The sequence below is a fragment of the Empidonax traillii genome, unplaced genomic scaffold (genome assembly GCF_003031625.1).
Source record: "Empidonax traillii isolate 1590-97213 ecotype Southwest subspecies unplaced genomic scaffold, ASM303162v1 scaffold312:size2399984, whole genome shotgun sequence".
Classification (NCBI taxonomy): Eukaryota; Metazoa; Chordata; class Aves; order Passeriformes; family Tyrannidae; genus Empidonax; species Empidonax traillii.
In genome coordinates, this window is record NW_020955505.1 from 1105522 (window position 1) to 1207145 (window position 101624).

Genomic DNA, 101624 nt, shown 5'->3' on the forward strand with positions numbered 1-101624 from the left:
AGGTTTGTTGTGGTTTTTTGGGGGGTTTTTGTTTGTCTGTTTTCTCATATCTCCCCTACTCATGCTTCATCTGTATGGAAGGAGAAATAGATTTGTGTAATGTGCTTCTGGAGGGATTGTGATTTATGTACTTCTTCTGTTCTTTCATTTCCCCAAAGGCCTGTAAAGCATGTTACTACTTGAATGTTTGCCTGCAGATAAGGGGTAGGCTCACAATGTCAAGAAAGGAGCGTGTGAGATAGCAAAGGCATCCAGCTAAACATTGCCACCTTTTGAAAAGGAAAGCTCCACTGGAACTTAGTTGTACATTAAAACAGGTCTTTCCTCTTTTTTCTTCTGCATAGTATAGCAACACACATTATTCTTCAAAACCTTTTAATTAAGGGGAGTCTCCCCTATACTCTGAATAAAATACACTGAAATCAAAGTAGACATACATTACCAGTTGCTGAATTATATTTTATTCATCACTAAGCATTGCTCCTACAGAATCTCATGTGCTCAATTTTTAACATTTCTTTTGCAGGTATATTTTTTCTCCTCTTTGTTTGAAAAAGTCAACTTTACAAATGTAATTTCTATTAATACTGCTTGCATTGGATTGCTGGAATCTCTCTCCTCTCAGTTTAAAGCACTCAGAAATCGTGGAGCACACTTATGAGATTAATTTAGAATGGAATTTTTAAAGTAGTAATAAGTAGGGGGCTTTTTGTATTTGGCATTTGGCTTTTGAACAGCTGGTGTGGACTTTATGTTTTTAAGCCTAACTCATACTGGAAGGGCAAATATACATTTTCATAGGATTCTGTGGGCTGTAGTATAAAAGAAACATCAAGCACAAGGCCATTCAAGATAAAAACATTGGATACAAAGACTATGTTTCTAATTGCTAATATTAACTCTGCCTCTATGAAAACAATTATTTTTCTGGCTTCTGTTTTTACTCTAAATAACAGTTGGAAATGGCCTTAATAACTGATCCTCCTTCGGACTGGGGACTCCAGTAAATATTCTCCCAGGTCCCTCCCTACACAGAATCAGCACACCAGAGTATTAGCAGTCAGAGTACAAAGCAGTTTAAGGTGGTGAAAAAGCTGCATCTGATTGAAATTCTGAGAAGAGCTTGGGCTGCAGGGTGTAATTACCTCGCTGGACATTGGCCAGGACATTGTCAGCTAACATCCTCACTCTTGCAAGGATGGTGATCTGGTGCTCTAATGACCCTGCACAATCAACAGTCTGATCACTAACCCAAATGGAGGGTTGTGCACCCGAGCACCTCATCTTCAGCAGCACCTGCGACCCCTAATACTTTGTGCTAGGGTTTTTTTGGAGACAATATTTCCTCTGGGGTCACACAAAAAGCAGCATCCCTAGTGTTCCGACTTTTCTCCATCTCCAAACTTTCCTCCTTAGATCACCCCTGTGCCGTTTCCACGTGTAAGTGAGGAATACAGTCTCTTAGTTGAAACTCCCTACAAGTCACTAAGGACTGTAGGCTGCCACATATACAGAGAGAAGACCACGTTCATAGCTGTGGGCATAAGGGACAATACAGAAAATTGCCTAGAATCTTGCACTGCAGGGAAGAAATGCAACCCTCCTTTGGAGACCCCTTTGGAACAAGGAATAGGAACTGAGCTGCCGTGGCACGTAACATCTGTAGAGATTCATCTACTATGGAGTAGCCCAAAAGCAGTGGAAGATTTTTCAGGGAAACACACCACCTAGAGTGACTGTAGAAACCACATCACCTTCAGGCAACAGATGTAAAGGGGATTCATGTTGTTTAAATAATATTCTATTATCTAAGCACACTCATTACATGTAATTAGTGCACTTATTATGGATGTATAGAATACATTCCTGCTACAGATAATATTGCAATTCCTGCATTTTAAGATTCATTTTAACATCAAATGTTCTGGCTGACTGGAACAACTCTCCTCTTCCTTGGCATACACAAAGCACCGCAGAGTACTTAGACATGCACACTTGTGGACAGTTTTGAACATGCTGCAGGTTCTCATTATACAACAAAGTCCCTTTGATGTATCTGTTTATTGCCTGGAAAACAGTGTGAGACTTACAAGGTCCACAGGGAGCTTTGGGTGAATTAAGTCTATCACTTTCCCATGGGTCCTGGTATGATCAGTAACCAAGGAAGCCAGTTAACATTGACTTGATGGGTACTCTTTACTGTTCTTCCAGCTTCTCACTATTGCTTCCTCAAAAAACAGCTGTTTCTAGTGGGGTCAATAAGTAAGTTTGGAAGAATTTCTAGCAGCTAAATAAAACACATACTTTACATGGACAGCAGCATGTTTCCAGATAAATCTGTTATGTATTAAACCTTGTTAAAGAGATAAGCTGGACCTTAATGCATCCTATCCTGCTGCAAAACTCCACAAACAGGTAAAAAGCTTTGTGATGTGGCCAATCTGTCTCTTTATCTGTGGCCCTGTATTATCTCACTGCAGTAACAGTGAAGGAAGGAGCAAGTGAGACACACGGATATCCTTTAGAGCCCTCCAGGTGTTCAGTGTCTGATAACACTCACATTACAGGGGTTCTTGCACCCTGCCTTCTCCTCTAGGGCTCTTTGAAGAGAGGTGATGACTGCACCCAGGGTTCAAAGTTCCCCTGCTTGTTGCAGGAGGGAACAGAAAGAGGTTCAAGGATCTTAGAACACAGAAATGCTCTCGGGGTTGCACCATTTATGGTGATAACAGGTAGAAGCCATGCATGCTCCCATCAGGAGCACCATCCGAGTGACAAGGCTGCAAGGAACCAAGTGCATGGATGAACTTGCCGAATTTCCCATCCTTTAAGCTGGATTTTCCCATTTGATCAATTCCCAGTGTGGTACACTCTTGGAACGGCCTGGAGGAACAAAAATATAATATATTGGACTGGAATGCAAACCTGGCAAAGGCATGGGTGAGGTGCAGCAACAACCAACAAGTATTGAGCTGCATTGCTCAGGGCAGCATCAGAAAAAAATAAGGTAAAAGTGGAAAAGGGAGTGGAATTTATTATCTATGTTCAGCTGTGTCTACCCAGAGTGAGCATGGCAGCGTAAAATGTGTCTTGTCTGAACACAGCCTCTGCTATGGTTGGTCAAAGGCAGGTGAGGTGATATCAGGTGGTAGGTACCCATTGGCCCCCTCGGGGGAAGGGGAGGGTGGGGAACTCCTGGAAGCAGGAAAGCTGAGTCACTCAGCTATATTCTCCTTCAAGCAGTCAAGCAGCATATACGATTAGATAGGTAATCTGTACTGTTGCCAAAGTGGTAAATGAATAAAGGAGGTTGCAAAAGGAACGGAAACCCATTTAAATGGAATTGTGTGAAAGTGAGTAGAAAATGCACCACAGAAAATAGTAAAGAATAAAAACTTTAAAGTTAAAGGAGCTGAAGTTTTACAGATCTTTAACTGCTGCATTGCCAGAGCTATTATGTGGGAATTAACAATGTTTTCCCTTTTCTTAGTAAATACAAAGAAATGTTTAACATTTTTTAGATAACATCATCATATGTAAGAGATACCTTTTGCAACACTCTCAAATTCCAAATTTATCTCTTCCCTTTTTGAAACAAATTTTTGACTCTCCTAAGTTTGATGAGGGTTTAAGAATTTGTGGGAGTATGTGAGGGTTGGGTCCATCTAAAAAGATCATCCATCATCTGAAACATTTTTCAAGTGTACAAGTATTCCATATTGCAAGAGAAGAAAAACTCCCTAAAGCTTCTCCTCTGAAGATAGAATGAGTTTCCTATCTTCAAAAGGTTTATACTTCTTTCCAAGTAAATATTCATTTTATAATACCTAGAGTTGTATGGAGAAATAAACTATTTTACTGAGAAAGTAAGCTAATTTTTCTCAAAGAGACTCCAAATAATTTAAAAATACCTAGAAGTTAGCTGGCTTTTTTCAGGAACAAACACATGCAGTTCTTGTTCAGAATGGTCTAATCATGAAGCATAGGAGAAGGGAACCACTGGAATTTTAAAGAACTCTGTTTGCTCATTCAACCACTGATTTTATTCCCATGGCTGTCAAGGTCATCCAGCCTTTCTCTACCTCGTTTCCCCAGGTGTAAAATGGGGATAATTTTTCCATAACGCAGGTTAAATCTAAGAAAGCTGAGTTTTTTATGCTTTCAACATGGTAGGACGGAGGACTTGGACTACACAGACAGAATTTAAACCCATTTGTTGTTTTTCTTCTCTGCCCTGCTATAGAAGGTGTTAGAAAAGTCACTACCACCAAGTTCTTCAAATATGAGACTCTGACACAATGACAACTGGTGCACCTGGAACAAAGAATCAGAGAATAGAGCTCAGCTGTGAACTTTTTCATAATGAGCCCAAGTTCTAAGATGAACAACGCCAGGAAATATTTTACTGATGCTAAGCAGCTTGACTTCAGAAGAACCAACATTATACTGGCTTTAGTGACTCTGTAAACGACCCAAATAAAGTGACTCATATGTGATTGCTGTCAAGGGGTTGCTCTGTGGATGTTGACTGAAACACATGGCTTGGTAACTGCAGTGAGACCTTAGATGCACTTACCCATAGACTTGTGGTCAGTGCAATTATGGAAGAGGCTGTTACAGAAGTTAGACACCAAATGTATTTGCCTCAGACCCTGCTATTCTGAAATGCGCTCTACTGAAGAACAGTCAAAACTACATACCCCTGAATGTTAAAAATCCCATGCTTTGGCTGAGACAGTTTTGAGATTCCACTCTCCCATTAGCCCACCTTCCAAGAAAAAAGGCTGCACAGAGATCTCCTTTTTCTCCTGATGCTGCACACTATCCTTGCACAACTGCTTGCATCACAGGTGAAATGCACACGTGAACTGCTGAGAACAAGCATGGTTTCCTCCTGCAAAGAGCCACACGTGAAGATAAAAGTCAGCCCTGAGAGGAAACAAGAAGATGAGGCAGAAGAAATATAATGCATTCTTGGAGAGGAACGTGCCACTCCAGCACGTGGGTCCAGGTGCTGAGAGTCCTGCACGCGGAGATGTAACTCACAGCTCTGGAATACTGGGCTGGAATTTGCTCTGGAATATGTCACTGGCTCGATGTGCCTGGCTGGCTGCCAGCCACAGGGAGAGCAGTGCCTTCTGGCAACTCAGAGCAAGACATATCCTGAGTCCTCCCATAGTACTCCTGAGGGTAACAGCAGCTGAGGGCAGATAGGATTGGACATTTTCCAAAACATCTAGAGCGAGTAAGCCTCTTAAGCCAGGCCTGCCCAAGTGCTCTGATTGTGATCTGGAACTATTAGAGAGATGTCCGTATACTGGAGTAGATATTAATAATTAATGACTGCAGTGTATGATTGCTTGGGCCCAATAAGGCTCCTACTCCTTTCTCTGCATTTTTGACGTTCTTATCTCAACCATCTCCTAATGTGAAGTGGTGTGGGCCAACACACAACGTGTCCAGCAGCTAGACCTCACCTGCACTTACAGTATTCATGTATCTACCTTAATAATAAGGAGTTGATAGTTGGTTTTCCACTCTGCTGGAATGGCTGTCTTCCAACCTCCACAGAAGTTGGTGTTGATGCCCCTTTTTACTGGTATTTTGCTTTGCTGTGAGCACCAGCCCAGCAGAATTTATCCTGCACAGCCTGGTAATAACCAGTGTTTCCACAGGGCATGCAGAGGCTGGAACTTCAGTAAGAGGAACCTGCTTCTTTTTTGCCATTTGTACTTGGAAAAATACATTTGAATCCTTCTCAAACAGTTTGCCTGACTAATAGCAGCATCCCACATCCTATCTTAAAAATATTCTAGCAATGAGATAGTTACAGAAGGAAACAGGCTATATTTTTTCAATAAATCGAAGTGCTAGTTTAACTTGCTAGAAATGTTCAGGGAAATTGTTTTTCATGAAAGTTCAAGTTTCTCCATATGGACCATATGGAGAAGACCATCGTTCTGTACTCAGAAGGATGAAGAAGAAGACCATCCTTCTGTAGTCAGATCCTCAGGAAAATTTTAAGTTGCATTTTACATTTTTTCCAGCTGGAGTTTTAAAAATTAGCAAAGATCAGTTGTTACCGTTTAGCTTAACATTTTCGAAAATCTCTGTTCTTGTGGAGTTTTGGGTGGGTTTTCTGGTTGTGTTTTTGTTTGTTTGTTTTAATACAAATGAAGTTTAATGAAGAGAAAATAATTTATTAGAGTTGTCGATACATAAAGACAACAGAATATGGAATTCCAAGACATCATACAGGCAGTATTGAGCATAAGAGCTGTTTGGATTAAGGGTTCAGCCCTAGGCCTATGTACAAACTTGTAAAAGTCATTCTATCCCTGTGTTTCTCTTTACCTGATAAAAGTTTAGTACATTGTGCTTCAGACTATAGAACAAAACAGAGAACTGACGTTTTCAATGTTTTTTGACATCCTTTGATGAGATTTGAAAACTGAAGCTTTGCACACTTGCAGAAAAATCTGAAAACCTTGTTGCCCTTCAGTATTTTAATGATGAAAATGTAATGATAGTGTAGTTCCCTACCAAAAGCTGAAGTCTGTAAAGCTGCAAAAATATTTTTTAAACTGCTTTATAAGCAACACTTCACTAGATAGGTACCGTGAAACATCATTTTTTGACAAAGACTTAGCAATTTCAGAACAATGTAGTTAAACACAGACAGAGAGATATAATATGTTTAATGTATTTTGAAGTTTATTTTTCTTAATAATTTTTAGGTCAAAAGCATTGTACATAACCAAGAAGTGCATAGCACTGAATTCATCACTTTGGCTAGCACAGCTCAAAGAGGGCCAAGGAGACAACTCACACGCTTCTGTATGGAGTACGTAACATCCACTGGTGATACTTGTGTAGCAATCTATGGGCAAATGAAATCTATAACATCTTCATTTATGTTAAGTGTAGTCTGTTGTGCATATACAAAATCAGAAAAAATATATTCCTTTTTTCTTATATACACTATATAACATGAGAATAAAATCTGAAATAGTTTGCAGTAACTTAGGTGAGACTGGACTTTCACGTTATAGAGCTTTAGAAACATCTCCTCAGCATCGTTTGTCTTGGACCATTGTGATAAAAAAATTGCAGAAAGAAAGCAAACTTTCTGGACAGTATTCCTCGGCCACTTTTTTCTGGTCAATGTAATCTACATCTTCAACACAGTCTTGAGGACTCTGTTCTAGTGTTTTTTCAGTCACAGAGGCAGCTGCTGGAGACTGAACAACTTCTTGTGCGTGATGCTTTGTGTTCCCTGTGTCAGGACCCATTGCTGTCAGTAGGCTTGAATGGGTCAACCTGAGGTGAGCACTTTGTGGGCCTTTCCGGCACACTTTAGATTTTAGTACGCTTTTGGGGTCTTGACAGACCTGCTTCTGCTTCTTTAGGGATCGTGAGACCTGTTTCCAGTAGGATTTCTGGTTTGCTGCATACTGTGCACAGCTGGAAGGGTCTCCAGAGAATTCACACCAGAACGTGCTGTCACCCTGCTTGCACTCCACATGCACAGTAGCAGCATTCATGTCTGTCACTGCCCAGGTGCACTCAGCATTTTCTTTGGTTCCAAACTTGCCTCTGGGAGATGATTTTCCTCCTTTTGACTTCCGCCCTTTTTCAATTCCTTGGGTGGATTCAGTTGGGGTTTTTCCACCATCTTTTATGCCTTGTCTTCCCTTTTTTCTTTCCTTCTGCCTTTCACAATTGGCTAGCAGCATCTGGGAGACCAGCATCAACACACAAAGGAGTCCAAAGCTCTTGATCCTCATGGCCTCTGTTTTGTTGTTATCTGCCTTCAAAACAAGCAAACAAACAAACAAAAACGTAAAACCATTTTCACTCCAGTTGACAATTGAAGTTTTTCAGACATGGCATTGCACTACTCTTTGATACCTATTAAACAGATGTGATTGGCAAAATGATCTGTCCTTTGTGTAAATAATACCCGGATCAAGAATCACTGTGAATTATCCTTGCAAATGGCTGTGGAGTAACTTCCAGTTACTTAAATATCTATACAATGGGGAACAGAATAATCACTGCCAGGACATGCCACTGCCCAGTAGCTGAGGTATCTTAACTAAAATCTCTTCTGTAGTCAGCAAAGAAATGTGAACCTAGGATTTGTCAGTCTCAGATATCTTAATTTATAACAATAAAATTGTTTCCACAACCTCCCATTTTGTAAAATGTCCCATACGCGATTTTGACCTCTAGCTATTCCTCAAAAATATGCCAGACAGAAAGGAAACCATTTGGTTCAAATTGTGGAAAACTATTTTGTAGGCATCCTGAAAATCATTGTAATTCACTGGTTATGACAGTATTTCAGTTTTCTGTTGAAATAAATTATGGTAGTGTTCCCAGACATCAAAAAGTAACTATTGATGCATTCTTTGCCACTTTGACTGCTAAACAAACAGAACTACCTTTTTGCTTTTGAAACTACCTGCAGTGTATTGGACTGTGTCTAAAGCTACCAAATTCAAGGGACAAATATGCAGCTTCAGTTTTGAAATGTAGCTAGTGAGCAACTTATTGTCAAACTGATTTCTGCATGTGCAGAGAGCACATTTATTTCCATAGGTGTTTCTTTTAATGAAGCAGCTTTCAGGGTCAAAGCAGGTTTTAAAACTGATATTTAGATGATTAAATCCCTAAATGTATGTTTAAGATGTTTTCGTAGTAATTTCTTTAGCCAAGTTTTCATATTGGAAAGCAGAAATTCACGTGCAGCCACACTAATAAGGAACTTATTTCAACATTTAGTTATCTGCAAATATCTTTGGTTGCATTTAGAATGTAGAACACAGGTTGCAGCATATGTGAGCAGGTCCTACTGCTCACATATTTTTGACTTCACTTGCTTCAAGCCTTACACTATACACAAATTTTCACTCCATAAACCCTCTTTAGAGAACCTCATGTAGTATTAACAGTTCTGCTGCAAATATAGCAACTGATAACACTAAAATGAATTAAGATTTGACAGTAATATTCTGTTGCAAGAGGAACAGTGCAAAGAGTAAGATAACTAAAAGGCATACCTTGCGCGGGACTTGAAGATTCCCAAACGCAATCCTGATGCAACTCGCCTCTTTCAAAAGAGCTGGAGCTCGTTGTAAAAGCAGCGCGGTTTTTATAAAGGCAGAGACACACCTTCAAGTCTCCAGTAAGACTATTACAACATAATAGGCTACTTCAGTGCCATGTTCACTTACCTCTGACACACCTCCTTGGAAAAGGGCCAGTTCTCATTCTTAGCACAAGAAAAAAAAAGCCTGGCTATGGTGGGTGACAAGGTGTGCTTGTGTAATTCATGTGTTACTTTAGCCAAGTCCTTCCCTCCTCATGAACAATGATAAGAACTCTATCAGGTCATGAGCTTCTCTGAAAGAGCTTTTACCAGCTATTGAGGGATGTTTCCTGCAACACCCTCAACAAGTTGGACTACCATTCTGTTTAGCAGAATTTGACAATGATAGTGAGAACCACTCCACAAAGCATTTCAAAGTTACCTTTCAGAATGTATTGAAGTACTTAAAAAAAACCAAAGTAACTATTCAAATAGTAAGTAATACGAGTCCAGAGCAGGCCACTAAGTCCAGGGCTGGAGTTCCTCTCCAGGCTGAGGCAGGCTTCCAGTACCTAATTACAGGAGAGCCAGAGAGGGCCTTTGTACGAGGACACGTAATGGTAGGACAGGGGGTGATGACTTTAAACTGCAAGAGTGTAGGACTGGATGAGATGTAAGGAAGACATTTCTTTTTATGATAAAGTTGCAAGACACTGGGAGAGGCTGCCCTGAGAGGTTGTGGGCTTCCCATCCACAGAAGTGTTCAAGACCAGGCTGGACAGGGCCCTGAGCAACCTGGTGCAGTGGAAGGCTCTCTGTCCTTGGCAGGGGGATTGGAGCTATGTGATATTTAAGGTCCCTTCCAACCCAAACTATTCTGCATTTAGGACAGTGAGATGGTGAGATGGTCATTTATGGTGAGGTGGTCAAAAGCATGAAGCTCAGAAACAAATTCAAACTCCTGTAGAATTAGTGACTGAGAGGTCTAAGGGTTGAGTTCAGTTGCACAGCATTGATCTGCACTCCCCCCTCCCTGCCAGCTTTTGTGTATGTAAAGAAGTGTGTTACATCACGAGATTTCATTATGGGACCACATCTAGAGCATATTAACCTGAAAAAGAAGATGAGAGCAAAACAACAAGCATTAGACAAATATAGAAACACATTCGGAGCTGGGAATAGGCATCCCTCAAAGAATGGATGGAGCAGCTTGTAGCTTTGTAGTTTGGTTGCTTCAGGTGGCTTTGCTGAAGAAATGTGAGGCATTTGTTATATAAGCTTTGGAAATACAAGAATTAAAGAGGGATGCAAGAACAGAGAAAAGTAGAAATTGTTGTAAGATATAGGCAGGTATTCCCCTTTGGCTCTTTCCTATCTGATATAAATGGAATGAGACAAAGGGACAGAGCTATAGACACAGCATTGTCTGGACTGGTTTGGTGACAAGGAGACTCTTACCTTTCTGCGGAAAAACAAACAAACAAACAAACCAGAAGCAAAAAATGGAAAAACAGTTTAATTCTTCAATGACAATAGGACAGAAATGTGCATTTATTTGAAATATGAATGGTCTGGTCTGTGTATGAGGACTTCTCCTACTCTGTGTATGTGCAGCTATATTTGACGCTTTTTGATGAGGTTCAGCTATCAGATCTTCCTTGTGCATCTTTGATTGGCAGGAGTTACTATGAAACTGTTTGCAAAAGTCTGCTAAATGCGACAGATTTGTGGTTAACACTGGCAAGGACTAATGAATGGGGGCAAGGACAACTTGGTCAGAAAACGTTTTACAATGTGTCAGGTTGGAAGGGAATCAGGGAACTAGAGCAGTGTAAGAGATCAGTAAGGGAGGTACTATCTTGCTCAGGAATACTAAACTAACATTGCATAGTATACACAGTACCACCTGGAGTATTTGGTGTTTAGCAGGGATCCTCAAAACTGTGCAGCTTCCTTAGTGTGGCTTTGTCCTGTAGCTAACGAGCCTCTCAGCAGGGCTAATTACTCTGGAGACACCATAAAGCCAAAGGGCTATGCTAACCTCACGTTCTGGTACTAATTAGGTATGGTTTTATGGTGCCTGATTGCCTGTGTAAACATGCTGTAAATTGATTTTTGTGTGGCAGATTAGGTTATTGGTTCAGCTATAGGAGTCTGAGCAGCCTAATCTCAGGGCCAAAGCCAAAAGCCTAACCAAAGCACAACATACAGCTTCCTACTGCAGCTGAACAATGTCTCCAAACAGGTAAGAGAGGAAGATTAAAGTATATAAGGAACCATGGAAAATGGGACCAAACAAAAAAATTTGCATCCAAAACTGCCTATTTTGACAGCTTTGATGAGCAAAATAAGTTTTAATGTCAGTCTCAGTTCAGCTGCCCCGTTGTTGACAGGACATATTCTAGTCTTCTTACTTCACAAAAATGGGGGAGGACAGGGAGAGAAAAGGCTGCACAAGTGAAGATCTGCTTTCTGCTGCTTTGCTACTTCCTCCCTGAGATTGTGGCAAACTGGACACATGTTGGCTCTTCCTGTCTGTAGCATGCAGAAACTCCTGTAGAGAGTTCTGCAGTCAAGTGTTTGTTGATATGAGCACTTACATCTTCGAGATTATCTATCCTGAGCCAGCTGGAATCCTTGCCTAACCTGCTTAGATGATTTCAAAATCTCAGTAAATTAAGGTTTGCATATTTAGGTGCATAAAATACAGTCAGTCTCCGGAGATCTGGACATCAGGAAGTTTTACTGCTATGCCCCTAGAACATATTTTTGTTTTCTTTTGTTTTCATTAGACATGAACTGATGTTTTGTGGATGTCACCTATCTGGGCATATAGTGCATTTTGTACTCCAAAAATCCTGCTGGGAGTCGTCCTATCAGTTGATCAGAAGAGTCACCTTCTTCAAATGTCATCCTGGAAAGAAAGTGCACAAATTAAAGTAGGAGTTCCATTTCTTAGGTACTTAATTAGCATCTAATTGCCAATAAAAACTTGCTGCAAAAGCCTGTTTGTAGTATGATTTCCAAAAATATATTTTTTTCCTTCTGTCATGCACATTTTAAAATTCATTTTAGTTGTGCATTTTGCTGGGCTGAAATGCTGTTTGCCTGTAAACTGCAGGCATGGTTTTGCCACAACAAACAGTGCAGATAATTCATCAAAAGACAATTTGATCCTCACAATGAATGGCAAACGTGGACAGCTAATTTGGCAAAGTCAAACCTATGGAGAGCTGTTTAGTTATTAAAGTAGAATGGCACTACATTTCCATTCCTAAGTAAACAAGCTTCAGGCAAGGAACTCGTAACTTGATTTCCTTTTTGGTTCTATGAGTCTAGGATTTACAAGACAGTAAGGCAATAGCCCTAAGTGCTGAAGCCCTTTTATATAACAACAAAATAGTTATCTCACAGGCAGTGGCTCCACTGCCAGCTCTTCTGTATCTCACTGCCTGTGCCCAGCACTTCAGAAGAATGTAGCATAGCCTACTGGCATTTCTCTGAAAGAGTATGGTTAATTTAAAATGTGGTGATGGTTTCAGTGCACTGAGATCTGCTTACTAACTATTCTACATGGAAACACAGTTATTTGAAAGAAGTTGAAGAAAACTCATCAGGTAACAACTTTCAGTTACTTCTGGCCTGGGATTAAATTCATATTAGTGAAATAGTTATGAAAGGAGAAAAAAAAAAGACACCATATTCTCTCTGCTTTGAGTATTTAACAGAGTCCAATTATTTCACAAACTGACCAAAACTGACAACCGAATTTGGCAGAACAGCATCCAAGTGAAAGCTGACATCATGAAACCTCATTAAAAACATAAACAAACACCTGGTAATTCAAACAAGTGTTAAGTCAATCACAGAACAGACACCATATGACTGCTGTATATTAATTTTAAACTAATAAATAAGACAACTTTGTAAGACTAAATAGTAAGCAAATTATAGCAAATTCTAGTCCATGTAGAGTTTTGCATTTGCATTTAAAAACTAAATTCCTGAAACACTAGTGAATTGAGTGCTTATCTATGAGTGAAACTAACAGCTTAATAATTTTATCCATCACTTGCAGGTCTAGTATTACTGATTCCCTTCCTCATCTGTTAAGTCAGTAGTTTTTGCTTGCAGTGTTTCTTCATTTACTTGCTGCATTATGTTGGCAACATTTTGATTAAAATATCCTGAAATTCATTACTGCCGGGGTGTAGTTTCTGTTCAGCAGAGGTCTAACCCTCTTGACTCCCAGCTCATGCATGGCAGTCAGCAGTTGTTAATTTGTTCTCTTGCTGCCTGCTGAATACACTGTCACGTGCAGCTGAAAGGGGAGAGTTTGTTTTCAGACCTGCAGAGCTTTATCTCTGTAGACAAGGGCAGAGGCGTTTTCATAAAAATGTAAGTGGTTTTAATTAACCCAAAGAGATCCAAGCCAATGATGGAACATGACCACTAGGAAAAGGAAATCCCTCCTGTTTAGTGAGACAATACAGAGGGAAAAATATATATACAGGAGACAGAAAATTTTGATGCCAAGTGGAGTTTACAGAGTGTTTCCCCTTGGCAGGAGGAGGCCTGAATTCAGACAAGGGTAGGAAATTTGCAGTGTCTTCTCTCCTTTAATTTTATTTTGAAATAATATTAGGCCAACCTTAAAGAAAATTTGCCTCGACTCTGAAGCAATTCAAAGAAGTATAAATAATTGTCATTAGTAATTAAACATGATTACCCTCTTCTATACAGGATGTTAAATGCTTATGCCATAATAAAAATGATTGTTACCATACAAGAGTTAATGGTAAACATACCCAAATCTAAGCAGATCCTAAGATTTTGGTCACTTTATATTTGCATCTGATAATGTCACAGGATTACCGAATAAGATATGAGATTTGATAGATTAAAAAAACCACCTGCTTTTTCTTCTTCTGTAGGATTTATCTTTCATGGAATAGAAAGGCTATATTTTATATATAAAGAAAAAATCTTAGAAGAAAAATAACATGAAAGGGAGGGATACTAGACTGAAATGTGTTTCATACTGATTTTCCCCAATATTAGGAAGAACTTATCCTCAAAATGTGATTTTATATATTTTCATTTACTTTAGGCTCTGATGGAAGTTAATCACTTCTCTACCTCAAGCGCAGCTAAAGATTCTTTCATTGTCCTGTGGTTTTATTTGAGCAGACTGGCTGCTGGGTTTATTACCATAGATTCAGTATATTCAGGGCATGCTCAAGTTGATTTGGCAGCCAAGGGAAACAACTACTGACTAATTGCCATCTTATCTGCTAAGATTTTCATAGCTTAGAGCAATGCACGAGCCTGTCTGTCTGACCAGAAAATCAGAAATACAATCAGACAATGGATTGCCCTCATAGAGAGATAAAGTGAGTAAAATAACAAAAAGATGCCATTGTAAATTACTGACTGCCATAAGTCTACTCAGGGTAATGGCAAGTCATGCATAACTATGAGAAGGCAGAATTAGACACTTTACACGAAATCATCAGGCGGTGTTGTTGGAACACAAGGGACTGTCTTACAGCTCAGTGCAGCCTCCCATAAGCACTGAGCCCAATACTCCAATCAAAAACTTCTTTCAGCTGCCATGAATGTCTGATCTCTCACTGAAGTATTGCAGTGAAAAATCCCATATGCTTTTTCAGATGAACAGCAGAAAAATGTCTTTGCATTAGAGTCACTTCAGGAGGATGAAGGTAAGAAATGAGGTTCAGCCTTCTTCTAGTTCTAATCCACCTTTCTCATAAAGGTAAGATTTTTTTTTTTTCTTAGTGGGAATTTAAAATTACTTAGGCACTTGTTTCAGGGTTTTTTTCTGATGTATACACTGTGGACTCTGCTGAATTACTTCTTGTAGAGGCAGCAGAAATACTAATTGATCCTGAATAAGTGAAGGGAACCAAGACCAGAGAAGTGTTATTGTGTGGAACATTTCAAATATTCAGTAAATCAGTGATTAAATTCTTCTACACCTTGATGTGTTTGCAGAGTGATACAGAATCAGGAGGAATGAAGACAGAACATGTACAGGCCAAGATGTGGTAGATTAGAAAGACATCCTTTCCTAGCTGCCAATCACTCCTTTCAAGGCTGTGTCTGTGCTTCTGGGAACCACATGTGATCTGAACCTTTTAGTTTCAGAAATCAAAGCAACTTAGATATTCTTTCTAGTTTTTTTTCTCTAATGTAGTCCTGATCAGAATACAGGGATGTTCAGAAGTATGGTTTATATATCAGTGATAGCTCTGGTCTTTGTCTATTCTCAAGATCCTTTTCATAAAGCTTAAGGCTGTTCTGCAAATAAGCTAAGCTGTAGCAGTAAATATACATGTGCATACATATACATATTATAATATAAGCATTGAATAGTTTTATTTGTATATTTGTTGAAATAATTGGTGCATATGTGCATGTAGAGAGAGAATAGATGGATCCATCCTAACTAAGAAAATATATTGCATAAACTCTAGTGTGTTTATCACTGCCTGCTAATTTTGTGGGGTTTAGCGCTGGGTCCATGCATAGCAAGATGTTTCTAGCACTTGCTATGGAATAAAAATTCATTTCACTTACTCTTTTTAGATACAGTGGGAAAATGGAAACAGGAACCAAGAAATTGTTCCAGGAAAAGGAAACCAGGAACGAGGAATGGAGAACCAGGGGCTTTATGGTGTAGGAGACTGTGTTGAGCCTGGCTGGGATGGATTTAATTTTTTGCAGCAGCCCATATGGTGCTGTGTTTTATATTTGTGACTAGAACAGTGCTACTAACATACCCATGTTTCAGCTGTCACTAAACAGCACAAAGGCCACCTATGCTTCTCACTGTGCCCACCCTCCAAAAAGTAGGTAGGGGGTGGGCCAGAGACTGGGAGGGAACACAGCCAGGACAGCTGACCCCAGCTGACCAGAGGGACCACAGAGATATTCCATACTGTATGATGTTGCACACAGCAATAAAACTGGGGGTTGTCTTTCTAGAATAATCACAGTTTGGAGCCTGACTGGGCATCAGCCTGCTTGGGAGAGGTGTAGAGTGAATGTCTTGGTGTTGTTTTCCCCCTTTTCCTTTCACTTATTAAGATGTATTCATCTCTACCCACATTCTTTTCTCTCCACTTTCCTCACAGTTCTCTCCTCCACCCCATTGGAGAGTGAGAGTGAGTGGCTGAAGGGGGCCCTCACTGATGTCTGGGGTCACCCACCACAGAGGCTTCAATCCTGCAAATAACTAACAGATTTTTTATTTCAGTGGATTCCAGATGAAAAGAAACCAAGAGAGAGTTCCCTCCCTTTTCAGAACTATCCTGTTGCTAAAAATACTGATGGCCAAGCTACACTGATACCGCCCTGATTCCATCCTCTAAGCCATGGCAGGTGCCTCAGCAAAGGCAACAAGAAGGTGAAGTCACAGCTGGGACAACTATTTTGCTGTTAGATTACTACGCTTGAAGAAACTGATTCAGCTACTGGAAAAAGTGTTCTTGGCCTAACGCAAGCTGTGCCCCCAGAAGTCACATCAGACACCATAGCCTGACCTGTCCACTGACAGGATTAGCCACCAAGTTTATCCTCCATGACCTTTGGGCTATCCTTGAAGCATAGTGTAAGCTGTAGGGCTCCAGAGCTCACATCTGGAAGGGGCCCTGAAAACTCTTGCTGAAAGCTCAGCAGTCCAGAAGAGCGACTGTAAAGGTCTGCATTTCACAACTGCCGTGTGGGCTGGAAGCTCCCAGCATTTCTACGTCTGGCACAAGTCTCTGAAAGCACAGAGAAAGGACAAAGGGAATCAACAAATCTTATTTGCCATTTTCATTTTACTGAATTCAGCAGGTTCAGGTATATAGTGGAGAGAAGCCATTAACAGAGTAAAAAAAGTTTCCTGATCCATCTTTCCAGTGCAACTTGTTATGGTGAGCAAAAGCTGAAAGGATGCACATACCTCAGCATTTATGATAAATTTTGGGATTGCTTAGTTAACCAAGAGAAGATATGATGTCTCTGAAGTGTTTTTACTTGGATCATTTCTAACTCTACAGCTCCTCCATGTGGAGATAATTAACAAACAAGAAATTAATAATATTAAACACTAGATATTAATATTTTTTAATGGGTTTGCAGACAACTAGCAATATTTTAAGTATTTAGGGCTATTTTAGAAGTATTCAACCCTGTTGAGCCAGAACTCCATTTTCTGAAAACGGGAAAAGCAGCGCATCAGAATGTCACCATTGATGGTGCAGCATTACACTTCCAATTCTAGTTTACTGCCTTTTCCTCTGATATCGCATGAATTGAAAAAGTATCTTTTTTTAAATTCTATTTGTTACTCTGTGCCTTTAAGAGGAATCTCACATCCCATGAGGGAATTTAGGAATTTAGGGTAAAGAGGACCTAAAACAGTGACGAAGGCTGCGTCTAGTAAAGAACAACCTTCCCATAATCACTTCCTACATTGCTTTTCCACAGCTTTCAGAAACTGAGTCCTAGATTATTTAATGCAGTATTTGAAACAATTACTTACAAGATAGTGAATATTATCTGTGTGTTATTGATGACACAGTCCAAGTTACTTTAGGCTCTACAGAGGGATCTGGACAGGCTGGATTGATGATCTGAGGCCAGTGGTATGAGGTTTAACATGGCCAGGTGGTGGGTCCTGCACTCAGGCCACAACATCTCCATGCAGTGCCACAGGCTGGGGCAGAGTGGCTGGGAAGTGGCCCAGTGGAAAAGGACCTGGGATGCTGGTTGACAGTGCCTGGCCATGAGCCATCAGTGTGCCAGGTGGCCAAGAAGGCCAATGGCATCCTGGCCTATATCAAAAATAGTGCGGCCAGCAGGACCATGGCAGTGATTGTTCCTCTGTACTGGGCACTGGTGAGGTCACACCTCAAGTCCTGTGTCCAGTTCTGGGCCCCTCATAGCAAGAAAGACATCGAGGTGCTGGAGCGAGTCCAGAGAAGGGCAATGGAGGTGATGGAGGGACTGGAGCACAAATTTGATGAGGAGTGGCCGAGGGAGCTGGAGGTGTTTAGCCTGGATAAGAGGAGGCTCGGGGAGGGGCCCTTAACACGCTCTACAGCTCCCTGAAAAGAGATTGTAGCCGGATGGGGGTTGGTGTCTTATCCCAGGTAACAACTGACAGGACAGAAGGAAAGTTGTGCCAGAGGAGATTTAGATTGGATATTAGGTTGGTCAGGCATTGGAACAGACTGTCCAGGGGAGTGGTGGAATCACCATCTCTGGAAATGTTTTAAAGGTATGTGGATGTAGCCCTTGGGGATATGGTTTAGTGGTGAACACCGTGGTGCTAGGTCAGGGTTTGACCTCAGATCTTAAAATAAATGGAGCTAGCCAGTTCCTTTTGACACCACTCTTTTATAGTACAGTTGAGCTCAGCAAAGAAACCTTAGACCTGCCTCATTTCAGCACCAACAGAAGCCCCAAACTGCTCTGAACCAGGACAAGTTGCTGACTGAAGTGTTCTGAGTAATTAAGCTGTACACAAGAAAAGGGCTCAAGGCTGACCCACTGCTGTGGTAGAGGGTGGATAGGGTGCAGCAGTCAGGCCTTTTTCACTGCAGCATTGGGTTGAAATCAAGAATAAAAATGATAACACTTGGACAGCTTCTGAAAGAACAAAAAGAGATTTTTGAAGGTGAACAAAAATTGTGAAATGATCTCACAAAATTATTTCAAACCATAATTTATCTAAAGACAGCATAAAATAGAGTAATTACAAAGGGCAAAAGCCACCTTTTTCATTGCTGTCCTCTTGCCATATTGTAAATTCTTGCCACTTGTAAATTTTAGTTTTGGAATAATCAATGAAATCTTGGCATTCTCAAGGGCCCTTTCCTGTTAAACCATCAATATGTTCTCTTTTACTCCAGCTACCCCAGACCAGCTGCTTACTATTTGCACAAAGCTTTTTTTAAATATAAAAATGCAGACTAGGTTTTAAATATTATTTTTGTTCCTCTCCTTATCAGCTCTTACTCCCTTCTCTGAATCATTTTATTTAAGGTATTGAACAGAAAAAAGCCAAGAGTAATGGTTTTAATTAAGTATAAATGTAACTAAACCAGAGAAACACTGCTGCATTCAGCTGGGAGACTTGCATTAAACTACATGCTGGCACACATAGGCAGGTCTGTATTCACTGGGCACACCATATATATTAATGGCACTCTCTATATATTAATCTATTTTGCAGCACAGCAGATTTATGGTTGGAGGAACCAATGAGATGTGGGCAGATAGGCAGGCAGATACAATTGTAAGCAGCAAGACCAGAGGAAGTGATGGAGTTTGCAGGGCATTATTGTACCTATGTGCATGACCCACTGCTGACAGCCACAGTAAAACCCTGTGACGGGCTGGCTCTGTTTGGGAATCTTCACTGCACGTTCAAGGGCCAAAGCTGGAGCAAGTGGGACGTGAGACTTTGTTCCCATGTGTGTACTTATCCAGTAGAATTACAACACTGTGTGTTACATTTTTATTTCTGCTCAAATACACATATAGTACTGTTTAACATCCTGGTTTCTGCCGACACATCTGCTGTCAAGAGGATCCCTTGCATGTTTCTCCTTCCTGACCTTTTAAAGATGGATAATGATACATGTCATGTCAGACAGACGCAAGAAAGTTACACTTTTTTTTTTTTTTTTTTTTTTTAAACAATCTGAGAAGCATTAGTAGAATGCAACGTGGAGATAAAATGTGTTACAATTTTAAATGATTTCTGCAACTGAAAAACTAACTTCTGGCTGAGATCAGTATTCTGTTGCATTCTGTTTTCTTTTCCAGGTCTCTGGGCTGACAAGTGATGCACTTACACACGGCTCTTGTAAAAGCACACTAGCAATTAAATTGTTACATGTCTCTTTAGCAAGAATTATTTTTGGTTTTAATAACTTTTATATAATTCAGGAGAAACATAATCATGAGGATGACATGCAAAATTAATTACCTGAGGATGTCCTTTTCAGGTAGATGTCTTCCTGTCTCTCAGATATTTGCAATGTGCCTTTCCTCTCACAGATGCTGAAGGCAGTCAGTTTTCTACACTGCTTTCTAGTCCAAGACAATTGACTTTTTGTTGCTCATGTAAATTATGCTGTAGCTGCAGGGTAGTCTTATAATAATCGTTGCTATTCAAGTTAAACTAATATGTAGATGTTTAAAAAGGGCCATGATATACCCAGAAGAATAATTTGTCAGGTGGTAAAGATTTAAAGTAATTTTTAATTTCAGATCCTGTGTTCTTTCCAAGTCAGAAACTCTCATGACACATTCCACACCTCCCCCCCTCCAAAGAAAAAGAAAAAGAAAAAATTAAAAATGAAGTTGTTTCTTCAAATCATTATGATAGAACACTGCTGCTACTGAGGTGAAATATGTAGAGTTCTATAAAAAGTTTTATAGTTCCCTAAGGTGAAGGAAAATGGTGTTTCTGATTTCTTTCAGTTGCTGACCCACCTGAGCCAAGATGTCCAGTATGACCAAAGGCTATTGAGTTGAGTCAAACTATGTAAAAGATTTCAGGCCCAAGGCAGGGGAGACAGTTGACTGCAAGTGATGTTCTGTATTGCTGCCATTTTATTGACTCTTCTCATCTGGTACACTGGGAAAAATATCTCCCACCATCCTGGAGTAGCCCGCCTTCCTGGCAGATACAATATGGATTTCTACAGAAGGGTTTTAAAAACAGGTCTTGGAAGATCTCTCAGATGAGAGAAAGGGGCATGGGATGGGTCATGTGGGACAGTAGTATTTGAGGTAGGTCTTGTGGACAGACATCTTGTCCTGAAAAACCACATCTCCACAGCCTGCTCTGGCATCCACCTTTGGGGCAAAACCACCTGCCCATGGCCCAAGTTCACCAACATGACTCAAAAGACAATGGTGTCTCTCCTGCTGCAGCCCCCACCCCTGGCAGGGTCCCGCCAGCCATCCCTCCCCTGAGCACCACTGCTCCCAGCTGGTCCCTGCAGAAGAGCCAAGGCGCCAACACCTGCCAGCAAACCCTGCTCATCAGCACCACTCAGTGCCCCAGAGCCCAACCCCACCACTGCAACATGGCCCCAAAACACAAGGGCGGGCACAGCTGCTCACACCTGTGCCACAGGCAGCTCCCTCAGGAGGTGACCCTCTGAGGCCATGACACTTTCCCTCTCCCCAAAAACAGGTGCTGCTCAAACACTGGAGCTTCAGCTTCATTTGCTCCATCTGAGACACCAGAGAGCTAAGACAGGCTCAGGTAATGTTCTGCACGTGGATGTGGAAGCCCTAGTCCATGCTTGCCTCCTGTCACCTTCCCACACTGACCAGACGTCCCACATTACTCCAGGGCATCAGATAACCTTCCCCAGCTGCAAACACACATTTGTGGATTAGCATGGTAACTTTCTGCAGCACAGAAGACAGGGGATCATCTCAGTACCTTGGTGACAGCACCCATGTGGTCCACACCTGCCTTGAAGGGGGCACGAGGGAAGGATGGGGGGCAACACTCCTGCCCACCTGCTGGGCTGTTTGGCAGACGAAACGGTGGGGCCGCTGTGCCAGAGTTCAGAGCCTGAATTTTGCTCCCCATTTCCCTTGCTGGGAAGCCTCTAGATCTCCTCATTTCCTAGGCAAATTCTTCATTTTATTACAGCTGCACTTGTGGGTAGGGCCCCCATGTTACACCAGTAAGATAAATAAAGGGTCAACCAATGTCACCACTGGCACATTAATTTTTACAGGTCACAGCAGTAGTGACAGAGTAATGCAGGGTTTTTATACATCTGCAGCCAGCAGACCTAAAAGAACACCACTGTTTCCCCTCCTAACTACAATCATTGTTAGCCTGGAGGCAGCAGGAGTTACCATGGGGGGGATGCCTACTGCGAGCAGCAGGTTATGCAAACAGTTTTATAACCTGCTGAGGAGAGGGCAGCAGGCAGGGGAACATGAACTTCCGCTCCAAATCAGTCCTTAGCTTCTTTTTTTTTTTTTTTTTTTTTGGATCTGTACATACAGTTCTGTGCTTCCAGGACACACAGCTACTCTGGAAATTTGGCACCTGGTCTCCTGCCTGGCATCAAGCAGTTAACTTTGGATACAACGTGAACAACGTGTCCATGAGATAACACCAATGTCTTGTTATTGCACCCACTGCATCTCCCCCGCTTTGTGTTCTGTTCTTGTGCATGTATCACATACTTTTGGTCACTGTAAAATGACCTGTGAAGTCTGATTAGAACAATTCTCCTGTAAGGGGAAAAGCAGAGAGCCAAAAAAATATCTCCTGCGCTGTATCTGACTCCTCTTCAGAGAAGAAGAGAAACTGGAAAAAAAAAATAAAATTGACAACCATAAAGCTTCTACAGAAGAAGGAATGGCAACAGACAGCTTTGGGAAATTTTAGTTTTTCCTTTGTCCTTGTATTATTCTGTAAAATCTCTGTCCCTAAAATCCATGCCTTGTTAACTATGAAATCTACTGAAAAATCAAGAATGCAAAATGTGAAGCTGCAAACGATGCAAGAGTAGCCAAGCACACCTAAACAATTCTCTCAAAAAACACCAGAGTGCACTACAGCGTAGTTGAGATGATTTACAAGCAGACTAAGCAATATTATGGGGGTGTGAATTTGGCCTACTTTAGCAGAAATAACCTACACACTGCAAACAGCAATTTTCTTAGGCTTGGGTTTTTAAGGCAAGAAGACCTGATGTTTGGTGCTCCTTAACACCTGACTTCCTTAATGATTTTCTCCACTGTCAAAACCAGGCTGAATTAAAATACGTCTCAAAAGTCAGAGGCACTGAACACAGTTACCCAAGATGATGCACTTGACTTAATAATGACATCTGCCATCAGAATGTACTTAACAAAATAATGTCTCTGGTTCAATTTGGCAGAATGGCTGATCTAAGGGCATGTTTTGCACTTTCAGGTGATAGAGATGCTAAGAGAGTTGTTCATTATTGAATTACCAGAACTTTTAAGCTTTCTGATGTGTTTCCATTGTAAATCATAGAATCATTCAGGGCAGAAGACACCTTAGGAGATTTGTAGTACAACCTCCTCCTCAAAGCAGATTCATAGTGAATTCTAACTATGTCACTTAAACTTTGTCCAGGTGGTCCTGAAAAGCTCCACAGATGGAAATTGCAGAGCTGCTCTGGGGAACCCACTCCTGTTTCTATCCTCCTTAAAGAGAATGTCTTCCCTTACACCGAGTCAGAACCTCACTTGTATGAATTTGTGACCATGACCTCTTTTTTTCCTACCACAGCAGTCAGTGAAGAGCACAGCTCTGTACTCTCCATAGCCTCCTCATATGTATTGTGGGGTAGCTCCTAGGTTCCCTCCACCTCTCCAAGTCTTCTCCAGGCTGAACATGACCCACTCCCTTATCTTTCCCCACAGGAGTATGCTCCAGTTCTGACCATCTCAACAGCTCCCCATCACATTCACTTCAGTCTTTCTTAGATCTTAACTATGTGTGTTAAATACACATCCTTTCACAGGCTCTCTGAATGCCTCATATTGCTTTTCTTGGAGCCTTCCCTTGTCAAAGTAGCAAATACTTGTGTTGCTTCAGTGTGAACCTAAATGTGAGGATCCCGAGGCAGGTGGACACCTCACACTGCACTGAATTAACAGCAGAAGTAGCAGGTCTGGGTATCAGGCGTCTCCCCGCCTGCAGGAATCCAGACAAACATTTTTGCCTGCTGTTCCTCTGTCAGGAAAATAAAGACAAATTCAAAGACCTCCACTGGAACGGATTTCCTGAAGTACTTACATATACAGGGACTCACTGGTTACCTAAAATGAATGAAACAGAAGGTTTCATTCACAAGGTACCCAAAGACTGCATTAAACTCAACACAAACACTTCTCATTAAATCCTTTCATTAATGAATAGCACTTTCATACCCAGAAGGTGACTGAAAAGTCATGACTGGTTTCTGGTGCTAAACACAGTTAAATGGTAACGCAGATGATACAAGCACAGGGCTGTTACACTGAGGTGGGGTACTTCAATTAACATCCAATTTTTAAACACTTTGAAAGCAAAATCATTATAGTTGCTGATTTGCTGATGGCATAAAGGGGAAAATTTTCTTATGGTGAACTGATGAAACCTCCTCTTTTCTCCTGCTACCAGTATGGTGGGAAATTGATTCTCTCAGGCTTCTCTCAGTGCAAGTCATTGTCTCATTTTTGAGGTCATTAGCGTTGCAGTGGAAAACATTCCCTCTGCACAGTGGATTTTGTATTAGACAGAGTTTTGAAATGTTTAAAAGCACACCTCAAGAAAACGTACAACCTTCCATTAACATTGCAAAAAGTTCCCTAATAAATATCACTGATGAATTCTGCATGTTTGCCAATCTAACAATTATATTCATGTCTATGACAGAAATAAGGGAATAGGTGTACTACTACATTTTTTACTCACAACACAGGAGCCTGGCAGTAGTAACTGAAATTACAAATGAAAATTACCCCCACTGGATTCATGGCAGACAAAAACACAGTTAACATTTTATCCCCATTCAAGCTGTATTTCTGCCTTGTACATACAATCTTCTGCACTGATCCTGTGTTCATGGCTTGTTGTTCTTTCCAGATATTTCAAGTGGTTTGGAAACAGAAAACTATTTCAAGTTTTTTGGTACAAGGCTCCGAGTTTAATGATTGGACAGTTACAATCTGGAATTGTGAAGTGAGAATTACACACCTGTGAGTAAAGCTAGAGAAGTACTTCAGTGAACACTACCTTGCAGAACCTTTGTAATGGCAAACATAGAGAACTACTAATTCATACAGTTTGAAGTTATCCAATTACATCCCTGCTGCGAAACTCACCTGGGAACAAAAGGGATCGTTGTTAAATAACAATGCGAATGAAACGTTGTAATCTGACAATAGGCCATTGGGTCTTGTTTTGTGTTTTGACGAAATTTATGCCAGTTGCCAACGTTGCCAAGCGAGTTACTTTTCAGAATATCTACTGAGCCCACACATTAATATTACCACTAACAGGTCCTGATAACACTGAACTCCGCAGATGCATCACTGATGAACACTTCTGATCTGCTATGCTTAGAAATGTAAATGTATTCTGATACTACTCTTATTTCTACAATCTTTTTTTCCCTGCTGGCTGAAACTCATCATTGTAATATAAACCTCATAATATTGAAAATATTAATATTAATGAAAATGTGTTCACAGTGTAAAAGTAATGACTCAGACCTGTAACTTCTCTTACACATTCTACCAACAATCTCTTAGGAAACACGTGTCAAATAACGTGGCTTTATACAAGTAGCACCAGTTAAAATTTTAAGAAAGCACACAAATATGTTTTCAAAAATCTTATTTTTATTGTTTGCACAAACTGTATCATCATTAACAGCTTTCATCTCTAACAAACTAAAGCAAATCAGCACACACAAAAACCTATGCAAACTCAGCACTCCTAAAGCAGGACCTTGGTTATTTAAATGCACACCTAAGTGTGTAACAAGCCTAGGGACAATTAGTTCATCCTAACACTTTAAACACAGTCACTCCAGTTTCATGCACTTTTCAGGGCTGTTAAAAATTTTTATTTTAGGGGCACAAAAGGAAAACAGCTATAAGACTTACAGAGAAAACTCATTTTTAAACCAAAATTCTTATGTCTAAATTGTTAAACTACAGCAAGGACCCTTCTTCAGCTGTAGCAATTTTGGTCTGCAAAACAAAAAAAGAAAAAAAATTAGTCACTTTGCTGTATTAGGCATAAATTATCATTAGCAACTTAATTACTTGCTGGCTCATGCTGCATATACTCCCATTTCTGTCAAATGTTTTCCAGGTTCACTCACCAGCTCCTGGCTTTCTCTCTGAGCCAAAACAGAAGTGGGTATAAAACTAATCAGTTCTGCAATGAAGGGCTTTGCCTTTTTAAATCCTGGTTGAAAACATGAGACTTGCCAGGCAAGTGCCTGCACGAGATCCCCTGTCAACCCGACAGTAACAGACCCACAAACCAACACATCCATTTGGTATTACTCATTTCTGCAATTTGTTTCTGAACTAACTGTTGGAATTAAAATAGTTGATTAATAACTATAACTAGCAGTTTTGATTAATAAACTTCATCTTCTCAGTTTCTTAATGTAGTTTTAATTTGTTCTAGCTGGTGCATTTGTTATTGGATCTGATGCATCTTACTTCCCTGGCATAAATCCAGAAGGCAGCACAAGAGGGAAGGAATGACAGAGAAAAATTAGCCCAATTCAAACAGTTAGAATGGAAATACCATGAGACTAACAACAGATAGGGAAAACAGCTGAGTACATACTAAAAACTTCACAGGAGGCTGTAAAGGAATCCTGAACTAAAAGGCATCACTGGAAGTTTAGCCCAGCCTCTGAGAAGCCACAAAACAGGATTTGCAATGTCAGATTTTAGCAAGTGAGCCTAGAACCTTCCTGTTCACATCCCTGAGACACCCCCAAAGTAAATTTAAAACCAAAATACAATAGAATTACTCCTGGGTATATTCTACTGTGCTTCCAGATGCAAATTTTACCTGAAGTAAGTCCTTAACCCCTAAAGATGCCAATAATGTAGGAGCAGAAATCATGCAGGGATTCCCAGCAATGTTCCCGTGCCAGTTTCATGGCTTCTGTTTCATTTTCAGACCATTGCCCTGCTCCTCGCATAGAAGTGGACATTTTCTGGACTGATTCTTCCTGGTTTGCTAGCTCTTCTGGCTCCACACCAGCAGCTATTTGCTTCATGAGAGCCTCTGGAGGAGCCTTCTGGCACATGGAGATCTTCAACACTTCCGTGGATTCACAAGCATGAGGGATCTTTCTAAGTTCTGCGGCGATCTGATTCCAGTAAATCTTTGGATTGTTTCTGAAAGCACGACAGACTGAAGGCTTGCCAGTGAATTCACACCAGTAGGACATGTCTTGGTTTTTGCATTCAACTCTAAGTTTCATCTCCTCATCATCCCCACTAATGCTCATTGTACAAACGTCCTTGGTTTTAGTCCGAAATTTGATTTCTTCACCATTGCTTCTTTTCTTTGGCTTCAGCTTCTGCCCCAATCCTCCCGTGCCACAGATAACAACTAGAAAAAGAAGAGTAAAACTCTTCATGGTGAGAGGAATTGACCAAGATCCTTGAGCAACACAATCCAAAAATGTGAAAGCAGTAAGTAACTGGTTGTTCACAGTTTAAAGGCTTGGCGCACAAAGAAGCCTCTTTCCAGCAAAACATGGGATGTAAGGGTTGGGCTTTTTTATAAAAATAAGAAATCACACTTCAGTAGGCATGTGCCTGTAATTTATAGCCTGAGGGAGTGCCGAATAACCTTGGGAGTGTGAACTCCCAAGAAGGTAACAAGACAAGTCTTGTAAATGCAGTTAAATACAGAATGACAGTTGTATAACTAAGAAGCACATTCCTATTCAGGATGAACATGTCATATTTGATTTTTAACAGATATTTTCCATTCTCCAGCTGCTTTATAGTTATCTTCATGCCAGAGCTTGTAAGACCATATCAAAGAAAAAAAGATAAAAGTGCCAAAGCAATCTCTGCAGCTACATCTGGATGATTATAAATGTGTCCTTGTAAAAAAGGCTGATTTGTGCAGCGGGTTTTCTGTGGATTTGCACAGTAAGGATGCAACTTTAGCACTTCATTTTGTCTGCACATGACATGCAGTGAGGACGCATGGAAGGATCAACTGCACATTCTTTGACCCGTGAAAGATTTTTACATTTATAATACTTAAACAAGATAAGGAATAATGCTTGAGCAAAATAAGGTATTACAGGTCTAATCATCCACCAAAAATTTGGAAGTTTTATCCTCACTGTCACACCGTGAGTTACTTTCAGCCAACAGAGCAAGACATCAGAACTAACTTATCATGGGTCACAGCAGCAGGAAACAGACCACAAAGCATGTCAGACAGATATTTGTGCTTCATCACTTTTTACTTAAAAAAAAAAGGTATTTTCCTGTTCATAAAAAGTGAGCTGTAAAAATGACATAAAAGCAAGAGGATAGAAATATTTTAGTGCAGAAATCTGTCCTAGAAGTTTCTGCTGCAGTAACTAAAAGCAGAGCTGAGGAAAAATCACTGTAACTCCCTTGGCATTCAGAAGGTCATGAGGAAAAGTCCCTCCCCCGCTGTGGTAAGACACAGTTCTTTTCTGGCTAATTAGACCCCCACCAGGCACTTCTTCCAAAGACATCTATGCTGCACCCAGCCTGACCTGACCAGCTTCTGGAAAGGAGTATTGTATTGTTTAGGTATGCAACTGCGGGGTGCTAGAAACCCTGGGGTTAAGACTGGCCATACAGTCGCTCACCAGGCAGCATTGAAGAAAATACCAAGGCAAAAACATTCATTTAACACAGAGGTCAAAGCAGAACAACAACAACAGAAGCTTCTTGGGGCAGTTGAACAAGAGTCCCAGCTGCTGTGGGGGAATCTGGAAGTTGCCCACTTGAAGATGAAGCCACCTGGAACAGCCTTTCTGGGTATCCCGAACCTTGTTCTTCCAGTCAATGGGTCATCAAGTTCCCCATGACTAAATACCATATTATAGAGAGAACAACCTTGTTTTCTTTTCATCCCTTCTCTAAGGTTATTTTAGTAGAGGCCTCCCCTCTATTCTTCCCATTAGTTTCTCCTGTCAGTCTCTTTCAAGGCATGGTGTGTGGCTCTCCAGCCAAGTCTGAGGAGAACAACAGTACAAATCCACCTAATTACACTCTTGTTTTCCGGGGTATCTTATCATCCTTCAGCCAGCCAGCGAGAAGAATCTCCTTGCCCACCTCACACTCAATTTCAAGGATTTCAAACCCCTCCTGCAAGCACTCAAACGCCTCATAATATTTGACAAACAACTGTATTGTTTGCACTTTGTTATGCACACAAGCACTGACAGTTCTTAGATTAGAAACTAAAGACATCTGTCTCTCTCGTTACTTTATACCAGTTTCAGATCTCTTGCTCTCAAACTTTTCAAGTTTAATCATGAAAACAAATAAATTACAAGGATAAGGATAAATACCAAAGCTTGGATTCCAGTATATTTACATATTACAGCTATTAGGTTACTGCCAAGTGTTTGTCTCACTCCCATCTGATTTTTGTGTCATCTGCCTGTCCGTGCTTCAGATGAAACAGCTCATGGTCTCTTGTATCAGCAGAAAACAATTGTCCTTTTACAAGGTAAGCTAGAATGCCAGCAGTGAACTGTGGGAGCTGAAGAACTAGCAAATGTTTAATTCTGCTGTCAGGGCTCCAGAAACAGGTTATATGGATACACTCCACAATTCATTAGCTTGAATCCCACCATCTTTGCATAATTCACACAGTGAATTTGTGGAAGTTGGATGCTCCCTCACCCAGAGTCAATGTTCTTTCAGTCCATCCTGCTCCAAAAATAAAAGCCAAATACAGCAGAAATTTTTACCCAGGGTAAAGAAATTAATTTTACTAAGATTTTAACTCAGTGCAACTCTTCTGAGACACGTCTACACAACAAAACAGTGAGAATCAAACATCAGGTAGTTAAGCAAGTTCTTTTTTATTTAAATGAACTGGGAACATTTTCTCAAATTAAAAATAGAAACTTTTAAAAATCTGCAGTTCTGAACATTACATATACACATATGCTACATACTGTCAATTAGAAATGTTTCCATTTATGATGTAAAAATTAAAAATTTAAGGTTATTCCGGATTAAAGACTCATATCACTTTTCAAGCATTTCTTCAAAATTATAATAATGACTTAGAGAATTATCCCTACTTCAACACAATGAACCTTGCTGGAAACGAAGTTGACAATACTGATATATGAAGAGATTATTTTAGATCAATATATCCAACCACTTCACCTGCCAAAACATTTTTGACTGGTAACATACATTTGGCCTTTCGATGAATTCTGTTGTTAACTAATTCAGCAATGCGACTGTTTGCCTAAATTCAAGGCAATAACTCTTAGTAACACAAACGTTAACGCCATTGCTAAACATATTTGAATTTTAACATTTGAAATCACAGTTTAAGATTATTTAGCAAGAATAGTATCACTGCCCCCGAAAGAGCCACAGTGATACTATTAAGGATGTTACAGAAGTGAGTGTCAAAGAGGAAAGGGAAGACAGAGAATGTAAAGCATTCTAAAAACTGCCAACATAGGACATCCCTCATGCTCTTTTTGAGTACTACTGGACTCTAGAAAGCTTAGCTTTTTCACTATATTATGCAACCCGCACATTCCCAACCCTCCCTCCCAAAGTTTAAAAACAAACTTCTCCAAAAAGTCCCTTTTAGGTCTATACAGCAAAACCCACTAAATATTAAATAATTAAAAAAAAAAAAAAAAAAAAAAAAAAAAAAAAAAAAAAAAAAAAAAAAAAAAAAAAAAAAAAAAAAAAAAAAAAAAAAAAAAAAAAAAAAAAAAAAAAAAAAAAAAAAGGAGGAAGAAAACAAAACTACAACTGAACTTTTCAGATGCACAAAGAGACACAGTGGAACCCAACCATTAAAATTCAAATTTAGTCCAATGTGGTCATTCAAGAGCACCAAATAGCAACACTGATCATGCTGGTAAATTCATCTGTGTAGAGTATTATACAATATTAAAATCTTAACTCAACACTTAGAAGTTTTAAGAAAAATGTATATACAAAAGTCTCTGTATACAAAATGTATTTTTATGTAAACGTGTATGTACTGTATTTAACACAAATCAACAATTTAAGAACTTGAACAACTGTCAGAGAATTCCTAGGCAAAGGCTGTTAATCTAATTAATTTATAGACTGTGATGTAAGGTACAAAGCCCAGTGTAAAAAAGTAAAAAACAAAAAACGTTTTAATTCAAGCCTTGAACAGTGGTATTTGAGAGGCAGTGCCCTGATCTCAAAATATTCTGTACAGTAGTTTATGGCATAACATTCAATAGTACATTTGGGATTTACAGTACAGCTGACATAAAACAAGTGGCTCAGGATTCGTCAGATGAATGGAAATGCCAACACACTTGGAAGAATAATGATATGCTCCCATAGAAGAATCTCGAGCCTCATTTACATAGCCTGGAAATAATAACAAAAACAATTCAGGAAAATCTGATAAAAAATTGATAAAGACAGAATTTTAATGTCATTTAACTAGAATGAAATTCAGAATTTCATATGAACCCTAATACAGTTGAATATTTTTTTTATTTTTAAACCTTAGAGCACCTTAGAGAGTTACAGAAATCAGAGCAGCCTTCTTAAAAATAGTAAAGCAGTAATAAATGTAGAATTTACTTTAAAAGCTTATTACTTACCCCTTAATGTTTCCAGTATGTGTTACCACTGTTCCACAGAGCTACACAAGGAAAAAAAAAAAACAGAAACCAAACCCATCATTTTCTTTTGCCCACAAATGGAACAGAAATACTCTGTCTAACTAAGGTGAGACAAGATAAGTTGGCATAGACTCTTCTCAATCTTCTACCCATTCAGTCAAGCATTTTTCAAACAAGAGGAAACAGACTGATGGTTCTCTCCACCAGCCTTTCTGGTTATCTTTGTTTCATGATAGAAAGAAATGCCTGGATTGCCTATTCAACACCATTCCTTTGCAAATTTAATCCAGACTCCTATTTTGCTCTCACAAAAATGGTGGCTGCATTTGAGGTTATTTGTATCTTTGACATGTATATGAAAACACCTGTGTGAGACACTTACACTTCATATATAGCTCTCACTTGTACTTACATATCTTAGTGTTATAAAAATATTTGCCTCTCTTTCCAGCAAAATAACCCACCTGATTTTGGAGGCCAAAAAAAATCCCAACCCTATGGGATTCTTTAAACCTGCAAAAGTATAGGTGTACAGAGATCTATTCGAAGTCATATCTGTCAAAGTATCTCCAAAAATAATTTGTAGGAAATGAAAAAAAATCAAGGATAAAAGCGAAGACTATGCTGAAATGAAAATTAAAACCAAGACTTTATTCATATGGGAATCCCATACGGAGAAATTCAAAGCATGTATGCCATAATTAGCAGTTTTTCAAATTATCTCAGCAGATCAGAAGACAGCACTACTTCAAACTGAATGTTTAAATTTTCTTATGGAAGCCCATTTTAAACAACTCAGAATTTAGGAAAAGTCAGGACTGGACTAGTTGATCTTTGTGTAAAACATTATTTTATGCTAGTAATTTCTAGGTTACTCAGGAACACTGAATTAAACTATTCACCAAGGACTGAAATATCACAATAAAACACGATATGAACCTCAAGAATATTAATATCCACACTAAAGATTCAGAGAGCAGAAAGGGACTTTCTAAGGACTGAGTAATTATTAGTTTCCTCTTATGTACAGTACTGAAAGTTCTTAAAAACAGATATGACAGTGGAGAATACTTTGGAATCGAACACCTTGTCAGTTAATTTAGAGAGTAAGTACCCTTCAGTTGCAGAACAGACCACATTTTTATGACCATAAATATCGCTAAAAACTCCTTCAGAAGGAGATGTGAAATCAAGATCTGATCAGTAGATAATTATTGTAAAATACAGTTTTAAATACTACTACTAATTATGATCATCATCATCATCAGATGCAGCCATAAAATCCGGCAAGACCAAACTTTGAGCTCTCTTGGTATTTACCTGTTACCTAAAGAGTGGTCATATTTTCTCTGCAAATACTAAACCTATACTTTCAGTCATGAAGTTGCAAGTCAAAGCACAGTGAGCTACAGATTTCAACCACAAATCTGATCCTTCCTTAAGCAACTTGCAAACTTTGCACAGCCAAATACTGAAGTTGTGGGACATCTTATGTTATTTCTATGGAAACTGAAATTCTCACAACTAGCTGAAGTTTTACAGCACAGTTGTTGTAGAGGCAGAAAAGAACTCAAATATCCTCATTTTACACATAACTTGAACTTCTTTTTCTGTGATGTTACATTCTAGCCCACCCATGTAGAAACACCCATTTTCTATGTTCACGCTTTCTGCATACCTGGATCACCTGCATTCTGCACTGGAAAAGCCCTTCTCACCGTTTAAAAAATAAAACTACTCAAGAGTACAAACGCATCCCATCCTATCACATTCAACTGCTATCAGAGTATTTTAATACGTTTGTCAATTTAGGACTACCCACTGTGCTAGCTAAATACCTAATTACATGGATTTCAAGATCAAATACAGGCAATTCCTTTGTTAAGCTGCAGGAAATTACTACACTGTCTGCTGTTATATAAAGAATATTTGAGAAATATAAATCATACAGTATTGTTATACTGAATAATCATGCAAAAAAACCCAAACAGAAAATTAAATGATTCACTTTAAAGCATGCAGAAAATTGAACAGATGATTAAAAGAGTAGCTTAAGTAAGGACATATGAAGGCATGCAGTTTCAGACTTGGTTTACCTTGTAAAAACAGGATTGTGTATACCATATAAATGCTCTTTATGATAACCATTATTACCATTTTCTGTACTGTAATAAAATAAATACACCAAGAAAGACCATGTTAACTATAAGATGCACTATGTACAGTATGGCTTCTAAGACATGTACATGGATGATGGTATGATATGCAAAGATAAACTGTGTCTGTACAATAGAATATAATTTTTGCTCTGTAACTTTTAGGAGTTATGGCATAATTATAATTTTACATTTTTAAATATTTTTATATTCTCAAAAAAATCAATTATTTTTCTATTCTTGTTGAGTTGGATACTCTAATATAATCTATAAAGTCTGGTGAAACAGAACACGTTACCTCTTTTGAAGTAACAAGTTACATCAAAAATATAAACCCTCCCACATTAATAAAATAATTTTAGCAAATATCAGCAAAAAATGTCTTACATTTTCATGGGTATAGTTTCGACACTAAAAAAACAGAGAAAAGGAGGAGTAATTAACTAGACACTAATAAGAGAGTAATTTTAGCTGTACATGGCTGTTTCTGCTCTACTGACTTGTAAATGTGTGATGAAACACGACCAGTGTGAAATGTGAGAAATGCAGTGCACAGGCTAAATGAACAATGAGCAAAACAAAGAGCAGAAAAGAAAACAATAAAAACAAAATTGATGGGAAAATACGTAAGAATAGTTATCATAAAGTAAAATGCCAAGTCCCTGAGACAGAGGAACTGCAATTGAAAAAGGAAAGACTGGTTAGGAATAACTAAGACAGCAAGAAAGCAAATCATTAATTCAAGGAGATTACAAATCAGGCATAATTCACCTTAACAGATTACTTAGCAGAGGTAATAACTTGCACATTTGGAACTTATTTATATAGACATTGCTCATGAAGCCCTGAAGACCTCATTCTGAAACAAGTGTCTCAAGGTCAGAGCCAGCACTATCTGCAGAGTCATGGCCCCCAAAGGCCACCTGCATGAAGCACTTTGCAGGCACTGACCCAAACCAACAGCATTTCCCAAGAACACATGGTTCTGCTCTGTCAGTGTAGGTTTAAGGATTATAGAGCCTTCACACTAGAAAAAACCAATTTAATCCATTTGACATTTAGTTTATTCAGGAGTATATACTTACTCATCATACACATCCTCTGTATCCATTCTACGATAGTATTTAGAGAGTTTTACAGCAAATATTATGGCAGGAATTAAAAACATTGAAGAGCCTCCCAAACCAAACCAGAAGGTATTCTGAAAAAAATCAAAATCAAGGAAAAAAAAAGATCATGGAGAAAATCAATCAGAAGTAATGAACCTCTGCTTGATGTTTGAACCACTGCTCCCAGAAGAACACAGCAGAAATTAGTGGCACCAGTTTGATGGTCTGTCTGAGCTCCTTTATACCAGTGTGGAACAAGGTACAAAAGCATCCTCCACTGTCAGTGTGAGCCAACCTAACAACATCACCAGTCTTACAAATGTAACCAAACAGGAATACGGCCAAAGTTGCTCAAAGCTACTTAGGCCATAGTGGCCTAAGAAGTTATTTCAATGTATTCAGCTGTGGGCTAGAAAGTAATTTTCCATCTCACTATTAATTTACTAGCCACATTGGGTTTTTTCCTTGATATTTTAAATCACCTTTCTTGCAATTCTTGTCAAAATATGAGTTCACAGCACTTTCTCAAGATACTTGATAACTTGCTAATTGCAGCCCTGTTTGTGTAACTAATTTCATTATCATACAGTTGAACTGAGTTATCACCTGATGTTAAAATAATGATTTTTCAAATTTGATTTGTATTGGCCAGAGGCATTTTGACTTCCAAGTGACTCAGCTAAGTTCTATCATGAGGAAAATCACGGGTCATCTCTTACCAGATGGTTAATGGCTCCACAAAGGAGAACAGAAGCTCTGTAATGTATGAACTAATCAATGAGTACAACATGATTCCCAGCAGGTTGGGGGGGTCTCATAGTTAAGCATTACCAAGATTAAACATTTCTTGGTTAAGCATTATCAAGGTTAGAATGCTTTGCCTTTGACAGATTGCAGGTATTTACTGCTGGTTACGATTAGGACCTAGCTAGAAGTGCCATAAAGCTAAGTAACAGCTAGGAGACATTTCAGGTACTTTCCAGGCCCATGGTTGCTTGCTTTACTTTAAATACGTGCTGCCCTCTTTCCAAGCTCTCTTGGCAAGATGAAAAAGCCAATATTGCCTTTATATACTGCTACAAGTCATGCTCCAAGTCCCCAACATACAGAAACTAATCTAAAGATCTGTCTGCTACAAGTCAAGTGATAAAATCTCATTCAGGTTTTCTAGATTCCAGGAAAGATACTTGAGAAAGTTTTCCTTGGTATTTTTCACTCACTTCCTGCCCCTACTCCACCCCCATAAGTTAGAAATAATTACAGATGAAATTTCACACCTTTCTGCTTTTCCATTTCAAGGTGGTTCAAAATCAGTTGATTTTAAAGAATTCTTGCTAATACAAGCTGAAGTTTAATGAAAATCTAAAACAAGTCCAGCACTGGTTCGTCTTTGGACTTGATCCAGATAAGAACATTTTCCTTACATAACTTTGATTGTGATACTTTATTATTTTACTTCAGAATAGTCTCGCTGGAATAGTTAAATGCAGATGTACACTGAAAGAATTTCCCACTTGATACCCCAATTCTGAGTAACATAAAATGTTTCTTACCACAGAATCAGTTATATAGCTGCATAAAAAAATATCTACTGCTGTATCTATCACATTGGCAATAGGCTTGCATGCTGCTACTTCCATGGCAATCTGAAAGCAAGATTTAAAAAAAAATATAGTTGGGAGTATCTAACAGAATAAAATAAGAATCTCTAAACTTGCTTACAGTTATATTTTACTAAATTGTTATGTCTCACCCTACCCAAATTCAAAATAAATACCAGTGGGATATGCTATCAACTGAATTTCTTTTAAACATCAGCTTACTTTCTCAAAGCCTGAAGCTGAAGAGAGAAATTTAAAATGAGATGCTAATGACATCAATTTGAACTATGCAGGTCAGGCTCAGTGCAGTATTGCCAAAAATGGTAGACTTCAGGCTAGCCTTGAAATCAATATTATTAAATTTGCACTGCATTCCAACCAACACAGCTCCTCATTTCTATTCTGCAAACCCAACAAAACTACAGGAGACCAACTTTCTCACTGATACTAAATACAAATGTAGTAAAAACTGAAACTATAAAACATACTATCATAGTAACATTTCGGTATTATTATTATATTTAGCTTTATTATGTATTTTTTTTTAAACACAGCTTCTCTCAATTAAGTAAATGCACCTTACCGACTCCTTGACCCACTCAGTGTATTGCTCAAAGTAGCCAACTATGGTATCCATGTACTTTTTTGTCTCCTAGAGCCAGAAAAAAGAGAAGAAAAGCAAGTTAACCTCTACCTCCATGACATCAAATTAACATATTTTGATCAAATAAAGCTTACCTGGACAATAACTTGAGAAGCGTTGTTATTTATGAGAAACTGGGCAGTATTAACAGCACTAATGACATTTTTCACCTTAACCTGGAGAGGAAGAGATGGTGTTTAATATAAATAAATCCCTTTCAGGCTGTTGCTATGGCTCTGCAGCCATTGTCAGCACCTGTTCTCTTGATAAACCAGCATCACTGTCTTGTCAAAACCTGACAAAACCTGCAATTCTAGACAGAACATGAGCCTGCCTAAGGATTAATGATCATCTGACAAAATTCTCTCACTGCTAAAAAAGGTTTGTATCAGTGGTTAAGGCCAGTATCTCTTTCTGTAAATTACATAACTAATTTATATACTAGGATCTGTTTTATCTTCCACTCTTTCTTTCCTTTAAGTGTAGAAATAGTTACATCAATGCCTGCATAAGCACTACAGACACACATGGTGCACGGGAAGAAAACACTGGGCTATATAGTATTACAGCAACTCTTGATGACTAACGTAGGATTCTGTACAGCCAGAATATGCCCCTAATCAATAACCTAAAGGATTGAGATGCTTTTTCAATATATGTAGAACCCCATAAAGTCTTTCAAAGAACACACAAAAAGAACAGTGTACACAGAGCCTGAAAATGCAGAGACGTCAAACATGATCCCTTTCTTAGCAACACTTCATTTTACAGTTTCTTACCTCCCCACCCAGACTCAAATCACAGACTCTAAAAGACACCTAGCTGGTCTGCTGCTGTGGATGGGTGAAAACTGCAGTGGGAAGCACTGAGGTAGGTATGACCCACGAAGCTGTTGTGACTCTGACCATGTCAGTGTGTCTAGATTCTTGCTACCAGAGCCAAGGCAGGCTGGTGGCAACAGAAAGCTTTGCTGACAGAAAAGTAACTGTCCTGCTGGCCTCACTCTCTGGTAGACTATGGAGCCAGCTGGTCTCACTGTAATGCAGGCAGCAGTTGCTACCTAGAGAGGAAACCTGGGCTGCCCTGGGGAAGCCTCAAAACAGATCCAGGTTCCCATAGTGAGGATGATGCTGTAGGAGCAGGGAGTTAACAAGTACAGTCTAATGAAACAGAGCCCAGTGGGAGCTGAACATGGAACAAGAGGTGGTTAAGGATGTGAATCACAAAGCACTCTCTTGTCAGCTGTACTTTTGCGTTTTGTTTCTTGGTTGTTCCCCCCCAAATTTTGCACTAAAGGATTCTAGAAAAAAAACAAACCTACATTTTGAGGAAAATCAGTAAGCACACTATACAGAACTGTACTGAAGCCTATTTTATCATGTGACAACTCAGTTTACAATTCATACTCCAAAAAAACATCTCAACCCTTCTTTTTTTTCCCCTTTTTGTGCAGAAGAGGTATTTAACTCCTTGTTACTACCTCAATGCATTACAATCTCTCTCAATAACAGAACAGCTGTAAATAGAAGAAAACTGTATTGAAAATATATGCCCTGCATATGTGGTGAAAGGATTTAAAACACAAAAATGTTCCTATTGCCAAAAGAGCAGCTTACCATAAGTTCAGATGATGTTCTCTTCAGTAACCTAATGCTCTGGTTTAAAGTGCTCTATTGGAAAAGAGGGGAGGAAAAAAGCTTCAAGTCATTACTACAGGTATGAGCACACCTGTTTTAACATTATATTCATACTTTGATCTTCTATAGATTATTTTGTTATTAATAATAAGTATCACACTATGTATAACAGTAACAACTGCATTAAAATTAATACATTGTGGGTTTAATCAGTTCACCAACAGCACTGATTTAACTTAAGCTAGATCCAATAAATTCATTAAGATTTAGCTGGAGGGAAGACGGAACAGTTAAAATCAGAACCAAGTGTTCAGAGAATTCTATACTGTGCAGTTTCTGAAGGGAAAAAGCACTTACCCTAGCTTTAACATATTTCTTGACAGTCAGTTTTTGTAAAAGAAAAAAGAGATGAAAATAATTAGGAGTTAATTAGGAAAGAACAGCATAGAATCAGAGTGGACCGGAAGACCTAATGCTTTTTCTATAAGCTGGCTTTGATAGGGGCAGAAATACTTTATCAGAAGCCAGGATAAATTAAAGGTCTTCATGTTATGTAGAGGAAAAAGCAACACTGAGCATGTTGGAGATTCACAGCTTGATACTATACAAATCCACATCTGGCAAAATCAGGCAGAAGCAGCCCTTTCACATCTTCCATAGCATCAAATAAAAAACCACTTTGGCTCTAAATACTACTCTCGAGTGTTTCCAATTCCATTAGGTGACTGCTAACTCCAATAAAGAAAGTGTGAAAGTGGTAACTGCTTTTTATTACTGAAGACAAATGGCAAGCAAAAAAGAAAATGATTATGGGTTAGAGTTTCGTAAAGTTCTCCCCTGCTTCCTCTTTTATTCATATATAATCACAAGTGGCTACAGAAAAAAACAGTGAAGAAAAAGATCATGATTTTAGACAGTATTATAAAACAGCAGTATTATAAGTAGGAAAACTATTTTTTAATCACATACTTCACCCAGATTACTCTTCATTGACAATATGTGCTAATGCAAGTCCAGCTTTCTAATCTCTATTTAAGAGTTTTAGAGATTCGTATTTTCTACAAATATGTTTCAATATTACTTTAATGTTTTTACCATAGCTTGCTCCAGTGGAACGACTTGCTGGTTATGAATCATCCGAATGCTGTTTGCGTGTCCTTTTAAGGCATTTTCCAGTGCTCCCTTTGGCTGCAAAAAATGCAATTATGCAGTATTGTTCAGTAATCTCAAAGCTTTCCAACAAAGCAAAAAACAATGAAAGTTGCACTTTATAGTCATCCGCTCCAGAACAGCTGATGCTAAATATGGCAAACTGAATTCCTCAACACAAGGAGCGGAAAATAATCACCGTATTAATAATTCAAGCTTCAGCAACCAAACCAGATATATCACCTTGCTTTTCTGGCTACAACATTATCAGCACAGATTTAACTGAAGGGAATTTTCACATGGTGCACTAAGTAATTTTGAACACAGAAGAGTGAGCACACCCCCCTCGCAGTCGCCACAAGCCAGACCTCGTTGCAAGAACCCTGCAGCACTGCACCCCAGCTGGGACGAGCATCTCTCAGTCATGGGTACTTGCTTTTGTTTTGGCAATGTGGACATCACCCTGGGGCACCCTCTGCTTTCTGAGAGGCACAGAAATTTAGGTATTTTCAGCCAGCAACTTGGAAAGCTGCCTGTGAAGGGTATTTTCCATTTCTGTGGCTCCCGCCTTTCAGTCAGAAGATTTGAGTTTGTGCCCTGATTTTCGAGTCCAAATGCCTGTCTGGAGCTCATGCTCGTTGCAAAATCCTAAAAATTTCATTTTACTCCCAGAAATAAATTTACTTTCTGTTTTCTTTTGGTGGCAAAACCGCTTGGCTCCCTGCATATACACTGAATACACACTGTTAACTCCATTTTGGAAGTGTAATAATGGCAGACCTCAATGCTCAGAGAATACTTCTTTTCCTGGGAAGTATTCACGTAAGCAGTCAGCTATGGCAACTGAGCTTCAGGATATTTCATCTCCTTACTGACAAGGTGAATTCATTCACCTAATAACACCTGTTGTGGTATTGCTCCCTCCTCCATATCCTGACCCCTCTGGTTTGATGCAAGTTTTTTTTCCACTGTAAAAACATACGTTCAGTTTTGCCTAAGGTGTCAAAAAGTGCAAACTATACACCTGAGGTTAATGAATTCCAATAGTTTTTAGATTATTTTTTAACTGATTGTTCTAAGGTCTATCACTAATAACAAAGTGGAATTATAAAATATCCTTGGAAACCAGTACCATTTTTTAACAATCAAATGTCTGCAATACATTGTATTGTTGTGGTTTTGGGTTGGTTTGGGGTTTTTTTCAGACATTTCATAGATTACGCTAAAAAGCATCACAAGGAAGAAATAAAAAAACTGTAATAGTGAACACATTTACTACTGAATTTATATGTCTCTTATATGAAGAAATTACTCTGTCTGATCCATTCTCAATTCTATTGCTTCCTCAACATTCTACTACTATAAAAAATAATGAAAACAACCTACTAGGACAATATATTTTCCTTCATGAAACTATGCAAATATACCCCAGGGGCAACTCTATGTTAACATGTTTGAAGAACCCCAACTTTCACTTGTAAAATAGCCCCAAATCAACAACAATACCACATCACCTGTATAACCTTCAAAATGGCACAGTAAAAACTGGAAACTGAAGTAAAGTGTGGCCAAAGATACTGATACTTGCCCAAGTTAGCAGGCAACCTGCACAGGTAAGCAGGCAATGTGCAGTTCACCCATGGTGCTTGGAGAAGTTACTAACTACAGTGCAAGAAAACTCCAGGAACAGTCTGACCTTGACATGAGTGCATGTGAAACAGAACAAAAACCCAACCAACCAAAAAAACCCCCAAACCCAACAACAGGTGTGCGCAAATTATGCAAAAAGCTGATGTAAACGCAGCAGGGGCTTCCACCAGTGCCCTCCTCTCCCTGGAGGAAGGATGGATGGATATCTGATAAATTCCAAACAATGTGGTCTCCCTCTGCTGTGCCCCTTAGTGATCCAACTGTGTGTGCAGTAACTCTTCCTCCTGCATTGCAATGCAGGAATCTGTCTCGGGCCAGTGTTCAAACCATGACTCTCATTTTGAAAAATGAGTATAAAGTGACTTTGACATGCATACAAACATATCAACTGAACAGTCACTATCCATTAACATGGATCTGTGCCACTTGCAGATTGATTCACTTGTGGGAAATGTTGTAGCAGTACCCTCTGACCATTCTCCATGTGTCTACTTTCAAAAACCCCTTCAGAGCAGACAGAGCTTCTTTTGTGCATCCTCCCTCCACAATGGAGCCCCAGTTATCACTAGAGCTCTTATGAGCTGTCACAGTATAAATATTATCACTAATTGCAAAGTCTTCTGCTCACTAACTGAAAGAAAATTAATTCAAATTCATCTTTTCCATCACGATCTAACCAATTTTTCTTCCAACTGGGACCTGAAAATGTAGAGAGCATAGCAGGAAATACTGAAATGGAGTATTCCCCTCATTTCTCCAGCAAACAGTGTAATTTAAGAAAATACACTTCCAAAGCAGAAACTGTACAACAGCATACAAAAATCAGTAATTAGCAACATTTAAAATATAGTTCATAGGAAGCACTGTTCTAGAAAGTTTTTCCTTACATGACAATGCACAATGTATGTAAGTGTCTGAAGTACAAGAATTATCCCACAGAAAGTCTACTTTGCCATATATTTGTATTTGTATTGTATATAAATGACACATTTTATGTATTATTTTATTACTGAATTAAACTCACCAGCTGGTCTGCTCTTGCTTCTAAGTCATTAGCAAAGGAGAGAAGATCAACCTTGGTAACACTTTTATTGATCTGAAACAAGATGTGAACAGTAAGAAATAGAGTGTGTTGTTATTGCATTTTTGTACTTAACTATACTACCTACTCTGTCTACTCTTTATTTCTTTAAATATTTATTGACCTTAACTTCTGAAGTTCTTTTTTCCCCAACTTTTATTATGTTTCAAAACATGGCCTTTCACACAAAAGCAGATTGTTTTGTTTTGCCCATTGTTTAAGAAACATTTCATTTTATACTTTGTCCCACTCATGCCTCTAGTTGATGCCTCTAGTCTCACCTCTGTCAAATATGCTGAAAAGTCTATCCCATCTATTCCCGAAGAGCTGAAATTCAGAAGATTCTCCTTCCCAATTTCATCCAGCAGAATGATTTTGCTGAGGTTTATCTGAATATGTTCAATTTTAAGTGCTACATCTTCTGTATACTGAGAGGGAAACAAAAGAAAGCATAAAAGTAGTTTGCAACCAGCACATGTTCTGCTACAGCCCCTGCCCAAAGCATCTTGCTTTTGGTAATGACTCATTTCCACAGAAAAGCACACTCCTATTTTTGCTTACATCAGTTTAATTTAATTAACTTTAACAGATTCCACCAGGTAATGGTGGTGGTAACGTTCTTCCCTTCCCTGCAGTATCCACAGTATCCAGTCGTGCCAGGATACTGGCATCTACCCATGCATCTTCCATATCAATGAATTACTTCCCTTCCATTCTGTTTTAAGCAGGCTTCTCTGAATAAATGCTAGTCCCTCCTAAGAGCGGGACTAACATCCCTCCAGGAAATGTTATCCTTAAGAATATTATTTGGGACAGGGACTCTGTCTATCAAGTGTGGGTGCAGTGCCTGGCAGCACAGAACACATATCCTCGAGGGGTTGCTGTAATGAAGACAGGTACTACAGGCAACCCCAAAATTAGTACAGTCATGTAATGACAGTGCAGACATGGATTATTAGAGCTTAACTGAAAAGACTATTTAATCCCAACCCCCTCCACCCAAAACCAACCATTCTTAAGACCACAGTGTATCAGATCCTAGATAACACAACTCTGACCAGAATCAGAAGAGAATGCACCAAGAAAGGCATTTATATAAAAAGACGACTGTCATTAAACATCCCAAGCAGCCTTTGGAAGACACTAGACTTCAACTTTGCTTCCATGTAAGCTTCAAAGTTAAACTCAACATTATTATCAGCACCCATAAAAAAAGCACATTAGAAAATCTTACATGGACCACTAAGACTGGTAAAGAACATCTTATTTGTAACTAGACTTCTTTTTTTCAAATTAGTCTGGACAGTTCTTAATTCCTTGAAGGATGTTGTGTGTATAACAAAAAAAATCTCATAAAACCAAGACATACTGTGTGATGTTTTGAGAGCAAACGTCCTTCAGAAACAATCATGCACTCATTCATAGTTTCTTTACTTACCATACTAACATTTAGAAACTCATTGATATTGAACAGGTATTCCAGGTGAAGGGAAGTATAAATTCCTTTGTTTTCCTTGCAATCACTACAAAAACACAAATACACAGATCAGCCTAAAAAGCACCTGGAGGACCAAGTATTAAGAGAATGATTAATGATTTATTCTTATTCTAAAAAAAATAGTTCTTTAGAAAAAAATACTGGTTGAATTTTTTGAAGCTCAGTCTGTAAGAAAAGTAATTAGCAGTTGTCTCGAAGACGCAAAATATTTTATCAAAGAGTCTGACCAGTATCACCATACAATATTATGCTAAGACTACCTCTAATAACTCATATATAGGAGAAAATTGCTTTTGCTAGTGATTCACTAGAAAATCAGAATGTCTTCTGGAACATGTGCGATTTCCGGATGTGCCTGGAAAACGAAGCATCGAAGACACCACAAACTCAGTATGTATAAAATAAATGAACCAAAAGTGAATTAAATATGAACTGAATTAAATCTTAATCATAACTTTAATACCTGTACACTTTTTCAAAAGTCAAGTTAACATTTGGATTTTTAAAGAGGATGCCAGCAAGATAGTTCTTCCAGTGCTGATTTAGTAAGTAAGGTGTATCCAAAACCTAGAAGACAAAATTCAGTAATAACGTTACTATAATTCCAAGTTTCTTCATGTACCTGTTCATATGTGGCCTTCTGACACATACCCACATCTAAGCTTATCACCCACTAATGAAGATACAAGTATAACAGCAAATTCAAACTCTTTGGTGCAGAAACTGAATATTAAAGCTCCCCATCACTGAGGAAAGCTGAATCAGAAAAAACTGTCTCCGAAGGAAGACAGGCATGCAGTACTTACACTGCAAAGCAAATTAAACCAAGAAAGGATGAATGTTTCTATTTGGTGTGTAAGAAGAAAGCAAAACCAGGCCCAAACTCAAAGTGTCCTATAAAAAATAATATGCCAAACACAGCTGACAAGACCATTGGGACTCACTGGGATTCTAATAATTTTTAATAACATGAATAACTTCACCTTGAATAAATTTTTATCTTCAAAGGGCTCACAGACCAGTTTTTCTACATTTCCACCTGTGACAAAAGTGAGCACCACTACAGTCATCAGCACCCATGAGAACAGAAAACTGAATCCAACTCCGCTGAAAGAGAAATAAGTTGAATAAGTTTTTCCTTTTTAAGAACATTTTATATATAAATATATATGTATATGTATATACACTGGGGGCAACAGTGAGGCCAACAGTTAGGACTTATAACAGAGATATGAAAACTGATAGACAGTTGAAATACTTCTGTTTTCCAAATACGTTCTTGCCCTCTGAAACATCTTATATGTTTCAGCACTGTAAAGTCTTCAGGTAAAAGGCATCTAAAATGCTGACATTTGCATTGGGCTTGCAAACTTTTTTAAGAATTACATTTAAGAGCCACAAAACCATACAGTTTCCTTTTTTAAATTCAACTCTCTAGCCTTGTGGTCTCAGGAAGTTTTAGAAAGGTTTCAAGTGCAATCTTCTCCTGCACCCAGCAGAAACAACATTAATCCACTACTAGGCACTTTTCAACCCAAAATCTTCTGAAATGCTCTGAGAAAATCACATGTTTCTAGCCTCCTTGCATGGCTTTTTAATTTGAGCAAATGCTCAAGTGTACTAAAAAGCCATGACTTTCCCCTTTTATTTTCAGTTATCTATTCCCAGTTTTTGCAGTTTCCAAAGGGGCTTACACAGAAATTCGTTAGCTAAAACACTCGCCTTAGAACAGCAGATTCAGAGGTTTTATCCTTCAGCTATGATCCTCAATGAAAGAGCAACACAAAATCCCCCAGTCTCTCAAGTATCTGAGATCAATATTTATTTCTATTTTTTCTCAGCAGATATACATAGGTAATAAAACAGATTCTTTTTCCTCCTTTCTTATGTCCTCCAAAGTCAACCAAACCAACTTTCTACAGGCACACTTAGTTCATTTTTCCCCTTTAAGTGCAACTTACGCCATAAGAAAGTTTCCTCCGGTGTTGGAGATACAGCCTCTGGTTGTTGGAGAAGCATGTTTATCATAACCACAGGTGCCGCATAGCAATCCAAGATAGTAAAAGACCAGAATCAGGACCACCATGCAGCACAGAATGAGACATCCCAGCCACCTGAGGAATAAAAGACAAAGTTTTTTGTTATTTTCATGCAAAGAACACGCTGGAGACCTACAGAAGACATCATGCAATACTATATTCCCAACCGGTCCACTCGTGGATCTGTCTGAGCAACAAATGTTAGCAACAAAAACAAGCATTTGCTACACTAGCATGTATTTTGGGCCAGAATAAAGTCATTGCTGAATTACAGGCAGCTGGTGCTGAAACACTGGGGAACAGACACCACAAGAACAAGGTGTTCCTTACAGCACTTACTGCAGGTGGACTGTGCTGAAGCATCAAAGTGCTCCAAGTGGAGCAAACAATGACTCAGAAGAAGCAGATGTTCAAACAGTAATTTATTCAAGAAGCAATGGAGAAATTTATGAATGTGGACTGGCCATCAGTCATGAAGTACATAGCTGTTCTTACTGTACGGCTTACTAACTTTCTGCACATTGTGTTAGGCCTGTAATTGTAAGTAACTATATTTAAGGCTGTAAAAACCTAGGCCTTGTGCGTCTGTGCTGGAATGCTTTCAATGAATGGAACACTTAATGAAACTCTATGAAGAGAAAGACCTTGGATAGGAAATGAACTTTAATTTTCATTAAATACATCACCCAACAGGTCTATCTGTTCACCTAGCTGGAGCATATCCATTTATTCACATATTATATATCACATTCTAGCCTTTCATCCTCTCTCAATTTTCTCTGCACTTCTTTTTCCCTTCTGTTGTCACTTATATTTTTTAAGTTCCCTTTCCTCTTCCCTGTATCTTTGTAGAGAAAATATTGTAAAAGAGATACTGTAATGAACATGCACATCCAATACAAAGAAAGCCATTAATGCTGACAGTATATTTGTAAGAGGATATTTATTAAGAACTGCAAATAAGGCACCTGTAATTAAGAAAGGAATGGATAGAAAATAATTTGAACAACTACAGGTTTCTTGGTTTCATTTGTACTTGAAGTACTATTAGGTTAGACAAAAACACACGTATAAGTGTCAATGTAGAAGAGATATATTCTCCAGTAGCAGAATAAAACAATATATTTATTTGGTTAAATGCTATATGAGCTTCAAAGAAAATACTGATAGATTTGTCAAATTAAGGCTCACCACAAAAACTGTCAGATAAGGAATGGGCTGAAGGTAAGGTTATAAATAAGGTTCTAGAAGTTTCAGTCTTCTGCTCAGTCTTTTAAGTAAGACAGCACTAAAGGCATCAACACACAGTCTGTAGCAGTGAAACTGATTATGACACAAAGATAAAAGCAATTATCAATTATAAAATCAACTGAAGCATCAAACAAAATGTAGGAAGAATTTGATGAGCTTGAGAACAGAAATTACTAAATCTAGAAATAGGTAGATGGTACGAAATAAAAAGCTTTATGCTTCAAAATATGAGATTACTCAGCTGTGAGGGTCACAAAGTCTCAAACAGAAGGAGTATGTTCTTCTCAAGGTACAGTTAACCCACACATTGTAAGGACAATACTAAAATGTATTAACAACGGGTAACACTCCTGCCTTATTTCATGTACATACCTGTAGAAATCATACTGTTCCACGAGTGGAAAATAATCTTGAACATAGGCCTCACTCTGTGTAAGATATACCATCAAATCTGCTAAAATCTTCTCAACAGGGAGCGCTTTTGTGAAGGTAGTAATATTTGAACCAATGGATTCCAGCATGCTTTTGATATCTAAAAGAATACACATATTTCCCTGTTACAGATTCACAGAGGAAACTTACATTCCATGTATGCATTATAAATGCTATTAAGCCATTTGCCACATGTAACAAGCAAGCCATGAAGAACAAGTGTGAGGCAGAGACAAGCAGGCAACAAAAACACAGAGCTTTGAAGTAACACAACGGCATTTTAAAATGCACACTTTGCTTTTAGCATTCAGTTTAATGATGAAAGATGTAGAAGTTGAGCCAGACTTCTTCCCCTTGCCTTTCATTATAATGAATGTGTCACCTTTTTATCTAGCTCACTAAATCTTCCTTTTCATGCAATATTGCAAATGGTAGCACTGAGCAAGACAATTAGCCACTTAGTTTATGAAGGAGAAGATCAAAATCTATTTAAACTCCATGCCCTGGGAATACAACACTGAAAGAAATTATACTGCCTATATTGAGAATCTATACTTGTTCTTTTCAACCTTATTAAAAGAGATTACTTAAATAAATTCTTTCCAATTAATTAGCAACACTCTTCAGATAATGATCAATTAATCCATTTTTCCCCTCAGAATTTGAACAAACATGTTACCCTATACTTACAGTTTAGATATACTCTACTTAGATTTACAGACATGTGATTAATTCACTTATTATACACATTGTCTGTGTGTAAAATGCAGTTTCTCTATACTCTTTTCCTTCTTTCAACTTGAAACATACTTGGTACAGCAGAATGCATAACTACAGGTTGCAATTTGGTAGTAGGCAACACCTTCTATTCTCAGACAGCAAGATTGTCTGTTTTGATGTGTACTCTTCAAATCAACCAGGTAACACATTGTTCTTTTTTAAAAGTTCATAAATAAATGCATTTTTTCTATTAAACCCATTTATATGCTTTGTAACTCAAACTCAGTTTAGTGCAAACAAACTCAAAAACTTTATAAATAGATAAATTAAGATGGCTTGCCTGTGTTTAAACATATCAGCAGATACTGAAAATGAGTAAATTTGCTCTAGGTTTCCAAATGAAAGGTATTAACATTGGTTTTCTAAAACTGCTCATTTTAAGCAAGTTCACACAGTACACTATGCTCTTATCTCTACTGTCCCTCATTTTGCCCAGGAGGGGAAGAAAAAGAACAGAAAAACTTACAAGGAACAGCTGCTTATATAATGCAGAACAGGTCCACAATGCAAGAACAAAAATTAAAACAGATTAGTATAAATACACTATACTACCATACAGGTATGGTCAAAGACTAAAAAGTGTAAAGCCCAAGTAATAAAACAATTAAGACATTTAAATTATCCTTAAGACATATTTTTACCTTCCCTTCGCCATCCACTACATTTTAATACAACAGCAGGCAGGTTTAGTTTTTTTAACATCACACTCCTAAATATGTCATAAACACATCAGTCAGGGAAAATTAGCTTTTCAATTAAATAAAGTGTCAGCGTGGAGCTGGGATCCCAAGATTTCTCATGACTAAAATGCCCAACAGATAAAACTACTCCATAAAATACCATATGGCCTATTTTTAGATTTAATTTTGGGACCTCATTAAGACACAGTTGCCTTCTATGTTTGTTTCCTGGCACTAGATTTAAAAAAAAAAAAAAAAAAAAAAAAAGTTAATCCTTACATTTCCATTTTTAATGATCTTTAGACAAGAAAATATATTATCAATAAAAGAAAACCAAAACATTAATCAAATTGAAAAGATAGTCCTCACCTGATAAAATGTTCCTGGTTTGATTCACCACTAAATCTGGAGTATCATTAAAAGCTGCATAGCCCTAAGAATAAAAGTTGGAAAAATTAAAGCATGTTTCTCACTGTCAAATTGCTTGCAATTTTTTCCATTTATTCAAGGATCAAAAGTATACGTATGCGAAAATGTAAGTGATAAAACAATGAAAAATACATTTTTATCACTACACATTAGAAAAGATGAAAGCAAAATAGGAACCCAAAGTATATTTCAGATTCAGTTTGCTCTCCATAACATACCTTGAAAAAAAAAAGCTAAATTTAAATATACGTGAATCAGTTACAATCCCCTCAAACTTTGCTGCCTGTCAGACCAAGAACACACATATGAAAATTCCCTAAGTGAAAGGAGTTAGTGTGCACCAGCCAAATGCCTCCTCTTTCCAAGTCTGTGCCTTCCAAACATGAAATGCATGTTACAAACAATAAAATCCAACTGCCTCTAAAGATGGGGTGATGCTTTCTTCAGTGAAAAGGTGAAAGACTAGGTCAAAGCCATGGGAACAAAGTTGAGGAGTTATCTGGACAGAAAGGAGATGTTTGAATCCTTACTCCCTGCAAGCCTGATCACTTCATAAGCAGGCAGGGGTCTAAGGGCCTGAAGACACTGGTTCCAGAAAGTGCCTTCAATTCCTAGCAAATGTTTTCAGATTCCTAGATTTTTCAACTGCCCAAACTAAGTAATTTTTTTTCACAGTGAAAATCATTGTGTTTTGTGGAAAGTCTTGCAAAATTACTAATAGTAATTACACTTTGTCCTTTGCACCAGATTTAATATCAACTATGTACATAAGGAATTTAGAAGAAGTCTTTCGATACAGTAAAACTAATTCAGAGAGCATAGGTGTTTTTATTTCTTTAGCTTGAACCAAAAAATATAGAGCATGCTATTGGACCCATGTTTCTGCCTTTTTGTTCTTTCAGGATTGTTCTTTCAACCCAATAACTTGCAAACATTTTTGACCTGTAATATCCTGGAGATACAAAGAACTACATTCATACTTTCAAATATCAGATCTCAGCCAAACAGTGGAATAATGAGAGACATCCACCACAAAGACAAGGTAGGAACAAAGGAATTCTGCTTGAGAAACCAAGGGAAAACTAGTGATACACAAGTATCCCAGTTTATTAATTAAGAGTTTACAAGTCCATCAAGAAACGTACCTTTTGAACGAGACTAGAAAGGTCTATTTTAAGGACATCATTGACCTTTGCAAGCTGTGAGCTCACTCCTGGCAACTAGGAAGCAAAAAAACACACCTGAGTCACATGAAGTAACAGTCTTTCTAATTTAGTAAATACTTCACAGTTAGGAGAGAGCGTAAAGAAACTAGAATGATTTGTAGCAGAATCTTTCTAACACACTCCTGAAACCTCTGCTACACAAAAGCAAAGCTTAACCTCTGCATTTTTGGGAGGGCAGGTTATTTCACTGCCCAGAGCAGCACTTTAACATAGCTGCTTGACACACATTTTATTCTCTTCTACAGAGAAGATGAAAACAGTGACTGGAATTACCCAGAAACACAGAATAAGGGAAGGTCACTTATCTGACAAGTGACAGCACGCACCAAGCCACTGAGCTGCAGAAACACTACTGGGCTTGCTCAAGGCAACTGCGCTCTAAGAGTCTGAAAAATATTATTACAAAATCTTACCCCACTGAAATTGGCATTGACGTTCAGTTGACTTAATGAATTCCTGATGATATTGCAGGTGGAGGCAGCCTGAGCTGCATTGCACGCGGAGTCATTGAGGGTGTTGCTGAGATGCATTTTAACATCTGTCAAGTTTGTGTGAAGCCTCTCTGTTCCCTCCTGCAGAACCTCTACAGAGACACTCACATTTTCCAATGCTTCCTTTGTTTCTCTGATGGCTGCAAGGATGAGAAATTTTGAAAAAAAACACTTTAGTTAGAAAGCAGACTATATATACAGATGGGAAGAGAAAGTGCACATGCATAAGTGCTATGATATTCTTAACAATACTAATGCAAATAACCCTGCCTCCCTCCTAGAAAAACCCTTAGCACAGAATACGTACTTTTTGCACCTAAAAATACATCACTTATGCTTTCCTACACACAAATTATTGTGCTCAGGCTATTTTTATTGAGATTCCATCCACTTCTCAGATTACTCTTTTCTACCCTTTCCCTACCTCTCCTTACTCAGTGATTTCAGTAAAGAACTCTAACTCTTGGTCATTTAGAAACGGAAAGCAAGCCCAAATCCACAAAACAGTATTTTCAGTATTTTGCTTATAATCTAAGTCAAAATTATGCAGCTGCAAGATGAAAGGAAAGGAGATCATGTTGTATCAGCCAAGCATTAATGAGTGCTCAGCGCTGGCTTTAGACTTCATCCCAATCACACCAAATAAACAGAACAAAATGAAAAAACACCCTAAACACTGAACAAGTGTTTAGTACACAAAGAACCACACAAACACAACTAAAAATACACAAGTAACAAAAATAAACTGCACTTCACACAACACAAAGTTTTATTGTGTTTTTTACCTTTGATAGCCCTTTCCACTTTGACTTCAAGACAAATAAGAGAAATAAAGCCAAAAAGGAGAACGATGACAAATGAATGAGAAAGAATTAATGGTTAAAAAAAAAGCCAAAACAAAACCAAAGTAATTCAAGTTCTTGGATGTCTTTCCCTTTGTTCTATAAGCTGTACCTGATTCCTGAAAAAAGAAGCATTAAATGGAAAAAATAATAAAGGAATATTTTCTCCAGAGGGAGAAAGAACTAAGTGTGAGCCAGGCTAAACTCAAAGACACAATGAAGAAATGCTGGATAGGACTCCCATAATAAGCTTGGCAGCGTACAGGACAAGCACGTTGTGGTTCATTCCCTGACCTGTTGAAGACTAACTTGCAAATACCTATGGACTGCTCTAAGAGGACAGTTTTCCTACTCTCCCTTATATTTAACAGAAAGGGACAACCACCTGGAGCAGGGAAAGCAGATCTCATCTCTCTTCAGTGACTGCTGAAATTAAATATCAACAACAGCACATAAATCTTGATTTAGCTTTTAAATGTATTAATAAATCTTAAAATATCTGAAATCCTCAGTTTAAAAGGCATGTAGAAGGATGAGCTGACTCATGGTAGTGCATAAAGCTATCCCATGCCGTGTCCTAGAAAGATAATGCCTGTTTTACCATAGCAACAGAATATTATACAAAAAAAAGGACATCTTTACCTCCTGCCATTGACAGAGCTGCATCAAGTGCAGGACGTACTTCTTTTCCCAGCTGTTCTTGAACTCTGATTCCAAGCATAGGTCCAACATCTGTGGCATGGAGAAATAAAAAAAACAAACATTACAGACTAGTTCAACTAGTTCAACTGAACTACCTCTTAGTGTAGGTGCTGTCAGACTCTTACTTAACAAATAGATTTATATTTGTTATAAATATACTTATATATATTAATATAAATATATTATTGAAATCTTTCTAAGGCCTGACAGTCAGAACTTAGTGACAAAAGGTAACGCAGGGTTCTGTTTTAGCTAGCTATAGGCCTAGAAATGAAAGTAGTAACTCAAAACATAGAGGAAAATATTCACCAGCACTGGATCATATAGGTAAAGATACATAACATTTCAACAAACTCCACAGTATATATTTCATTGCATTTTCTACTCTTTTGGAAACAGGATTTTTTCCACAATCTATGTTAGAGAGGCCCAACATCTGGACAGGAATTTTGTGGTATACTCTTTCACTCAAGCTATGCTTTAATAGTGCAAGAGAAACTAAAAAATGGATTATTTTCCTTTCCCCTATTCCTCATGTATCCAGCAATGTCAAGGTCACCCACACCCCAGACCTGCCAGCCAGCTCTGCTGAAATCCCTTAAGCGTGTTAAGAACATGTCTCCAGTCCCTGCCCCCTCACACGGTGCACCCAGCATGGATGCTCCTAGCACTGGCTTCACCCTTACCCAGAGCTAACCCCCACCTCCAACACTCCAGTCTCACTGTCTACAAGCAGAGAGGAAGCTCAGTTCAGCAAAACCACACAGAAATGCCAAGCAGAGTTTGGTGAAGCATTTTAATGTAACATATTCTTTAGGCAGTCACGGCGTCCTCTGCATTTTCAGATCACAGTAAACACATTTTTGAGTTTTTTGCTTTTGATGAGATGGGAATACTGCATGGTGCAGAAGCGTCCATTACTGTCAGTACTGTCATGTGTGGCCTGGGATGAGAATTTTTGTCGAGCAGAAACACTTTTCAGCTTTTCCTTAGGGTGGGCAAACTCAACTCACACACAGTTCTCTAAAGGTTTATGCTACTGCTGATTGCCTTAGAGTGAAATCCTTTTGTACCCTCATGTCACACACTTAATTCTGGTATTTCAAGAAAATGAAAACTATCTTAATTTACTGCTGATCACTCTCACCACAGATCCAGCTAGGTTTCTGTTAACTCACATCACAAACTGGCATTAAGAACTAATAAACATTTAATCTGAAATTTCAGTTTGGAGTGGCTGAGAAGCTTCAAGCTAGTACTTGAAATGCAGATGTCTATCTTGTTTTATTACTATTATTCTTACAGACTTAAAGCCTACCTCCATCTTTTTAGACCAGAGTGTTCCTGCTGAGAATTAAGCAGGAAGACTACTGCTACTTTCACATTTGATATGCATTATACCCTCATACAGACAAGACATATCAACCTCAGTGCAGCCAAGCTGGTTGCATTGAAAACTACCTTTAAAATACATTTTAAACTAGACAGAAGCATAGATTCTAGGCAGGAGAAGTCAATTTATGGTAACTGGCATGATGCCACAGTTGCATAGTTTGACCCCAGCAACAATCCTTCAGCCAGAAATGCAGACCTGTGTGCATTTACTAACACCTGATAAAAATGCAACTTTAATTATCATCTGCACTGAATACGGCCAGCCCTTTCTATTGCGAGTTTTGTAAAGCAAAGCTTAAATAACAAAAGAAAAAAAAATCAGCTTTCTGGTTGTTTCTGTTGACTTAGAGCTTTAAAAGGTGATGCCTCATATTGTAGCTGTGCTGAAGGGGAAAGTGCAGCAGTTCTACTTCAAGTTTTATCTCCTGCTCTTCAACTGCTCATTCTGAAATGGCAAATACATTAAGCAGCTTTAGAAAAGGGATAAGCTTATACCTCAGCTTATAGCTGAGTAGAGGACAAAGGTGCAACAAGAAAAATAAACAGAGATCTCTCACTCATTGGAACCATCATAACTGCTAGTAGATCCGTTCACTGATATTTGGTTTCAATTTAAAAACTGAGGAAAAATACTCCAAAAAAAGCTTCAAGTATTGTTACTGAACTATAAAAACGAAAGTAAAATATTAGCCTGTCTTAATGTATAAACAATTTAATAAAAGACCTTTATGTCAGGAAATACTACACATTACACCAGCTCTGAGACTTTTTATGTGAAAAAAATTTTAGATTTTGGTCTTCTATACTACTGAGAACAGCACTTCTGTTTGGAAACCATATTCTTATAAATGAAGTTTCACTTTGCACTATGAGCTAATTACATTATCTTACTGAAGCTTTTGAATACATGCTGCTAACCCCCCTTAAATCAAAGTACTTACTATTTAGGTCAGAGAGTGCTTTATCCTTAGCTGTGTTGTACTGGCTCACCAAATAGTCAATTTGCTGTAAAGAAGATGATTAAAAAAAAAAACATTAAAAGAACTGGAAAAAAGGGATGCTTTTGAATGTGTAAAACTGTTAGCTTGAAACAATCAAAATATTTGTGCCAACTCCCTGGCTCTTTACTGTTTCCAGTTAACTAAGTATTTTACTTCCTTAACTGGAACTTCTCTGTGGTAAATGATTCAGCTTAAAAGAGTTAAGTAGCAGGAACTGTGGCCTCATGAAGGCTTTGAGTCAGTCAGGCAAATAAGGTTTTTTGCATCTCTCCAATTTCATTCCTTGATTTTCTCGTGGCATTAGTTTCTCCCTCACAGAGAGATGTGAGGCACTGAGGCAGCGGTAATTTTGAAGCAGTTCACCAACCACACTGACTTGTGTCTGAGCAGTCTCTCAGAGTTTCTCTTGCAGAAAGGAGACAGCTGCTCTGCCTTAATGGAAATAATTTTCCTTACCTCCAAGAGGATTTGGTCTCAACTTGAGCCCTACCAAGACACCGTAACAATACAAACCAGCAACTTAGTTTATCGCCAGATACTGGGTTTGGAGAAAAGACTATCAAGGAACCATCCCTAGTGGAAATCTTATACTAATTTTGAAAAGACATTAAACAACCTTCATTAATTTCTGCATGTTTAAAATAACGCATTATGAATTCTACCCCAACCCAGTTAGAGTGGTGTAAAGGTTAACACACTTGACAGATGGATTTTCAATTTTAAGCACGACTCAAATGTGTACCAAAACATGCCTGGCTTGTAGTCTCTGTGAAATAAAGAAAAAAAAGACCAAAAAACACCCTCAAAACAACCTACTGATGATACAGCAGTGGACATCATTAAATGACAAAGTATGAAGCAGACCTTCTTTTTGTAAAATAGGAAAAAATATTTGAGTTTCTTACTAAGAAGGCTGTAGGTATATTTTTATTTGTTTGTCAACATAGGCTAACCTAAGGGCTAAAATTTTGCAGGGCTACAGGTTTTGCATTGTCTCCAGCAATGTCAAAGACAAAAGGGGATTCTGTATAACTAATAGTGTTATCACTCAATACTCTCAGTCTGCAAATCTTCTGTGACATGAACTTTAAACAGAGGACTTCTTTTTCAAATCCTCTTACATGCTGTACATACCTCATACTGATGAGTCAAAGACATCAATTCAGATCTCAGAGCTTTATAGCCAATTGGTTGGATTCTAGAACTTTTTCAAAAAGCTGAAGCACTTCTCATTTCCTCAAGAAATTCTTACAAATGTGTGTCTGCATGATACTCGTGCACCTTGACTGACAAAATGACTTAAGAGGATACAGCTGATGACTGCATCAGCACCAAGTCTAAAAAAACAGAAAGTAATAATCCTGTTTTGAAACTAAAAAAATGCTAAATGAGACTCTGAGTAACCTCTGGCAAAAGTGTTCCAAGTCCTGACACTTTTAAATTTAATAATTCAGCATTTTTAATAACTTTTTAGCCAGTGTCTATTTTTTCCTCTATTAAGGTAAGTTACTTCTTCATAACAAATCTTCCTACTGTCAGCACTCAGTGTGCTGTCAGAGGGACTCTGGTGGTTTCTGATGTGACTGGATGAATCCTTCCGTGCTCACTGTCAGCTCCAGACTGACAAAAGGCACTCTGTTTCAAGAGGGGTTATTGGCATGACCTTCAGTTCCTGCCATACACCTCCACCACTGGTCTGTCAGAGCAGCACATGCAAACTAACAGTTGTATAGGGAACATCTCCAGATAAGAAAACATTTTATGGCACACCCCAGATGTCTCCTGTTCTCATACAGCTCTGGCCAGCAAAAAAAAAAAACAAAACCAAAAACATAACAGCCCAGAGTTACTGTGACTGGAATGCTACCACACTTGTGGATTCCACATAATTGCATGAATTCCACCTATTTCTAATTTCATGGAATTAAAACAGATGAATAAAATTAAATTCAAATAATTAAAATTAATGAAAGCCAAGGTAATACAGCTGTCAGACTTTTTTCCCCTCTACAAATTCACAAAGAATTGAAATTGTACATTCTTTACAACCCTTCCTCACTAACATTTCTTTTTTGCTTTCAATACAAAACAAGATATGCAGAGGACTGCTTATGGGACTCTAAGGAAAGTCTGAAAGGGAAGAATCTTTCCTGTTCAGTATGGTACAGTATGACTCTGGTTTAAAGAAAAATCAGTCCAAAATATTCCTGGAAACAAAGTTATTGTGGCTCAGTCCCAGAGCACATACAACTAAGTCCAAAATACAAGGAAACAGGAAAGAGCAAGAGGGAATCCAAGTTTACGTGTAATATATGTTTTTGTATGTATTCCTTTTAAAACCTTATTTTTCCAAATTATTTATCTTCTGCTAGAAAGTATCTTACCTTGCATCATTTATTGTATTTAGTGAGACTGAAACACAGAGAATAAACGGAAAACTACTGATTTAATCCAAATAGAAAGAAAAAATTATTTTCTGCAATATTTCTTATCTACACATCTTCCCTCCCACCCTCATTCCCCATAAGGAAAAAATTCTTTACCGCTGGAGTGTCGTTAAGGAAAATTTTCAGATCTTTAAAATTACTGTTAACCAGTTTCTTTGCTCCTCGGACTTGGTTAGTTAAATGCTGGTTGGCAGCATATGCACAGAGTACTCCAACACTACAAAAAATACAGATAACAGATATTTGTTACTGTAAATGCATATTCTAACATTAAACAAAACAAAAAAAGTCAACATTATCAAAAGAAAGGTCTCCACAAATTTACACATTCTTTTTCTTACTAGAGGTTATCATATGCACCACGAGATAGAGTTGAGGAATGCACTGTAAGGGCCAATATTGTACTACTAATTAAAAAAAAAAAAAAAAAAAGCGATGTTAACCCAAAGTCATCAGAAGTTGTTTATGTACAAACAAATCAATTTGCATGGGCACTGTCAGAAAATGTGGATAGCCTAGGTAAATTGTATGAGACTTAGAAATGCCAGGTTCTTTTAGAAGTATCATTAACCTTGACACAGCTACAAGTAAATGCTCATAAGTTAACTGTGAAAAAGAATATTTTTCATTTGATAACTTCAGCAGCAAGATTTATTCATAATGGCACAGCTTATTTACATAATTACATGGATTTTTCAGAAGCATATGGATAGTCCCTAATAAAGCTAAAATAATATACAAGCATTTCCTGATACTGAAACAAAAGGTGGCAAGTAAACTAGACTTCCAGTCAGCACTGCTGCTGATTATTTTCTATTTGATCACTCCCTACTGTAAAATTCTAATTACAGCATGGCAGATCTGCAAAAACAGTAAGTAAAAAGGCAATTACAGGTCCCATGAGAGTCTTTGAAGCTCTATTAGCATACACAATCCTTAGTTTTTTGTTTGGCTTAGGTGTAAAATGGACTTAAACAGAAGGATGACTTTTGTTTTTTAACATCTCACATTCACAACAGTTGACCTTTCAGACAAGTACCAGAAAAGTCAAGAGTAACGACCAGAGTGTTAACAGCCTCAGAATCAAGATGACTACAAACCCCCTTGGATGGGTTAAGCACTAACTTTTCAGTAGACAGCAGAGATCCACTCACCACCGGCAGGATACACCCCCAAAGGACAGACATTGCCTTGAGGCTGCAGTCAGGTGCGTTACAGGCAATTCCTGGTTGGCACATTTGTTCAGTCTCTCACTTTGTGGTGTAATAAAACAGCTCAATAATAGAGAGGGAGTACTCTGAAAAGCCATTACAGACATCCAAACACAGGAGAAGGGAATCACTGACACAAATGCTACCATACTCTTTCCAGACTGTCAAACTTCCTCAGTTGGTGTGTCAAGAGGACCTAGATACTAGACTTAAAGAAAACCCTATACCAGGTTCCCTATGGGGAAAAAGACAGATGGAAAGTATAACTTTTGCTCCAAAGAATGTACGTTCAAAAAAAGCCCTAATACAGCCACATAAATGAGACGGTGGAGAGCAACTGAGTATCTAAAATAATGTGACTTGTGTATCCTGGCAAGATAGGAGCAAACATCCTCATTCACAATGCTTATCTCCTTCTTCAGTGAATCAAAACCAAGCCTTCATCTTTATTTTGCTTTCCCAAACAAATGTAAAGGTTTGTTCTCCTGGTAAAACTGATCTCAACTATAAGAATTTCTGCTGCTCTGACAAAAACTCTCAGAAGGAAAATTCTAATTTCAGAGCATGCCACAGGTGCAGGTCTATTAGGATCCCTTCACTAACACTTTCCTCAATATCCATAAACATTCGGAACAGGATGACAGAGTTTTACATAAAGAGGTTGCTTCTCTACTCAAAATTTCATAGCCATGTCTGGCTATTAATTAACCTCCCAGAAATCACTAAGGAACAAAGGGACATACACATTCACCTTCCTACTTACTTAACTTACAGCAAATGGCATAGTTCTATTTCCACTATGACCAACGCTCAAGCAGCCACGTATCAAGCTACCACCTCCCCCAAGGGATGAGAACTCAGAATGCATAAATACCAAGGAACTTAGTAACTTTCAACTTACACCATCCTGTGATTCTATGACAAGCAAAAGTAAGCGATTTAATTTTGGACATATACACTATTTTATTTCACTCTACTGTGACGGCAATTGCTATCAAAAGTGGGTTTTTTTCTTTGTTAATAAGAAAACCTATCTCAAGCTATCAGGAAAAGCAAACATTTGTGTATTGCTCTGAGGCTCAGTCTATAACCACATCCTCGTTCTTTAGACAACCAACGTTTATGTGTCCTTTCAGTGCTACGCTCACAGAGCAGAAAGGTCAATTGGGAGCTAACAAAACAGTGCTTTGTAAGACTCGAGCATTATCATCTTTCTCTTTAGCTTCCTACATGGGAGGAAACAAGATAGTGGAGATACTTCAAGGCGCTCAGAACAATTGTGAATGTAAACAAACACACAACAGGAGAGAGGAAAAATCTATTTACTATGTGACTGAGCCTTGAGTCAACATTCAATAAGCAGCTGCAAAGAGAAGGTCATAAAGCAGGAATAAAAAGGACATGCTTCTGTCATAAAGCAAGAAGGATATGCTTTTTCTGTAACAGATTAGAGAACTGTTTAAACAATTCTTCAGAGTCCAATATTCCACACTTAAGTTTCTTGTCAGGTTTCACAGACCAATTTAAATGTTACTAATCCAGATGCAGAGGGAAACACAAGCTTTTCCTTTAGTGAACTTGCAAAAAATGTCATCACAGAATAGAAAACCTGAGCAGATTTACATATTGGAAGACTGTCCCCCTTCCTCACTACTAGCTAATGAATTTAAGAAAATAATGGGATAGAGATTTCTGTACCAATTTTTCCACCAATTCTTTCAGAAAATATTGATTTCCAAGTTCTGAACATGTCCTACCAACCTTAAGCCAGGGATGCCTGTGAAGCCTGCACAGGGCACTTGCCAAGATGCCAAATACCATTCCACTCCTCCAGACTTGGCTTTCCCTAGCCTCCTACATAACATCCACAACTTCAAGAAAGAGGTTATAACACAAGCTGTCTTGGAAGGACAGAAAACTGATTATGTGTTTTTCTACTCAATAGTCAAGACATTTTGTATTACCAGCAAGTCTGGTATTGCAACACATGCTTTCTTAAAAATCCAATGTTCCTCCCTTTATAATATAGAGGAATTAAGGAAATTACATTTCTTTCCCAGAAAAAAACACGTTTGCCTAAGCTTGCAGATGACTAGGAAATAAGAGGTAATAGCAGGTCTCTGTCCCTAAACTCTCAGTTCATCTTTGAAGAAAAGCACGTAATTTAACTCATTATAAATCTGGAATATGAAATCTACTAAGTTATGTATTTGATAGATTATTTCTATATCCTCTGCTCTTTAGCACAAGAATCCTACTTTCTATGGCAACATCCTGTATAGAAGCTGTGAATTACCAAAAACACAGCATGCATTTTTGACTCAATCTACAAAAAAAGTTTTTAAAACACAAAGTGCATATACTAGAAAAAGATACACTAACGGCCTATTTAGTTTAAGATTAACAACTGCCTATGTAACCACAAGTTTTTTGACTTCTTTCTTATACCCCACCTTGAGGAAACCGAACTTCTCACATTATGCCCCACCTGCAGAAAGCAGATCTAGGTAGAGCTTTTTAAAAAATAAAAGAAAATCTGTCATACTATTATTGCCTTTACACATCACCCAATACGCTTATTATTAAAACCTCATCCTAATTACCAGAGCACTACATCAGTGGAAAAGTGAGAAGAAATGTTCATTATGATTAAAATCTACTAGCTGAACTATTCTAAAATCTACATTAACAGCATATATATGTCAGTGTGAACTTGCATGCTGACACACAGAAAAACCATCCCCCATGTTACTAGAATTTTCTAGAGTTGTTACCTACATACAGAATCTATTGCAGGCTCTGAATTCAGAGTCCTTCCCCTAATACTCTTTACCATACATTTAATTTGTCTCTTCCAGCCAAGGAAAGACAGTTTGGAACCATTTTTTCATACTAAGGACTGAAAAAAATAGAAAAGTTAATTAAAAAAATTTTTAAAAATTAAGAAAAAGAAAGGAGGAAGAAAGAAAAAAAGAGGAACATGGCTCAATGCTCCCTGCTCTCTTCAATGTTCTTCTGATCCTTTAAGAGAATCTCAGAATGGTTGGCACTGCAAGAAAGATGAAGACAGATGCAGAATATACACTCAGAGGGTAATTCTGAAGAAGTCCCTCCTGCCGCTACTGCATGAATGTTCCATGGGAGTGCCTTTAAGGCAGAGCTCCCCTGACAGTGGTGCGGGTTCAGGGTACCCTGATGGATGCCATCCTTGATAAATGCATCTTCTGAAGCAGCACAGCTCTTGGTGAAGGAATCACCAGTGTTCCAGTCACCTGGAAGGGGTTTAGGAGACCCTCAATGCTGCATGAACTCAAAACTATACCCAAACAATGACAGGACCCACCTTAGTGGTTTCAGAGCTTATACTGATGTAAACCCTGTATTGGTGGAGATCACTCAAGTTTGGTTTTTTTTGGCTCTGTCTGCAAGTAGCCATAAGCACTTTACTCTCACAGACTACACTCTTTTGGTTACTGTCACAGCTTACACATTTAGCTTGGCACAGTACTTGAGACGTGTGATTACGGGAAGCACTACAGGTAAATCTTCCACCTAAGCTGAAACTGCATGGAAACTTTGGGGAAAAGTAGATAATAAATCCAGAAGACTTAGTTTGAGTACAGTACAAGACATGTAGAAACAGTTTTAAGTAAATCTCAGGCCTTCTCTTTTTTTTTCTGTTGAGGCAATGGCTACCAGTAAGACTGTCCTTTTGTGCTGCAGCATTGCAGTAAGCAACTTGACATGGGTTCAAATAGATCCAGGCATGGGATCTTCTCCTCCCTTGTGAAAGAAGATCCAGGAAGGGCAGGAGAATCTCTCTGTGTACTGAGGTGTACCAGAGACCTGAGACCTCAGTCAGGCTGGGATCAGTAATATTAGCCTTGTAAAGTTCTATCTTGCCTTGCACAGCACTCACAGCATTAGAGACTTAGCCAGGTAGTCATATGAGATTATCCCTACTCATGGAAACCTGCAGACAGATCTCAGGCCAACTCCTCCCTAGGGTAAGCATCTGATACTCCTGATGTCTCATGGAAAAGGATTAAAAAAAAAAAAAAAAAAAAGGAGGAATTAAAGAGGTAATTTCACTAGTTCTGGAAAGCATATTACTAGAGATTGCTGATCTGTCAGTCATGACCATACCAATGCTGGGTATGCTTAATCCCACAAGGATAGCTGGTACCAAATGCACAAGTTTAAGAGACCAACAAGGGGGACGATCTCTTAATTTTTCTGCTGACAGGAGACATCCCTCAGTCATTATAACCAGAAAGTAGCATCCTGCAAGGCAGTGTAAAGACAGCTGGTGAGCTCTGTGAGCTACCTTCAGTTTTGGTATGCTGAGGTAATTTAATAATTTACTGTCTTCAGGGCACCTTGTACCATGAAGAACTTTTATCTTGTCATCATGGCAGGGATGCACCTACCACCTACAACATGATTCAGGTTTCTAGTTTTAAGAATACTAAGGGTCTCATTTGTTAGTGATATCTGAGAGAAAAGAGCATGTTCCCATACCTGATATCAGCATGACCTCCATTTGAGCACAGGCGAGGGGTGTCAGTTTGTCACAACACACAGTAGTAGAAAACAAACTCTACATTACAATGAAGTGACAAAGTACATCCCACCTGACTGAACAGTCACGTGGTACAGATCAAAAGACTTTTTTTTCTTTTAATATAATCACAAAATAAGCATAGAAGGCAGGTGAAAATATGAGGAAGTTAAAGGAAAACAGAAAGCCTGAAAGCAAACAATTTATTTCGGAAGTAGGGAAAAGAAGAATCTTGACTGTAGTTCCTCATCACCCATTACATACGTAACACAGGAGCGTGCTCCTAACACCAATTGTGCAAAAATGTCTCCAAATTCCAGGATTTATAAAGAGTTCATACATGGTTTAAACAACTAGGAACTCAAAAGAAAAAAACATTATTTTGAACTCACAAGAATATCTGGAGGACAGCAAATACTGGAGGAAGCCACACAATTGCTTTTCACACCAGTACAACACTACCAAGAACAAAGCAGTACATTGTACCTCAGGTTCTCTGTGGGATGGTAACTGAACACAGGACACAGTCTCTCATAACTTTATTGTAACATTCTGCAATTGCCATTTTGAGACTGGCCAAAATTTCACTTGCTGAATTCAAACAATTCTTTTTTTGTTTCACACCTACATTCTGCTCAAGCAAGTATATAATGACCTGTGGATAGTAATGGTAGCAGCATTTTTATAATATAGTTACAGTTTCTTTAATAACCAATAACATTGTGGTGTAAATAAATAATAAAATAATGTCTGCACCTGTAGGCTAATACAGTAATGTTATTTGTCGTATGACACTGCAAAATATGTGCTATACCAAGCTTCATATTGTTCTATGTATCACACTTGCCTTATTATTAAAGAAGCAACAAAAAGAAATGTTGCAAAACAGCTCCTCTGACAGTCAGCATTTTTCTTCTGTCTTTGATGCATTTCCCCACCACAGTTGTCACAGCAACGACACATACAGAAGCAAAGTCCCACAAGAGGCAGTAACAAAATAAATAGCAATCCCAAGGCTGCGGAGACTATAAAACCGATTTCATAGTAGATGGCCTGCAAGTCAGACAAAAATAGTGGTAATAGCAGGTATCACACAGTAACTGCAATCAATATAGAGCAAATAATTAGAAATCAAACTACGGACTAAACCATCTACTAAGTTACCAAGATTACAGGCTTGGTATATTTTGTCAATAATTGACAACTTTTCTAACAAAAAGATACATAACACTGTAGATACTGACAGCTAATAATTATTTGGCTAGACTACTAGCTAGGCAAACTACAAGAGTGAGTGCTAAGAGAGAAGTAGGTTCACAAGAAATAAATGGAATCAGTGCAATTGAAACAGGTTAAAAATGAACACATTCAATTTCCTGGACCACAAATCTACTGTTTCTCACATCTGTTTCCAAAAAGGCTCCACAAATGTCAGCAAGGTTAACTAAAGCAACACCTCTTGAAGGGGGAAGGGAGGCTTAGCTTTTTCTCCTTTTTATTTGCTTCTGAGTAGAAAGATTCTTATGAACCGCAAAGGGAAGTACTTCACTGGATGATCGATTACAATGGCAGAGGTTCCTCCAAACTGCTGAATTTAAAACTGCTTAGGGACAGGAAAACATGAAGGAGCAGACAGATTTTAAGATCTCTCAGGTAAAGGCATTTATTCTGCTGCCAAACAGCAAAGCAGCAGCAACTAAAAGGACACTTTGAAAAGCTGGGAGTGAAAGGGAACGATGCAGTTCCATACCCTAACCAGCTTCTACACTGCAAGAGACCTCAGACCAGGAAGCTGGGCCAGGCAGCCCTTGCACAGCCCTACAAAGGGCTTAAAGGGACAAGCTGTGAGCTCGCCGTGCTGTTTCCCTTTGCTGGAAACACAAGCTACCCCATACCAGACTGGATCAGGCAGGTGTGTCTGTGCACAGAGGTAACAGCACACTGTGGACATGTCCCAGTGCTCTTTCTTCCCTGATAAATCTCTCTTCTCCTTTCCTTTCCCAATTTTAGGAGAACTGCTCCTCACACTAGTACTTTGAGTCCTCTCCTGCTTTACACTAAAACAAGGGCAACTTAGCAGAGAAGGAACGATATTGAGGCTGTGTAACTGTCCTGCAAAGTAAGATAGAATTTCTCACTATTTATCAATCATCCTCCAGTTCCAGCTTTGATGATCTCCTTCTTCACAATCCCTAATTATGAACTGAGTTGAATACAGTAACCATCACCATAACCAGAGTTGCAAATTTTTGACCTAATTACCAATTCTAGGACGAAAACTATTATTTTTGTTATTATTATTATTATTATTAACTGCTGGTTAAAACTTTCGCTTCCTTCTGAAGAATATGAGTAAGATGTTTGGAAGAAGAATTTGGCTAGATTTTGCAAAAGAATTACTGGGGTTTTTTCTATCTAGCTGAACACTTCAAAAATTATTTGACAATGTAAAGTTATTTTAAGGTAGATTAGATGGAAAAACAGTATTTAAAAACATTAAAAAGGGTTATGGATGTTCTAACAGAAGTAATGCACACAGACATGATTAGTTTCTTTTCAAAGTGTACATCTACCATAAGACATTACCTGAAGAGTCAGGACAACATTTTCTGGCTGCAGAAGTCAAAACAAATGGAGAATGTGTATAATACACAGGCAGCATGCACAAAAAACAAATCCCGTGAATAATAAACAATTAGTCATGACCACAACAATTAACAACACAGAAACAATAATGAAAGCTGCTAAAGTAAAATAAGGCACAGAAGTGCCTTTAAATAATTATGGAAAAATATTTACAATAAAATACATGGCACATATTTTCTAGTTTCCCTGGTAAGTGAAAGGAATCTAGGATTTGTCCAACAAACAATTTCATCTTAAAACAACGACAGACCAGTTACTTCCACAATGAGCATCTATTTCATATAAATCCCAACACATCTCACAGAAGGCCAGAGACTGCATTACTTTGTGGTTTAGTGACTGCTTCATGAACTCCACCTGTCATAACTGATATGATAATCCTGACTAATTTTTTCTTTTCAATTTTATTTTGGTAGCTCCACAAGCAGTTTTGGGATCTTAACATATTACATACAAAATTCATCCTCACTTTTAACTAATCATGTAGAGGTTTAATTTACATTATTCTAAATTAAAAAAAAAAAAAAAAGGAGACTTTCAAGAAAATCTGAAGAAATCTCTTTAATAGTTCTTAATGGTCTTCTTATCTGTAATACTAGAAAAACACTAAAGACTAAATATTCAATGACAGGAACTGCAAGAGAACCCAATTTTCCCTTTGTTTCCATAGTGGAAATAGAATTTCTTGTATTTTCCCCTTCATGTCTGCATGACAAGTCCACAGCTCCTAATGCTTTCCCCCTTTCTCATAATAGGAAGAGAAGTGGAAAAGCTAAAGATGGCAAGACCCCTCAATCCAAAGTCTGACATGCGAAAATCATAAATGTTCAAGTTTTAGGACGTTTTTTCAGCATCACATACGTCTTTACGAAATCTCTACTGCACAATATTACTTAAAATGTTCAAAACCGTATTTTTTAACATATCAACATATTTTCTCCCACACTAATGAGAGGAAAACAATTGCTTACCCTCCCTTACAGATCTAGTACCAACTATGATTTTGAACATTTCACGCAAGGACTCTCCCAGCAGAAGTAAAGCAATGGCAGCAGCAGTGAGCTGGCTCCCCAGAGCAGGCTCGGATCAGCTGCTGGGCTGTCCTGGCAGACTGCTGCCCCTGGCAGGGGATGGGGAGATGCTGATGGTAAGAGTCCAACTGGGAACACTGGGACACACAGCACAGAAGTGGGAAGGGCCTCCTGGGTCACTAACACTTTCTATAAAAAGGTTATAAAAAAAAATTATACAGAGAAACGACAGCAGAAATTTAACAGGATAAATAGGAGAAGCAGATTTCCTGTCCTTGCTGCTGAAGGGCTGTTCCCAATGCTTGGTGAGCAGGTTTTCTTCTCACATGGATTTGCACATGATTTCTGTCCCTTTGCACATATTTCAGCCTCTTAGTTTCTGTGCTAGCACTGTCTTCTGCACAAGGAGCAGTGCTTTCTTCCTGGTGCTTCCTCTCCACATATATTTTAAAAGGTAATCGTGCCCCTTATCAACTCTTTTCCTAAGCAAACTCTTCCAGTTTCCTCTGAAGACCCACAGGTTTTCCAGATCCCCCTAATGGACACTTTCTGAACTCATCCTAGTCTAAGTTCATTTTTCCTGAATTTGAGTGATCAGAACCACAGGCAAACATTTCTAACTACTTACCCACACCCTTCAGCAACATTCACACTTCCCCACCTCCACTGGAAATTCCTCCAGGGGCACACCTACAGCCGTGCTGGCTGCTTCACAGCTGACTCTCACTAATGCTTCTGTCTTCTGAACAGCACCCTACTTCTCCTGATGTATTTTCTTTTTCCAAATTTATTTCGAAGTTTTGCACTTTATTCAGGTCAGAATTTGGACTGATAAATGGCCTGTATTTCAACAAGCACATCCCCTATGCAGGACTGGAGCTGTCATCAGTCTCAGATTTCTCAAGACTTATGTACTAGTTACTAAACACTAAACTTGTGCTCATGTACACAACCTATGGCCTAACGGTTCTGTCCCAGCTCTCCCAACCAAGCCCAAGCCTACACTGCTCCCTGGGTATACAGCCACAATCTACGATGCACCACTCTTTTAGAGCCCGTCATGTACATGGGATCAGCAAGAGTCACCTGATGCATCACAACAATACCTACACACCAGGACGTCATGCAGAGGTTATCAAGCTACTGGAGAAACAAGTTTGTTGTCAGGTAGAACAGGGAAGCACAAGGCTTTCCCCTTTCCAATACCAAGATCACACAGGCCATCCTGGTTCAGGGCAGTAGCTCAGTGCCTGTATGCCAAGTGCCATCCTCATCCTCCTGACAGGTACACCACACTGCAGGGACTATAAGCAAGCACCTCATGTGAAGTAACTTGTCACTGCCTGGTCATAGTTAAGATTCCTACTGCAGACAGCCCCTGGCACTGTTTCAAAAGCAGAACACCGTCCTTGAGAACAGCCCCAAAATCAGATGCACATTACATTCCACCTTCTTGCTACCAGATACACCAAGAATTTCAACTGTTACAGGATATTCGCAAACCTAAAGAGATAATAAAAATATCCTCCACATGATTAACACACTACATAAGCTAAAATATACTTTGTAAGCAGGCCCCGGGAACTTCATCTTACAAAGGCACCAGAACCAGCACATAAATTCAGCTTTTTGAAGAAAACAACTGAAGCTTACATGAGAGCTGAGCAGTGATGGTTCTCTCTAAGCTTTTTTAAAATAAAAGAAGTATTTTTTAATACAAACAGCCTTCAATCTTTGTGCAACAGACACTGCAATCACATTACAGCTGAAATTTATAAGTCAGCCTTAACTATGATTAGTTTCTTTACAGTGGCTTATGGAATTTTCTTTGTAATTGCTTTTGAGAGGTTTTGGTCCCACAATTTTCATAAAATCATCACACTTGTTAATCAAAAACTTAGTATTTCTATCCTGTTAGTAGAGTTTTAAAATACTAATTCCTGTTTTAGAAACAAAACTGAATTTCAAAGTAATAATTTTCGTTATTTTATGCAAATACACATAGATAATTTACCTTTTGATAATCGCCCCGTGAATTTCCCAACTGCTGCTGTGCTACTTTTCTGATGAGATCTGAAAATAAGCAAGAATATTCCAGAGTTTTAAATAATGCAGTTTATAAAAATGAAGGAAAAAGAATGGTTTGAATGTTACTGTCAGGTAGGCAAGATGAAATTAAGAACAGAAATCAACAGCATAGGCATAAGTGTCCCCATAAATCTGTCTAGTAAAAACATTTTTAACTAACAGTGTGTTTTATGAGCTCACAGGAAGAGCCAGGTTATCTATCAATTAATCAGTTGCCACTGAAATACAGTGAAGGTTTTTCCGAGGTCACCCTCTGTACCATAAAATCATTATTAAAAGTTCAGCACACATATATCAACTACTTAGACAATGTTCCAGGTGTCAGCTTTGCTTCATGTTTATGCCAAGTACATAAGTGCATATTTATACATATATATATATATATATATACACACACACACACAGCATTAGATACATAACGTGAAAAATGAACATGGTAATGATGACTTCTCGATTAAAGGGTACAAGGAAAAATGACCCTTATCTTTCCAACATTATTCCAACCTTTTTTCCCCTTCCCCCTCCTCCCCATCCCATTAATCTCTGGACCAACAGTTGGCATGGAACAGCACCAAAACAAATCAGAATGCCTAACACATTACTATTTACTGTGTGTGCAGCTCCATCTAACACCCATTTTAACTTATAATATAAAAAAAATACAGCAACCATCAAAAAACCAAAGTAGAAATACAACAAAAATAGTGCCACTTCCAGTAAACCCTAGCAGCTTTAACAATGATCCCGTTTTGGGATGTCACCACCATTTCCTTATCCAGATTTTGACAACCCAATGGGAACTGTGGCTCCCAGTCATTTCGGTGACACCCTGCACTTGAAGAGGGACTCCACCAGCTCCCCATGTTCATACAGAGCTGGACTTAATGCTACTATTGCCCCGTTTTTGGTCTCCCCATATGTTAATGAACATACTTGATAAAAACCTCCCGTGAGTTCCCTAACGTGAAGCTCAATTAAAGGACCTGAAGTTTCAAAATCAACTGCAGACCTCCCAAAAATCCAAGCCCTCTCAGAACTGATTGTAGCACTTGTGAAATACGTTCAGAGAGTTCACAGGGGCTTTGATCTCACTCCTCTCTCACCCTGCACGTGGCTCAGAAAAACAAATTCCTAAACAAACAAAGCCCACAGTCCTCCCTCCCCAACACCTTGCAGAGGGAACAAGGACTCAACTGATCTGCACATTGAAGAGATCCTGAAGGGTTCCTCATAGAAAACTGTGTCCAAGGAAAGAAAACACATGACAGCAAGGCACCAACTGCTGTTTAAAGGCAGGCAGTCCCTGCAAGGGAGCTGCAGACAGTGCCAAGCTACAGATCATTCCTGGGACAGGAGTATATTCTCTCACACAGAGTGCTCACAGTAGGTAAGCAAGGACTCTCTATGGTGACACAGCCTCATTTTGGAAAGACCATCCATAAAGTACAGGATAAGGCTGAGTCCCACAGTAAGAGAAACAAAACCAAAACACATGTAGAAAAAGCACCTGGGAAGCACAAAAGAGTTATGACCCCTGCAATTCCTTTCAGGCTCTGCATCTTGGGAGTCATGAGACCGCTGAAGGAAAGGGCACACACCACTGTATGGGCAACACACAGCTGATCCACCACTGCAGCTCTGACACACCTCGCACACTGGGATCGGCAAAGTCCTTCCTGAATTAAGACCACCCCAGGCAGCATCTGTGCTTCTCCAAAAGTTTCAGCAACAAGGAGATACACAGCTGAGTGAGGAAAAACTGCACAAACTCCAAAGCTGTACATCACACTGGCTGTTACGCAATGTTTTCTTCTTCAGCAGAAGTAACATTTCTTTATTCTTGTTGGTATCTATATCATGTAAATAAATTTAAGAAATACTGGTGCATAAAATATAAACACAATGAATATTCTTTATAGCTAGATGGCTTTTAGCCTACAGGAAAAGAGCTAAAACAACTATTTTGTTTATGTATTGATTTAACTATTTAGCATTGCGTGACAACACACTGTAGAACAGCTACTAATGAGAAACTTCTACCAGCTTAAATGAGAATGTGATAGGAAGGAATAAAAAGGAAAAGCTTTTGTGATCCTCAGTAGCATGAAGCTGGCACAGGAGCCAACTGCCCAGGATGCTGTGGCATCACCCTCCTTGCTGCTACTCTAACGCTGACCAGAAGAGTTCCCAGCAACGCGCTCTCACTTCCAGGCTGCTCCTAACTCAGAGGTTCATCTTGCTTTGGAAAAGGGTTGAACTCGCTAACATCTTGAAGTCCCTTCAAATCTGAATTATTCCAAAGTTATCCTGCAATCATAATGACTTTCTATTAGAAATTATTTATGGGAGCAGTGAAAATGCTGCCAGGAAGCATGTAAGAAAGCAAAATTTTGTTATTGACAAAAATGTCCTTTGATACATTTCCTAATGTCAGGGGTACAAGAAAATGTTAAAAGCATTAGCTTTTCAGGTTAAACAGAAGTTGAAAGATTTTACCCACTGTCCTAGTTAAGCGTCTGTCCCCATAATAAATTAAAGTAAACCCCCCCCCCAAAAAAAAAAACAAACAAACAAAAAAAAAAAACCATGTTGCATTAAGTTTTACATACATCTATACACACATACCCATTTATGCACCTCTGTATGCATGTGTGTACGTGTATGGAAGTGACAGCTCAGGAGAAACAGAAGGGTTGAGGCTGGAAGGGACCCCCTGGGATCATCCAGTCCAGGTTACCCAAGGCCATGCCCAGTCAGGCTTTGAGTATCTCCAAGCAGAACAACCACGACTTAAAAAAGCCAAATGAAAACAACAACCAATACTTAAAAAAACCAAACCAAAACAACCCAAAACGTGGCCTGGTTTCTTGTGACATGCTTAAATTGCTCTGAATGTTCCTGATTCACAGTTTTATTTATACCGTTTCCATATTTTATAGCCTGCGAGCCAAAAAAATGACAGAAATCAACCTGAATACTCTGTGATAAGCAGCAAATAGCACTTCATATGTGTTTCTGAAATTTACAGTTTCTAAAGTTCGTTCATCAGAAAGTAAAACACCTTTAAGTTTATTATTAAACACACAACAGGGGCTGCTACTGCACAGCCCACTTTTTCCCCTCAGTTTTACAGAATGATTTCTCTGCTGAATAAAGATTCACTACTTACAATACATTGCAATGATTTTTCAGAAGTAACATGATACTTCAGGGTGTTTTTCTCACCAGACAGCACACACTAATTGTCCGGTCTATCCTATAAATTTATTATTTTAACAGCCTTCAGTATAAACAGGATTAGGCATATCCCTGGTTAATTAATTCCAAATGAAGTGTGGAAGTTGTATATATTCTCATAAAAAAATATTTTTGGCTATAACTGAATGTGAGACTATCTGCAGTTACTTGTCCACACATCTGTACACATAAACACACCTTAGTGGTTCTGTGGCACCAAAAATCTCCCTGCTCATTCCAGGGGGGGTTGGACTAGATGATCTTTAGAGGTCCCTTCCAGGCCAAACCCTTCTGTGTACTAGGTTTTAAACACACTGATAGTAATCATGGGGAAATGTCCTGTGCCAGGCACTGTGTAAACACAAGCTACTTATGGTTACACTGCTCACTGCAGGACAATGAAGAGACATCTCAGCTCGTATTTTATTCAGCCTGTGATTTTGGTTTGCTTTTATGAAGCACCTTTCTGCCCTAGCTAGAACACCTCCTAGCATTCAAATAAGCTTTTACTTAGAGCTGAACTAAGGTAACTCCACAGGACACTCTCTTGAGTTATTGTCAGAGTACCACCTTAAGGCTGATTTCTGTCTCAAATATACAAGAGCTAGGAAAGTGTGATAAAAAGTGGTGTCCTTTATTTTCAAATTAACTGGATTACCTCTGAAATCTTGGCTTGACCAGCTGCACACATTGTTTCACAGGACCAGTAATCCAAGGCTTTAGCACAGAACACATTTTATCATTGGGGTTAAAGAGATTTACCTTGTGAGGCTCATTTACACAGCTAATTACATTACTGCTTTGCTGTCTCCCTCCTGCTCTCATCACACATGTGAAATGCCATCTGCCCTGGTAAATCCAACTTGCCAGATGAACTCTTAATTTACCAATGCAATTTGTGAAAAAATATTAAGCACCTCTGAGGATCTCCAATTAACAAAACATAATCACCAACTCCTGCATTGCATGAGTATTGTGTATACACACTCAGTATCTTGTTACCCTGTCTGGTTATCACTAGGCATGCTTCTTAGAACTGCTCTACAGAAAAGGACAGCAGAAATAATAAGACTTAAAAATAAGCTGTCTGGCTATTAAGCATCAACATAAATTAGTTACAAATTCTTCTGCCAAGAAAGCTTTTCAAATGTAGGTGACAGGAAAACAGTTGGAATAAAACCTTTGGGAATCCTATGCTTCCTCTTCACTCAAGCAATTCCATTGAGCCAATTCAGCTATAGTGCAACTCCAACATTAATCAAATTATGCCAGAAATTAATTTGGTTTTTTATGCATAATATACTAGGCTTCTATTCTGAAAGGTCTTTAAACAAACCAATAAGAACCATGACTGAAGCATTCATATCACACTGAATAGAGATTTTTTTCAGAACAGGGGAGAATTACATAGATAATACACATGATCAATTAATAACCGCTTTATTGGTATCTCATTCTAATGTATAAAACTGTATTTCAGCCCATTCCTGTTCATCTATAATAGAGAGAGTCAATGGACTACACACACACTGAACAGTTCAGCAACTCTCTGAATATGGGTCAATTAGCCTGAAATTAATGAATTAAAATGACTTCAAGCTTGCTTTTCTCCTCTCTAATTATTACTCAGACTAATGAATATCTCTTGAAAGGCCAAGAAACCCAGGAAAGCTGTATTAACTTTTCAGACTTATCAGAGACAAAAAGCTTCCATGTATCTTACAGAAAGTTTTACAGCAAGTTCAGTTTATCAACATTTTAAAATACTTGCTATGACTTGAGTGGAGCTTTGGTTGCTTCCCCAAAGCCTCAAGCCGGTAGCCTTTACTGTGGTCAGATTCAGCTCCCATTGAAGAGTCTCCCTCAGAAGGTAAGCCAAGGTCACCTTTGGTCCTCTGTACTGCCACCAGCTACACCATGGTTCTGCTCACATCTACCATCCCTAATCCCACAGCACCACTTGTCTCTGGCTCCTCTGCAGAGCAAGATGAGAGCTTGGTAATGGTGGTGGCCGAGGAATCCACTATGCACACTGGTGTAGAGATAACAGAGAGGGAGGGTCCTGCCGCACTACTCACCCTGTGTGCAGGAAGGAAGAAAACTCACTCTGTAGGCCAAGTGGAAAGGCTCCCAGACAAGGAGGTCTTACCACACAGTGAGAGATTACTTTAGTCCACAGATAAGAAGCCTAATCCATGCAGTCACTCATATAGCCTAGACCATTCCTTTCCAACTCTAGACTGAAAAGCTTCACTCCTCTCCTCACAACGTCCTCCTCAGACAAACCTGGGACAAACCCTTTTCTCTAAACTAAGGAAAAAAACCCCAGCCTTCTCAGATAATTTCTGTCCCAACTTTTAGACCAAGTTTCTCTCCATACAATTCACTGGGGTTTTTTTCCCTTGAGTTACTGGGAACATCAGGTTGACTCAGCTTCCATCCCCCTATTCCATGCCAGAGGCCATTCTGGCCCTCTTCCCTTCCCTTCAAGCACAACTCCTGAGTGACACACTGACCTTCCCTCGCTTTTGCAGCCCACACACAAGATCACCTACTTGTATTACAGACATGGGATATAAGGAAATTCTCTGTTCAATCACCTGTCTATTCACCTGCATTAAAAAAATAATGTGCAAAAACTAACTTTGAATTATCAGCCATGCCTTTGGAAAAGAAAAATAGGCAAGTAAGGAAGGAGCCTTGCTGCTGTACCTCATCCCTGATGTGCAAAACAAAGCCCTAGAATTTTATTCCACAATGTCTGGAAGAACTTGTTCGAATGGAGGTAAAAAAACAACAAAGACATACATTGCTTAGGTATTTTCTCATCTACTATGGCAATCTGTCTTTTCACCCTTTTCTGCCTTCAGTCTGCTCTTTCCTCTCATCCACATCATCACTGCCCACTCCCATTCCTTGACTCCACATTCGTTAATTATACTTTGTTATGCTGCAGTACTCTGGCTGTCATAAAATTCAACAACACACAAGCAAAACCACAGTTTTAAGGTCTTGTCACACTTATAAAGCATATGCTGCTTCATTCATAATTGAAAGGACAAGCTACCAGACTACCTCAAAATGTGCCTTAGCTTATACTGCACACAGTGCAGGGCAACATGAGAGAGAGTGGGCAGCAGAGCTGCAACAATGAACTAGGTAATGAAGAGATGAACAGCTAAGAGCAGGATTGAAACTGCAGGAGTGGTCTAAGAAGGGAGAGCTTTAGCCAGAGCACAGGTAGGACTAAGCATGGTGGAACTGCTGAAGACAAGGAATTGCACGGCATCAACAACTGCTGAGGGAACCAGAATGTGAAATTAAGAAGACCCCCTCAGCACCCTTCCTGGCAGAAAATAACACTGCTCCGGTGAAAAAATGGTACAGCACTGGATCAGATAACAGTAACAGTCAACGAACTTCATTCATGCACACAAAAAAGTTCCCCAATTTCCAAAAAACTGAAGTTGGTCGGGAAGACCAAACAGGTAATTTAAGTCTGCCACAGGAAATCCTCACACCTTAGAACTGCTCCAAACTTGAGGTTATTCCTTTAGTGCAGTCACATTTTCCCTTCAGGCATACTCTGCTTTCCACTGACATGCACAGACAATCTAGAAGAGCCTGGCCAAGGAAAAGGTTTGAAGAAAAACGAAACAGCCACAATATTGACGTGTACAGGACAAGTAGAACGAAAGACTTCTCCTTTGAAAATAACCTTTGCAAGGGCTTTCTAGTTGTTCTTTGCTACAAAGAAAGTTCTGTTCTTGCTGAAGCTTTGGAAAAAGAACAAAAAGAGAGAAGCCTTTAGAAAAATCCTTCCTTGGGAGGCTGCAATAAATTTGCATGCATCACACAGACACGAAGGGAAGTAGAAAGCTTTGAAGAGGTATTTCACACAGAAACTGCATTCTCTCATTTTCTGAAGGCAACAAAACTTCTGTAGCACATTGTTTGTGCCACGACAGCTATTTTTTGCCACTTGCTTTGTTTGCAGTAGCTACCTAAAGTTCTCCCTAGGCCACCATCTGGTAAGGATTTACAACAGATTACGGGCAGAGATTTAACTTGGTGCACTGTACATGCTTGTCTGTTTTAGCACACTGCACAGGCTGAGCACCTTCTTGACAGAGTGGGATGTGCAGACACACTGGACTTGTAACTTTGATCAAAGTAGTAAATATTCAGTCTGTATGAACAACAGCATTTTTCCTCTTCCTTTCTCTCCTCAAGAGCTGCTGTAAACTGAGGAAAGCACAAAAAAATCCTCTCTTGCATAACTTGGATTATTGGAAATGTGAACATAGATAAATTAACTGGGAATGATGCACTGGAGCCCTGCTGACCAGATCACCTCAGTGATTGGCATTCTGGTAGCTTCCCTGAGATTCCTCAGAATTCCCTTTCCCTGCTTCCCCATTTTTGCAAGGGCCACATGTTTGATTACTGGGTCATGCATATGGGGTTCAAAGTACTACAGAGACCATTACTTCACTCAGAAAATCAAAGCAAAAGTAAAGGTTGTCACTCTGAAGAAAGTTAATTAGGCCTGAAGTTTTGATTTGTTCTTTACAGGTACAGCCAGGCATGTTTCAGCTGAGTTAAACAGCCAAAGCAATGCTTAACATTAAGAATATTCACATGCACAACTTTAATCACAGTTTAAAGTTCACAAAAATAAAATAATTTGGTGCACTTTCAGAAATAAGAAAGATCTTGACTACGTTGTGATGAAATACAGGCCATAATTTAATCACAGAAGTGTTTTTAGATAAGAAATCTGCATGTTGAAAAAATGTGAAAGCAGGTTTGGGTTTGGGTTTGGTTTTCTTTTTGTAACTGGCAGGCTTACACTGAGATGTATATACAAATTAGCCTGTGTAAACTACACTGGCTGGCATTTGTGGCAGCTGGTTTTCCTTCTAACATGAAGATAACTCATTAGTGGAAAAAGAAATAAATATATTCAAAAGTTTTAATACCTACATGGAAAAATTTAATACTCTTAAAAGGATGCCAAAGCCCACTAAAAGTAATACTTACACACTTATTTTGCTCCAGCCACTTTAGAATAGTGCATATTCACTAGAAAAAAGCATCACTTTGGTTAAAATCCTAAAGTTACACAGTGTATCTTGAGAAGCAAAAATAGCAGTGAGAAAAAGGGAGAGGAAAAAATTGTTATTGTCATCATTTTCAATGTAATTAAACATTGAATATGACTGTGGAAAGATTTGTTGCAAAGATCTATCAAATCCTTCTTACTTCAGTTGAAATCATTCAAGAAAAAGCCGTCGCTGAACAAGACTTAGGAGTTGGTTACTCTGTGAACAACCAACAACCAAAGTGAATTACGAGACAAAAATAAGAGGGCTAGGCTAATGCCATCTTATTATGATGGTGTGTAGCAAAGAAAAGAGAGAGTCGAATGCTTTTCCAAAAACAGGTAGGACAGCATCTCCCATGATTAACTCAAAATGCTTCATAATAGCCAAGATGATGAAGGAACTGAGAGGTCCCTTAGAGGCTTGTGAAACCATTATTCCAATAAGTTCAGTGACATCCCCCCTCCACTCTCTCCCCATCAGTTTCATGAACTACAAGTTAAAAATTATAATGAGGTTCAGCACTATGTGAACTGATAAGCCTGTAAAAATTAAATGAAGAGGGAGAAGGGACAGGAAAGTGGCAGCCACTGTTAAGCTGGGAAAATCATAAAACCTCAGCCCAGTGGCCTGAAAACCCAGAAGATTTCTGCAGTTATAGAAACCTCTTTTCAGAGATGTTCATACACAGTACACATTACCAAAAACGTGGCTGACCCAAAACCTGTTCCGTCCCACTTCTCACCACACAAGATATGCTCTGGAAGTCTCAAACAAGCTACCATGCTTTTAGTGGTTTAGATTTCCTTTTTCACAGAGGGAGGGACACAAAGAACTGCTTTCTTCACATGGGGTACCCTGCTTGCAGTTGTGCCCTGGCATCTGAACGGCAAAACTTAGGCCCTGACCAAGTTGATGCCCAAGGTGCTTATCTCTTTGAGATACTAAATGGGATTGGCAAACTTTTAGATTAGGAGCGACAAATGCACACAGAGCTTAATTCAGTGTTTTACTGTAACTGCTAGCACAAAGACACCATGCTACATTCATCACAGCTGACACTACCAACCCCAGTCCCAACATACACATCATACAACAGTACTAGTTAGCTAAGTGTAGGCATTTCTAGGACATGGTACCTTTGCTTATTTCTTTAAAAATATTCAAACCCTACCAATGAAGCCTCTTTACCTCGAATGATCAACAAACACCGAGGCCACGTTCAGTCCCAATACCATCCTGTACCTCAGACCCTTCCCTTCCTTGTAGTTAGCACCCCTGGATTTAACTGTGTCTAGAACTTACCCCCTGTGCACTGAAGCAGGGAATGCTGCTGATCAGGTCTCTGGTTATACCTTGTGTCCCCCATTAACATCCTGGGAGAAGGCACTTTAGATTTGGGAAATACAAGTTGAGTCTGCATTAACTACACAACTATAAGCCCACTTAATTGATGATTATTATCTACACTCCAGGAGTCACTGCTGTTTGAGGTACTCTCTAGTTATTACCACAGCCATCTGTGGAAATGCCACCTCTGAGTACACTCCCCAGGGAAGGTAACCCAAATTCCCTCAAAATCTACCTGAGGTTAATTTTCATTCTTTCTAATAGTGCTGAAATTGTAAAGTTGAATTGTCATTTTCCAATTGCTGTCAAGGCATGTTTTTTCTCCTAGGCACAGCTGGCAGGCAGTATTAAACTAGATTAGGGTAAGCACCAAGGATACTGGGAAAAAGGATTCCAGATGTGCATACAGAGTAAGACTTTCAGATGATCAGCTATAGTACCCCAATTAAAAAATTACTTCCATATTTTCCACATATAATACCTGTCTGCAAAAGAGATTCCCTGTTTACATAATCCAAAAGAAGCAGGCAAGAAAACATCAAAGAAGTATATAACATCTGCAACTGTAGTTTTCTGTGGCAGCCTCCAGTAGATAATCTGTATAAGTCTCCCCTCCCTAAAACCTCTGTCTCCTCCCTGTACACAAAAAATCCTTTTGACAAGCAATCTGTTAGAGAATCTGCAGTTTGGAATAGTTCAGGGAAAAAGTAATTGCTCTTCTGACAGCTCAGAAAATTAAAAAGCCAGCCTTAAACCCGATTTCTCAGACTATTCCTTGTTTGCATGGCTACGTCATCAAGTAGAGCATCTCTTAACTTCCCAGCATGAAATGAGCAGTGATTTTTTTTAAATGCTACTTCCTTAAATATATCTGAGTGGGCAGAGAAAATAAGAGGTCAATTTATCTTGTGTATCCTGCTGCTCCTTCTTACAAAACATTTCCAACATCACCCACAAGAAATTTCTTCCAATGCATACACCGTATTACCAAAATAAGGGGCACTGTAAGTTCTTACCCCAATTTCACACAAATGACATTACCACTGCTGTATGTAACACCTGTCACTGGTACCTGCATTTTTTATATACACAGTTCAGTTACTATTCTAAATTCACATCACAGCTCTTGTCACAGCGATGGAACAAAAATAGTTACAGGGATGCGGCGATGGCACCAACTCTACAGCTTACTGAAACTGTCATTTCACAGCAGAACTTTGCCAGTCTAACAGCTAACTCACTAAAGGGCAGATCTTGCTCTTCCCCTCTTCTCAGCTCTTGCACCAGCAGTGCCATCTATGCTCCCAATCCAGCTCCAGGATGCAAGCTTTAAGAAAACCAGCCCACATGAACAGGGGTGTAGCTATCAAACACAAGCTCAAAAAAGCAGCTGATCAATCACATCAATGCAGTTTCACACCCAAACTAAAACTGAGACTTCACACAACCGAAAAAAAGGATATTCTAACTTAAGTTTTTATACAGCATCATAATGGCTGTGGGTACCTGAGCAAAATCTTATGGTGCTGGACAGCAGCACCTGCAGAGCCAGAGCACAGTCCTTCCACTATACACTCGTGTGTACATGCCCAAAGCTCCTGGGAAAGCCTCAAGTTTAAAAACAAAAGGCCACTACCAGCTACGCATAACTGAGCTGAGCTCCAACATCCAGACACAGGCATTCTTTTTTTCTTTTTTTAGGGAGTTGTTGAAAATTTATTACTAACAGGAAGCAAAACTAAAGTAGAAACAGGCAACCAAGAATTAAATAGTTACAAAAGGCAAAGAAGCTAGTTTTACCCACACAAAAACATAATTCTTACTTAGTTTAAGTGAGGGGGTCATAAAGTGTTCTGATTACTTGCTTTAGGACCTCACAGCCAAAAGATTTTAAAAATCACTATCCTAAGAGCTCATCAAACCCATCCACAACAACAGTGTTTTGATTATGCATTTTCTATTACAGCTACACTAGCTGCAGATAGAATTTATTTTCACATCAAGTCACATGTTTCTTCTTGAAAATACATTAAAACGCTTTAATTGCTGAATAGACTCATGTGAGATATTCACAGAATCATAGAATCTATCAGGTTGGAAAAGACCTCCGAGATTATCAAGCCCAACCCTTGATCCAGCACTGCCGTAGTTACTAGACCATGGCACTTTGTGCCACATCCAGTCTCACCTTGAAAAACTCCAGAGACGGAGAATCCACCACCTCCCTGGGCAGACCATTCCAATGTCTGATTACTCTCTCTGTAAAAAATCTCTTCCTAATTTCCAACCTAAACCTCCCCTGGCAGAGCTTAACACCGTAAATCATTACAGAGATAACACAAGACTAACTTGCTGAACTTCACAATCTGCAGCAGCTTTGAGGCTGACCAGATGAGGAGAAAGAAAGACCAAAAAAAGTTAAGAGACAGGACTTTCCACTAAAATAGCCAAGTTCTCATCCTCACTCCTATTCTCAAACTGTTCAACAACAAAGACTCCACAACCAGCAAGAACTAAAAGGTGTAATCCAGGTCTAAAATCCAGCTTGTTCATGTTCTCAACAGGAAAATAGTATATTTAACTCTTCATACTATCTTTTGTCCAGGAAGTACCTGCATTCAACAGTTCATTTTATGTTAAAGTTTTACTCCTGCTTCAGCAGAAACAGCATGATCCTGAATAAAATACAGATGCTGGAGCAAAGCAACCGTAACTTCACTGGCAGAGTTGGCCTGCAATACATTCACGTACAGCAAAGTAAGGTAAACAAGCCTATAGCTTTTGGTCTTATTTCATCTAAAAATAGGAGCAGGAGCTTTATTCCCAGCTTGTTTCCTTTGTAAATGCTTCACATTTTTGTTATAAAACTCAAGCTGTGAAGACAAAAATGTGTTGTGCACATCCTGCTGGGAAGTGGAATCTCACATTAACATTGCCTTACTGCAACTAACAACTGTTTCCATGGGAACAAAGACAAAACTAAGGTACTTCACAGCAGCCACAGGATCATACTGACCATGCCCTGTCTGCACCAAGTTTACATCTGAAGGTTTCCAACACAACAGGTGACATGTGCCATCTCACAACCATGAACTGACAACTTCATTAATAAATTAATGCTGCAGGTTATGGCAGTTTCTTAGTGAAAAAAAAATTGTCAATTTGTTTTGTCAGATGTCCACTTTCTTACCTGAGTGATAGAAGCAACTTGCAATTCTCCTATTATCACCTGATTAGCTCAGTTGTTTAGAGCATGGTGCTAATAACACCAAGGTCGTGGGTTTGATCCCCACATGAGCCACTCACTTAAGAGCTGAACATGATGATCCTTGCAGGTCCCTTCCAACTCACAGTATACTGTGAGTCTATTTATTCCAGGTGGTGCTAGTAACAAGAAAGAATAATGATGCTCTATCCTACACAGTCCTCAACAAAAGGAGTAGTAGCACCACCATTTCCATTTCATAAATGGAGATACAAAGGCACACCAAGATTAAAGTGATTTACTGAGCCTCAGGAAGCAAGCCAATGATCAAACAGTCTTTTCCACACCAGTGTATCATTAACTCAAAGTGGAAACTGCTTCCACGCATAACAGTTTATTTACACTTCAGTAAACGCACTCCCATTTACGGCAGGACATGATGTAGTAACAGCTTTCTTCCTAGAAGGCACACTTGGGAATGACGGAGTATGAATGTAACACCGTAACATATTCAGCTCCATTGGAGCACTATTCCAAGCACCAAGATGGTTTGCAAAGGCAGGAACGTCTACATGCAGTTAAAACAATCCTATCACTTCTTTTTCTCCCAGCTAAGAGTACTAATAGTAGACTGGAAAACTGAACATCAAGTACTTCCAAGTATTAGGAAAGATAAGACTACTAAGATCAAAGGTCTAAAAAGATTGATGCCAAGTCCCGCACACAAATCCTACTTCTCTACCTTATGGTTATATGCAATACACTGGGGTGGGAACCTGGAGCGAGCTATTCTGAACCACCAGTCCAAGCAAAATGATGAAGTTTCGAGTTAGGAATACTAAAAGACTTGCTTTCTGTGCCCATTTTTGATTATGTTTATTTTCATTCCTGAATCAGAATTAACTCTATTTCAAGTTGGAGTTAAAAAAAAAAAAAAAAAAAAAAGGCATTTCAAATATGTAACTACACCATTAATACACCAAACGTGAAAATAGAACAGCATATGGCAAAAGAGATTATGGGGATTAGCCAATTAAATGGTAAGACTCAAACTGACATGATCTGTCAAATCTGTGTTTTGCAGTGAAGTATGTGGGGGCACTGGAACAGGACTTCACCTAATGCAAATAATGAAAGCCAAACTTATGAAAATAACTGATTTGGCAAAGAGTATCTTCAAGGAGGGAAAGAAAGGTATGAGACATTCATAACTTACAAGCTAAGAACAAATGATCTACTTCTCTATGTCTCTCTTTAATGCTAGAGTTCACCACACCAACGTGATGCAGAACTCACTACAAGCAGTCCCACAGGACAATAATCTTGATCATAAATTCTATATTCACTAATTATTCACATGCTTAGGACACATGATATTAATTCTGACATACAAGATTACAGACCACATTGCTGATAATATAAACTCAGAGTAAACATCTCACTGAAATCAAGTTTCCACTTGATTCAATTCAAGCAGGGCTTTAGGCAGAATGAAGGCCTGTTTCAAAGATTTGAATGCAGATGGCGCAGAGAGGTAAATAGTTCACCTGCATATTTAACAGCAAGAATGAAGGAAAAGAAGCAGAGGTATCTGGAAACAGTTTCTCCAAAAGGTGACATTACTGTCACCCTCATGCAACTGCCCTCATTACATCCCGTGCAAGACCTGCTCAAAAGACAGACTCTGTGCAGGTAACAGGCCAGGATACTACTGTGCTGTTAACCCCTGGGACTCTGAGCACTTGTCTAAACAGAATTCATTCATTCAATTTCACTGGAGCTCATTCTGCTACAGCAGTGTCAGAGCTGCACGAAGAAACATCAAAAATACAAGCATATAGCTGTTCATAGATATCATAAACATATGTGACCAGTTTGACCAAAGAATTTATTTTAGGCTTTAAATTACTAAAAGTTTTAATGTATAAATTGAAAGCCGTACTACGAAATAATTATAAACCCCTTTTATACAGTCACAGCTAAACCACCAAAAGGAGTTACAAACCAAAGCCGTTCTTAGACTTTACGAAAGGTTCACCTCAATATAATTTTAAATGCCAATATTATACAAACACATTAGCACTTTAAAAGCTAAATGAAACACAAAGCTTGTTGAAAAGTTGATACAACTACCACATCCACAAACGCACAGGGTTTCCAAAAGTGCCTTTTAACCAACGCAATGTCAATAAGCACACACTTCTCTGATATCTTAACTTTTCCTTTAGAAGGGACAATTTAGTAGGAAAGGAATGGAAAAACAAAATTTCAATAAAACAAATGCAGTTTCAAGTCTTGATAGCTTTCAAAGGCACAAGAAGTTATACAAGGCTGCATAACAGAATCGCCCTTATACAAAACTTGACCATGGATGCACAGATTAGAAAACAAATGAAATTTATTTCAAATTTTTCATTTCCTAGGCTAAATCTTTTAATATTATAACCACCTGTTTACTGTAATATGTAAACCTCAGAGAGTTGTCTCTTACGGATTTAACATTAAATACAAAGCAGTTTATCCCCTACTCCTATCTCATGATGTTTCAGTTATGCAAAAAAGCCTCAAATGCATCAGTGACAGCTTTCAGATAGGTAAGCAAAGTTCTGTGAAACTTCACCAACATTTCATTGTCATTAACAACCTCCTCTCCACCACGCTTAGCAGAAAAATGTTCTTTTATAGAGAACTAGACACATTTCCAGGCCATAACACGTGCTACTTACAAAGCCCTTCATATAATTTATTTCCTGACTATGGCCTTGGTATCTACAACAAGGTGATAGCATCAATAACAAGTCTGTATTTAAAAAAGAGTAGTTTATCTGCTTACCTTGAGGAAAAGAATTTGGCTGCACTAAGTACAGGAATGCATGTACTATTTTAAACAAAATTCCTATTGACCCAGGTTCATGGTATGCACCTGTATCATACGTCTTGGATGGTACAAATCCAAAATCCAAAGTCCCAGGAGGTGGTTTGTATATAGGCTGCACCTCTGAAATAGTATTTCCACAAAACAGCAGCAGGAGCAAACAGAGTTCCACAGCCATAGCTAGCAGTATTCATAAAACTGGAGGTAGAGATATTTGTCCAACCAAGTCTAGAAATCTTCAATACATTCAGTTGGGGGGCAGCTTTTTAGCCAGGAGAACAGTGGTGCACTCTCACACCTTCAATTCTTTAATGTATTCCAACTTCAGAGTGGTACAGCAGCCTCTTGTGGAAATGACTCAGCGCACCATCTCTGGCAAAAAAAAATAAAATAAAGAGCTCATTAAATGTGTGCAAGCAAATAGGAAAGTGCAAGATAACCCACAACCTTCTGTGGAAACTGAACATATCAAAAGTTGGAGAAGCGAGACAGATAGGATGGAAAAGAAAAACAACCGTTGAAGTCTGTCTGAATAATATGGTATACTACATACACTGTACTTGAAAGAGGTGGAAAAAACAATTATGCACAGTTCCAGGTCAGTGAGTTTTCAAAAACAAACAAAGCAGAGGATTGGTACAGCTCCAAGGGAAACAAAACTAAAGCAACAGTGTATGAATTGTGCTTCTGACTAAGTACAATATGTCGTGTCATAACAGTTACACAATGCATTTTAATCAGCCACCTGATAGTTCTGTAGTTGATGACAATTATTACAAGTCATATCCTGTCTTTTCTTTAATCTAAACCTTTGAGTAAAACTTCACTGCTAGATCCTCCTAACTGTCCTTCAAGACTAAGGAAAAAAAATATTCATCGCTGAAAAGTTACCAAAAATACCAACAAAACCTCACCCTCCTGACAGATGACAATGAGTGTCAACAATTACTTTCTATTAGTTCCAGCTATCTCAAGGCTCTCCCAAGGAACTGGGGAAGTCAACTCAACGATTTTTATTCACAGATTGCCAATGCTGAGTGTCATTAACTTTGGGTGAATATACAGGTTCAAGAACATTTTGAATCTGCAAAATCACAGCAGCTTAATCAACCACTACTTAGAAACGTAAAGAAAAACAACCCTGGGTTTCCAACAAAACCAGTGACCGCATCTTGCAGAGCTAGGTAAGACTCTGCTACTATGTGGGCCTCGGTGTTCAGACCATTCCCCTGCAAGAATGAGAGCAAAATAACCTCACAGCTTCAGTCGGCCCAATCCTTTACTTCCAAGGTATTTCCAGGTCAAAGAGATGCTGAAGACAGAAGACTTAAAACATGCAGTAAGGTGAGACCTAAGTCTCTCTCATGCTTTACAGCCTCCAGTAAAACACAAGCTACCTTTCTGAAAACCAGTATTGACTTGCAAGAAATCACACTGCAGGCTTCTTTAGTATTAGCAGTCTGTGTGCACTCAGAGGATAGATCAAGAAAAATATGGAACAAAGGAATACAAGATCAGATCAAAGAACTAGAGACAGTTTTGTTTCCCCACAGTCCAACTGAGTTAAGAGGGAAAACTCCAGCCTATCCTTCTCCCTCATGGATTGTGAAAATCAAGAAGAATGAACAGTAATAATGCTACAAATAGCACAGGTATCCAAGCCTCATTCAAAAAGATGATGTTAGCAACCACTCCGAAATATGATGTTCAACACAGGAACACAGTAATTTAGAACACATTACAACATGAGTACTTTCCTATCTGGAAAAGAATGTTTTGCTAAAGATTAATGAAAGAAAAAGAAGTCTGGATCCAAAATATTAATTTAATATTTAATAAAATTAATATTTTAATGAAATTTAATTTAATTTTTTCTCCTTAATTTTTTTTCCTTAATTTTTTCCTTCAGACAAGGTTTTTTCAGCCTAAAAGACATTTTAGTGGAATTTTATTTTATGCACCTCTTGCTCTAGGGATGAACACAGAAAGGACAGAAAGTTAGAACTGCTTAGGCTACAGTTTATTATAAAATCTATAGAAACTCTACAGGACAAAATATCAAAAGACCAGACGTAAGTGGAAAAAAAATATTTTGCCTTAATGACAGAACAGTGAAGATTGTGCAAGTTTGATAGACTACCACTCAACTTGGTTTTCTTAAAAAGAGGTTTGAATAATTTCTCTAAGTCAGGTCAGACACTACTAAAGTCTCCAATTCTTCATAATTTTCTGTCAAGTTTTTATGAAGTTCACTTGAGTTTCCTGCAAATCAAAGAATCTGCAGAATTCTGACCATACGCTGTTCTTCTCCCTTTGCTGGCAAATGTATCACCGTAAATATGGTATATATAATCTTACTGGGCAACTCCTCTAGGCTGACACCAATTCTCCTCTATACTACATAAAACACTAATATATTTTCAAGGTTATATTAATAATGATCAGGAACTTGTAGAAACACCATTAAACCTATAACTCAGGATGCCTCTGAGTATCCAATATGTATTCAACCTACTTAAATATAATTCAGATGTAAAAAGTTCCCAGCAGTTATCCTTTTCTTGGTATCTAAAAGAAACTTAGCTGGGAGCATACCATTAGTTAAATATGCTGGATAAACAGAATAACAGAGAAAAAAACTATCTGTGAAAGTTGTAATTGTGAGAACTGCAAGAATGGCATACACAGTGGTGAGACATATAAAGAGAACTGAATAGCAGTTTATGCTAATCTTCATTGCAGCATGTGGCCATCTCATTTCCTCAGACACAGTGTGGCATCACTGCAGTCAGTGAGCTACAGCCACTGCCAATACAACTCTCCCAAAGTTCAAATAAATAGTGAATGTAAAGAAGCTGTGTGAAACTTTGAAATGCTTACATTAATTATCAAATAAGCTACTCATTTCATTACTATGTCTCAATAAAAAGAGAAAACAGAAACACACCCTGTGAAGATACATAACAAGATATATAAAAATGAAAATCATTGCATTCATTATTAATAAGATATATAATAATAAAAAAATCTTTAAATTATTTTCTGTTTGTAAGTGCCAATCTTTAAAAGGATTTGAGCTTTTGTATTTTATTCTGTAGTTGATGTTAATATTCTACACATGTAAGTCACTAAACAATTCCTTGGGTTTTAAGTGCTATCTGTTGAGAAGACCATCACTCAAACATGCAGCAGCGTTATCATATCTCAGATATATCCTATCTGTTATTAAAAATATTGTAATCTTTTCCAAAACCAATAAAGTTTCAGTACCTCCACCGTAATTTTAACAAGGGGACAGGAGACAGAGCAAGATGCATTACTTCAGCAACTGCTTCCATGATACATCAACTCTAACTCAGAGGCAGCAGGATGTCCAGCTCTTTGTTTCAACAGGACTGGCCTCCTTCTGTTTAACACTGCAATCCACGCAAACACAACCCTGCAGTGCACTGATGCATCGATGATTAACCCTGTGAACTGAAATTCAATCAACCAGGGGCTACACTGCTAAAGCTCAATGGTGGAGCCTGCTGGCAGTGAACCAGGATGGGGTGGGATGGTGGAAGATGCAACTCTCCATAGGAAGCCCACACAAAGGTTCTGGGTATGTTTGTTACATTTTTTTAATTTTACATTTGAAGATCCAAGTCCATAATCCCCTTGAGTGAGACTGTATCTGAGCCAGCAACCACCAGAAGAGTGAAATGAATTAGAACAGCCATAAAAAAGATAGTTAGAGGTAGATTAAAACTCCTAAGTATGCATTACAAATGACCAAATCACACCACCGCCTTTCCACTCAAAAGACCCAAAACAGCAAGCCTTGTTAGATGCTGCTAAGTTAAAAAGGTATAGTTTTCTGTAACTAAATCTTCCCTAAGCCTAACAACATTTGCAACCTGTTGCTATAGGAAGAGCATGAAGCAAATAAACCTAACATAAACTAGGGACTGACTGCAGAATAGAGCCTGGCAGCACTGAGAAATACTACACGAATAGCATCTTCCACACTAGGTAGCCTCAGTACGCACCTGACTTGCTTGCTGTATGTTCCAAATGAAAAAGTGCTCAAGTGATGAAAAAGTGGGTATTCAGAATCCAGTTTGGTTTGAGCAGGTTCTCAATAATTCCAAAATACATAAACTAAAAAAGCAACATCAAAAAATCCTGCTGTTTTACAAGTCACAGACATTTGTAAACAGAAACAGACCTGTAAAAATTCCAAGGGAGATACCTTCCTCTGAACATCAGCAAGTCTGATTTTTAGCTGATTGCCTAAATATTTAAAGTACATTTTCAAAAACTGAACAAATATATTTAACTTGATTTTAAGTGATACATTTACCCCAGTATTCATAGAGCATTTCTTGTGGGATTACTTTTCAGAATCACACAGAAAATTTTAAAACACAGCAAGTCCAGCCCATAAATAGGCAATCTTTGGCAAAGGTGAATTGGTAAGTGCTGCGTACGTGTCCCAAAGCCAAGGTACCAAGATACGACAGAACCCACATACTCCCACTAGCAGTTGAGACCAAGCCTTTCCTTCATCCCCTTTTGCAATTGCTAAAACTGTAGAGACCTCTTCCTCTAACACGCTGCTTAGTCCTTGATCTGCAAACTGCAGAGTAGCGCGGGTATCGCAGCTCTGCCTCTGCTGGAATACCGGCCGATGTGGTAGTTTCTTCAGCTGCTCCCTCTGCATGTGCGCGCGGACGACACAACCCCATGTTTACTACCACATCTGCCCCTTCTCCCCGGCTCTCGGATGAGAATCCCGGCTCCCTGCATAGCTCACCGTGACGAGACAAACGCGAGGCCACCCGGGGAGTGCCGGCGCGATGTGCCCAGGTGCTGAGCGAGCAGCCGCGGCCAGCACCGCCCCGGGGAGCTGCTGCGGGGGGGCGGCAGCCGCCGCAGCGCTGCCGTGCCGAGCGGGACCGGCGGCAGCGGACGGGCCCTGTCCCCGCTCACAGCCACCGCACAGCCCCGCCGAGGGGTCGCCTCCCTGCTCCCCCCGCCCCTGGCGAGCATATTTCGAGGACAGCATCCTGTCCCCGTTCGTCTCCCCGGGACCGCTCAGGCCCCACCGCTCGCCTCCGCCCGCCCCCCGCCCCGGGCAGGTGCCCTCAGCGGCCGCCCTCGTTCTCCTCCTCCCCGCGGAGCGGCTCCCCCTCGCCCCGGAGACCTGAGGGACTCTCCCCGCCCAGCTCCCGCCGCTGCTCTCTGTTCAGCGCCCGGCAGCTCTGAGCTGCCCCCCCGACCCCTCCGCAGCCGCCGCAGCCACACACGGCCCCCCGGGGAGGGACCGCGCTGCCCGCGCCGCGCCCACCGCCCTGCTCCGCTCGGCGGGCGGACCCGCCCCGGCTGCCCGCGGACCGGCCGCATCCCCCCGCCGTGCCGCAGCCCCCTCCCCGCGGCCGAACCCGTCCCTCCCGCCATCCCGCTCCCCGGCCCCGCTCAGCACCGACCTGCCCCCGCCTCGCCGCGCGCTCTCGGGGCGCCTTCATCCTGCCGCTTCCCGCTCCCACAGGTCGCTCTCCCAGCCCCGGCTAAGCCCTCCAGGATCACCACCGACCCCCTTCCCGAGGGCAGCCCCACTCCCTCGACAGCCACCCCCTTCCCGTCACCCGGCTTCCCACGGCGGTTCCCCGCCCGCCGACCCTCTCCTCCCGCGGGGGAAGGGGCCGCGCTCTCCCGGCCAGGACCTTCTGCCGCCTGCAGCGGGAAAAGGCGGAGGAGCTTCACCCCCGCTTGCTGCCTCTTCGGCCCGGCGGGGCTGCCCCGGGACCCCTCCTCCCGTCCCTCCCTCCCCCTCCCGCAGCACTCACCGGCCAAGCGGGCACAGCGATCCGGAGGCGGCCGGCACTGTACAGCCCGCTCCGGGCACAGCCCGCTCCGCTCCGCCTCAGAGCGCCGCGCCAGCCCTGCTGGCGGTGCCGCCCGCGCATGGATTATGGAGGGCGGGCTCTGCTCCGGACCGGGGCTGCAGGACCACCCCGGCAGCCCGGGATGGAGGGGGGAGGAAGAGGAGGAGCGTGAGGGGTTTAACTGCGGAGGAAAGCGCCGGGCGAGTGGGCGCTGGGTGCGGGCAGAGCCTTCGTGGAGCGGCTTCTCCGAGGCGGCTGAGCGGGTCGGGCTGAACCCGCACCCGTGCTGGTGGGAGCGCGCAAGGATCGGCGACCTGTTGCATCCCGGGCCGCCTCCTGCCCCCTTCCCGGCCGGGAAGGGGCTCCCTCCGGCACCCACGGCCGGGCTCCGCCGAGGCACATCCCGTGTCACCGTCCCAGGGGCGGCCGTGACACCTCCCCTGGGCGATTTCTCCTGAGGGTTGGTTCGAGGTCGAGCGGGTTTGCTTTTCCCATCAAGATGACTTACTCCATTAGCTTTCGAAAAAAATTGTTGTTTTACCCTTCTCGAGGGGTGTACTTATTTCCTGATGGGTTTAAGCATTTCCTTTAGGGCTGTTGTCCATGTTCCTAAGTGGTTTTTGTTCCTGAAGACCGGTGATTTATTGGTAAAATGAGAAGTGTTTTTTTACAGTAGCATACACTGTCAAAGGCTCCTGTGCTTTCCTCCTTCACCCTTTTGTAATTTTTATTTCCAGCTTTTGTATTTTAATATGGTTCCCCTCTTGCAATATTAAAATACAAAAATGACTCTTGCCCTCTGACTAGATCCTTCATTATTATCACATTATCAGTATCACAAATGCTTTGCAAGGCAAAGCAAGAATTTTCACTGGACATCCAACATTATGCTGGTTGGAAATCCTTGAAACACTGATGGAGAAGGCAGTTAGTCTCCCTTTTGGCAGGCAGAAACAAATCAAGGCTCCAGCTGTGGCAGCAGTCTGCACTGCTAATGCAAGTTTGGCATTAGCCAAGGGTTTCCCCGGAGGTGGTGTTTAGAGTCGCTGAAGTCTACCAGTATTTCAGCTCAGGGCATTTGCCAGCAGTGCACATCAAAGAACAGGTTGCCACATTGGCCGCACATAGAAAGAACAATTACTCTGACCACAGTTAACCCTGGACTTGTTCAGCAGGAGAACACGTACAACCCTGAATGGAGTGGCACAGCTGCAAGAAAGGCTCTTGTCCTAGTTCTTCTTATAGTTGTCATAACGTTCCCTAAGCAATGTGTCAAAGAGGGACAGTACCGTAGTCTTGGGGAAACCACAGAAGACGTGGACAAAAGGACAGATGTGTTAAATTAGCCACGTAGTCCTCAAAAACACAAGTACAGTTCCTGCCTTGAGCTTTGGATGAAACTTATTCTAAATACAAGAGAATATTCCTTCCAAATAATAGGCTGTGTGTGCCCAACATTATTAATGAGACAATCTGGTGAAGCTGATTCTCTTGCTTCCTTTCAGGGTTAAATCAGAAAGGCCAAATCTTACTGACCTCAGTGACTTGGCTGATTTTAAACTGCAGGGTGAAGACATATGACTACAGTCATAAATATCTGCAAGGGTGGACTAGTCTGTAGGAGCTCAAGAAATATGGAAATGAGGAGGAGAACAACGTAGAATAAAGTTACATAAAATCTTGACTGGCTGGAGCCAAAGACATTTAGATTTTCTTTTGGGTTATTAATTTATACAAGTTACAGGTTTTGTCCCATTTATGGTAGGCTACCACAGTACTTCTGGATGAGAAATGTCTGCAATTTGCATAAACAAGGACGTGCAACTGGAGTTACAGGAAAAAGATGTTACCTTTCAGAGAAAAATAAACCTAAATCAAGACCAACACTACTAATGGAGACATTTCTTCAGTAGACTAAGACAACACTTATTTCCTGATTAGCGTTATCTGTGTATAACAAATTCCCTGTTTATTTTTAGGAATGATGCTGTCAATATCAGAAAGCTTCTCAGTCATATCTGCGTCTTTTTGTACTATTAGTGCCTAGCCTGAAATAAGGAACTTGCCTAAGGTGTCTGGAAGTGACTGAGTTGAGATAATTTATATCATACTAGGTACTGAAAATGTGTTCTCTGAGTAGCACCTAGTTAAAATGTCAGAGCTTGTCACTGTGAGATGCTAAATGGAAGCATGACCTCTTCAGCTGCCTCCCATTACATTGCTGGCAACCCCAAGTATATGTCTGACCTGAAACTGCTCTGAGCAGCTGTTGACCTTTCCTTGATGTTTCTTCTCTGCTAACTGCATGTCAGGTGGAGGCAGGCAGTGGGAAATACTGCACCAGTTTGCAGCCTTTTCCTTTGCTCCTTGTGTCCCTGCCATCCAAATCACAACTGTGCCCAGGCTTGCTTAGCTGCACACTCCTGTGGGCACGACGAAGGATGTGCTGGCATGTGTTTTGCCTGCATGTGTAACACAGTCACGTTAGAGAAGCAAAATGCATAAAAACAGCGGGGAGTCTTAGCAAGCCCAGAGAGCATCAAGAAAACTTGTCCTCCAGGCACTGCACCATCTTCTACTTGTGGTCCTTTCTGCCTTATTAGGGCAATTGGGCCAAAATTAATCAGAATGCCTTTCAGATCTGCTCCTTGGGGGCCAAGACTTTTAAATGACCTCACCACTCAGGGCTGTGGTCAGGTTCCCAAGGCAGCTGAACCCCTAATTGCTCACGTAAATGAGGAAGTGGTCTTTCAAACCACAGTGCCTGACGTAGGTGATAAGGCCTTTGAAAACCTGCTGTATAAGCATTCAAAACAGGAACAGCTGGATGAAAAAACCTGGCCTATGCTCTGTGATGAGCATTTGAAAATCTGGCTGCGTATCAGTCTCTGTTATCTCAGAGGAAAATCCTCAGATAACAGAAAGATACATGAGATTTAGAGCTTAACTATAATGGTTGTATCATGTAATTGATTTTTAAGTAGAGCTTGTGATTAAAGGTCTATTAGATAAATAGCCTTTTTCATTAGTTGGAGTCAAGCTAGGCATAGTATTGCCTGAAGAGATGTAAAATCATAACTCCAAACTTTCCACCTCCCAAAAATAAAAGGGTCAAGGTAGAAAACCTCTTATATTGTGTTTAGGCTTCCTCTGACTGTTCTCTCTGTGTGTGTGTGTGTGTGTGTGTGTGTGTGTGTGTGTGTAGGGAGGCAAGGGTGCATGGAAGTGGGGGAGGGTAGCAGTGTGCCTCCCCTGCACCAGGGCTATGGAGAAAAGTGTTTTACAGCCTTTGCCAAGAACATGTCAAGGAGTGAATTCTTCCAACACCCCAAAATTGAACCCGTCTACCAATCCCTGTCAGCTTTACCCTTTAGCCCAATGCCTGCCCACTTTGCTCACCTTTCTGTGGATTATAACCTCTGAGTCCTTCCTTGCCCTCTTCCACCATGCACTCTGACTAGCTCTGCCCTTCCTTCTGCTGCTCAGTGTCGCCCTTCCCGTTGGTTCTGGCTTAGGCCTTTGGATTTTGCCAGCCCTCCCAATTAGCTAATGCTGCCCAGCAGCACCCATCAGCTACCCACATATCCCATGCCTTCCTTCTGCTCAGCTCCCCATCATCGTTTCTCCTCTCTCCGACATCCACAGATGCAACCCTCCTCATCCTTAATTCTCCTGTGGGATGCGAGGCTTAAGGGATTACTGGCTGTATGAGTTCACAACCCGAACTCCAAGCTGTGAACTCTTCCAGGCTGGAGCCAGGCTAGCCCAGGCTCTGCAGGCTTTGGGAGAGCAGGGAACTGGGGTTATAGCAAGCAGGAGGAATGTGTTGCTGTATTAGACACAAAACATGTAAAATTTGAAAGAGATAGAAAGGTGCATAAAAATGGTGGGAAACAGCATGATTGCTGTGTGCTATACTCTGACATGTATTTGCTTACTCCCAAGGGAAAATAAAAAAAGGAAATGGACAACCTTACATTAATTTCCAAGCTTAGAAAACAACATGACATTTCGTTGTAGCCCTCTGATTCATGCCAGTTTAGGATAAGATTTCAGTGAGGATTGCCTTCATTTGAATGGAAGATTTATCCTGCTGTATATCGCTTGAGAATGCCTTCAGAGAGTTGATGTTTTGTCAGCTACACATCTCGCCATTACACTCTGCTGTGCCCCTTTCTCATGACTGTGATAGGTCTGCATGACAACTTGTCAAGGAACTTAAAAATTACATTCATTGCTTTTCATCTGAGGAAACAAACCACTAGTAGTTGCTCTAACAGGTTTCACAGTTAAACAAAGATACAAAGTGACAGGGATTACATGATGCATGTACTTGGAGCTTGTATCTTCTTTTATGAGCTCCCCCCCACTCTGTTTTTCCATCATTTCTATGTTTTATTTCTGCTTACAAGTTTTGATGCTTGACACCCTGATAAATTACTGTGTCAGGAATGCTTGAAACTAAAATGGGAAAGACACATGTCTTTTTTACACTAGAACAAAAGAAGCGTGACTTAATTCTAATGCTGTTTGATAACAGATGGGGGAGCAATGGCCAACTACCACCTCAGACTTTGGTTCCAGCTCTAGCAACTTACACTTCTCTGGTGACAAAAAGGTCAGCATGTCCCAGGTTCTTTCTGTGGGAACTGTATGTAATGAGTCATCTGATAGAAGCCATATCAGCAAGGCCATTTCAGTTTGTTAGAAGGTAACTTATGGCTTTAAATAAATGCTTCCAAAGCTGAAAACCTCTTGCACAAGTGTAATTTCACATGATAGAAAAAAAAGATTTTAAATAAGGATGCTCGTGTTTATCAAACTTGAACATGCAGTTTGGTGCCTTTCCCTTCATAAATGAGGGTACAGCCATGGGGCACATCTGTTCTCAACACTGGTAATTCCTTGCTTGTGACCGGTAATCACTGACCACCAGTGCAGCTGTTTCTTGTGGTACACTGATAACTTGTGGGGGCACATACATGCTTCAGCCAGGCTTGGTCCCACAGTCACAGTGACAAATTTGAGTCCTGACTAATGAAGTCACTGTGCAGATGATGCAAGTGGGCAGCAGGTGTGTGTGGTACAGCATAGCCCATGGCCTCACCTCAGGCTACAGTCATGGACACCTGAAGATTAGGACTGATGGGTTCTTCGCTCTCTCTTATGGCTTATTTTTTTCATTTGTTTTTGTTTTGATGAATGCATTTATACAGTTCTTCTGAAAGCTAGGATCTGAGATGGACTGCTTGGACAGAGGCTGTAATATATGGTTTATATGAACTATGCATCCAGTGAAAGTATCTGTATGTCAGTAAGAACAGAACACAACAGAAATAATCAGCCAAACCAAGTACACACGTGAAAGCTAGCGCAGTGATTGATCTTGATAGTCATTTGTCAGGAAAAAAAAGATATTTTCATCTCTATTTCATCCCTATGGTGAGCAGAAGTCCCCTCAGCACAGGGTGACTATCCCATGCTTCCCACAAAATGTAATCCTACCTCAGGAGCTTAGCTGCTGCAGTGACCTTCTTTTGTCTGCTTGTTCATAGTAAAATCTGTCTGACGTGAGTAAAGAAGATTGGAAGAAGGTTATTTTTAGTATCAGTATAAAATAATCTGTAGCACAACAAAATGCAAGAAAGATGGTGTCATTCTCCCTGGAAACAGGGAGAATGACACCACCACCTACAACATCTTGTAGGAAGCACATAAACAACACACGTTGCAGGATTAACCTGACAGGGCCCCTCCGCTCTAGTTTCTATTATTAACTTTACACCTAGTGCAAGTCTCCTCAAATGAACTATATGAGGTATAACAATTTATCTCACACAGACTACACCTCAGCTGAAAATTTATTAGCAGAATAGTAAGGGACTGGGTTTTATAGGGTGATGAACTTTTCCCTTCCTCTCCTCATGTTCAGCTGCATGCTTAAAAAAAATTCTATCCTTCCCCACCCCAAGCTCCCACTTTCAGCTGAGTGGTTGGGATAGCAGCCTACTACCCACAAGGTGTTATCACACAAACCAGAAGTGCAACTTCTCCCCTTTGCCACCTCAAAGCTCCAGCTCTGTCCTTGGTCTTCTCAAGTTTGGTACAAAAATGTTCATTATGATTGCGCAAAAGACTGTAGCACCAACAATAACACACTCAAAGCAAAATGGCAGTTTCTTTTCTATAATATAATGGATTTTTTTTTTCCAAGGAAAATGTTTTCAGGATTTTATGGAGGAGATTGTCTTTTTCTTTCCCTAGTGTTTTCATTAATTTATAATTTCCTGTATTTTACCTGCTTGCTAATAAGCTATAAGAGTGAAGTATTTGCCCTGTTGAACAATACAAGATACAAAAAAGAGAAGCTGACCTTTAACTCTGCTTCATTGCCTTTTTGCATGCCAGAATATCAAATAATTTTCATATTTTAAGTATTTCATGGAAGCATTAAGCCTTTGAGAACAGAGAACATTTATAGCACTGGAGAACACTTGAGATTTGTTGCTTTATAGTCTGTGGCCTTAAAATCTAGCCTGAGTTAAGCGGTAGCACATATCTATATTTGTGCAGGCAGCAGAGCAAGAATCAGCCTCATGCTCCAAGATCCACAGTGTGCCTCTTGGTTCTGCCCTGCTTCAGGCTACAGCTTCCCTCCCTCTCTGCTTGAGTTCACAGTCGAGCTGATGAGTACAGCAGGGGTACCTCCATGTTGTCGTGCTGGTTTGCTCTTTGCTCAAGTTTCCGGTCTCTGGCTGCATAAATATTGGTTCACATGTAATCTTCAGACTGGCACAATTCAAGGAATAGTGAAGTCTGGGTGCAAATCATTCACCTGAGAATGTCCCACAGTCTGCAACCTTTGACCTGGTAATGAAGGCCCACATAGGCACAGAAAGCAGACACATTGCACGCATAATCTGAGCAAAACAAAGACAGACTTTCATCATCAAATTTACTCATATGTGCTTTCACAAAAGGGATTGCAGTAAGTCCTGAAATTTTTGGTCTATACTGCATCCAGTGAAGAAACCAATAGTCAAGTGTTGTTTTAAAAAGCTTCTTGTTTCATAGGTTTTTGTTTTTTGTTGTTGTTGTTGTTGTTTTCTTTTTGTTTGTTTGTTTGTTTGTTTTTTTATTTCTAAGCAGGGAGCCCCTGGGGTAAAGGCGCTGCGCTGCGCTGTCACCACAGAGACCCGAGTTCGATTCCCGGTCGGGGCCACTCCCCGGGCAGATGGAGCTCGTTAGCCCTGTAAGGCAATCCATCTACATCCTGAGGACCTCGCTGCCACTGTCCAAGTTCGCTTGACCCTGGCAGATGAACCTCAGGATTAAAGGGTGGGCTCAGTTCCGCGCACACTGTGTCTCACCTAAAAAATCCAATGCGCAGGCTGGAAGGTGGAAAGACCTTCCCCGGGTCTTTGTTCGCGAAGACTGGCCATTACTTACTTTATTTCTAAGCCAGACAGGACTGTTCTGAGTACTTTACATGTGATTCGTATGCACTACACACATGAAGCCATGAAGACTTACATACTAGTTTCAATATTAAGCTCATCAGGCATGGCAGGCTCCTGGAAATAGGCACCTAGGTTTCAGATGACAGTAGACCTTGGTTGTACTGTGAACAGTCTGAAAGAAAATCTTCTCTCATTATTTAAAAATAAAATTTTAGCCTTCACCTGAGTTGCCTAGTTTCATTTCCCAGTTTCTTTTCCACTTTTTGAACAGCCTCATAATAGTGATGACCAGTGCAGTGGCTCCACAGTACCACGTAATACTGAAGAATTAGGTGTGGTACCACTTAGTGATGATACTTGTCTTCAAGACCTCTGCATCCTGGCCCAGCACTGTTTGGTGCCATTTGACCTTTGTGAGATTATTTTAGTCTTTTTCTTTGACAAACTGAAGATGTTATGATAGTGTAGCATTATTCTTAAAGAGAATCTTGCTAGGTAGAACTTAAATGTTTTTGGGGGTTTTTTCCCTTTTTTTTTCTGAACTAAGTATTGGAAAGAAACATATTAAATAATAAAACAGGTTTTAATACCTACCAGCACTGTTATTGCTGGGTCACTTGGTTGAAATAGTGTCTGTGATTGTGTGTTGTTGGTTTTTTCCTGACATCAAGTCTGGTACAAGCTACAGAATGTACAAGAAGAGGGTCTGCGCTTGGAAGAGGCAGTGGTCCAAACTGACATGACAGACAGCAGACTGGAATTTTGGTGCCATTTCCAACCAGAAAGCAGTAGTGTTCTCTTCAGCAGATAAAGCCTGCAAATCGTACACAGCTGCTAAGGTAGAAAAGGCCTTTTGACAAATCTGGAAGCCATTGTTTATTATTCTAATACTTTATCTATAAATCTGAGCCTTACTCATATTGTGGCAGTCTTTCTGCTCTTTAATTCCCTGAACATTGAATTACAGACATTTGAAGAGCTGAGGTCTAATAGCTTAGAGCTTAGATTGCAAACTCCTGTTCCCACTCCTCTCACTAAATGGACACTTCATTAGACTCCTCTGCATTTCATCCTGCCCATTTGATGAGGCAGTCACAGAAAGGCCTTACAAAACAACCAGGAGCAGCTACTTGCCAGGCAGACTATTCCCAGAAACTGAAGCACTCTGTGTTGTTTTGTTGTGTTTAACTTTATAAGTCCAAATTATCATAATTTTCACCATATTTTGGTAAAGCTTACAGGTTAACATTCTCTGTTTCTGTTGTACCTTACTCATCCTAGAATTTGCCTTTGTACAGGCTTGAATATTTACTTTTGCAGATTTCCAGTTGTTACCCCCTGCTATTTGTAGTAAGAAAAATAAATAAATTCCCAGTTTGTGCTGTAGTTGAAGAAGCAATCATCCTATAAAAAGTAATCCACAATTCACTGCAGTAAAATGTATTAGTTTATATTAGTTTATATATTCTGTATGAGCTGAGAGTTGGTACAGTAAAGACATGTAATTAAAAAGTGCACTTCAGATGTGTTTTGAGCTTTCCTTAGCAGCTGTTTCATATTACGAAACATGCACATTGCGGCAGTTTTGTAATTGGATTTAAGTAGCTTGCAGAATATCTCAATACACAGAGCAAAACCCAGCAAAACATTATAAAAAAGTGTGCATAGTAATTGCACCCGAGAGTTGCAAAGAGAGAGCAGAGAGATCACATGAAAAATATTTCCTGCTTCTGTGAAATCTGTGAAAATTCCCAGGAAGAATAGGAAACATCCCTGGGATGGGAGTGCAGTTTACATTGAACTCAACAAGCGAAGATAGATGTGTGTGTAGCTGGCAGCCAAATCTGAATTCTGGTACACATCAAATGTTTTTAGTTTGTACTTAGTTACACAGCATAAGACATACACTTTAAAAGTCCTTTGAGTTTTCAGTCTAAGTTAGTTTATATTATAACCATTCTGATATTTATATTTTGTAGTTGCTTCGCAACATCTGAAAGACAGCAAATTAAATATCTTGTCTTTTGATTTTGACTGAGAAGCCACATTTCTTTTTTAACATTGAAGTTCTTCTGCAATGGATGGGGGGAGATAGTATTTTATAATTGTATGCTTAAATCACAGAATCATAGAATACCAGGTTGGAAGGAACCTCAAGCATCATCTGGTCCAAACTTCTTGGCAGAAGCACTTAAAGACTTTAAGTATACATTTTCTCACTGATTTTAGAGAGGGAAAAAAAAAGTCTTCTAAGATATTTTTGCTGCTGAAGCAGGATTTGCAATACTACCAGGGACTGCTGTTCTATTTGTGAGCTAAGATTACTCACAGTGAAATGGCTCAGCTCCCCGAGGTTCTCAAAATTCCCGTTATGCCTTTGCCAGATTCACAATAGTCTCCCATTTGTTATTTCACTAAAAAGAAAAAAAAAAAAAAAAAAAAAAAAAAAAAAAAAAAAAAAAAAAAAAAAGAAGTATGTGTTTGGCTGAAATAAAAAGGAGAAATGTGCATGGCTGAAAAGCTTCAAAAGCATCTCTATAGAGCACCTGTGTGCTGAAGAGCATTGAGGATCATTTAGTGCTTAATCAGGAGCTGTGCATCGCAAGGCTTGGAAAGCTAAAACCCCTCACTCTGAATCTGTCTGTCCCCCTCTTTCTCACCTTGAGAAAAACACCTTCTTGCTGCAGTTCACTTTACTGACTGGCAAAATGGGTATAATAAAGCTTGCCTTTTTTTCACAGCTTTCTGTCAGCATATATTTCAGCAGTGCCTCTGAAGCCCTTTTGAAGAGCACTATATGTTACAGTACAGTGTCTTGGGAAACCAGACAGATGTATGCCATGTTTAGAAATTATTTCTCTGTTAAATGAGATCATAATTGGTTAAATTGCTGGGTAATTAAGGGATTTTTGCTCTTCTTATTAGATAAACAGACTTTTTATTGCAAACAGTTCTCATCTTTCTAAATCAGTTCCAGGAAACCCTATAATGTCAGTCACTATTAGCATTTGGAATAGCATTAAGAGCTTTATACAAGCTCATATTAATCTGTCTAGGTTAACCTTTGTATCCAGGCTGCCTCAGTTGCTGTATTTCAAATCTGCAGAGTGTCAGTTCTTCCTGGTGGGCAGGAAGAGGTTTAGCACAGATTTAGCAGTGCTTTGATCATAGTATGAAGTAATTTTGAACTTATTTGTGACCAAAAAAAATTTCTCTGGGACACTT

At 39.5% G+C, this 101624-nt stretch overlaps 3 protein-coding genes across 17 annotated transcripts; all 3 read right to left on the reverse strand.

The window, feature by feature from the left end:
• Positions 1 to 6716: 6716 nt before the first annotated feature.
• FGFBP1 (fibroblast growth factor binding protein 1) lies at positions 6717 to 9174 on the reverse strand. 2 transcript variants are annotated; one of them, XM_027891246.1, is made up of 2 exons: positions 9066 to 9174; positions 6717 to 7811 (listed from the first exon to the last, which is right to left on the reverse strand). In XM_027891246.1, exon 2 carries the CDS (start codon positions 7785 to 7787, stop codon positions 7071 to 7073), a length of 717 nt encoding a protein of 238 aa, XP_027747047.1. In that variant the 5' UTR covers positions 7788 to 7811; positions 9066 to 9174; the 3' UTR covers positions 6717 to 7070. The 2 variants fall into 2 exon arrangements, with proteins under 2 accessions (XP_027747047.1, XP_027747048.1); XM_027891247.1 differs by having other exon boundaries at positions 6717 to 7807; positions 9066 to 9108.
• Positions 9175 to 25529: 16355 nt separating this feature from the next.
• On the reverse strand, positions 25530 to 28363 carry FGFBP2 (fibroblast growth factor binding protein 2). Its single transcript, XM_027891224.1, has 2 exons — positions 26712 to 28363; positions 25530 to 25867 (listed from the first exon to the last, which is right to left on the reverse strand). The coding sequence occupies exon 1, from the start codon at positions 27286 to 27288 to the stop codon at positions 26725 to 26727; it is 564 nt and encodes a 187-aa protein (XP_027747025.1). The 5' UTR covers positions 27289 to 28363; the 3' UTR covers positions 25530 to 25867; positions 26712 to 26724.
• A 2785-nt stretch (positions 28364 to 31148) lies between these two features.
• Positions 31149 to 91032, reverse strand: PROM1 (prominin 1). Of its 14 annotated transcripts, none has more exons than XM_027891208.1 (30): positions 90901 to 91032; positions 85028 to 85441; positions 69224 to 69282; positions 66119 to 66145; positions 64380 to 64585; positions 57857 to 57977; positions 55254 to 55317; positions 52858 to 52947; positions 51296 to 51513; positions 50802 to 50876; positions 49597 to 49660; positions 49014 to 49022; positions 47708 to 47867; positions 46007 to 46159; positions 45029 to 45152; positions 44509 to 44612; positions 43986 to 44070; positions 42829 to 42975; positions 42491 to 42562; positions 39763 to 39855; positions 39025 to 39042; positions 38647 to 38700; positions 37126 to 37206; positions 36971 to 37039; positions 36340 to 36432; positions 34763 to 34878; positions 34065 to 34088; positions 33618 to 33686; positions 31501 to 31541; positions 31149 to 31261 (listed from the first exon to the last, which is right to left on the reverse strand). In XM_027891208.1, exons 2-29 carry the CDS (start codon positions 85245 to 85247, stop codon positions 31523 to 31525), a joined length of 2634 nt encoding a protein of 877 aa, XP_027747009.1. In that variant the 5' UTR covers positions 85248 to 85441; positions 90901 to 91032; the 3' UTR covers positions 31149 to 31261; positions 31501 to 31522. The 14 variants fall into 14 exon arrangements, with proteins under 14 accessions (XP_027747009.1, XP_027747010.1, XP_027747016.1 ...); XM_027891209.1 differs by lacking the exon at positions 90901 to 91032 and adding an exon at positions 90700 to 90821; XM_027891215.1 differs by lacking the exon at positions 66119 to 66145.
• Positions 91033 to 101624: the final 10592 nt, after the last annotated feature.

Bases quoted from the DNA above. Each gene is read 5' to 3' on its own strand.
- FGFBP1 (XM_027891246.1), bottom strand. From the start codon at position 7,787: ATGAGGATCAAGAGCTTTGGACTCCTTTGTGTGTTGATGCTGGTCTCC.
- FGFBP2 (XM_027891224.1), bottom strand. From the start codon at position 27,288: ATGAAGAGTTTTACTCTTCTTTTTCTAGTTGTTATCTGTGGCACGGGA.
- PROM1 (XM_027891208.1), bottom strand. From the start codon at position 85,247: ATGGCTGTGGAACTCTGTTTGCTCCTGCTGCTGTTTTGTGGAAATACT. The intron at 51,514-52,857 runs GTAAAGATGTCC...TCATCCTTGCAG, and splicing joins AGCTCTGTCAATGGCAGGAG to CCATCAGAGAAACAAAGGAA. The intron at 49,661-50,801 runs GTACGTTTCTTG...TTTTATTCTTAG, and splicing joins TTTCTAGTCTCGTTCAAAAG to GGCTATGCAGCTTTTAATGA.